This window comes from Pan troglodytes, chromosome 1 (assembly GCF_028858775.2).
Source record: "Pan troglodytes isolate AG18354 chromosome 1, NHGRI_mPanTro3-v2.0_pri, whole genome shotgun sequence".
NCBI classification, from domain to species: domain Eukaryota; kingdom Metazoa; phylum Chordata; class Mammalia; order Primates; family Hominidae; genus Pan; species Pan troglodytes.
The window spans coordinates 2,156,471-2,279,103 of NC_072398.2; the positions used below are offsets into that span (position 1 = coordinate 2,156,471).

Sequence of the window (122,633 nt, forward strand, 5' to 3'; positions counted from 1 at the left end):
AGAGAGAAGGAAAAATAAATGGAGGTTTCTTCATTTTTATGACCTAGCCTTCAAAGTCACATATTTTGTGACTTTTTGCCAAACTTCAATACTCGGGGCAATCATAAGACAAGTCCCGGCTGGGCGCAGTGGCTCACGCCTGTAATCCCAGCACTTTGGGAGGCCGAGGAGGGCGCATCACGAGGTCAGGAGATCAAGACCATCCTGGCTAACATGGTGAAACCCCGTCTCTACTAAAAATACAAAAAATTAGCCAGGCGTGGTGGTGTGCACCTGTAGTCCCAGCCACTCGGGAGGCTGAGGCAGGAGAATGGCGTGAACCCGGGAGGCGGAGCTTGCAGTGAGCCGAGATCGCGCCACTGCACTCCAGCCTGGGCGACAGAGCAAGACTCTGTCTCAAAAAAAAAAAAAAAAAAAAACAAGTCCCTGCCTAGATTCAAAGAGAAGAAACATAGATCCAACGTCTCTGTGGGAGAAGTGTCAGACTCATCATAGGAAAGGCATGTAGGATGCATGTAGCGATAAATATACAGGTGCAACCATCTTTAGAAAATACAAGGCTGGGTGTGGTGGCTCACGTCTGTAGGACCAGGAGTTTGGGACCAGCCTGGGCAACATGGCAAAACCTGTCTCCACTAAAAATACAAAAAATTAGCCAGGCTTGGTGGTGTGCACCTGTAGTCCCAGCTACTGGGGAGGCTAATGTAGGAGTCACCTGAGCCCAGGAGCTCGAGGCTGCAGTGAGGTAAGATCATGCCACTGCACTCCAGCCTGGGCAAGCTGAGTGACACCCTATCTCAAAACAAACAAACAAACAAACAAAAAAACCCAATCTGCCACAATGTGTTTCTAGAAAGGTATTGAAGGTTTATCTCATATTGCTACATAATTTGAATTTTAAAATATTTTATTATAAATATAATATCTGCTCATGTGGAAAATTTAGAAAAAGATGAAAAGAATAGTCCAATATAGTCCTACCACCCAAATTAACCATAATTAGAGAAGATTAAAGTTTTCTTATAGTCAGACATACGATTTTCTGCTGTGGTTTCTTCGTTGCCTGTGTTCCCCAATTCTTTTTTTTTTTTTTTAGACGGAGTTTCACTGTGTTGCCCAGACTGGAGTGCAGGAGCCTGATCTCAGCTCACTGCAACCTCCACCTCCCTAGTTCAAGCGATTCTCCTGCCTCAGCCTCCCACGTAGCTGGGACTACAGGAGTGCACCACCACGCCCAGCTAATTTTTTGTATTTATTAGTAAAGACGGGGTTTCACCATGTTGGCCAGGATGGTCTCCATCTCTTGACCTCATGATCCGCCGGCCTCGGTCTCCCAAAGTGTTGGGATTACAGGCATGAGCCACCGCACTCGGCCTGTTTCCCAATTTTTAATTAAAAACTTGAAAGAGTAGTACAAAGAATACCATTTATTCTCCATATAGATGCAGATAATATTAACATTTTATTAATTCAATATTTGCTTTATCTCTTTTTTTCTTACTGAACCAATAGAAAGTTCATTTCACATATCATGATACCACCTGTAAATATTACAGTCACAACATGCATCTCCTAAGCATAAGGACGTTATACTGAGTAATCACAACAACGTTATCATCTCAAGAAATAGGCCCAGCACAGTGGCTCATGCCTGTAATCCCAGCACTTTAGGAGGCCAAGGTGGGAGGATCACTTGAGGTCAGGAGTTCAAGACTAGCTTGGGCAACACAGCAAGACCACATCTCTACAAAAATAAAAATAAATAATAACAATAATAGTTTCATGATATCTAATAACATAGAATGGGCAATTCAATATTAACATATCCCCAATTATCCCATGACCTTTTTTTTATTTTTGGAGGCAGAGTCTCACTCTGTCCCCCAGGCTGGAGTGCAGCGGCACAATCTCGGCTCACTGCAACCTCTGCCTCCCAGGTTCAAGTGATTCTCCTGCTTCAGCCTCCTGAGTAGCTGGGATTATAGGCGACTGCCACCAGGCCCGGCTAATTTTTGTATTTTTTGTAGAGACGGGGTTTCACCATGTTGGCCAGGCTGGTCTCAAACTCCTGACCTCAAGTGATCTGCCTGCCTCAGCCTCCCAGAGTGCTGGGATTACAGGCATGAGCCACCGCGCCCGGCCCCCATGACCATCTTTTATAGATTTTTTAAAAAATAATGATCCAATCGGCCGGGCGCAGTAGCTCATGCTTGTAATCCCAGCACTTTGGGAGGCCAAGGCTGGTGGATCACGAGGTCAGGAGTTCAAGACCAGCCTGGCCAACTTGGTGAAACCCCATCTCTACTAAAAATGCAAAAAAATTAGCCGGGACTGGTGGCCGAAGCCTGTAATCTCAGCTACTTGGGAGGCTGAGGCAGAGAACTGCTTGAACCCAGGAGGTGGCGGTTGCAGTGAGCCGAGATCATGCCACTGTACTCTAGCCTGGGTTACAGAGCAAGACTCTGTCTAAAAAAAAAAAAAAAAAAAAAAATCCAATCCAAACTAATATCTGGCATGTGGGTATCTTTGGTTAATGTCCTCATCTGGCTCCCGTGCCTCAGTACCTAAATCTGTCAAGTAAGGGGTTAGTGATGAGACCCTTGTCTACCCAGGGAGTTCTTGTGAGCATCATATTCACTTCCTTCAGCTGGGACTCACTGAGCACCTTCTGTGTGCTGGACATTGTCCAGAAGACAATAGTACTCTTAGGAGCCTACATTCTAGAGAGATGGTAGAAAAGAACGGACTTTGAAAAGTTAACATCGCTAGGTAAATATAGGGCGTTATCATTTTAGGCTAAAGGATTGAAACAAATCTTGGGGAGAAAACCTCCTTTGTACAAAAGAAAATGGATTTAGATTAAAATTAATTAGTTCTGTTCTGTGTAGGTGTTTGTTTACAAGCTCAATGAAGAGATCAGCAATACTGAGTAGAATGATAATTTTAGAGTTTAGAGTATATGAGAACACTGCGGGAGAGCTTCTACTCTTAATTAAATAAAATTACTTCTACACATTTTGTCACATAATACAGTTAAGCACCGCATAACAGTTTCAGTCAATGATGGACCTCATAGACGGCAGTGATCCCCTAAGGTTATAATAGAGCTGAAAAATTTCTGTCACAAATACTTATCATTGTGTGATGATTTCCTTACACTATTCAGTACAGTAGCATGCTGTACAGGTTTGTAGCCTAGGAGCAATAGGCCTGTATGGGTCTATTTTCATACTGCTATGAAGAAATACCCAAGACTGGGTAATTTATAAAGAAAAAGAGGTTTAATGGATCCAGTTTCACATGGCTAGGGAGGCCTCACAATCGTGGTGGAAGGTGAAGGAGGAGCAAAGGCACATCTTCATGGTGGCAGGCAAGAAAGCACGTGCAGACTTATTCACTGTCATGGGAACTGTATGGGAAAAACTCCCCCTATGATTCAGTTACCTCCCACCAGGTCCCTCCCATGACACGTGGGGATTATGGGAGCTACAATTCAAGATGCGATTTGGATGAGATTTGGGTGGGGACACAGCCAAACCATATCAAGGCCTTACCTGATAGCCTAGGTGTATAGTAGGCTATACTATATAGATTCGTGTAAGTACACTCAATGATTTTCTCAGAAAGTATCCTGAGATGACTGTATGACTGTATTAAATTTTTATTTGCTCAGTTATTATTTTCCTAAAAACTTAGTGAGCAAGAAAACCCTATAAGAATATAGAGATAGCAAGTCAGAGTTTCGAGCTGGAAGTGGCCTGAGAGATCGTCTAATCCAGATTCCACATTTTTACAGATGATCTGATCAGTGATCATTTTACAGGAATTTGCATGAAACTTAAGGCTCTAGACACACATGGTTTCCATATATAGAAGCCTGATTCCAAATCCTGTACATTAGACAAGACAATCAGAATCTTGTGTTATCCTGATTTTTGTTCTTCATCTTCCAGTTACATGGATTTTCTTGACTGTCTTGTGAGAGCTGAAATAATAGTATCACCTTTGTGGAACGGTGACTGCCAGTTTTGGATCAATCTTAGGCCACTGGAAGGTTGGTGGATCTTCTCCAGCAATTCGGGCTGAACTCAAGCAAAGCTGAGTCTAAGATCAGTTTGGACCCTTTCCCCTGGAACAGCTGGCAGGCATTGCCTGTTCCTGTCCTTGGCTTTCAACTGCTGGGCAACATGTTTGGGGAGTGTGTGCCAATACTTGGGGTTTTATTCTTCTGGTTTAACAGTTGTTAGTGCCGTTGGCTCTCAGGGAAATTCAGGACAATCTCCTTCTGTAGCTTTAAGGTTGGCCTGATTGGCAAGACAGTTGAGGACAAACTGAAGTCATTCGTTCATTCATGTGCCAGTGTCCCTGTGCTCAGAAACAGTTGTTTTAAGGATGGCAAAATGGAAGACTTGAGGATTTATGATAATACTGAATGGCTATCCTCTAGGGCACTGTTGAGTCTTAGCAGAGTCCCAAGCTCTACACTTACCCCGAGTTTTTAGGCTTCTTTGTTTTTCGGGTTTCTTTTTTTTTTTTTTTGCTTGTTTGTTTGTTTGTTTTGAGACAGTCTCACTCTGTCGCCCAGGCTGGAGTGCAGTGGCGTGATCTCAGCTCACTGCAACCTTTATCTCCTGGGTTCAAGCGATTCTCCTGCCTCAGCCTCCTGAGTAGCTGGGATTACAGGTGCCTGCCACTATGCCCAGCTAATTTTTGTATTTTTAGTAGTAATTTTGTATTTTCACCACGTTGGTCAGGCTGGTTTTGAACTCCTGACCTCAGGTGACCCACCTACCTTGTCCTCTCAAAGTGCTGGGATATAGGCGTGAGCCACTACGCAGGGCCCATTTCTTTGTTGTTTTTTTGTTTGTTTTTGAGATGGAGTCTTGCTCTATCCCCCAGAGCTAGAGTGCAGTGGTGCGATCTTGGCTCACTGCAACCTCTGCCTCCCGGGTTCAAACGATTCTCCTGCCTCAGCCTCCCGAGTAGCTGGGACTACAGGCATGTGCCACCACGCCTGGCTAATTTTTTGTATTTTTTTTACTAGAGGCGGGGTATCACCATGTTAGCCAGGATGGTCTAGGTCGCCTAACCTCGTGATCCGCCCGCCTCGGCCTCCTAAAGTGCTGGGATTACAGGCGTGGTCCACTTTGTTTTTATTACTGAGGTTATTCTGTAGGTTTTCTGAAAATAAGCAATCAGCATCTAGGTCCAAATTTACAATTTGTAATGACATTCCAAAATTCATCAATGAATAAAACAATAGCTAGGAATGTCATGTTAATTATTTAAATACATTGGCATCTGCCAATGTTCCCTTAAGCCCCCCTCCAAAGGAGGCCTGAAGTTGAGCGTATGACAAGAAAATATCTAGTAGAGTAGAACAAACTTAGTATTACACCGAAAGCCTAGGGAAGTATTACAGTCCAGCCGTTGGGAACCTCAGAGGATTGTGGGGTGGAAATGCCCTTCTAAACTGTGGCTCAAGTAGGGTCACATCCTTTCCTAGGTTTTCTTCATTGTGGCTGAGACTGGCAATAATTTCTTTTTTAAAACAAAATTTATACAGATAAGGCCTCACTATGTTGCCCAGGCTGGTCTTGAACTCTTGAACTCCTGGGCTTAAGTGATCCTCCTGCCTCAGCCTCCCAAAGTGCTGGGATTACAGATGTGAGCCACTGCACCTGGCCAAAAATCAATCGTTTCTGAAAAGAAGTTCCTGAATACTGTTGAGGAATAAAAGATGAATTAAACATGGAGAATAAAGGAAGCATAACACCAGCATGCTGGAATGCACCTGTAGCCCCAGCTACCCAGGAGGCTGAGGAGGGAGGATCACTTGAGCCCAGGAGTTCAAGCTTGCAGTAAGCTGTGATTGCACCACTGTACTCCAGCCTGGGCAACAGAGTGAGACCCTGCCTCAAAAAAAAAAAAAGAAGAAGCATAACATTATTTATTCTAGTCATTCATCCAACAAATATTCATTGAATACCTAATATGTGCTGGAGATATGAACTGTGAACAAAACTTTATAGAAAGCTTACAGTTTTTAATATCCTTTTTCTGATTAAAGAGGAAAACAACTTGCAAACTTCAAGGAGACACAAAATAAATAAAATGTTTAAATCACCTGTGCAAAATACAAAGGACACTAAAGAAAATTTGAAATGATCATCTGCGGTCTCTGTTTTCATAGAGCTTCCACTCTGGTGGTAGAAGTGGTACTTGGGGGCTGGACACAGTGGCTCACGCCTATAATCCCAGCACTTTGGGAGGCCGAGGCAGGCAGATCACTTGAGGCTAGGAGTTCGAGACCAGCCTGGGCAACAAGGCAAAATCCTGTCTCTACTAAAAATACAAAAATTAGCCAGATGTGGTAACATACGACTGTAGTCCCAGCTACTCAGGAGGCTGAGGTGGGAGAATCGCCTGAGCCTGGGAGGTCAAAGCTGCCATGAGCCAAGATCACACCACTGCCCTCCAGCATGTGCGACAGAGCGAGACCCTGTCTCAAAAATATATAGTGGTACTTGGGAAGCCAGACAGTAAACAAAGATGAACTGGTGCTATGAAGAAAAAGCAAGGTAAGAGGACAGAGCGAGGGGAGAAGGTGCACTCTAGGTAGGGTGGTCAGGGAAACCTCTTTGACAAAGCCTATGGGGCTCATTCTATCCCTTTCTAGTCCCAAAGGGCTGGCCCAGCTGTGCCAGCACCTGGCTTACCAGGTCTCAGCAGTTCCCACAGGAAGGATCTTCCACACAGAAGCTGGCTTTCCTGACAACTTGGATCCTTGTAGCTAAGGACCAGGGCCTCTGTGGTTGACCTGAGACTTGCCTCTTTGTTCTAGTTTCTGGTCTAGGAGCGTGTAATAGTCTCCTAAGGCTGCTATAACAAAACACCACAAATGGTGTGCCTTCAAACATCGGAAATGTATTATCTCAGTTCTGGAGGCTCAAAGTCTGAAATCAAGGTGTCAGCAGGGCCTGACTTCTGCCAAGGCCTCTAGGGAAGAATCCTTCCTTGCCTCGCCCAGCTTCTGGTAGCCCAGACATTCCTTGGCTTGTGGCAACATCACTCCAACCTCCACCACCTTCGACGTGGCCATCTCCCCTCCGTGTCTGTTTTCCCTTCTGATTGTATGAGGACCCACCCTATTCCAGCATGACGACTTAACTAATTGCACTTGCAGTGCCTCTATTTCCGAAAAAGGTCACATTCTGAGATACTGGGGGTAGGACTTCAGCATACCTTTTTGGGGAACACAGTTCAGCACATAACAGAGACCAAGAGTCCAGGCCCAAGGGCTAGGGTGATTTTTATAATGATGACATAACGACACATACTGAGGGTGTCTCGGTGCCTCCATTTCAGACCAACTATATGACAACAGTTAAACTGAGTAAAAAGCACAATATTCCTACAATATGAATTGCACTCATTCTGTAACAAAAGGGACATGAAGTCATACCTTTGTTTTATTACTAACTGTATATTGTTTGATAGTAAACAAGTTGACATGACTTTGGAGGAACAGGGTATACCTGTTTGATATTTTTCAATTTGGAGTGGTCATAAGAATAGCTACTGTTTTACAAGTTTACTCATTTAATTTTCACAGTCATCCTAGGAGGATGAAACTACTGTCATTTTGCATTTTACAAATGAAGAAACCGAGACAGAGTGGTCAAGTACCTCGTCCAAAGCTGCTCAACTAGGAAGAGACAGAGCCAGGAGAGCAATGAAATGTTAATAGCTTTACAAATCCCTGTAATTGTCATTTGTTTCTATATTGGGTGGATTTTTTTTTTTTTTTTTTTTTTTTTTTTTTGAAACGGAGTTTCGCTCTGTTGCCCTGGCTGGAGTGCAGTGACGAAATCTCTACTCACTGCAACCTCCGCCTCCCGGGTTCAAGAAATTCTCCTGCCTCAGCCTTCCGAGTAGCTGGGAATACAGGAGCGTGCCACCACGCCCAGCTAATTTTTTATGTTTTTAGTAGAAATGAAGTTTCACCGTGTTAGCTAGGCTGGTCTCAAACTCCTGACCTCAGGTGATCCGCCCACCTTGGCCTCCCAAAGTGCTGGGATTAGAGGCGGGAGCTGCCACGCCTGGCCTGGGTGGATTATTTTTAAAGTATTATATATAATCAAAAAGAATGGCAAGTCTGAATCTTTTCAGTAATTATTTTAAAACCATTTGAGAGGCCTTCCTAGTTGTATATTCAAGCATAGTCCTTGGTCATAAGCACACACCAATTTTGTCTTTCTCCCAAAAGGTCACGAATTATGAAACTAAGCAAAAGCAGGAGGCAACCAGATAAAAGTGGGGAAACATATTCTCCTTTTAATCCGTAGGCTCTTTGGTGAGTTACATCAGGAGCTCATGACCTCATTTGGCTTTCAGTAACTGAAGCCTAGTATATGACTTTAGTACAATAAGATTTTATTTCGTAAAATGAGGCACATAGCCACTTTAAAAATAAAGACACAAATATCTCTTCTGTGGCATAAGATAATAAAAATATTACTTAAGCCGTAAATCTGAAGCCGAATTAATTCTGTATACATTTTCCTGCTACAGAATGTCACTTTTATACGATTATATTTAAAGACACATACAAAATTGTTAGTATGTAATTGATGGTTATACTATATAAAAGAAAAGTAATTAGTCTTTTCCATTTGTTTGCAAAGTAAAAAAAATTATATCTCAAAAAGTCACACTGACCACAAACTCAATAGCAAGAAGGCGTGGGGAAGTAAGGGACCTTTGATGAGGTGGAAAGATCAGTCACTGTTGGGAACCTGTAAGAATAAGAACATGCAGCTCAGTCAGGAAGGAAACCCCAGGGTTCAAGAGATAGAGCTCTTTTTTTTTTTCTTTTTTTTTTTGAGACAGGGTCTTACTCTGTCGCCTAGGCTGGAGTGCAGTAGCATGATCTCGACTCACTGCAACCTCCACCTCCCGGGTTCAAGCGAGTCTCCTGCCTCAGCCCCCCAGGTAGCTGGGACTAAAGGCATGTGCCAACATGCCCGACTAGTTTTTGTCTTTTTAGTAGAGACAGGGTTTCTCCATGTTGGCCAGGCTGATCTCGAACTCCTGACCTCAGATGATCTGCCTGCCTTGGCCTCCCAAAGTGTGGGGGTTACAACTGTGAGCTACCAGGCCCAGCCCAAGAGATAGAGCTCTTTAGGAGGAGATATTAGTCTCACTAGATCCAACATAAATGGATTGAACCAGAGCTAAAAATTCCACCTGCCTCTCACAGAATTAATTTTAAAAGAAAATACCATCATATGGTATTCCTGTTTTCATTTTTACCAGCAGGGTCCTTCTGTTTCATTACTCCAATCTTTAATTCTTTTCTAGAGTTCTGGAGTTGCTGTTAGCATTAGAAAAGTTTTGCATGTGATAGCTGTTTCCTTAAATATCATGCAAATATTCTTGAAAGCATCCTCAATGCCGTTGAAGTGCAAAAAAGGAAACTAATATTCATCAGACACCTACTAAATATCTGGCAGTATTCTAGGCATTGTACATAGGGTATGTAATTTCGTTCTCAGAACAGCTCTGTGAAGTGGGCGCTATTATTATTCCAGTTTACAGATGAGGGAATAGATGCTTAGGGAGAGGCAAGGCTTAGGGTCTTCAGAGCAATGAGGCGAATGGCAGGGTATAAAGCCCTTAGCCTCTTACCTCTCTTGTCTTCTATGAGCCTGTTGCTGGTTATAAACTTGCTTGAAAAGTTTGCTCTTAGTGCTAAATTGTGTAACTCAGACACACTAAAACAACTATTTATTGTACACACATCGTGACAGACACTTTTCATGCATCACCATTAATTTAATCTCTACAGTGGCAGCCCTGTGAAGTTAGTATTATTTTCCAAATTTATTGCCAAGGAACCTGGGACAGAATGTAAATCAAGGTACTGTTTCCTTCATTGAGAAAGTCTGACTTTGGAAAAAAAGTCAGCCAAGTTAAGTATTGTGTTGAGTGGCGTGGCTCATTTTATTTTCTGGTGCAAGCCCCTTATCTCCTCGCAGCCTCGTACAGACAGTTTGGGATCCACACTTGGAGTGGCATTGGCTTAGAAAAGGTCAACTACAGCCAGGCGTGGTGGCTCACACCTGTAATCCCAGCACTTTGGGAGGCTGAGGAGGGTGGACCATTTGAGGTCAGGAGTTCAAGACCAGCCTGGCCAACATGGTGAAACCTCATCTCTACTAAAAATACAAAAATTAGCCAGGCGTGGTGGTGAGCGCCTGTAATCCCAGCTACTCAGGAGGCCGAGGCAGGAGAGTTGCTTGAGCCTGGGAAGTAGAGGTTGCAGTGAGCCAAGATCACGCCACTGCATTCCAGTCTGAGTGACAGAGTAAGATCCTGTCTCAAAAAAGAAAAGAAAAGAAAAGGTCAACGACATCACTCATCGCCTCACAGGTAATGAGTGTGGAGACAGAATTCCAAGCAAACTGTGCTCTTTCCCAATACCACATTATCCTTCCAGTATTCAAGGAATGAAATCATGGCCTCAGCAAACAACTCTGCAGAATTTTCTCCTGCCACAGGGCTTTCTTTGTCCCGTTCCTTGCAATAATTTTGCAGCATATATATTATATTAGAAAAACAATAGCTACTTAAGTGTTCCATTAGAATTATAGAAGGCTGTGATACTGGTACATGGTAATTCATGGAGGCGAGCACCAGAAATTAAAGTAAGGCATAAGATTGTCCTCTGAAAATAAAACAAGTGATGTCTGTACCCATTATGGATAGAATTATCCATCCGTGGGATTAAATCAAGAGACTGTGTGAATAAACGTGTGTCTGAGATGCATGGAAACGCCTGATATACCACTCACAGTGTCCCAGAAACAATGCCAGGGAGAAAAGCCTGATTGTCGCTTCATCAGCAAAAACCCAATCTGTTGTACTCTGCCCTGTGTGGAATGACCTTGTGCTTAGAATGACAGTAGTGCGGGAAAGGAAGTCGGAGACCCAGAGTTGGCTGTGTTGATCTAGAACAGACTGTTCTCTGTTGAGAGGCAATTGTGAGTCACCAGGCTTCCCAAACCTTCAAAACAATCCCCACAAGCCATGTACAGTGGTGCATGCCAATAGTCCTGGCTTCTCAAGAGGCTGAAGCAGGGGGATTGTTTGAGCCCAGGAGTGTGAGGCTGTGGTGCACACTATATGACAGGCATGACGGTGCCTGTGAACGGCCACTGCACTCCAGCCTGGGCGACAAAGGGAGGGTCTGTCTCTAAAAAAAAACCAACCCCCCCAAAAAATAAAAAACCCTATCACCCCATTTACTCTTTGATTTTTTTTTTTTTTTTTTTTTTTTTGACGGAGTCTTGCTTTGTCGCCCAGGCTGGAGTGCAGTGGCCCGATCTCAGCTCACTGCAAGCTCCCGGGTTCACGCCATTCTCCTGCCTCAGCCTCCGGAGTAGCTGGGACTACAGGCGCCCGCCACCACGCCCGGCTAATTTTTGTATTTTTTGTAGAGACAGGGCTTCACCGCATTAACCAGGATGGTCTCGATCTCCTGACCTCGTGATCCTCCTGCCTTGGCCTTCCAAAGTGCTGGGATTACAGGCGTGTGCCCCCGCGCACAGCCTACTCTTTGATTTCATGTTCACCAAGCCATATTTTGATTACTCGGTTTCCCACACATCTCACTATCTGAAACGAGGGTTCTCTGGATCAGGCATACAGGAATCCCAGTTAAAGCAAAGAAATATCCACTATTATCAATCAGTAAGTTAGAATTTTGGTTTCTAGATACACTTCTTAGGATTGTGGTTCCCACAAGTCAGTCTCCTTGAGACAGATGAGCTCTAGGAGTCCTGGTATGACCAAGTTTTCTCCAAGAGCAAGACTGGAGCCAGGTTTGTGGTGCTGTCACCGGGAGAGGGCCCGCCTGGCTGCCAGCCAGCCAGATGCCATCTCGCTCATCACCCCTCCTTTCAACCTTCACAAATGAGTGCAATTGTTGGCTACATAAAATGCCAGGAAATAAGTAAAAGTCCGAGAGGATATGAAAATTTATCAGAAGGCTAAAAATGAGTAAGAAATCAGACGGCATAAGAATTGAGAACATAATAGGGACCACGTGGTTCAGAAAAGCGGCAAGGCAAGAACAGGCAAAGGCTTTGGAAGAGAATGAAAGTACATTCACGTTGTAGGGAGAAATTTTCATGGTGTAGATAGAAGACGCTCTGTCATATAGTGATAGGTAGACTCAAGAAAAATCAGAAAGCAATCAAGATGGGATGGGACGTGGGATTAGGAAGGTCAAAAGACTAAAATGCAGCAGTGGGAGGATGACAGCCTCAGCCGGTGTGACGCGGGGGGCATTTTCATTGCACACCCTTTTGGGGAAAGACAATGAGCTAAAAAATAAAAGCTCAAACCTCCCGTATTTATGGAACTATCGTATAACTCCAGATTGCTTCATCTTTTTGCCATCTAAATCCTCTCAGAGGCCGGGCGCAGTGGCTCACACCTGCGTGAATTTGAAATGGCAAGGGACAGACAGACTTCTCCAATGGAACCAAGTCTTCAATCAGAACCGGTTTAACACCTCAGCATAAATCATATCCCAGGGAGCTACTCGGAACCTTAAGCTGCTTTTCTTTCTTTCTTTTTTTCAGGGTCCAGTCGTCGACCATCGGGCTGCTTTGAAGACCCTGCAGAGGTTCTGTCGCTGCTTGAACACAGTGCCTGGACTCCCTGCTCCGTGAGGCGAATTTCCACCGGGTCCAGCTGGGTCAGCCCGAGTTCTGAATTAAAACATGCCTCCCACAGAATCTATTTCTAATGAATATGAAAGGAAGATTGTTCTTCCATGTTGGTTTTTATTGAGATATCTCTTTTTTTCCCTTTTCATTTGGTTGTCCTAACTCCATGAATAGAAAAGAAAATGTATGAATTCATTTTTTAATTTTCTATTATTTTGTTAGTGTTTCACTTTTTTTCTGCACTACACAGATGTAGTGTATTCATTCATTTAAAAAAAAAAAAAGACTGGGTGCGGTGCCTCACACCTGTGATCCCAGCACTTTGGGAGGCTGAGGCAGGTGAATCACGAGGTCAGAAGTTCGAGACCAGCCTGGCCAAGATGGTGAAAGCCCGTTTCTACTAAAAATAAAAAAAAAAAAATTAGCTGGGCGTGGTGGCAGGCGCCTGTAATCCCAGCTACTCGGGAGGCTGAGGCAGGAGAATCACTTGAACCCGGGAGGCAGAGGTTGTAGTGAGCCAAGATCGTGCCACTGCACTCCAGCCTGGGCAACACAGTGAGACTCCGTCTCAAAAAAAAAAAAAAAAAAAAGGGCCAGGCACGTTGGCTCACACCTGTAATCCTAGCACTTTGAGAGGGTGAGGCAAGCAGATCACGAGGTCAGGAGATCGAGACCATCCTGGCCAAAATGGTGAAACTCCATCTGTACTAAAAATACAAAAATTAGCCAGGCATGGTGGCAGGTGCCTGTAATCCCAGCTACTTGGGAGGCTGAGGCACGAGAATCACTTGAACCCAGGAGGCAGAGGTTGCAGTGAGCCGAGATTGTGCCACTGCACTGCAGCCCTGCAGCCTAGCAGCAGAGCAAGACTCCGTCTAAAAAACAAAAAACAGGCTGAGCACAATGGCTCATGCCTGTAATCCCAGCACTTTGGTAGGCCGAGGTGGTCAGATCACCTAAGGTCATGAGTTTGAGACCAGCCTGGTCAACATGGCAAAACCCCATCTCTACTAAAAATACAAAAATCAGCCAGGTGTGGTGGTGCGCACCTGTGATCCCAGTTACTTGGGAGGCTGAGGCAGGAGAATCACTTGAACCTGGGAGGCAGAGGTTGCAGTGAGCTGAGATCGTGCCACTGCACTCCAGCCTGGGCAACAGAGCGAGACTCTGACTCAAAACAAACAAGGAAGCAAACAAACAAAAACAGCTGAGTGTGGTGGCTCATGCTTGTAATCCCAGTGACTCTGGAGGCTGAGGCAGGAGAATCACTTGAGGCCAAGAGTTCACAACCCAGCCTGGGCAATATAGGGAGACCCTGTCTCTATAAAAAAATTTTAAAAATTAGCCAAGCATGGTGGTGCATGCCTGTAGTCCCAGCTACTTGGGAGGCTGAGGCAGGAGCATCACTTGATCCAGGTGTTTGAGGTTGCAGTGAGCTATGATAGCACCACTGCACTCCAGCCTGGGCAACAGAGTGAGACCCTGAATCTAAAAAAAAAACTGTGAATGCCGACTATATGCTAGGTGCTTTGCTAAACACCGAGGAAAAAAAGATGACAAAGACTTTTTTTTTTTAGATGGAGTCTTACTCTGTCACCCAGGCTGGAGTGCAGTGGCACGATGTCGGCTCACTGCAACCTCCACCTCCCGGGTTCAAGCGATTCTCCTGCCTCAGCCTCCTGAGTAGCTGGGACTACAAGGCACTCGCCACCACACCCGGATAATTTTTGTATATTTAGTAGAGATGGGGTTTCACCATCTGGGCCAGGCTGGTCTTGAACTCCTGACCTTATGTTCCACCCGCCTCGGCCTCCCAAAGTGCTGGGATTATAGGCGTGAGCCACCACACCCGGCCAACAAAGACTTTTTTTTTTGTCCTAACAAAGCTCACAGTGTAGTCGGGAAAATAATTTATAAAAAGTAATTAGAACATAGCGTGATGGATGCTGTAATGGACGCTTGTTGTATTTCCTATTTCAAGGCACCAGGCTTCTCAAGCATGTGCAGATGGCACCATGATTCATTAACTTCCTTTGTCTGGAGTGCCCCTTCGATTAACTTGGTGCTAACACATCAGATAATAGTGGCAATTATAGTGGAAGATTTTATTTCTAGTTCATTAAGCTGGAAGTGTTTTGTTTCTCTTTCATACGTAAACCATGTTTTGTTTCCTATCTAATTATCCATGTTGATGTTTTAAAGTGGGCATGATAATAGATTTTATTTTGTTTGCAGTTGTGTCATAAGGGTAATTCCTTCTAAAGAAGAAAAAGAGAGACAGGGACTGAGGGACCACTGGTGGTTCTGTCTAGGTTTACCAAAAACTAAAAATGATGTTGAGCAAAAATCTTCCCATTGAAACAAGATGGAGTAGGTAATTTTTAAGGGCCTGACTCTGATAATCTATTATTTATATAAGAAATTATACATTAGGTCGACTAACATTCCAAACCAATGACCAGCAACTCAAAAGAAAAATCATAATACAGTGATTCAATATAGCCTGACATTTACGTAGAATAATTCATCCAAAGCAATGGAGAAATATCTTCCATACTATCACAGTTTGTTGCATATCAGATAACTCATTGAAACTATAGAAATAAGAACAATATTTGCTATTGCACATATTTGGTAGCAGTTCCGCTTACTATGTATTTTCACACATAATCCTCACAATAGATGAGGTAACTGAGGCTTGGCTAGCTTAAGGTCTTTATCTATGGATGCACAAGTTGCATAGGATAGCACCAGAGATCAAAATTCAAATTTACATCTTTTTTGCCCAAATTCAGGACTTTTCATATTTCAATACGCTGTTTCCCGGCTGGTCCAGTGGCTCACACCTGTAATCCTTGTGCTTTGGGAGGCTGAGGTGGGAGGGTCACTGAAGGCCAGGAGTATGAGACCAGCCTGGGCAACATCGTGAGTCCTCGCCTCTACAAAAAAGTTTTTAGGCCAGGCACAGTGGCTCACACCTGTAATCCCAGCACTTTGGCAAGCCGAGGCGGGTGGATCACCTGAGGTCAGGAGTTCGAGACCAGCCTGGTCAACATGGTGAAACCCCATCTCTACTAAAAATACACAAATTAGCCAAGTGTGGTGATGGGCGCCTGTAATCCCAGCTACTTGGGAGGCTGAGGCAGGAGAATCGCTTGAACCCGGGAGGCGAACGTTACAGTGAGCCGAGACTGCGCCACTGCACTCTAGCCTGGGCAACAGAATGAGACTCCATCTCAAAATAAATTTTAAAAATGAATGTGCTAATGGGGTTGAACCTGTTGCATTTGTGTTAGGAGTCTGGTCTAGAATAACACATGGCCCACTCTGGATGTTTTGGCCTGTGGGCGCCTGATGGTCTCGGGGGAGTTGAAGGCTGACACGAAGTTGGAGATGCTGTTTCAGATCTTCTCCATTCCAGGAGGTTGACAGTGTGCAGGTTTGAAGTGTGCCCCCAAAAATACCAAAGGAAAGAAATGATTCTAATTAAATAATGTTTACAAAAGCACTTAACGACTTCACCAACAATGTCATTGCATGTCTTATTGAGACTGATTCTATTTAAATGGTTTCTATGATACATCAGCTGGAATTATACTCAAGTTTGCCAAAATTGTTTTTCCCACATCATTTTATCCTTTAGTGTTTCTGCAGCATGACTCCATCTGAGTCTTACCAAGTGCGGGACCGTATTTCACTCTTTGAAACCTTCATGATCTTCAAATTGAAAAACTCTTGAATTTTTTTTTTTTTTTTTTTTTAGCAGAGTCTCGCTCTGTCACCCAGGCTGGAGTGCAATGGTGCAATCTTGGCTCACTGCAACCTCCACCTCCTGGATTCAAGCGATTCTCCTGCCTCAGCCTACCAAGTAGCTGGGATTACAGGCGCCCACCACCACTCCCAGTTAAGTTTTATATTTTTTTTGTAGAGATGGGATTTCATCATGTTAGCCAAGCTGTTCTTGAACTCCTGACCTCAAGTGATCTGCCTACCTTGGCCTCCCAAAGTGCTGGGATTTACAGGCATGAGCCCTCACGCCCAGCCAAAACTCTCGATCTTCTTTTCCTGTCTTTGAAGACTGTAACTCAAAGAGAATAATTCTTAGACTCTGGTGCTGGTGTGTTTATCTCCACCTTTCTGTTTTGGAGGTTAAATTTTCCCACTCTCTACTCTCTATTCTGCTGAAATGCCATCTCCCCAGCCTTATTTACTAAAGATTTATCAAGTGTCTGTTTTCCAAAAGCTGCTCCACTGAAGAGGCAATTTATATTTGAGATAGAATTAAAAGATTGCATAATAGGCTGGATGTGGTGGCTCACACTTGTAATCCCAGTACTTTGGGAGGCAGAGGCAGGAGGCGAGCTTGAGCTGAGGACTGCGAGAGCAGCCTGGATGACAGAGTGAGACTCTGTTTCCAGAAATAATAAATAAATACAATTAAATTTGCCAAGTGTTTATGTCAGTGTTGTGGGAAATTTTAAAAAATAAAAATATTTATTTTTATAGGTTGCAGTGAGCCAAGATTGCACCACTGCACTCAAGTCTGGGCCACAGAGAGAGACTCTGTCTCCAAAATAAATAAAAATAAAAATATTAAAATGAAATAAAATTTGCCAAGTGCATTAAACTTTCATGATCTATAATGAAGGTAATGAAGGGTAGTTACCTAACTTTAAAATTAGGCCCTTTTAAAATAAGAGAATTCAGGGGCTGGGCATGGTGGCTCACACCTGTAATCCCAGCACTTTGGGAGGCTGAGGCGGGAGGATCACTTGAGCCTAGGAGTACTAGACCAACCTGGGCAACATGGTGAGACCCTGTCTCTAATTTTTTTTTTTTTTTTTAAGAAATCAATTGGATGTGAAATTTTTTTTTTTTTTTTTTTTTAAGATGGAGTCTTGCCCTGTCTGTCGCCGAGGCTGGAGCGCAGTGGCGCGATCTCGGCTCACTGCAAGCTCCGCCTCCCGGGTTCACACCATTCTCCTGCCTCAGCCTCCGGAGTAGCTGGGACTACAGGCGCCGGCCACCGCGCCCGGCTAATTTTTTTTTGTAGTTTTAGTAGAGACGGGGCTTCACTGTGGTCTCGATCTCCTGACCTCGTGATCTGCCCGCCTCGGCCTCCCAAAGTGCCGGGATTACAGGCGTGAGCCACTGCACCTGGCTAGAAAAAAAATTAAACATTATCTCTGGCTGTGAAAAAAAATAAGGAAATTCAGAATCATATGAGTAACAGAAGTCTAAAAGATGATTATAGAGCTGTCATTTGAAAAAGTGCCTTTTATCCAACTGGTGGGGAATGAGTCTGTGACCCAACCACTTCTAGTGAATTAATGGCTTAACCAAAACCAGAATGTGGGATTAAACATTTCTATGACTGACTAGAATGCTGAGTGTTTATTGTAATTATCAGTAAGATACTTATGAGAGAACTGTAGCTCTCCTTGATTTTAAAGTTGCCTTTATAAAAATATTTCAAACAAAAAATTTTTTTAAAAATAAAATTTTAAAAAAGAAAAAATAATAATTTTTCTTTTCTTTCTTTTTTTTTTTTTAAGATGGAGTCTCGCTCTGTTGCCCAGGCTGGAGTGCAGTGGCGCTATCTCTGCTCACTGCAAGCTCCGCCTCCCGGGTTCACGCCATTCTCCTGCCTCAGCCTCCCGAGTAGCTGGGACTACAGGCGCCCACCACCGCGCCCGGCTAATTTTTTGTATTTTTAACAGAGACGGGGTTTCACCGTGTTAGCCAGGACCGTCTCCATCTCCTGACTTTGTGATCTGCCCGCCTTGGCCTCCCAAAGTGCTGGGATTACAGGCGTGAGCCACGGTGCCCGGCCATAATAATGTTTTCATTGAATGATGTTGTTCTGATTGCTTTGCTGAAGGACACAGTCACTGGTCTTCTTAAGTTGTGCCTTGAATGATGCCTACCCCAAATATTCAATAAATATTTGATGGATGAACAACTGAACAAATAAATGAATGATAAGAAACTGAAACAAAGTAAAACTGTGCTAAAAAAAATACTACCATACAATCATGATTTAGGCTGGGCGTGGTGGCTCACGCCTGTAATCCCAGCACTTTGGGAGGCCAAGGCGGGCAGATCACGAGGTCAGGAGATCGAGACCATGCTGGCTAACACGGTGAAACCCCGTCACTACTAAAAATACAAAAAAAATTAGCTGGGCGTGGTGATGGGCGCCTGTAGTCCCAGCTACTCAGGAGGCTGAAGCAGGAGAATGGCGTGAACCCGGGAGGAGGAGCTTGCAGTGAGCCGAGATCGCGCCACTGCACTCCAGCCTGGGTGACAGAGCGAGACTCTGTCTCAAAAAAAAAAAAAGAAAACAAAAATAAAATAAAATAAAATAAAATAAAATCACCAAACAAAATAAGACTGAGAATCTATCTAATAAATGTGGCACAAAGCACTTGTTAAAATGGGTGACCTATTCCCTCAATGGAACATCAGACTTGACTGTCCTTATTTCCATCACTTTCTACTACAGAACCAACTTTTCTTTTCTTTTTCTTTTTCTTTTTTTTTTTTTTTTTTGAGACAGAGTCGCTGTGTCACCAGGCTGGAGTGCAGAGGCACAATCTCAGCTCATTGCAACCTCCGCCCCCCGGGTTCAAGTGATTCTCCTGCCTCAGCCTCCCGAGTAGCTGGAATTACAGGTGCCCACCACCACGCCCAGCTAATTTTTGTATTTTTAGTAAAGATGGGGTTTCACCATGTTGGCCAGATGGTCTCGATCTCTTGATCTTGTGATCCACCCGCCTCAGCCTCCTGAAGTGCTGGGATTACAGGCGTGAGCCACTGTGCCCAGCTGGAACCAACTTTTCTTAGCTGGGTTTCCTTAGACGCAGGGAGCTTCAGGCAGGTGACAGATTTGCAGCTCGTGAGCAATACTTGCAATGCCACTGACTGTAAGAAGCTTATAACTCTCTTGTGCCCTCTGGAATCCAACAGAACAACACCAGAAGGCAAGCATGAGTCTTGAGGTAAAGGTTGAAAATAAATAAAAAACGCAATGGTGTCTGAGTACACAGCTTCTAGTCAGCAATTGCAGGACAGTCACACGCTATGCAACTAGGTATTGGTCAACTACTGACTGCAAATGTAACTATGGTCCTCGAAGATTATAAAGGAGCTGAAAAACTCCTATTGCCTGGTGACATAGCCATCACTGACACCCTACTGTAATTACTTGATTTCTTTATAAATGTAGTGTAGCCTACGTGTGCAGCGTTGATAAAGTCTACAGTAGAGAACAGTGAGTGTTCTAGGCCTGTGTAGCCTACGTGTGCAGTGTTGATAAAGTCTACAGTAGAGTACAGTGAGTGTTCTAGGCCTGTGTAGCCTAAGTGTACAGTGTGGACAGTCTACAGTAGAGAACAGTGAGTGTTCCAGGCCTGTGTAGCCTAAGCGTACAGTGTTGATAAAGTCTACAGTACAGTACAGTAGCGTCCTAGGCCTTCACATTCACTCCTCACTCACTCACTGAGAGCAACTTCCTGTCCTGCAAGCTCCATTCATGGTAAGTGCCCTAGACAGGTGGACCATTTGTATCTTTCATACCACATTTTTACTGTATCTTTTCTATGTTTGGATGCACAATTACTCACCATTGTGTTACAATTGCCTACAGTATTTGGTGCAGTAACATGCTGCACAGGTTTGTAGCCTGGGAGCCATAGGCTATCGCATATAGTCTAGGTGTGTAGTACGCTATACTATTCAGGTTTCTGTAGGTACACTCTGATGTTTGTACAACAATGAAATTGTCATTTCTCAAAATGTTTCCCCATCATTAAGTGACATGTAACTGTATTTCAAGAGCTGTCATTAAGGGTGTTCTTTGGGTTTAAGTAACAGAGAAATCAGAATCTGAATAGTTTTAGCCAAAACACACAGATTTGTTGTTGTTGTTGTTGTTGTTGAGACGGAGTCTCGCTCTGTCGCCCAGGCGGGAGTGCGGTGGCGTGATCTCGGCTCACTGCAAGCTCCGTCTCCCGCCATTCTCCTGCCTCAGCCTCCCGAGTAGCTGGGACCACAGGTGCCCGCCTAATTAGGCCGGCTAATTTTTTGTCTTTTTAGTAGAGACGGGGTTTCACCGTGTTAGCCAGGATGGTCTCGATCTCCTGACCTCGTGATCTGCCCGCCTCAGCCTCCCAAAGTGCTGGGATTACAGGCGTGAGCCACCGTGCCCAGCCCACACATAGATTTTTTAAAGTAACTTTTGAAGAAAATAATGTGAAAAAAACGGAGAAGTAGAAAGAGGAAAAATTTTAAGGAACAGATTAATTGTGGTACCTGTTAATGACAAATATTACCAGTGTTTGGAGAAAGAAATATAATCTGGCTTTTGGGGGGGGTACCATTCACGCAAACAATTTTTCAAATGCATAAAGACTATGATGACAAAAATATTTTACAATTTAAATGTTTGTTATTACTTTTCTTTTATGACTGTAGGTTTGATTTAATGTTGAAGGGTGGGCCAGGCGTGGTAGCTCATGCCTGTCATCCCAGCACTTTGGGAGGCCAAGGCGGGTGGATCACCTGAGGTCAGGAGTTCAAGACCAACCTGACCAACATGGTGAAACCCCATCTCTACTAAAAATACAAAAAAAAAAAAAATTAGCTGGGCATGGTGGTGCATGTCTGTAATCCCAGCTACCCAGGAGGCTGAGTAAGGAGAATCGCTTGAACCCAGGAGGAGGAGGTTGCAGTGAGCCGAGATCACGCTACTGCACACCAGCCTGGGCAACAGGGCCAGAGTCTGTCTCAAAAAAATTTTAAAAATTAAAAAATTTTAAAAATTAAAAATTAAAAATGTTGAAGGGTGGCAGAGGATGCCACCCCAAAATATGCCTTTTGGCATAAGGATTATTTTGAGCTAAAGGCAGTTGAGAAACGGCTGATACAAAAGGGACATGCTGCCTTCCTTGTCCCAGGAGAGAAGAAACATTCTAGTCATCAGAGATGTGGAGTCAAGGCTGAGAAAAATCTGAAAAAAAGTTAATTGTTAAATTAACTTGTATCTTTAGCATCCCAACACATTTCCACAACCGTCACTCTTAGTTCAACCTACTATAGAAGCATTTAGGTTTTGTCATGTCTTTGGGTCTTCATTTTCCTATGGGGGCTCCCATGTACATGTAAAAATCTGTGTACTTTTCTCTTGTTTTTAGAGATAGGATCTCGCTCTGTTGCCCAAGCTGGAGTGCAGTGGTCCGATCATAGCTCACTGCAACCTCAAACTCCCAGGCTCAGGCTCAAGCAATCCTCCTGCCTCAGCCACCCAAAGTATTGGGATGGCAGGTGTGAGCCACCTTGCCCAGCCCTTTCTCCTGTTATTCTCACTTGTGTCAATTTAATTCTCAAACCCAGCCAGAGAGCCTAAGAGGGTAAAGGTAAAGTTTTGTTGCCCCTACAATTTTTTTTTTGTTGTTGTTGTTTTGTTTTGAGACAGGGTCTCTTGCTCTGTCACCCAGGCTGGAGTGCAGTGGCACGACCACCGCTCCTGCAATCTTGACCTTCCAGGCTCAAGTGATCCTTCCACCTCAGCCTCCCAAGTGGCTGGGACTACAGGCATGTACCACCATGCCCGGCTAAGTTTTGTATTTTTTGTACAGATGGGTTTTTGCCATGTTGCCCAGGCTGGTCTGGAACTCCTGGGCTCAGGTGATCTGCCTGCCTCATCCTCCCAAAGTGCTGGGATTACAGCTGTGAGCCACTGCACCTGGCCTATTTTTTAAACAAAACAAAAAATCCATCCCAAAAAATTTGTAGCAAATCATTTGACAATTCATTTCACCACCTATAAAATAAGGTGTTTGGCCTAGAATATCTCTAAGGTTCCTTATAATCTAATATGGCATATTTTGCTTTGTTTTTTTTTTTTTTTGCATATTTTGCTTTGAATGATGAATTATTATTTGCTCAGTCACTAGACAATGATTTTAGTATTTACGCTCTGGCCATTGTGCCATCACTGGACATAGAGTGGGGAACAGGAAAAATATCATTGTTCATTCACCTAGTTTATTGTCAATTGGAGAAATCAAGGGTGGGCACTGCTTGCTATAACCAATCATCTGCACGAAAATGATGAACATGTACCTGTCAGGACAAAGACAATTTTCTCTGTTCGAGACAGATAAGCTCCATTTTTGTTGTTGTTAAAGTAATAAGGCTTTCCCTGTTACTTTGCAGAACAATTGGAGATCTAACTCAGAACGCTTCAATGAAGTCCTGAATTCCCTGAAATCAGATGGCCACTAGTCACTCCCAGGATGCTGGAATGGTATTAAAATATTGCCTCTTGGCCGGGTGCAGTGGCTCATGCTGTAATCCCAGCACTTTGGGAGCCCAAGGCAGGTGGATCACTTGAGGTCGGTAGTTCAAGACCAGCCTGGGCAACATGGTGAAACCCCATCTCTACTAGAAATACAAAAATTAGCCAGGAGTGGTGGCACAGGCCTGTAATCCCAATGGGAGGCTAAAGCAGGAGAATCGCTTGAACCCGGGAGTCGGAGGCTGCAGCGAGCTGAGATCATGCCACTGCACTGCACTCCAGCCTGGGTGATAGCGTGAGACTCCGTCTCAAAAATCAATCAATAAATAAATATTTTAAAAATATTGTCTCTTGAATCAAATATTCCAGATGGAAGCGTGAGGATTTGTACCAGTTATTATCCATTTCTAGGCCTTTTACCAACATAACTTAGGACCATATAGGTGAAAACGGAATGAGGTTCTAAGGAAGGCATGTACTTCCCTTTCATCTTTACAACAGTTCTGCAAAGAAAGTGACATTATCTTTTCTTCTTGGCTGAGAAAATAGGCTCAGAGAGTGAAGTAATTTAATAAAAGTCATGTTGCTAGAAAGTAGTGAAACGCGTTAAAACCCAAGTTTGTCTGGCTCCAAATGATTTCATTATTTTCACCACACCATGCTTCTTCCAGTGAGAGAAAGCTTTGAAGCCGTGTTTACCAGAGTCTATTCTGTGAAGCACTAATAAGGCAAGATGTTACACAAGTGCAAATGGATGCCATGGTCAAGCAACTCTGGGGAATGCCAAGCATATTAAAGCCAGTGAAGTCTTACAGAAAATACATTTTTATTTTTATTTAATCAGCTTTTCCCCCAAACTCATTTGATTACCAAATCTAGATTTTTCTTCATTTAACACTTATTAACATCTCTTGAAACCAATTAAAATAATCTGGTATTTTCTTAGTTAAATGACTGAAAGAAAGAAGAAAAAGGATTGAATGAGAGCTTTAAATTGGAAATTCAGTTTGCAAAGCAACTAAAATAAAAAACTAGCAGTTATGGGGGAAGCATTTTAAAAAGATACAGTCTGTGCTCCCAGTGCAGCTGGGAGATGGAGATGGTGGGTGGATGGAGAGAGTCAGAGGCAAAAAGGGAAACAGACATGAAACAATTCAGACAGCATATTTCGCTCAAGTTTTTAGTGATTCACGTGGGCTGAAGCTGAAGAAAAGATTGGGAAGAGGAAAGAGGCTTGAGCTGGCCCCTGAGGGATGTTAAGATTTACTCAGGGAGAGAAGAGGCTGGGAGACACTGAAAGAGAAAACAGGTTTGGAGAGTTAAAAAACAAAACAAAACAAAACAAAGCTCTCAGGAACTATATAGGGAAATAAAATACGACAGGTAGAGTTGGTCTAGATTATGGACAATTACACAGGCCAGGCCAGTGGCTCACGTCTGTAATTCCAGCACTTTGGAAGGCTGAGTCCAGCAGATCACTTGAGCCCATGAGTTTGAGACCAGCCTGGGTAACATGATGAAACCCTGTCTCTACAAAAAATGCAAAAATTAGCTAGGAGTGGTGGTATGCACCTGTAGTCCCAGCTATTTGGGAGGCTGAGGTAGGACTGCTTGAGCCCAGGAGGTCAAGGCTACAGTGACCCGAGATTGTGCCACTGCACTCCAGCCTGGGTAACAGAGCAAGACCCTGTCTCAAAATAAGTAAATAGTAAAAATATAGACAATGATACAGAAATCATTCTGTTGATAATGATGGAAAGGATTAAAATCTGAAAGACTATGTAGACAGTCAATCTGGATAATATGTGCAATTAAAATAGATTTTTGAATTTCACAACTGGAAGGGCTCTTAGAGCAAAGTTAATAAATATCTGTCTAATGAATCAGTCAATCCCTTGCTCTACACATCTGATAACTGAAGCCCAGAGAGGTCACTTGATTTTCCTAATGTCACACAGCTCACTAGCAGCACACCTGAGTTGATAATTCATGTCTTCTGACTATCGAGAGGTACAGTACTCATGAACTGGGCATAAAACAGTGCCAAAGAAAGTGTAGAATATGGAGCATGTGACATAAATCAGCACATCCAACAGAGGGTGGTTTCTGTTTGAAGAGATCTCTTTAAAATAATTAAGACAACGAACCCCAAACCTCCTACTGCAAAAGCAGTACTCTTTTTAACTGTTTCTATCACAACTTGGTCCAATACCTTGTGCAAACAAACATGATATGTATGGAGGTTGCTGTTACTAAAGAAACAAAAATTACAGAAAAAAGAAAATTACATTTCCAAAAGGCAGCATTATCTCTGAAAGAATATGGGCCAGGCATGATATCCATGCCTGTAGTCCCAGCTGCTCGGGAAGCTGAGGTGGGAGGATAGCTTGAGCCTAGAAGTTGGAGGCAGCAGTGGCACTGATGAGGCCATAGTGCCTGCGAATAGCCATGCACTCCAGTCTGAGCAACACAGCAAGACACAGTCTCTACAAAAATAAAAATACGCTGGGCATGGTGGCTCATGTCTGTAATCCCAGCACGTTGAGAGGCTGAGGCAGGAGGATCTCTTGAGCCCAGGAGTAGAGACCAGCTTGGGTAACACAGTGAGACAGTCTCTACAAAAAATAAAAAATAAGGCCGGGCGCGGTGGCTCACGCCTATAATCCCAGCACTTTGGGAGGCTGAGGCAGGTGGATCACGAGGTCAAGAGTTCAAGACCATCCTGGCCAACATGGTGAAACCCTGTCTCTACTAAAAATACAAAAATCAGCTGGGCATGGTGGCGCACACCTGTAGTCCTAGCTACTCTGGAGGCTGAGACAGGAGAACCTCTTGAACCTGGGAGGCAGAGGTTGCAGTGAGCCGAGATTGTGCCACTGCACTCCAGCCTGGTGACAGAGCGAGACTCCGTCTCAAATAAATAAATAAATAAATAAATAAAATAAAATAAAAAAATTAATGGGACGTAGTGGCGCATGGTGGTCCATGCCCATAGTCCCAGCTACTTGGAGGGCTGAGGTAGGAGGATCATTTGAGCCCACGAGTTCGAGGCTGCTGTGAGCCTTGATTACACCACTGCACTCCAGCCTGGGCGACAGAGCGAGACACTGTCTCAAAAATAAAAAAAATTAAAAAGCACATATGAAAGGTAACAGAAAAGTAGAAACTTTCCTGATAAAAGAGCATCTTCTTAAAATCCCTACTCTACCTCATGTTATAATCCTTTTACTTACTACTTAGTATTAAGGATACGTTCCCTATCTGTTTGAAACATGTTTGGCGCTGGGATTTGCTTTAAAGGAAGATACTAACAAGAAATAAGAAATTCCACAATGAAAACCCGCGGTGACCAAAAAGATAACAGTGATTTGGGGTAAAATTTTGACTAAAAAGATTAGGCTAGGCTGCGCGAGCATTTTTGGCCATGAAAGCACAGGAGGATGCTAGAAAAAACAGCACGGTGGAAAAAGCGTTTCCCCAGAAGTCTGGAAGCCCACCTTTGGCATGAAAAGCGGGAGCACAGGTTGTAGTGAGCCAAGATCGTGCCACTGCACTCCAGCCTGGGCAACAGAGCAAGACTCCGTCTCCAAAAAAAAGAAAAAAAAAGAAAAGTGGGAGCACAGAACAGAAAATACAGAATGCAAGCTGCCAATTATGGGAGAAAGATTATCACTCGGCCCCCAGCTGGCAGGGCCACACGATTACGTGACAAGAGAGTCCGCCTGCAATCGCAGCAGGCGGCTGGCAGAGCCCGGCGCGACCCCCAGCGAAGACTACCACTCCCAACTGCGCACGGGGCGCGCCGCCGGGGCCGCCAGGGCGGCTTCACGCGCAAGGCACTGTGGGACTCGTAGTCTTTCTCCCCACCAGCTCCTCGGAGGCGGAGAGACCCGATTTTTTGTAAATGATCCGCCCTTCCAGGCCCTGCTTCTCTTTCCTCCCTTTCCCTCCCACCTCCTTCTTTCACCGAGAGTTTCAAAATTCCCGCGGAGCCGGCGCTACAGCGCGGAACCATCGCGAGAACTCTGGTCCCTGCAGCCGCGATCTCCCGCCGGTTCTCCCCTCCCTCTCCGCCCTTTCCTCTGCTCCCTCCCTTCCGGGGCGTGTGGAACTCGGTTTTGTCGGTGCAGGGTAATGCGCAGAGCGGGGCCGGCGCTGTCCGAGGCGAGCAGGCAGCGTTGCAAGGGGAAGGACCCAGAAGCGCGGCGGGAGCAGCGACTGCGTTTTAGCCGCTGAGCGGCCTGCAGGCCTACAGCCCGCGAAGGCACTCTCGGGGGCGTGTGGCTCTGAGGGCCAGGGAGGTCGCAGGCGGCGGCCGGAGCGCAGAGGAGCGGCTTCAGCCGGGCGGAGGGGTGTGAGCCCGGCCCGTGGCGGCCACGTCTCCCGGGAGATGCTGTGACGGACCCGCACGGGAGGAGCTCGCGCCTGGCCTGGCGACCCGGTGGACTCGGCCCGCGGCGCTCACCCGCCCTGTTCAGGTAGGGGGAAGGGAGGGAGGGGGTTGGGCCCGCGCGGCGGAGGGCGGGTCGCGCGGCCTGGACCCGCGGCGGCGGCGGCGGCGGCGGCGGCGGGGCTTCTGCCCCGCGAGCGCCGGGCCTAGGCCGGGCGTGCGCGGGGCCAACGGATGGGGCTCCAGGGGGCGAGCGCTGGCGGTGGCGGGTACGGCAGGCTCGCGGGCGCCGGGCTTCGTTACATAATCTCGGACCGGAGGAGCGGTGGCACATGGCGGCGGAGCGGCGCTGGTGGTTCGCGTCCTGCGCCGGCAGTCGGGTCCCTTTACGGACGACCGGGGCCGCGACCCTTTCCCACTGTTCTCCCACGCGATGGACTCGTTGGCGGGCCTTTCCCCGAGGGAAGTGGCCGGCGTGCTGAGCCTGTCCTGTGTTGGCGTGTGTTCCACATGCGCTTGGGCCTGGCCACAGTGAGTAGTCCTGGCGGGGAAGAAGTTGGACTCGGGGCTCAGCCGTGAGGTTCCAGCTCACCCAATTGGTCAGATCAAGGAGATTTAAAATAAAAGCACATCTTGGGGTGCTTTGCCTTCCTTTTTCCCACCTGGGAAACTGAGGACGGTTTCTTTTGCCACTGGTTGACTGTTTTGGTTTGGGTGTTTTGTTTTGAGAGATGGGGAAATTTTGTTCTCAAAGCTTACGAGGTTCATACTATCTGTGTGCAAAGTTTTATGAGATGAGCGTTACTTTTATTTCCAAATCGTCAGTTGTAGAAATTTTTGGAAGAACTGGGTTCTTCATAGAACAAAACGTAAATCCTTTGGGGAAATCCTAAACGATATTTATTCTCAGAATATCCTAAAGAACCTGTAGATTTTAAGAACTGTCTTTGGCTGGGCGCAGTGGCTCCTGTCTGTAATCCCAGCACTTTGAGAGGCTGAGGCGGGAGGATCGCTTGAGCCCAGGAGTTTGAGACCAGCCTGAGCAACATGGCGAGACCCCCCTTTTTTTTTTAAACTGTTTTTTTGTGAGCTTTCACTGATAGAGTCTCTTAGGAGAGAAGAAATTAGAGTGGTTTACTTATTTCGGAGGATTTGACCTGGGATGACAAGCCCAGTTAAGGTTAATACTTGAAGGGATGTCTTAAGTGTGCCAAGCGCTATGGGAAGTCTACGTTGTCTCTGTACTGTGATTTTTGGATCCTGATCCTTCAGTAACATACTACCAAGCTGTCACGAGTTTGCAAACAACAATAATTATCTTAAAAAAAATTGTAAAACATCGTGTCAACCGGGAATTGGTGGCGCCTCTAGTCGCGCGCCCACTTGGGAGGCTGAGGCGGGGGGAACGTTTGAGCTTCAGCCTCAAACTGAGAGTTCGAGGGTTGCAGTGAGCTAGGATCGCGCCGCTGCACTCCAGCCTGTGTGACAGAGCGAGACCCTGTTGCTAAAATAAAATAAAAAAGATCGTTATACATCAGTTTTGAGACTTTTTTTTTCTTTTTATGCTTCTCCTTTTTCATAGGTACAGATACTTTTTTTTTTTTTTTTGAGACGGGGTCTTGCTCTGTTGCCCAGGCTGGAGTGCAATGGCACAATCTTGGCTCACTGCAACCTCCGTCTCCCAGGTTCAAGCGATTCTCCTGCCTCAGCCTCCTGAGTAGCTGGGATTACAGGCGCACGCCACCACACCCGGCTAATTTTTGTATTTTTAGTAGAGACGGGGTTTCACCATATTGGCCAGGCTGGTCTTGAACTTCTGACCTCGTGATCCGCCCGCCTTGGCCTCCCAGAGTGCTGGGATTACAGGCGTGAGCCACCGCGCCCGGCTGGTACAGATATATTTTAAGAGGAAGCAAAACGTTGTGTCTTTCACGCCTACCTTTAATATTTTCAGGGACTTTTCTTTCTTCCCAGAATGAAGTGTAACTTCCCTCGGTTAGCTCAAGGGTCTCTACAATAAGTATATGCTACTATCTATCCTCATATGTTAACAAATTTTATGCTTTTGCTATTCCAGAATCGTCATCATCCTGGACTCATTCTGTGGAAGAGATGTTTACACTCTGATGTGTCTTTGCTCATGTCCTTCATCCTGGAGTGCCATCTTTCCTTTTTTAAATTCTCAAATTTCAGGTCCTCCTTCTAAATCCAATGTTTTCACTGTATTATTTTTATTTTTATTTTTATTTTTTTGAGACGGAGTCTCACTTTGTAGCCCAAGCTAGAGTGCAATGGCGTGATCTTGGCTCACTGCAACCTTCGCCTCCAGGGCTCAAGCGATTCTTGTGCCTCAGCCTCCCGAGTAGCTGGGACTACAGGAACGCGCCGCCACACTCGGCTAATTTTTTGTATTTTAGTAGAGACGGGGTTTCACCATGTTGCCCAGGGTGATCTCGAACTCCTGAGCTCAGACGATCTGCCCACCTCGGCCAACCAAAGTGCTGGGATTACAGGCGTGAACCACTGCACCCAGCCCACTGTACTCTTTTATTTCCCCTTATCCCACTTTTTTACTGGGATCTCACAGCATATGTACCTCTATTGTAGTAGCATTTATTCTTTGTGTCTGATACTCTGATAATTGACTATGTATCTCCTTTTCTAGATTGTAAACTCCTTAAAGTCAGGAAGAAGGTTATCTTCTTGACCTTGCATTCCTTTACTAACACGGTGTTTTAAAAGTAGTTTGTGATTTTAAAATGTTTGAATTAAGTTGGAAAGAAATTTCTGAAAGGCTTGAAGTTTCTGGGTCCACTGGTAGTTTACATTTAAATGACAATTCGTCTTTTTATTAGTCAAAAAGAAAAAAAGTACCATTGCATACAAAGTGGTTTATAGAAATGTTTGCTTGGTACATGTTGCAATATAATTGTTGAACTAGATTAGAGTTCCATTTTCTGTGGTGGAATTCAGTTACTGCAGGAATTTGTGTATTTCACACAGAAAACTGATTTATAGTATTCTGTTTTTAGTATCTGGCCTAGTAATTTTAAGAATTTTGTTTTGCTTAATACTGAACCAGTGTATACTTAAAAATAATTGGGCCCAATCTTGAGTTTTAAAAAATTGATTTTATTGTTTAACATGCCTGTTTCTTGTCTCTGCTAGTATCCTAATAATATCCTGCTATACAGTATCCTGTTATCCTAATTTATTACATTTAGGACCTGTTAGTCCAAAGGCGCTGTGACCTTGTCGGATGCCCAGGAATAAGATTTGGTGATTTTTGCCTTTTAGGAATTCATAGTGTAGTGGAGAAGACAGGCAAGCAGAAGTAATTTTTTTTTTTTTTTTTTTTGAGACGGAGTCTCGCTCTGTCGCCCAGGCTACAGTGCAGTGGCGCGATGTCGGCTCACTGCCAGGTCCGCCTCCCGGGTTCATGCCATTCTCCTGCCTCAGCCTCCCCAGTAGCTGGGACTACAGGTGCCCACCACCATGCCCGGCTAATTTTTTTTGTATTTTTAGTAGAGGGAGTTTCACCGTGTTAGCCAGGATGGTCTCGATCTCCTGACCTCGTGATCCACCTGCCTTGGGATTACAGGTGTGAGCCACCGCACCCGGCCGAACAGTATTTAATTAAATTAATTAATTAATTAATTTTTTGGTGGCGGAGTCTTGCTCTGTCGCCAGGCTGGAGTGCAGTGGCGCGATCTTGGCTTATTGCAACCTCTGCCTCCCAGGTTCAAGCGATTCTCCTGCCTCAGCCTCCCAAGTAGCTGGGACTACAGCGCGCTACCGCGCCCAGCTAATTTTTGTATTTTTAGTAAAGACGGGGTTTCACCATATTGGCCAGGATGGTCTGGGTCTCTTGACCTTGTGATCCGCCAGCCTCGGCCTCCCAGAGTACTGGGATTACAGGCTTGAGCTACCGCGCCCGGCCATGAACAGTATCTTCATTCAAAGCCGGTAGAACGTTCCTGCTCTGCCTATCTAGCCTTTGGAAAGGAATTGAAACTTAGTACATTACTTTTTATAGGTTGCCAGTGCTGGCATGTCATAAAAGGCTGGGATTCTATTTAATTTTGTACAGTACTGAACGTAGATGTTTCATGTGTGTTTGTGTTTTCATATACCTTTATATGAGATATTCTTTCTAATAATATAGTTTTTCTTTTTGAGACAGGCTGTGTTGCTGAGGCTGGAGTGTAGTGGCACCATCTCAGCTCACAGCTACCTCCACCTCCTGGGTTCAAGCGATTCCCATGCCTCAGCTTCCCAAGTAGTCGGGATTACAAGCGTATGCAACCATGGCTGGCTGCTAAATTTCTTATTTTTAGTAGAGACGGGGTTTCACCATGTTGGCCAGACTGGTCTCTAACGAACTCCTGACCTCAGCCATTCTCCCGCCTTGGCCTCCCAAAGTGCTGAGATGACAGGTGTGAGCCACAGTGCCTGGCCTATTTCTTTTCTTTTTTTTTTTTTTTGAGACAGAGTCTCGCTCTGTCACCCAGGCTGGAGTGCAGTGGCACGATCTCGGCTCACTGCAAGCTCCGCCTTCCGGGTTCACGCCATTCTCCCTCCTCAGCCTCCCGAGTACCTGGGACTACAGGTTCCCGTCACCACTTCCTGCTAATTTTGTTTCTGTATTTTTAGTAGAGACGGGATTTCACCTTGTTAGCCAGGATGGTCTTGATCTCCTGACCTCGTGATCCGCCCGCCTCAGCCTCCCAAAGTGCTGGGATTACAGGCGTGTGCCACCGCGGCCCGGCCATACACTTTTGTTTGTTTTGAGACTTGTTTGTTTTGAAACGGGGTTTCGCTCTTGTTGCCCAGGCTGGAGTGCAATGGTGCAGCCTCGGCTGACTGCAATCTCCGCCTCCCGGGTTCAAGTGATTCTCCTGCCTCAGCCTCCCAAAGTAGCTGGGATTTTAGGCATGCGCCACCACACCTGGTTAGTTTTCTGTATTTAGTAGAGACGGGATTTCACCCTGTTAGTGAGGCTGGTCTTGAACTCCTGACCTCAGGTGATCCACCCACCTCAGCTTTCTGAAGTGCTGGGATGACAGGTGTGAGCCACCGCGTCTGGCCCCTATTTCTAATAATAGAGTGTTTCGATGTTCTCTGTAGTGTGCTTAAATTGGAAAAGTCTTAAAACCAATTTTGCCCTATAGATTCAAAGGCTGTTAAATTTGAAAAACTTTATTAAACATTTTTTTGAACTCCTTTGTGCTGGGCACCATGATGAAGTCTGGAGAAATAAGTACTCCTCTTTTCTAGAAGCTTGGATATGAAAGGGAGGAAGACAGAATATAGTAAAGCACAATGTTACATGTATTATTAAGTGCTAGAACCTGGATTCAAAGTTTGAATTAGAAATACGTTAGCCTGTGTTGCTATAAAGGAATATGTGAAACTGGATAATTTATGAAGAAAAGAGGTTTATTTTGCCTCATGGTTCTGCAGGCTGTGCAGGCATGACACCAGCAGCTGCCTACCTTCTGGTGAGGGTCTCAGGAAGCTTCCAATCATGTCAGAAGGCAAAGGGAGAGCAGGATACTCACATGATGAGAGTGGGGAGTGAGGAGGTACCAGGCCTCTTTTTTTTTTTTTTTTTTTTTAAAGACAGGGTCTCACTGTCGCCTAGGCTAGAATTCATTGGTGCAGTTATGGCTCACTGCAACCTTGACCTCCCAGGCTCAAGCAATCCCAGTAGCTGGGACTACAGGCATGCGCCACCACACCTGGCTAATTATTTTTTGTAGAGATGAGATTTCGCCATGTGGCCCAGGCTAGTGTCGAATTCCTGGGCTCAGTCAGTCTGCCTGCCTCAGCCTCCCAAAGTGCTGGGAGCCACCATGCCTGGCTTTAAACAGCCAGATCTCATGTGAATTCATTACTGTGGAGAGGACACCAACCCATTCATGAGGGGTCCTCTCCCATGACCCAGACACCTCCTACCAGGCCCCACCTCCAACACTGGGGATCACATTTCAGTATGAGATTGGGAGGGGACAGTTATACAAACCACATTAGGTTTATTTTTTATATTTTTAGAAACAGGATCTTGCCCAGGCTGGAGTGCAGTGCCCTGATCATAGCTTACCGCAACCTACAACTCCTGGTTTTAAGAGATCCTTCCGCCTGAGCTTCCCAGAGTGCTGGGTGTACAGGCATAAGCCATCATGTCTGGCCACAGTTTAAATACTGTGGCTTTATTCTCTTAGAGCTAGTACTTCTATATCATCTTTGTTTTGCATTCAAACAACATAACAAAACTCACCCAGCCTAAGAAATAGAACATTTACTATATTTCATTTTCCAAAAAATGCTTATTGTGTGTTATCCTTTGGACTTTGGATTTTGTGAAAATCTTTCCAAAATTGTATTGAGATGATTTTGATTGAAGTATAGGGATCATGGAACTTTTTTGCTCATTATCCATTAGCACTCTTCTGAATACACTTTGTAAAAAGCTACTGCATGGAATTCTGAAGGTTTTGGTTCTGGTTGACTTACTTTGGTTTTAAGTTTAGTAGGAAAAATGTGTTAACTTCAGTTCATCATTAAACTAGTTTTATCAAGCTATATAAAAGGCTGTCAGAGGGGAAAACAACATAGTAACAATGTGATTCTGGCCTTTTCCATCTGTTTCTCTAAAAATTTTTTTGGTACTAAGCTACTTAGGAGATGAATAGGGTCAATTTGTGTATATAAGAGCAACTAAGGCTTGAGTATAGGACCCTCATGAGGGTTTTGTATTGGAGGCTAATGGTCATAGCTTCCTATTGATGCACACACCCTTTATATTAGGTTAGACTTTTGGATCTGTTTTGGATAATAAAAAGCAAACTTCTACTTTTGATGACTTGGAAATCTCAAACATAACTTTTTAGGTTTTGTGACTTAATGGTGACATATGTGATTAAGTTTTTGAGGCAGTCTTATCAAGTTTTTGTCTAGGAGATAGCATTTATAGCCTGAACAGAAAATGATAACTCATATATTTTAATTTTTTGAGTGAATCTTTGAAATGTTTTTTTCACATAAATTTTTTGGGGGAGGGAACTAAGATGTGGAGAGAATAAGAATGACAAGAAAGAACGTTAGGTTGATTTTTGCCTTGTTCCCATCCTAAGGCTACATAAATATGTACTGTATTTTTAAAGTTGCATTTTTATTTTATATATATATGTTTTAAAATTCTTTAATTATTGATTTTATAAGAAATCCAAGCCATACTGAAATGAGCAAATCACAAATTTGCATCACACAAAAATAAACGGCACTAATGTTTTGTGAATATTTCAGACATCTCTGTTTAAAGATAAACAGATGGAAGAATTCATAGAGACTATTGTATGAAATGCTAATTTTTAGAAATAGTTAATTTCATAAGAAAACTGAAAGGAAAGGAATTGTTAAATTTATAATAGTTCTTTTAATGTAAATATTTCTTTATAAATTTTTTAAAGTTAAACACATCTGTTAGAAGTGGCTGTTATCCTGTTATTTTACCACAGGTTTCAGTTTGATAGTATTGATTCTCTTCTATGAGAATGGCTTGGGCTGGGTGTTGGAACTGAGTGTAGTCCTTTCTGTACTCAATAGATAGGAGGGGGAGTGCTGAGAAACGGTAGTGACTTGTACCTCGGATCTCTCTTTTGCCAGATTTATATTCTACGCCTTTGGGCCTTCACCTTTCTCCCAAAACAGCAGCACAGTTCCCTGAAACATGGCCCTCTGCTCAGGTCCTGTGGCATAGTATGTAGTTAGGGACTTCCAGACCTGGAGTTTTCCTGGGGTTATCTATTTCCCCCTTCATTTCACTTCACCCCACACACACTGAAGGATGTTAGAATTCTCTGGATTTTGTGAACTCACCTTCTTTCTTCTGTACCTGCTCCTGTGTGCTACGCGCGCGCACACACACACACACACGCACACACGCACACACTTCATTTGCTAGATACTAGGGGAGGAATGTAAAGCAATGTGTCACTTCCACCACTTCACTCTAGCCGTGTGTAATGTCTTTGCTGCAGATGAGTAGCACATTATACCAGAAATGTTGATTGAAGAGTCCACATGTCCGCTCTGAATTGAAATATCCAAATAGCTTTTTACCATCTGCTGAACTTAGTGATTCTGTGTCTAGATTATTTTATCTGTTTTGTTGACCTGTTTGTCCATTACTAGCCTATATCACATTGTTTCAGTTATTATAATTATTTTATGTATTTATTTATTTATTTTTGGGACAGAGTCTTGCTGTCACCTAGGCTGGAGTGCAGTGGCACAATTTTGGCCCACTGCAACCCTTGACTCCTAGGTTCAAGCAGTTCTCATGCCTCAGCCTCCTGAGTAGCTGGGATTACAGACGCATGTCACCATGCCCAGCTAATTTTTGTATTTTTAGTAAAGATGGGGTTTCATCATGTTAGTCAGGCTGGTCTCAAACTCCTGACCTCAGGTGATCTGCCCACCTCGGCCTCCCAAAGTGCTGGGATTACAGGCATGGGCCACCGTGCCCAGCCTATCTTTTTTTTTTTTTTTTTTTTTGGGTACTATTTGATTAAATAACTTCTTCTTCATTCTCCTTTGGTTGTATTTAATATTTGGCTATTAAGAATACTATTGATAGGCTATTAAGAATACTATTGATACTTTTTTTTTTTTTTTTTTGAGACAGAGTCTCGCTCTGTCGCCCAGGCTAGAGTGCAGTGGTGCAATCTCGGCTCACTGCAAACTCCACCTCCTGGGTTCATGCCATTCTCCTGCCTCAGCCTCCTGAGTAGCTGGGACTACAGGCGCCTGCCACCATGCCCGGCTATTTTTTTTGTATTTTTAGTAGAGACAGGATTTCACCGTGTTGTCCAGGATGGTCTCGATCTCCTGACCTTGTGATCCGCCCTCCTTGGCCTCCCAAAGTGCTGCGATTACAGGCATGAGCCACTGCGCCCAGCCTATTGATACTATTGATAGGTGTCTTACACCTGTAATCCCAGCACTTTGGGAGGCCGAGGCAGGAGGATTGCTGGAACCCAGGAGTTCAAGACCATCATGGGCAACATAGTGAGACCTCATTTCTACTAAAAAAAAAAAATTAGCCAGGCATGGTGGCACGAGACGAGAGATTGCTAGAACCCAGGAGATTGAGGCTGCATTGAGCTCTGATAATGCCACTGCACTCCAGCCTGGGTGACAGAGTGAGACCCTGTCAAAAAAAAAAACAAAAAACCGCAACAGAATACTGTTGATATACAGTGTGCCTTCTTGCACATGTCTTTTCCCTTTTATTTGAGACAGAGTCTTGCTCTGTCACCCGCGCTGGAGTGCAGTGGTGCAATCTCTGCTTACTGCAACCTCCGCCTCCTGGGTTCAAGCAATTCTCCTTTCTCAGCCTCCTGAGTAGCTGGGACTACAGGCACATACTGCCATGCCCGACTGATTTTTGTATTTTTAGTAGAGATGGGGTTTCACCATACTGGTTGGGCTGATCTTGAATTCCTGACCTCAGGTGATCCACCTGCCTAGGCCTCCCAAAGTGCTGGGATTACAGGCGTGAGCCACTGTGCCCAGCCCTGTATATGTTTTCAACATGGATATGTAACAAAGTCTAAAATATACCAATGTATCTTTATTCTCTCAGGCAGTAAGAAGACTCTGTATGGTTTATTTAAACTCCACACAGCCATTATTATTGTTGTGTAGTCAGTGTTTAGATTTTTTTCTGTGTATGTACCAGTACTTTGACATCATCATTCTTGCTGCCTCTCAGACCTTCTATCTGATCTCTATTCTACCTGAAGCCTTCTTGAATCCTTTAAGATTCAAGAAAAAGTTTTAAGCAAACTTTTTTGTCTAAAAACATATTTCGTATTTGTTAAGGATCCTTTCAGTAATATATAATTATGTTGGCAGTTACTTTTGGTTAGACTTCTGAAGATATTCCAGAATTCTGGTTTCTACTACTGTTGTTGAGTCATTTCTCTTTTTTGGTAGTGCCTAGGATTCATTGGACTTCCTGACTCAGGGAATCGGTGTGTCTATAAATCTGGGAAATATATTGCTTCTTCCTATTAGTACTATATTTTTGGGGGGATTCTGATTAGGCATATCTTAGATCTTCCTTATATTATCTATAATTTAAAACTACTCATCCCTTTGTGCTGCATTCTGAATAAATTTTGGGGGCTTCTAGTTTACTTTTTTACTTATCCTTTGAGTTTGTTTTTGTTGAGTATTAAGTAGGTACAAAATAATGTATTTGGTGAGTGGGTGCAAAAGAATATAAGCTAGAGAAGATCACGGTGCAGTGAATACCTGTGTACTCAGCACCAAGTTCTAGAGAAAGAACATTACCACTACTTCAGAGTCCCTCGTATATTCTTCCGCTTTCCCTCTCAAATCCACTGTGGATTCTGTGTTTATTTTTTCTTTGTTTTTTTCATAGTTTTGTCATGTTTGCATCCTTAAGCAATATTTTGCTTAGTTCTGCGTGTCTTTTTAACCTTATATAAATGTCATTTTGCGTGTATTTTCTGCTGCTTTTATTTTTATTATTATTATTTATTTATTGTGTCAGAGTTTCACTCTTGTTGCCCAGGCTGGAGTGCAATGCCGTGGTCTTGGTTCACTGCAACCTCCTTCTCCCAGGTTCAAGCGATTCTCCTGCCTCAGCCTCCCGAGTAGCTGAGATTACAGGCATGCGCCACCATGCCCAGCTGATTTTTTTTTGGTATTATTAGTAGAGATGGGGATTCACCATGTTGGCCAGGCTAGTCTTGAACTCCAGACCTCAGGTGATCCACCTGCCTTGGCCTCCCACAGTGCTGGGATTATAGGCGTGAGGCACCGTGCCTGGATGCTTTTATTGTTTAATAATTTTTTTTTTTTTTTTTTTTTGAGACAGAGTTTTGCTCTGTCACCCAGGCTGGAGTGCAGTGGTGTGATCTCGGCTCACTGCAAGCTCCGCCTCCCAGGTTCATGCCATTCTCCTGCCTCAGCCTCCCGAGTAGCTGGAACTACAGGCGCCCGCCACCACGCTGGGCTAATTTTTTGTATTTTTAGTAGAGACAGGGTTTCACCTTGTTAGCCAGGATGGTCTCGATCTCCTGACCTCATGATTCGCCGCCTCAGCCTCCCAAAGTGCTGGGATTACAGGCGTGAGCCACCACACCCGGCTGGTTTAATGACATATTCTGACATTCATTCATATTGTTGCATGTAGCTGTGATTCACTCTCATTGCTCCATTGAATTTTTATACCCATTGAGTTTTAGTTTTTATTTAATTTTTCATTTTTAGAAATTTTTTCAAATCTACTTGATTTTTCCTTTAACATTTACAGTTTCTTATCAAGCTAAATCGCTGATTTACACAAATATATTGGACATTTACTTTCTAATCTCTGGTAATTTCAATATCTGAAGTCCTCAGTCATCTGATTCTGCTGGCTATTGGATATCCTTGTGTGTTTTGTTATTTGGACTGTGAGCTGCTTTTCTTTTTTCTTTTTCTTTTTTGCTGGGGACAGAGTCTCACTGTGTCGTCAGGCTGGAGTGCAGTTGCACAATCTCGGCTCACTGCAACTGCCTCCTGGGTTCAAGCAATTCTCCTGCCTCAGCCTCCTGAGTAGCTGGAATTACAAGCGTATGCCTCCACGCCTGGCTAATTTATTTTTGTATTTTTAGTAGAGACGGGTTTTCACCATGTTGTCCAGGATGGTCTCGATCTCTTGAGCTCATGATCCTCCTGCCTTGGCCTCCCAAAGTGGTGTTACAGGCATGAGCCACCGTGCCTGGCTCTGTGAGTTTATTTTCTTTGTTGCTTTAACTTTGAGAATTCTTTGAGAATTCTTTGAGATTCCAGAGGATATGTGGTTGTTTCCGTGGATTGCTTGGAGCAACCAACCTGAAAATACTTGATAATAAATTCTTCTCTTGAGGATTTTTTTTTTTTGAGATGGAGTCTTGCTCTGTCACCGAGGCTAGAGTGCAGTAAGGCTCACTGCAACCTCCACCTCCTGGGTTCAAGTGATTCTCCTGCTTCAGCCTCCCGAGTAGCTGAGACTACAGGTGTGTGCCACTATGCCTGGCTAATTTTTTGTATTTTTAGTAGAGACGGGGTTTCACCATATTAGCCAGGATGGTGTCGATCTCCTAACCTCGTGATCCGCCTGCCTCAGCCTCCCAAAGTGCTGGGATTACAGGCGTGAGCCACCACGCCCGGCCTCTTGAGGATTTCCATATAACCTAGCTTGAATTCTGGCCACACATTTGTATGAAAGAAAATGTTGTCTTTCTGAGTAAGAGACTCAGAGCCATGGTCAATGTGGACAGCTTTATTGTACCCGTCCTGTACAATGGGTATTGTTCTTGCTCACCTTTAGGCTGAGGTAGCCTAGTGGAGTTTAATGGGGTTGAGGGATGCGCTTATTAGTTCTCTTTGTCCTAGGCTTTATCTTTTGCCTCTGGATCTTAGAGTGCCCAGAATAAGATCAGGGTTCCCAGGACTGGATTTGATAGCTAACCAACTCAGATGGCTAAAATCTTTCTGTATTTTAACTAGTATTTTTGGTTGTTTATAATGGGAGTAGTCATTCTGGGAATCTGATCTTCTAAATGAAAGACAACTTTATGCCTATATTATTTCTATCCTGCAAAAGATATGTACTAAACTTGATTTCTGGGGTTTCTGTGAATTTATACATTTTTCATGGACTTTCTCCCCCTTTCCTGAAGAAGTGATTTTTCTAAAAGACACCAATCACTTTTTCTTTTTTCTGTAGGGAGGATGGTGGTGGTGAGGTGTTCTTTGCAAGGAGGTTCGACAATGAGATGAATTGCACTGAGCTAGTGTTTAAAGAATCTAGGGAGTAATGTATATCCTTAGTACATCTGGCTTAATGAATGTTTACTTTCCTAAAGCTGTTTGGGAAATACTTTCTTAGGAGACAGTAGAATACCTTGGTCCCAGATGCATGTCATTTGTTTTTAAGACTGGATTTTGCTCTGTCGCCCATGCTGGAGTGAAGTGGCACAATCATAGCTCACTGGAGGCGCAGCCTCGAACTTCTGGGATCAGTTCATCCTCCTGCCTCAGCCTCCCAAGTAGCTGGGACTTAAAGGCGTGAGCCTCCGCATCTGGCCAATATGTATTTTGTAACCAGATTTTAGTTTTTCTTTATTTTGTTGGTGGCTTTTACTGTTTTTCCTGGCTGGACATAATCAAGTATATTGTCTACAAATGTGTCATAATAATGTTTTCTTTTAAAAATATTTACAGTGGAAGTATGCGAGACTTAAGAGCTCAAGTGACTAGTGGTCTCCTGCCATTTCCAGAAGTGACTCTTCAAGCCCTTGGAGAAGACGAAATAACATTAGAATCTGTGCTTCGTGGCAAGTTTGCTGCAGGTAAACATAATGTTACTGAACGTTTACTAATACAATTGATTTGTAAGATAAATAATAATAAGTATATATTATAGTTTCTTTATGTGGAAGAAGAAAAAGCAGAACCTGAGTGATCTTAAATATATAATATCTACAGTTACATATATAACATCTATAAGCTCTTAAACACGTTATCAGTGAACCTCTGATTGGGGGGGTTATAGTTAATTTTTCCTTATTAAAAATCTCATGTGTTTTGTGTCTTAGTATTAGCTATGTTTGGGAAGTAGAAGTAACATGCAACTAGTTTTTCTTTATAATTAGGAAGTTTTATTGGTGACGAGTTTGGACTAGAACCTGAGCAGTGTCATGAGTAGAAAAGTCCAGGGCCCTAGATGTTATAAAATTTTCAGAAAATCTCGTTTTCTGATTTCATTTACCTGAATAAGATCTTAATGTGTAACTTAGATTGTGTAATACATCAGAGAACCATACTAAAGAAGGCTTTCTCTTATTGATCTTGTTCTAATGAAAGATATTGCAGAAGACTTTTCTGAATATAAGCTTCGTAGCCATCTTCCCAGCAGGCAGAGAGCAAAACATATGTATCAGTCATTTCTCTCTTGACAGTGCCATTCTCTTGAATGTTAAAAGGAACAACAGTACTTTCTATATGCCAGGCATTGTACGATGACTTCATTGGAGTGGTGTAAAACTTTTTTCTAAGTAGCCACTGTTCTGTGTAACTGAGAATGAAATCATTTATTTGATCCCAGTTATACAGGTAAGTGGCAGAAAGGATCTTGGAACCTTGGCGTTCTCAGACCCCACTGTACCATGCTACTTTCTTAAACTGTGGCCTCCCTTAGCTATAAACTTACATATCCAACTAATGTACTTGGATGCTTGATGGACATCTCAAATTTAGAAGTTACCGTTCATCTGGTTGCTCAAGCAGAAATTCGGAGTCTGTACTTGATTCTTGTTTTACTCACCTCCCTGTGTCTCATTCATCAGCAAGGAAATCCAATTAGTTCTCCCTCTAAGTTGAATCTCCAGTCAACCCACTTTTCTCTATTCGGTCACCTAGCAGGTGTCGTCTTCCACCCAGTGCTGCTACTCTGTGCTTCTCCTTGTCCATTCTTTGCTTAGCAGCTGGAGTAACATTTAAAAACATGCATAAATCAGATAGTTACTGACTTGATTTAAATCAGATAGTCACCTCTATGACTTTACATTGCAGGCAGGGTAAAATCCAAACATGACTAATAGGCGGAGAAGAGGTTCTGAGACTTCCTATCATTAAGCTAGTTATGTCTTAATTTCTTAATTGGACTGTGAACTCTTTAGGGATAGAATAATATGTTCTATTTTATAACTGCCATAACTTCTAGTTTAAATCGTTTAAGCCTTAGTAGTTAAAGCATGAGTTTTGGAGTTAAACAGGCTTGGGATCTACTTCTGCCTGTGCTACTTTTTGGCTTTGGGAAGGTTAAACAGTATTCAGGTTTAGCTGCCTTATCTCTACATTGAGGTGTGATAAGGAATAAATGAGATAACATTCAAGCACATACCATGGTGGTGGCTTTTACTGAATGACTATTATTATTATTATTTGAGATGAAGTCTTGCTCTGTCACGCAGGCTGGAGTGCAGTGGCATGATCTCGGCTTACTCCAAGCTCCACCTCCCAGGTTCACGCCACTGAATGACTATTATTATTGTAATGATAGTTGCTTGATTAAAAGATTTCAATGTGGAGATAATATGTAAAGTTTTATGTAATGAACATATAGTTGTATGTAAATGAGCTAATCGTTATTGCATGTTTTGTGTATATACAATATTAAAATAAGCAATTTTTTTTTCTTCTAGGGAAAAATGGACTTGCTTGCTTGGCTTGTGGTCCACAACTTGAGGTAGTAAACTCTATAACAGGAGAGCGATTGTCTGCTTACAGATTCAGTGGAGTCAATGAACAGCCTCCTGTAGTTTTAGCTGTGAAAGAATTCTCTTGGCAGAAGAGAACTGGATTATTAATAGGATTGGAAGAAACAGAAGGGAGTGTTCTCTGTCTTTATGACCTTGGAATATCAAAAGTAGTTAAAGCAGTTGTTCTTCCTGGAAGGGTAGGTACTGTTTAAGATACCTGGACATTCTCTTTCAAAACTGAACCCCTGCTGGTTATATAGGTGTGTTACTTTGTGAAATTTCACTGACCCGCAACATTTACAATTTGTATACTTTTATGTAAATGTGTTACTCTTAGGTAAAGTGTTTAGAATAAAAATGAGGTTAAAGATGATATGTTATTCAAGGAACTTAACATTTAAAATGTAACTTTCTTATTGGTTAAAACGTTCCAGAGTAAAAATAGCAATGACATGTAATGTTCTGATACTCTTTTTTTGTGAAAAGTATCATCTAAATCTTGTTCTTATCTCCAGTTGTGTTCTATGAGGACACTCGAAGTTTATAAAAATGTATTCATTACTATTCAATTTTTAAAATGTTTTTACCTTTTAAATTTGCGACAATAGTCTTGGATTGGAGCCTTATGGAAAATATATGTTAGATTCCCAGGATGAATAAATTGAACTTGGTCTGTGCTTTTAGAGAGCTTATAGTCTAGTGGGAGAAGACAAATGAATAAGACTAGCATAAATATAGTGAATACTTTAATAAATTTAAGCACTTGGAACATGTAGAATGGGTAATTCCTAGTCAAAAGAGTTGGACATTTTAGATAAAGAGACTAGCATGGAAAAATAGTAGTACAGAGAGCATTTGGGAAACTAGACTTGATTTAGAATGGCTGAGGGAGGGATGAGGGGAAGGAAGAATAGGGGGCCAGAAACGTTAGGTTTTAGATTGTGAATGGCCTTGTTTGTAATTAGGGGCTCCTTTGAAATCAACGGTGAAGTAATTTTTTTTTTTTTTTTTTTTGAGACAGAGTCGCTCTGTCAGCAGGCTGGAGTGCAGTGGCATGATCTCAGCTCACTGCAACCTCCGTGTCCCAGGTTCAACCGATTCTCCTGCCTTAGCCTCCTGAGTAGCTGGGACTACAGGCGTGCACCACCACGCCCAGCTAATTTTTGTATTTTTAGTAGAGATGGGGTTTCACCCTGTTGGCCAGGCTGCTCTCGATCTCTTGACCTCGTGATCCACCTGCCTTAGCCTCCCAAAGTGCTGGGATTACAGGCATGAGCCACCACGCCCGGCCAGTGGTGAAGTAATTTTAAGTAGAACTCTCATGTAAAAGGCTTGCTTGGATTGGGTCAGCGAGGATATTGTGAGAATAGAAACAAGTAGACTATTGCCATTCAGGTAAGTAATGATGAGGAGCTGAACCAAGGAAATGACAGTAGAAATGGAGAAGATGGGGCAGATTCAGAACACATACAGAAGGAAACATGGATACTCATTGATCATTTGGATGAGGAATTGAGAAGAAACAAGGTTCCTGAACTGGTTGCTCAGTTGAATGCATGGTTGGTGTATGGAAGAGAGAATATAGAATAAGGAAAAGATGGGGGAGTAGCGATAGACACTTTCAAAAGTTCAACCTACTAGGTATTTTTTGGGTAGGGTGCAGTATACACTCATTATGTTTATTTTTGTCTTCTAAAATTAAGGTAATAGTATTAATCACTTCATATAGTATTTTTATGAGGAATGTAAACTTAAATTCACTACTCCTCACTGAGGAATTGAATATGCTTTAGTATTTATAGACATTATTACAGTAATTAGAAAAGAAACAGTGATGAAGTTACAGCTTTCAGAATTAGAAACACTGAGTAATGTTTTGTATACTGATATAGAGAAAGAGCCAGGCTTTTGTCTGTAGTAAGTTACAGCCTGAAACAACTTTTAATCTTATTAACACATGAATCATTGATATCAGATATTTTCTTTTCTTGCCAGAACATTCATCAGTACAGGTTGAGAATCCCCTGTCCAAAATGCCTGGGACTAGAAGTGTTTTAGATTTTGGACTTTTGGATTTGGATGTTCAACCTGTATTAGCATAGAAATCACCAAACATTTTATCATATATCATACCTAATTAATTTTTATGAATTAATAGGAAACTGAAGGAAAGACAAGTATAAAATATGGATGACTAGTTATAGACATTTAAAATTTGACTCATGAGATGGAGAAAAATATGACTCCATAAAATAGCTAAAGTATACTTTTCTTTAAATAATAGCAACTCTTGTTAAGTGTCAGTGATCCAGTGACTGCCAGAACTTTATATGAAGTCCAATAGAAAGAAGGTTAGACCTCTTCAGTCTTTAAGGTATAAAGAGGACTTAAAATATCTTTTTTGTTGTTGTTTTTTAAAGAGTAAACAGTAAATTTTTCTGGAATGATTAGTTTTTACTCTTAGGAGAAGAGGCCATAGAATCCTAGAGTAGCTGTTTAAGAGCTTTAAAATGAGAACAATTTAGGTTTGTGTTTTATGCGTAATGATTTTATGGCTTGAATAACTAGACTGACTTTCTAAGCCTCAGGTTATTTCATCTTTAAAGCGAAGTACTCACACATAGTCTACTATCAAAGCATTGTCATGAACATTGAATGAGCCAGGTAACACAATGCCTGGCGTATCAGTAAGCTCTCAGTCAACATCAATTGTTAGTCCAACTGCGTGATTTTTCTATGTATTGAGTAATGGTGTAATTCCTAGTATAGCTGAAGATTTCATTATTCAGATCACAAGTATCAAATGCAGATTTACTCTATAGTCTTAAATCTATTATAACTGATAACCTGCTTTAACTTAAATTTATTGTGTTAATTATATTTTCTTACTTTGCAGAAGAAAAGCAAATCACGTATTATGTTTTGTAGGTAACAGCTATTGAACCTATAATTAATCATGGAGGAGCCAGTGCAAGCACTCAGCATTTACATCCAAGTCTGCGATGGCTTTTTGGAGTGGCAGCTGTGGTCACTGATGTTGGACAGATCCTTCTTGTTGACCTATGTTTGGATGATTTGTCATGCAATCAAAATGAAGTTGAAGCATCAGGTAATCAGTTCTTTACTTGAAACCAAAAATGGAGCACCTGGATATTCTGATGCAATATTTTTTAAAGTAGCCAAATTTTTTTATAGCAGCTGGAGTAAAATAAAAGATATCTTCCTATCTATTAAAAAAAAAAGGTATTTTAAAATCTTTTTTATTGTCTGGACCTGAGCACAGTGGATACTTCTTGCATAAGATACTGTTTTGTTGATCAGGTGTTCATATGTTCTCAAGTAGGCCTTGAGAAAGGTAGTGATAATTGATTTTATTTGTTTTCATTTACATACCTGAATAAGATCTATTCTTAAGTAAATGCTGGAATAAGGGCTAAATATAAGAAATCTTGAGCCTTATCAGCCAATATGAAATTACCCAGCAATGTAGGATCTAACATAGTGTTTTTGGCATATTGTTTATGTTTCTGTGGTAACACCAAGATAGAAATAAAATATTAGGAAATAACAGTAACTAAAAGTCTTTCTCACAAAATAACATCCTAAAATAGAAGTAATTCTATTCAGATTCAAAGAAAATGAAATACTTTTTCCTCCTTTAAATGCTTGTATTTATAAAATTACTTTTTTCCAAGTGCTTTCAGTTTTTGAAAATTATGAGTCTCTGGTTTATGAAGAAAGGAAGAGCTAACCTTAAAATGTGTTTTTTACTCTTAATTTTTAGAAAAGGACTATTTGACCCCAAAAAATTTTGACTTTGGCTTTGTGAGGACGTTCTTGGTTTTGTTTTGTTTTTTTTTTTTTTTTGGAGACGGCGTCTCGCTCTGTTGCCAGGCTGGAGTGCAGTGGCATAATCCCTGCTCACTGCAATCTCCGCCTCCCGTGTTCAAGCGATTCTCCTGCCTCAGCCTCCTGAGTAGCTGAGATTACAGGCACACACCACCATGCCTGGCTAATTTTTGTATTTTTTTTTTTTTTTAGTAGAGATGGGGTTTCACCATATTGGCCAGGATGGTCTCGATCTCTTGACCTTGTGATCCGCCCGCCTTGGCCTCCCAAGTGCTGGGATTACAGGTGTGAGCCACCACACCCGGCACATTCTTGATTTTTAAAGCAAGCCTAGAATATCAGTGTAGCTCTTTTCATTTATGGAGCAGCTCAGAAATAGATACAAACTATCAACATTTTATGTAGTTTATAATGAACATAACTAATAAAAATTGTCAGTGTATAAAAAAACCGATTAAAACTGCCAGTGGTGGAAGCGGGAGGGGAGGCTGCAGTGAACCGAGATCACGCCACTGCACTCCAGCCTGGGCGACAGAGCAAGAATCCATCTCAAAGAAAACAAAAACAAAAAAACTGCAAGTGATAAAAACTATACTTAACAAGAAATGGAAGAGCCAAAATCATCTGAACAAAACTTAAATATGCAAAATCAGACCTGAAAAAATTTGATTTGGCAGAAATAATGGTCATACATGCACTTTAAAATATCTTCATAGAAGAGCCGGGCGCGGTGGCTCATGCCTGGAATCCCAGCACTTTGGGAGGCCAAGGCGGGTGGATCACTTGAGGTCGGGAGTTTGAGACCAGCCTGACCAACATGGAGAAACCCCGTCTCTACTAAAAAATATAAAATTAGCCAGGTGTGGTGGCGCATGCCTCTAATCCCAGCTACTCAGGAGGCTGAGGCAGGAGAATCACTTGAACCTGGGAGGTGGAGGCTGCAGTGAGCCGAGATTGCGCCATTGCATTCCAGCCTGGGCAACAAGAGTGAAACTCCATCTCAAAAAAAAAGAATCTTCATAGATAGATGCTATACCTTAAAATTTGGTATGTATACAAACCTGATTGATTAATAAAATTTTTATGTGAAGTTTAAATGAAAAGAATTGATGAGCAAAAGCAATAACTAAAAATGAATTTATAGATTATCAGAAATAGTTTGACTGCTTTTTATGGAAGATTAATCAAAGAAGTAGGCTTGATAGGCTTTTGTTTCATAGTGTATTTTGTGGTTATAGGTGTAAGGCTAATTAAAATGCTTATATTCATAATTAAAACTCCCTTCAAGTCAATATGGTGGCGTTAAAACATCCTTCATTTCAGAGGTCAGTAATCAGTAGGTGCACAAGGATAATTTTATAACGAAAGTCTCTGGATTGTGATCAGAACCATTTCTCAATTTTGAGAATTGGAAGCAGTTGGACTTTATAGCACAAAAAATTAAGCTTTAGGGTTTAATGCAAAATAAATTTTATTGATTACAAAAGTAATTTATGATTACAACTGTTTAGGCTTCACTGAAATACACCAAGGTAGGAAATGAAGTTCCAAACATACAGCATAAATATTGTTCTGCAGCTTCCCCAGACTTAACCGGTTTCTTATACATCTTTCCACGTCAGAACACATAGGGCTTACCCATTTCTTTTGAGTAAATTTGTAGTATCCCATTGTGTGAACTGTTTGTTGTGGCAAAATCTAATCTCTTCTTCTCTGAAAAAGACATCAGAAGCAGAAGTGATTTGGGGGTGGGGGCCCTGTTCTAGGACAGTGTGATATGATTTTTCCCCCTTTATAACAATGAGAGAATCTGCTCTTGCACAGTGGTTATATTAATATATGAGTCTGAGTTTTTAAATTTTTTTATTGAAGATTTCAGACATCTTCAGATAGTTAGAAGAATACAAGAGTTCCCATAAACCCATCACCCAAATTCAAGTTAATTTTCAACATTTGCCATATGTGTGTCTGTATAGTTCATTCCCCTTTCCTCCTTTCCCTCTTTTCTTCTGTGTTAGTTTAAAGCAAATAGGGATATTTTATTACATAATCATAATGCCAATAACACTTCTTTGGTATAGTGTGTTATCTAGACTATAATCAAATTGATGTGATTATCCAAAGCATCTTTTTACATTTGGATTGTTTGGATTGGAATTCAAATACAGTCTGCACATTAATTGCATTTGACAGTTAAGTCTCAAGTCTCCTTGAACGTACAGCAATCCTCTTTCTGTCCTCTCTGTTTTTATTTTTAGTGCCATTGACTTGCTGAAGTTATCTGATAGAATGTTCCACATTTTGGAATTAACTGTGCTTTCATGTGGTATCATTTTCGATTTTCTGCAAATTAAATTAGCTCTGGTTATAGATGAAGGTTTAGTATTTTGGCAAGGTAGTTTGGAAGTGCTGAGTACTTCATATTGTATCACATCAGGAGACACGTAGTGTCTAGTAGTTTCAATTAGTGATCAGTGGATTCACATGGTGACAGCATGATCCTTCCTTTTTAAAGTCTGTCATCAACTTTAAACTAGTGGTTCTCAGCAGGGGGTGAATTTTGTCCTCCAGGAGATGTTTGGCAATGTTAGAAGACATTTTTGATTGTTACTGCTGGTGCTACTTGCTACTAGTAGTTAGAGACTAATGATGTGGCTTAGCGTCCTACAGTGTACAGGATAGCCCTCTGCAGGGTAGTTCCCCCTTATCTGTGAGGGGTACATTCCAAGAACCCCAGTGGATGCCGAAACCACAGCTAGTACTGAAACCTGCACACATTATGATTTTTCCTTATTAAATCAAGAACTTTGACCTCTTCATTTAAAGGAAGCACTTTACAGCTTCTCTTTGGCATATCTGAATTGCCAGCATGACCACTCTTGTGCTTTGAGGCCGTTAAGTCAAATAAGGGTTACTTGAACACAAGCACTGCAATACTGCAACAGTTGATCTGAGAACGAAGATGTCTACTAAGGGTGGCTTATACAGTGTGGATACACTGGACAAAGGTATGATTTATGTCCCTTTGATGGTAGCAGATTTCATCATACCACTCAGAGCAGCATGCAAATTTTTTTTTTTTTTTTTTTTTTTTTTTTTTGAGAGGCTGGAGTGCAGTGGCGCAATCTCGGCTCACTGCAACCTCTGCCTCCTGGGTTCAGGTGATTCTTCTGCCTCAGCCTCCCAAGTAGCTGGGACTACAGTTGCACACCACCATGTCCGGCCAATTTTTTTTTTTTTTTTTTTTTAGTAGAGCCGAGGTTTCACCATATTGGTCAGGCTGGTCTTGAACTCCTGACTTCATGATCTGCCCGCCTCAGCCTCCCAAAGTGCTGGGATTACAGGCATGAGCCACCTCACCTGGCTGAATTTTATAGATAGATAGATAGATAGATAGATACAGATATATATAGATATAGAATTAACTGTTTAATATTTTTGGACTTTGGTTTACTACAGGTAACTGAAATTGGAGAGTGAAACTGTAAATAATGAGAGGGAATACTGTAATGCCAAAATTATAAAACCCTACTTTGAGCTAATTGTTTCATCCATTAAGATTCTTTTTTTTTTTTTTCTTTTGAGACGGAGTCTTGCTCTGTCACCCAGGCTGGGGTGCAGTGGCTCAATCTTGGCTCACGGCAAGCTCTGCCTCCCGGATTCACACCATTCTCCTCCTGCCTCAGCCTCCCCAGCAGCTGGGACTACAGGCGCACGCCGCCATGCCCGGCTAATTTTTTTTTTTTTTTTTTTTTTTAAGTAGAGACTGGGTTTCACCGTGTTAACCAGGATGGTCTCAATCTCCTGACCTTGTGATCCGCCCACCTCGGCCTTCCAAAGTGCTGAGATTACAGGCGTGAGCCACCGTGCCCGGCCTAAGATTCTTGGATAAGTCCCTTATTTCATTAAGGGCTGCAAAATGATGATTTTTATGTTCTGTCAATGTAAAGAATAATTTTCTCATTAATTAGGGCTTTCTGGTCACTCTGAAACACAATGTCTACAGAACAGGCAGGATAAATGTTTAGTGTTTCTTAAGTACTAATTTTCAGAGTAAGCAGGTGATACCTAGTTACTCCAATTGTTCAATATAAGGTCTTTTGTAGGTGGGGAGGGTAGGCTTCCCCCTTGCCCCACCCCTCTTTTTTTTTTTTTGTATCCCTGTGGATTTTTCAGGTTTGGCATATTTAATGTGTTTCATTAATTTTATTGTTTTTGATGCCCAAAATGTCCTGTCATTGGTAATGAGAGCCCCTTCATGTTGTCTGATACATTCTCTTTCATCTGTGATAGCTTCCTAGATTACTGGCATAAGATGTACCAGGCTCATTTTATGTATTTTCTTCCCCCTGACCTGGAATCAGCCATTGCTCCAAGGAAGGTATTCAGGTAGTAGTTCTAAATTTCAATAAAGAAATAAATCAGTTTTATTTATGGTTGTTAACCCTAAAAAAATTCTATCTTAGATAATATTTGAGATGTACTGAGAGAATTTTTTAATATTATATAATTTAATGTGTTTTTTAAATTGTGGCATTTAAATAGATAAGGATGGCAATTTTCTAGTTTAACATACTTTTTTGTTATCACTAATCTTTTAATTTCAATTAACTTCATTTAACTCAGTTGACTTCATTTGCAGCTTGAATAATGGATGACATATTTGCTTTTAATGCTGTTTCTAGTTTTTTAACTTCATTTGTCTAATTTGTGGTTTTAGATCTTGAAGTTCTAACTGGTATCCCAGCTGAAGTACCACACATTAGAGAAAGTGTAATGAGAGAAGGGCGCCATCTGTGTTTCCAGTTAGTAAGTCCAACAGGAACAGCTGTTTCAACTCTTAGTTACATAAGCAGGACAAATCAGCTTGCTGTAGGTTTTTCTGATGGCTATCTAGCACTTTGGAACATGAAAAGCATGAAAAGAGAGTAAGTATAACTTTTTTCCCTTATTTGATTATAGGTAGTTTTTTTGCATATAGCTTGTACTCAGTTACTAATATTTGAAAGTTAGCATAGTGAGAAAAGGGTGGGTAGATTAATGATTGAACGAATGATTGAGATGACTAATTTTTCATGGCATTAAATCAATGTGAATACCATAAAGGAGTGACTTAGCACATGAATTTAGCTTTATTTTTTTTCAGTGTTTATTTAAAAGGCATTACAGTCATGTGTTTAACATGCTAGTAAAGCATGACTTTGTAACTTTACAACGTTTTGGTCAACAACAGGCCTTATATAAGAAAGGGGTCTCATAAAATTTTACTGTATTTTGATTGTACCTTTTTAATGTTTAAGATACCATTGTGTTATAGTTGCCTGCAGTATTCCATACAGTAACATGCTGTACAGGTTAGTAGACTAAGAGCAACAGGCTATACCATCTAGCCTAGGTATATAGCGGGCTATACCATCTAGCCTAGGTATATAGCGGGCTATACCATCTAGCCTAGGTATATAGCGGGCTATACCATCTAGCCTAGGTATATAGCGGGCTATACCATCTAGCCTAGGTATATAGCGGGCTATACCATCTAGCCTAGGTATATAGCGGGCTATACCATCTAGCCTAGGTATATAGCGGGCTATACCATCTAGCCTAGGTATATAGCGGGCTATACCATCTAGCCTAGGTATATAGCGGGCTATACCATCTAGCCTAGGTATATAGCGGGCTATACCATCTAGCCTAGGTATATAGCGGGCTATACCATCTAGCCTAGGTATATAGCGGGCTATACCATCTAGCCTAGGTATATAGCGGGCTATACCATCTAGCCTAGGTATATAGCGGGCTATACCATCTAGGTTTGTGTTACTAGACTGTATGATGTTTGCACAATGACTGAATCCCTGACGAGCATTTCTCAGAACAGATCCCCTTTTGGTAAGTGACACATGACTGTGTTTGTATAATATGAGTTCTTTCAGAAGTACCTTCCTAATCATCATCTGTGTAAAGTAACAGCTTAATAAAGAATTCTCAGTTGAGAGGGAAAAAAAAGGATTTTTAAAAATCAAAGTTACAAAATACTTGTGTTTTAAATTTTTTCTGCTGTCAAAAAGTCCCCAAAATATAATTATATTGATACTTTGTAGCTAAGTTAATTTGTGTTAAGCGTTAAGTAGATGCCTATTTGGCCCTTAAGTTGTCAATTTATTTGTTTCTCCATTTTTCCTGAGGCATACTGGTATATTTTATTGAGTAATTTATCTTATGGGAAGTGTATCTCAACTCTCTTTGCTGTTATCCTTTTATCAGCTGTTTTTTTTCTATTTTTTGGGGGGGTGGGGTCTCACTCTGTTGCCCAGGCTGGAGTGCAGTGGCACGATCTTGGCTCACTGCAACCTCCACTTCCCAAGTTCAAGTGATTCTCCTGCCTCAGCCTCCCAAGTAGCTGGGACTACACGTGTGCACCACTGAACCCAGCTAGTTTTTGTATTTTTTTTTTTTTAGAGACGGATTTTCACCATGTTGGTCAGGCTGGTCTCGAACTCCTGACCTTGTGATCCACCTGCCTCAGTCTCCCAAAGTGCTGGGATTACAGGTGTGAGCTACCGCACCCGGCTGCCAGTTTGTCAGCTCATCTTTGAATTTGCTCCTAAAGAAATACCTGCAGTACCTGGCTTCTACAGCAGTGCTTTCTCTAACACTATCATCTCTTGGTCAATTTTTGCTTTTTTAGCAGTTTATGGGAACTCTTCAGTTTCTAACTCATCTTCTGTTGTAGTAGTGGGGAAACTGATGCTAAACCCAAACAGCTGAAAAGTCTCGTGGCAGTATCTCGTCTCTTTGTAGGGCACCTTTTATGGTTGAGCAGTATGTAGGAGTGTACATCAAATATGACTCTTAGGACCAGTTTACACAGACATGAATGCATCCGCTTGAGTAATTCTAACACTCCCCAGTTCTACCTCTTGGGCATTGAATATGACTCTTAGGACCAGTTACACACACACATAAATGCATCCGCTGGACTGCATCTGACTCTTCCCAGTTCTGTCTCTGGGGGATGGGTGCCATGACCATAGTCTTGATGTCTTGTGCCGTGTGTATTTTTGCAGATAAGATGACTTGGCCATGGCCCACAGATCACTTATTCTGGGGAAGTGTAGGAACAGTGGTTGCCTAACCCAAGTTCTTACATGATGTACCTTTTTCCTTTGTATAAAATAACTTAAAAATATGAAATATACTCATTTGTTTCAGATATTACATACAATTGGAAAGTGGACAAGTTCCTGTATATGCTGTCACTTTTCAAGAACCTGAGAATGATCCTCGGAATTGCTGTTACTTGTGGGCTGTTCAGTCTACACAAGATAGGTAGGTCTCATACAAACTTTGTTTTGTTTTGTTTTGTTTTGTTTTGTAGTTTTGGAGACGGAGTCTCGCTCTGTTTTCCAGGCTGGAGTGCAGTGGCATGATTTCGGCTCACTGCAACCTCCGCCTCCCGGATGCATGCCATTCTCTCGCTCAGCCTCCCGAGTAGCTGGGACTACAGGTGCCCGCCACCACGCCTGGCTAATTTTTATATTTTCAGTAGAGACGGGGTTTCACCATGTTGGCCAGGCTGGTCTTGAACTCCTGACCTCATGATCTGCCCGCCTCAGCCTCCCAAAGTGCTGGGATTACAGGTGTGAGTCACCACGCCTGGCCTGATACATACAATCTTTAAAAGTTAGTCAAAAATAGAACAGGTAGTCTATGTAGTTATGTAGTCTTTTTTAGTGAAGGCAACACAATTCTTTCAGTGAATTAGTGAGTAGTAGTTGAAATTATTTTAAAAGTTAAATGGTTGTTTCTACATGCTTGAATAATTCTGAGTTATCAGAAGAAATTGTGCGGACTTACTTGAATGTTTTTCACAGATTGAGAGCCTTGGAACCTTCTAAGTACCCTGCTCTCTTGTTCTCAATCTCAGTACCCTGCTCTCTTATTCTTCAAATATACTTGGAGATTGAGAACAAGAGAGCTGGGTGGGTACTCAGCAAAGGACTAAGGAGTGAATAGTGTGGTATGAGGAATATTAGGAAGGTGTGGTGTGCTAGAAGCCAAGTAAAAGAAATAAGAACTAGTAATAGGAATTATTAAAAGGGATCAACTAGTAGTAAAATTCAGATTCAGATGATGTGGCTCTGGAATCTACGCTCTTAACACTTACTGCATGCTTTGTGCTTGAGTTCACTACAGGGTTGATTTAGTATCTTCACTTTGTGTCTTGATAGGCCTCTCATGGTCGAGGGCAACATCCATATTTAAAAAAATTTTTTTCCCCACCCTTCCCCCAACTGCCCTTTCTCCTTCCCATACTCCCCACTGTCCTTTGAACCTCTACATTTTAAGTAAAAATAGCAAGATGGAGGAAGAGACCAGAATGAAGGCATAAAGGATATTTTGTTCATTAAGGAAGGTTCTCTGAGGTTACTATGGGATAATTCTGTTTACATCCTGGCCACAACTTTACCACAGGGTACTGCACTTAGCTGCAAAGGAAGCTGGGAGATGTTATAGAACTTTAGGCAACCATGTGTTTAAGTAGAGTATACCCATTGAGGAAGGAATATTTGAGAAAGAATATTGAGTAATCAGTCTTTGCTACATAAGATATCTCCTACAGTATGCAAACAGCATCGATTTAGTTGATTAGAATCAATAATAAATATCAATTATTATTTCAAAGGACTACATTTTTATAAAAATTACCGAAAACTAAATTTTTCACAGTGATTTTAGTTTTGTCACATGCACTCAACATTGCAAGCAAACTAAACTTACTTGGACAGTAAGAGATGTTTAATGTATTAATATATTTAGCGCGTCTTGGTTAATTTCTGTTTCAGTGAAGGGGATGTTTTGAGTTTGCATCTGCTGCAGCTGGCCTTTGGTAATAGAAAGTGTTTGGCATCAGGACAAATCTTATATGAGGTAAATGGTCATTGGACTATGGGCTTATATTACCATTTTGTTGTTTTCTATTTTAAATATGTTGTCTTTGTTTTAAGATATTGAAAAGTGATTCTTTTTTTTTTTTTTTTGAGACAGAGTCTCGCTCTGTCGCCCAGGCTGGAGTGCAGTGGTGCAATCTTGGCTCACCGCAACCTCCGCCACCCGGATTCAAGCAATTCTCTGCCTCAGCCTCTGGAGTAGCTGGGATTACAGGTGCCCGCCACCACGCCTGGCTAATTTTTTTGTATATTTAGCAGAGACGGGGGTCTCACCATCTTGGCCAGGCTGGTCTTGAACTCCTGACCTCGTGATCCACCCACCTCGAACTCCCAAAGTGCTGGGATTACAGGCGTGAGCCACCGCACCTGGCTGTGAAAAGCGATTCTTATATTGAAGTTAATATTGTATTCATAATGTAGTAGAAGTAATTTAAATTAGAGATCTGTCGTTTTACCTGTTTACCCAGGTAGCATTCTTAACTTCTCAGATACCATTTTCCTCTACAATGAGGGGATTGGACTAGATTCAAGCTTGTGGCTTAACTGGTACCCAGGAAACATAATTCCACTTTGTTGCTCTAACATATCAAGCATTAAGCCACAGGGTGATTTTTGTAAGAGGACATGCGCATCTAGGCTTTTAGATGGCTACCTGTTTATCTGGCTGGATTCCTGAGGAAATAGGAGGGTGCTGCTAATAGCTATACTTTGTACACCCTCACATGCCTGTCTCTAGAACCGACTTTTCTTAACCTAATGTTGGAGGGGTATAGAAACGGGTTTCAGGGAATCAATAAAGGCCCTGAATTATGTGTTGCATTTTTATGGGGGAAGTCTCATAGCCTTTTGTCAGATTGTTAAAGGTATCAATAAGCTAAAAGTCTAAGAACTATTCTAGAGCAAGAATTTCTGTGAGAACACAGGTATAGTATTGCTGGTCTGGGATGTATGCATATATAATTTTGATGGTTATTCCAGTTTACATACCAACCAGTAGTGCACGAGGGCTTCTGTGATAAATAACTTTAGAAGACTTGTTGGTAATTATTTTTGAGAGACTAAATCTCACTTTGTTTTAAAGTATGTAAAATTTTAGAGCCTTTTTCCATGATTGGTTCTCTTCAGTCTAAATTGTTTTCTTTGTATTGTGTGAACAATCTTTAAATTTGGAGAATATTTAATTTTAGAGTGACCTTTTGCCTAGAATCAGATTAATATTTGCGTGTATTTTATGTTACAGGGGTTAGAATACTGTGAAGAAAGATACACCCTGGACCTGACAGGTGGCATGTTCCCTTTGAGGGGACAGACGAGTAATACCAAATTGTTGGGATGCCAGAGTATAGAGAAATTTCGATCTCATGGTGACAGGGAGGAAGGTGTGAATGAAGGTTAGTTAAAGTACTTGAAATATGTCATGTGAAGGCTGGATTTAAAATTTATGACAGGTGTTATTTTCTAGATTTCATACTCCTGGCAGTTCAGAAAATTAGAATAGTAATTAACGGAATTTATTCAGTTCTATATGAGATACTAGATATTTCTTGCTCTCCAGATTGCTATGTATAACTAAACAATAAAATAGATTAGGGTAATGAAGGACCCTTTTATTTTAATCTAGTTCTCAAAACAGGCGATCCCTAGTCTGAACTAGTGTGAGTAGTCTTTGAATGAAGTTTACCTGTGTATTTTTTGAGCCATGTATGGCATACATGCCTTGGTTGTCTTGAATGTTTTCTCTGTCTCCTTTAGTGTCATCGCTTTTTCCTTGCAGTTTTTTTTGCATCGGTTTTTTAAGCCAGGATTATCATAATCCAGCCCTATCACTAGTGATGACCTTTGACAAATTGCTTAACATTTCAGAGCCCTGTTTCTCCATCTGTAAGTGGGATCCTAGTTAGACCTTTTGCAAAGGGTAGTTGTGAGGATTAAATCACACAGCGAACTTACCCATCCCAGAAATGCCCTTTTTGCTAGGGCCTGTATCTGTATTTCTGATCCAGGTTTCAGATCCAGTTAAATATGTGAAAAGCACATGTTGTCATGAGCTCACGTCTTTTTAAAGTTTTTATTTGTTTATTTATTTAGAGACAGGGGTCTCACTCTGATGCCCAGGCCAGTCCAGGCCAGAGTGTGGTGGCACGATCTTGGCTGGTTGCAGCCTTGACCTTCTGGGCTCAAGCAATTCTCCCATCTCGGTCTCCCAAGTAACTGGGACTGCTGGCACACACCACCACGCCTGGCTAATTTTTGTGTTTTTTGTAGTGACAGGGTGTTTTTTTTTGTTTTGTTTTGTTTTTTTGAGATGGAGTCTCGCTCTGTCCAGTGCAGTCGCGCGATCTCAGCTCACTGCAAGCTCCGCCTCTGGGGTTCATGCCATTCTCCTGCTTCAGCCCCCTAAGTAGCTGGGGCTACAAGCACCCACCACCATACCCAGCTAATTTTTTGTATATTTAGTAGAGACAGGGTTTCACCGTGTTAGCCGTCTCCTGACCTCATGATCCACCCGCCTCGGCCTCCCCAAGTGCTGGGATTACAGGCGTGAGCCACCGCACCTGGCCTGTTTTTGTTTTTTTGACAGGGTCTCACTGTCACCCAGGCTGGAGTGCACTTGCACGATCTCGTCTCACTGCAACCTCTGCTTCCCAGGTTCAAGGGATCCTCCCACCTCAGCCTCCTGAGTAGCTGGGACTACAGGTGCATGCCACAATGCCTGGCTAATTTTTGTACATGGCTGTACATGGCTGTACAGCACAGCCATGCTGTGTTGCCTGGGCTGGTCTCGAATTTCTGGGCTCAATTGATCTGCCCACCTGGCCTTCCAAAGTGCTGAGATTACAAGTGTGAGCCACTGCATCTGGCCATGCTCTCTCTTATTCCCCATTCTTTCTATTTCCTTATAGTAGCGTTTCAGATTTTTACTTTCTTCTTCTCCTGTTGATGTCTCTTACTCTATTCCTGTCTTTCCATTCCACAGGCACCATCCAAGCACTTTTCTTTTTCTCTCTTTACCTTATAACTGGATAAGTCCTTCTCAGCTAAGGTTCATCATAATAAAGCCTTAATGCCCAAAGGCATCCGTTTTAGGTAGTGAATTAAATTCTCTAGTACTAGCTCCGTACCGTCCTTGGGAGAGAGACTGTTCATTCAAATCATTTTCTACTTTCTGCCTCTAATACCTCAACGTTGCTCAAGTATTAACTGAAAACAAGCAAGGATATAACTTCTGATGAGTGACTACTTTTTAATAAGGCCTTAAAATTGAGAAACAGTCAAAATGCAAGTGAATGAATCTGGTCTTACATACAAATGATAGAAATGAGTTTTGATGAATCAAGAGAAATATGAATTAAACCACTTAATTTATGAGAAAATCTTGCTATAATTCTGTTGAGGTGATTTTACTTTGAGATTCTTTATTCTGTTTTTAAAAATTATCTTTTTCTTTCAGCTCTATCGCCTGACACTAGTGTTTCAGTCTTTACCTGGCAGGTGAATATATATGGACAGGGAAAGCCTTCTGTATATTTGGGGCTTTTTGATATAAATCGTTGGTATCATGCACAAATGCCAGATTCGTTAAGGTATGATTCTTTTTTTTTCGTCTCTCCTTTCTCTTTGTATTTGTATGTGTAGCTGACCAATGACTTAGTAATGTTTTAAATTTTCTTTTAGGTCAGGAGAATATCTCCATAATTGCTCTTATTTTGCACTGTGGTCCTTGGAGTCTGTTGTAAGTAGGACTTCTCCACATGGCATCTTGGATATATTAGTCCATGAGCGAAGCTTAAATAGAGGAGTCCCTCCTTCATATCCACCTCCCGAGCAGTTTTTTAATCCAAGCACTTATAATTTTGGTATGTATTTCCTTAACATTACCTCTTAAGAAAAGTAATGCACAAAAGTATGTAAATGTATACGTTGTGTAGTTTATTCATTTAGTGTTATCTGTTTGTATCTCACTGTTAGTTAACATATGGATAACTTAGGAAATTAATATATACACACAAGAAATTTAGTATTTATATGTTTTATAAAGGAATTATGACTTGGAGAAATTTAGTATTTATATGTTTTATAAAGGAATTATGACTTATTTTGAACTTGCTAGGAAAGATATTAACTGTTTCACATCTGGTGCATTTTATAGTAGCTTTTATTTTTTTGCTGTGTTTCTCAGCTGTGCTTGGAGTTTTTTGGGTTTTGTTTTTTGCTTTTTTCTTGTTTTGCTGTGTAATAGGTTTGTTATCTATTCTTAGGATGAAAATACCTAGAAAAGTTTATTTAAAGATTTATTACATGTAATAATTTGACACCTTGCCTTGCAGTCTGTTATTGGATAAATTTTGTTCTATTAATGCCATTTTAAATATATGTAAGTGGATTATTTTTTAAATCTTTTTTTTAGATGCCACTTGTTTGTTAAACTCGGGAGTTGTTCATTTAACTTGTACTGGCTTTCAGAAGGAGGTAGGTAACAACTAGTGATTTCTTAATTGAACTGAAGTCAGATCTTAGAATATAGTTGATTTATGGATTTAAGTTTTACTTAGTGATATTGTCAGTTGTTTCAGCTTAAATGGTAGCTTCTGCTAGGTTTATGAGATTATCAACTAGTAGTATCAGTTACTAATGACAGCCTGCCAGAAGACGTATTGTATGTTTTTAGCAATTAATTTATGTAGATGCTAGCTATGTGAACCTCAAGCTTTCTGTCTCCTCAGAAAGCTTATGAGGAAATGAAGTAATGCAAAGAAGGCACCTAGCACAGTGGTATAGTGCCTGGCACAGGAAAAAAAAAAAGAATTTTGAAAAATACTTTTCTCTTTTTGAGACGGAGTTTCGCTCTTGTTGCGCAGGCTGGGGTGCAGTGACGCCATCTCGGCTCATTGCAACCTCTGCCACCCAGGTTCAAGCGATTCTTCTGCTTCCGCCACCTGAGTAGCTAGGATTACAGGTGCTCACCACCATGCCCGGCTAATATTTTGTATTTTTAGTAGAGATGGGGTTTCACCATGTTGGCCAGGCTGGTCTCGAACTCCTGACCTCAGATGATCCGCCTGCCTCGGCCTCCCGAAGTGTTGGGATTATGAGCGTGAGCCACCGTGCCTGGCCTGAAAAATGCTTTTCTAGGGAAGTATGATGTGGCAGACCTTTTCATTGATAATCGTCCAGATGTGGATGAATGCTGTATTTATACTTAATATCAAATCTCTTTCACATTAGATAAAGAGGAGTAGACTGCAGGAGTTTTCCTGTGTGTGTGTGTGTGTGTGTGTGTTTTGTCAAGATGTCACCAAATCTGTCAGCTTTAGAGAAGACAGCAGGGTTATACAGTTCATAAAAATATATAAGCTACCTTTTGCTAATAGTAGTATTCACAGCTAGCAAGCATTGGTTAAGCTTAAGAACCTATAAACTCTGTTTCTTGCAGGAAATATAGTCTTTCATAATTTCGACTTGCTATCTTTAAATTTTACTTAAATTTTAAGTGTAATTTATTAATCTTAAATTTGATTATTCAAATTGAGCATTGATTGATGCCTTACTAATTTATCTGTTACAGACTTTGACTTTTTTAAAGAAATCAGGTCCATCACTCAATGAACTCATTCCTGATGGTTATAATCGATGTCTTGTAGCTGGCCTTCTTTCCCCAAGATTTGTTGATGTTCAGCCTTCCAGTTTAAGCCAAGTGAGATGATTTTTAACTCTATTGTTTCTTTTGGTTGGATCACGTTATTAGCTTTCTATTACAGTAAAAATGTATTAGATAATTTCTGCAAAAATAGGTGAAGTAGTGTAATGCTGACTCTGGGTGATCAGCAGTTGTGGTCTTAGGTTTGGTTTAAAATTCCTATTCCTAATACCCAATAGGCCATAACTTGGCAGCAGGTTGACTTAGCTGTATAGAAGGATACAGGACAGGAAACACCTCATGGCTGCCTCAGGCTGGAATGCAGTGGCATGGTCATGGCTCACTGTAGCCTCAACCTCTTGGGCTTAAGCAATCTTCCCACCCCAGCCCCCCCAAGTAGCTAGGACTACAGACAGGCACCACTATGCTTAGCCCTTTTTTTTTTTTTTTTGGTAGAGACAGGGTCTCGCTATGTTGCCTAGGCTGGTCTTAAACACCAGGCCTCAAGTTACCCTCCCACCTTGGCATCCCAAAGTGCTGAAATTACAGGCATGAGCCACCTTGCCCAGCCTGTAATAATGTAATTTTACTGTACCTTTTCTGTGTTTACACATATACTTCATATTGTGTTACAGTTGCTTACAGTATTCAGCACAGTAACATGCTATACAGGTTTGTAGCTTAGGAGCAATATACATAGCCTTGATATGTAGTTGACTACACCATCTAAGTTTGTGTAAGTACGCTCTTACCATGATTGCACAACAATGAAACACCTAACGAAACATTCATCGGAATGTATCCCCATCATTAAGCAACACATGGCTATATGGAAAAATGCAATTCATTTTTGTATATTTATTTGATATCTACATAACTTTCAAGGTGTGCAACCATCAGCAAATAATATACTTTTTTCGTTTATTTGTTTGTTACTACCTTTATTTTTTTTGAGACAGCATCTCGGTCTGTTGCCCAGACTGGAGTGCAGTGACGTGATCTTGGCTCGCTGCAACCTCCAACCTCCTGGGTTCAGGTGATTCTCCTGCCTCAGCCTCCTGAGTAGCTGGAACTAGAGGCGTGTGCCACCACACCCGGCTAATTTTTTATTTTTAGTAGAGACAGAGTTACACCATGTTGGCCAGGCTGGTCTCAAACTCCTGACCTCAAGTGATCTGCCCTCCTCGGCCTCCCAAAGTGCTGGGATTACAGGTGTGAGCCACTGTGCCTGGCCAGTTACTGAGTTTTCTCATTGCAATGTGGTAGAACTTCTATAAACTATAGGTAATAATGTTAGTAGCAGACGTTTTTGTTTTGTCCCTGGTATTAAATATAAATGGCTTCAGTGAGTCTCCGTTTAGAGTCACGCCTTCTTAGGTTTTGTGGACCATTATGTAATTCCCTCTGTACCTGTTTAACTTACATTCATGTGATTCCTTTTTGAACATCTTTTAATTTGCTCCTGTAATGAATGAAATTAATAGGTTCCTCTGATATTAAACCAGACTCAGTGATTTTCAAAATATCAGCTTTATTGAGATATTTCATACACCGTGCAGTTCAAATATTTCAAGTGTACAGTTCAGTGATTTTAATTCACAGAATTCTGCAACTGTCATCACATTCCATTTTAGGACATTTTTATTACTTCTAAAGAAAGTTCTATGCCCATAAACAGTCACTCCTTTTCCCTTACCTTCCTGCCTGCCCCATCCTACCCAGCCTTACATAATGACTAATCTACTTTCCTGTCTTTATAGATTGACCTATTCTAGACATTTCATATAAATGGGTCAAATAATATGAAGTCTTTTGTGACTGTCTCATTTAGCATGTTTTCAAGGTTCCTCTGTATTATAGCAAGTATCAGTACTTCATCCCCTTTTATGGCTGTATAATATTCTGTTGTATGAGCATACCATAATTTGTTTATCTACAATTAATGGGCATTTGTGTTGTTTCCACTTTATGGCTATTAATAATGGTGCTGTGAACCTTCATGTGAAATTTTTGTTTGGGTGTGTATTTTTGTTTCTTTTTGGTATATACCTAGGTGTGGAATTGGAGGGTCGTGTGGTAAGTCTATGTTTAGCATACTGAGAAACCGCCAAACTGCTTTGCAGAGTGGCTGTTCCATTTTACATTCCCACCAGCAGTGTATGAGAGTTCCAGTTTTAACACATCCTTACCATGCTTGTTATTGTCTTTTGATTATAGCCCTTCTTATGGGTCATACTGATTTTTTTTAGCCTTAAAATTTTTAAATTCTAAACCAGAACTTGCCTATGATCTCACACCCTCTTTCTTTCCATTTCTTTCCTTTCTATAATGCATGGTTTAGGAAGAACAGTTAGAAGCTATATTGTCAGCAGCAATTCAGACTAGTTCCCTGGGACTTTTGACTGGTTATATCCGAAGATGGATAACAGAAGGTAAGATTCTGATAACAAGTAAAATGTTTGGTATTTTTAAAGTTATCAACTTGCTATTTGTTGTATTTTTTTCTTAGTTATTTTAATTTTGATATAATTGAAGATCCACATGCAGTTGTTAAGATGCAATAGAGAGATCCCGCCCCCTTTAGCACGTTTGCCCACAGTACTATGATCTGACAAACCTTTAGTACAGTCAGCACCACCAGGATCCCTCATGCTGCCGTTACAGCCATACCTACCTTCTTTCTGCCCCATCCTTAACCCCTGGCAAGAATTTTGTCATTTTAAACATGTTCATAAATGGAATTATGCAGTATGTAACCTTTTTGGATTACCTTTTTTACTCAGCAAAATTCTCTAGGAAGTCATCCAAATTGTTGTGTGTGTCACTGTTACTCTTCACACACATACACACACACACCCCAAACACATATTATCGTCTGTTCAGAACCATTTGAGAATAGTTTTTTTTCTGAACCATTTGATGATAAGCCATCATGCTTTTGTAGCCCATAAATATTTCAGTATTGCTGCTTCTAAGAATAAGGACATTCACTTACAAAACCACTTTGTGATCATAAAAAATCAAGAAAATTAAGACTTTTATCTAACCTAGAGACCTTATTGAAATCCCAGTAATGTCCTTTATTTCAATTTAGAGGGTAGAGAGAGCTCAGAATCATGCTTTGTGTTTAGTTTTTTGGAAAAGAGATCTAGAATAGTTTGTATGTAATTGTTTTTATAATTTCCCTTAATCTTGTACATTTTGTCACTTTGTCTTTCAAAAAATTGACCTTTTTTTTTAAAGGAATTAGGCCTTATTTTATAGACTGCATTTTAGTTTGTGCTTGCCGTCGCTCCTCATGATTGAATGACAGTTTTTGCATTTTTGGCAGCAGCACTACCTGAAATGACGTGCTCCGTGGTGTGGTGCGCTGAGAAGGTCCGTTTTCCCAAGTTGCCTCCCTGAAGTGTTGATGTTCACTCGGTTAGGGTGCTGTCTGCCATGCTTCTCCACCAACAATTTAGAACTCTGTTTGTAATTAATAATCTTTATTTTTTTCCCTTTTGTATTTACAAATAAGAACAACCAAATTCTGCCACTAATTTGCGCTTTGTTCTGGAATGGACGTGGAATAAAGTGGTTCTCACAAAAGAGGAATTTGACAGACTATGTAAGTATTAGAGGTCTAGATGTAGGACAGAATTTAATATTAAAATACTAACCTTGGTTTATGTCTTAAGTACATAATTTTTAATCATTTTGAAGTTGTAAACTCTTTTCTTTTTTTGAGACGGAGTCTTGCTCTGTCGCCAGGCTGTAGTGCAATGGCGCGATCTCGGCTCACTGCAGGCTCCGCCTCCCGGGTTCAAACGCCATTCTCCTGCCCGGCACTACGCTCGGCTAATTTTTTTGTATTTTTTAGTAGAGACGGGGTTTCACCGTGTTAGCCAGGATGGTCTCGATCTCCTGACCTTGTGATCCGCCCGCCTCTGCCTCCCAGAGTGCTGGGATTACAGGCGTGAGCCACCGCGCCTGGCCTGAAGTTTTAAACTCTTAAAATTTGAAGATGTCCCAAAAGAAAATTATTTCTTTTTACATTAAAGTGATAAAAGTAATTTTTTTTTTTTTGAGACATGGTCTCACTTTTTGCCCAGGCAGGAGTACAGTGGTGAGTTCATGGCTCAGTGCAGCCTTGACTTTTTGAGCCCAAGTCATCCTCCTGCCTCAGCCTCCTGAGTAGCTTGGACCACAGGCACATGCTGCCTCACCCAGCTAATTGTTGTATTTTTTGTAGAGACATGGTCTCACTATATTGCCTAGGCTGGTCCTGAACTCCTGGCCTCAAGCGATCCTCCTGCCTGGGCCTTCCAAAGTGTTGGTATTACAAGGCGTGAGCCACTACATCCAGCCAAAAGTAATTTTTGACCAAGATTTTGCAGCAGGTCATTAAACTGGCAACATGCTGATATGCCTACAATAGCAGGTTTTAGGATTATAACTTGTCTTTTGGTCTTAGGAGTTTAATTTACTAAATATACTGATGATGGAGTAAGCGGAATGTGCTAGGTAACCCTCAGAAGTTTCTGTACTTAACTCACTTTCTATTTAACATATTGATAGAAATGATGAAGTTGAATGGCAGGGTAAAAATGCATCACTGCTGTCCTCCATGGATAGATGTCGTTATTATTGTGGCAAATCATTTTCCTTCTTGACAGTTTTATTAATCTGTTGTTCATTTCGATTGAGTCTTGAGGTATGTCATGAATATTAAAAACTATCATGTCCAGTTAGTGCAAAAATAAGGCTAAAAGTACTAGTAGTTAGAGATACAGTTGCACTGTAAGTGAAAGTAAAATTTATTTAGAGGTAAATGTTTTAGTCATTTCTCTTGTGTCATGATGAGTAAACAAATGGACTTTTGAAATGATTTAACTATAGATAGCTTTTCACAATGTAAGTTATTCTTAGTAGAGGATTTTTAAACCAGTCAAGTTCGTTAGGAAGACATGGCGCTTTCTAGTGTTTTTAGACTATACTTATGAAACTGTCGTCATGAAATAATTTAAGTGTTTCAGTAATCAGTGTGATTGAAGTCTGTAAGAACACTATCAGGTGTTTAGGATCAGAGTAAAAATGTCCTCATTTTTTTAAGAGGAAAATGTTTGTTAGAGCTCATGTTTTGTAAAAAAATTAAACTCAATTCATAAATTGTATGACTGTTGTTATTCTTTGAGAATAATGTAGTGTTGGGGGTTTAACTCGGTAGTTCAGCTGTTGCTGCTTTGACCTTTGTTACTGGTAGGTTGGGTTTTTTAAAAAATAAAAATAAAAACCTCTAAGAATAATTTAACATACAAAGCATAGTAAGTGTTTTAAAAGTATTAGAGATTAGGTGTGGTGGCTCAGGCTTGTAATCCCAGTACTTTAGGAGGCTGAGATGAGAGGATTGCTTGAGGCCAGGAGTTCAAGACCAGCCTGAGCAATATAGCAAGACCCCCGTCTCTGCAAAACCAAAAAAAAAAATCTTTTTTTTAATTAGCTGGGCAGGGTGGCACATGCCTATAGTCCCAGCTCCTTGGGAGGCTGAGCTAGGAGGAACACTTGAGCCCAGGAGTTTGAGAGTGCAGTGAGTTGTGATCGTACCATTGCACTCCAGCCTAGGTGACAGAGTGAGACCCTATCTCAAAAAAAGTATTAGAAGTAAAGCAAATTAGGTCGGGCACAGTGGCTCATGCCTGTAATCCCAGGACTTTGGGAGGCCGAGGCGGGCGGATCACCTGAGGTCAGGAGTTCGAGGCCAGCCTGGCCAACATGGTGAAACCTCATCTTTACTAAAAATACAAAAATTAGCTGGGTGTTGTGGCACATGCCTGTAATCCCAGCTACTCAGGAGCCTGAGGCAGGAGAATCCCTTGAACCTGGGAGGTAGAGGTTGCAGTGAGCGGAGATTGAGATTGCACCACTGCACTCCAGCCTGGGCGACAGAGCAAGATGCTGTCTCCAAAAAAAAAAAAAAAAAAAAGTAAATTAGAATTTGATTTAAAGAAGGATTTTAGAATGAAGACAGTTGTTTTCTAGACCAGTGACACATTAAATATTGATGTAACTAAATGTGTCATTAAAGTAAATCCCTGTCTTTTGATGTGTGCTGGTTATGAGGACAAGCTCTAGATATAGATGATTTGAGTTCATATTCTCACTCTTGGCTTTTGCTAGTTTTATATTGAAAGCACTTTTTAGGTTCCTTGGAGGTTTTGCCATTTCTAGCTTGTCTTTATAAATCTCATAATGAATAGAATAATTCTTTTGAGTGATAGGAGTTTGAGAAATTTTGCATTGCGATTCTAATTTATTTAGATTTACTGTATGGAAACTTATCTTTTCTTTTATTCTTGAAAGGTGTGCCATTATTTGATGGTTCGTGTCATTTCATGGATCCACAAACTATACAGTCTATCCAGCAGTGCTATTTGCTTCTTAGCAATCTTAATATAGTCTTGAGCTGTTTTGCATCAGAAGCCCGAGAGATCACTGAGAGAGGTACGCTCTTTGTTTTATCAAATGAGTGTTTTATTAAATTTTACTTCTTGACTAAGAGAAACGAATAACATTTCCCATGTCTTAGATGGATCACTATGTAAAGAGGACTTTATTTCTCCAGTGCTAGGGTTTTTGTTTGTTTCTTTTTTTTTTTTTTTTTTGAGACGGAGTCTCGCTCAGTCGCCCAGGCTGGAGTGCAGTGGCGCGATCTCGGCTCACTGCAAGCTCCGCCTCCCGGGTTCACGCCATTCTCCTGCCTCAGCCTCCCGAGTAGCTGGGACTACAGGCGCCCGCTACCACGCCCGGCTAATTTTTTGTATTTTTAGTAGAGACGGGGTTTCACCGTGTTAGCCAGGATGGTCTCGATCTCCTGACCTTGTGATCCGCCCGCCTCGGCCTCCCAAAGTGCTGGGATTACAGGCGTGAGCCACCGCGCCCGGCCTGTTTCTTTGTTTTAATGAAAAGCTACAGAATGTTGTTAGACATGCCATAAGCCCATGCTTAAATAAGCTTGGGAAATTCTGAAGTTAATGATTATTAAGATTAATGTATTTGCAGTAAAGTTTCAAATTAAGTTATATGTATTTTTTTATTCAAAGAACTCATTATAATTTTTTTCTGTTTTGCAATTTCAAAACAAAAACAAGCCAATTTCATTTAAATGCCTGTTTTGAACAATCTTTATTAGTGATACTATTCTAGTTTGTATTAATGAGTAAATTTGAGTTCTGGAGTTAGCTAAATGAAAGTGTAGCTGAGGTGAAAGTGTATTTACCTAAAATGTCTATTTTAGGGAGTGACTGACTTATTTTAGCATTTTGGAGATTTGCTTGACATCATTTTGGACCAAAGTAAACTAGATACAAAGATGAATTAGTTCAAGAGAGATACATATATCTTGAACAAATATGTATATGTAAAATATATATTTACAAATTATGTAAATTACCAAGTGATTAATTTTGAAAACTGTGGAGCATCTTGATTTTTTTGTAAGTAAACAACTGATGTTAACTCTTCTTTACAGGACTGATAGACTTAAGCAATAAGTTTGTGGTTTCCCACCTCATCTGTCAGTATGCACAAGTGGTTCTTTGGTTCTCTCATTCTGGGCTTTTACCAGAAGGCATAGGTAAAATATTTACTTAATCTATAAGTATTAATTAAAACATTCTGAATCTTTATAATTTTGTTATTGTATTCTAATGCTTTAGGTTTCTTTTCTTCCACCTCACTTATTTTTCTCCTTAATTTAATTTATGCTTAACCTTCTTTTCTTACATTTTTCCTTACTTTGTATCTTCATCCTATGCCTGACACACAGTGCTCATACATGTTTATTGGATTGAATAACATTTAGAAGGAAAGCAAATTTGAGAAAACATAGCTCCTGAAAATGAGTTCAGCAATATTACTAGCTATTATTTAGATTCATAGAACTATAGTTTCTATAACTCAGTTTTCCTGTTTCCTGGTAATAGTCCTTTTAATATGGTTACTGACTAATATTTCTTCAATTAAATACCCCCTTTTATCTAGTGATTTATGCCAGTACCAACAATTAGAGAATTTTTGGTATTTGACTTGTGCTATATTTGTTTAGAATATAACTTGCAAAGCCTTCAGCTTCTTGCATTTCCAGGAAGCCATTAGATTTTATTTAGAAGTGCCTCTGCCACTGTACATAATTGTTGATCTTATTTTTTCATAATTCTCTTAGATTTTGATTTGTAGTGAACATTTCTTGCTTTCAAATTATTATTTGTGCCTAAGGAGTAAAGTTATTTAGAACAGTTTCCAAGATTTTAAGCCCCCATCCATGTAGTTAGACTTTCATGACAGATCATTTTCTCACTTGTGCCTCTGTAAATAAAAAGATGTGTAGTAATCTTTTATTACCTAAATATACCCACCCTGTGGGTTAACCAGGGGTTGCTGTAAATATTAAATTACAGTAAAATATTAATATGTATTGTTGAGATATTTTGGGATTATTACCAGCTTTTTTTCCAACTCTTAAAAATCTAGATGATTCTGTGCAGTTGTCAAGGTTATGCTACAACTACCCTGTAATTCAGAACTACTACACCAGTCGTCGACAGAAGTTTGAGCGTTTATCAAGGTATAGTAAAACAATTTTAGAAATTACATCTGTAAGAAGTCAAAGTTTCTCAGAATAGTGTTCATCGTTTTACAAAGTGATTAAATGGGTAGAATTCTCAGTTAAGTATCAGAATTTGCTATTACCATTACTATTTTATTTCTCTCTTTTTTAAAAAAGAATACACGAATAACCTACTTAGTTCCTTTGAAATAAAGAAGTAAAGGTAATAGACAAAGAAAGAGTGGTGTTGAGAGTCTTGACCACACTTCTGGAAATAGTCGTCTTCCTCGAGTTTGCAGTGACAAAATTACAAAGCATATAACATTTAGAGCAGTGCCACAAACGTTGATTCCAGGTTTCTTACACCTGAATCACCTGGGAATCAGTACTTTAAAATCTGTGCCGGCTGTAATTCTGATGCATGGCAATTGTGGGAACCAGTGCTTTAGAATGACCAATTTAGGAGAGTGAACATTAGCTTGGGAGATTGACTAGGCATATTTTAAAATTCTAGATCTGTTATTTCCTAAGTGTATATCCTTGGCAGCTTTGTTATGCTTTCTAATCCTGTTTGTTATATAAGTTATAAAGTCAGTATAAAGCTAAATAAAATAGTATGTGCAGGACATCTAGTGCAGTGCCTGGCTCATTGGACAACCACAAAGAGTAGTAAGTGCTGCTGCTATTCACAATTAGAAAAGGAAATCAGGGGAAAAAAGAAGAGAAAAGAAAAGGAAATAGGGACCATACCTGCACGTTGCATCATAGGCGCTCAGCAATAGATATCCGAGTGAAGGAATCACTGAGGATAAAAGACTAACCCAAGTGATGAAACAGAAACTTTAACTCTCTGTCTTTGAACTTCATTATTTTCACTACGCTGGGCTTTATGGTAGTTTGCTTAATATGGTGAAAAATAGAATGGTCACTGGCTGGATGGACCACATGGGGACCTCACCTTGACTGACTGGCTTGTTGATGACTGAACTTGAGGCAAATTAAGGGCTTATCCGACTAACTCTCCTTGATGTCTGTAGTTCTCATCATGCTAACTAGGGTCAAATTCCCAATTCTCTCCTCTCTCTCTGTTTTTAGAGACAGGGTCTCTGTTGCCCAGGCTGCAGTGCAGTGGCATGTGTATAGCTCACTTTAAACTCCTGGGCTCCAACGATCCTCCTTCCTTATCCTCCTGAGTGGCTAGGACTACAGGTGCACACCACCATGCCCAGCTAGTTTTTATATTTTCTTTAGAACTGGGGTCTTGCTGTATTGCCCAGGCTGGTCTCGAACTCCTGACCTTGAGTTGATCCTCCTGCCTTGGCCTCCCAAATCACTGGGATTACAGACATAAGCCACCATGCCCAGCCTCTTCTCTCTTTGATAGTTGGGATTGTTACTTTTAATATTTTGATGCTGGTTGCTTTGATATTAATTAACAGTGATATTAAATAAGTCTTAATTTTTCCCTGATTGCAGAGGGAAGTGGAATCCCGATTGCTTGATGATTGATGGACTGGTTTCTCAGTTAGGAGAGCGAATTGAGAAGTTGTGGAAACGAGATGAAGGAGGCACAGGAAAATATCCTCCTGCTAGTCTGCATGTAGGTTTGCAGTAATGTGCTATCATTTAGAGTCTACAAAGCTGGGGAGGGAGGAGACATGCTTAGCTGTGTGTCTGGCACAAACTTGGGAAAACAAGAAGCATGAATGAATGAATGACTGTATAAGATCCACTGAAGGTTTTATCCCTTTGTTTTGTAGGCAGTACTTGATATGTACCTATTAGACGGCGTTACTGAAGCAGCCAAACACTCTATTGTATCCTTTTAAGTTTTATCCAGTGTTTCATGTATTATTAAAATTATAAAATTTCAAGAGTAGTGGAAACCTGACATATCTAATTGCAAGGTTGAATTTTGGTTTTGTTTTCTTAAGAAGAGGTGTTAACCCAGGATCTGTTGTTTGGGCTCAGATGGCCTGTGATCAACCTAAAACTATATGAAAAATTTTGTTTTATATTTGTTTTTCTAGGTATAGGGTACTTGGCTTTTATCAGGCACTTAAATGTGTCCAAGACACTCAAAAAGTTAACAACAGTTGCTCTAAAATACTACCACCAAGTGGTCACTATCAATGGCATTAACCTCTGTGCTGGAAATGAATACATTATAAGTTAGCGTGATACTACCTTAGGCATTATTTGAGTCCTATAGTCTTTGTGATAATATTTTTGTGCTAATGTTAGTTACTTAGTCTAAAAATGTATAATTCCATTTATAATTTATAAGCTAGATGATGTTTGATTAAGCTGCCATCTTTTGCTAGATCTTTAGAAATTTGCGTATATCTTTGTTTCTTGTATTTACTGAGCTACTGACTTCATAAAAATACGCTTTATCTCCTTTGTGGTGCTGATAATAAAATACTGAGAATGAATGAAGTTGGTGCGGGACTGGTTGTACCCACATTTACTAAAACTATCTTCTCATTGCTGACTCTCCATGATGGCTTTCTAAACACTAAAAACAGGCATTTCAAGTCTCTTTTAATGCTACATTTTGTTGCTACCTATTGTAAATATATACGTAGGAGGTTTTTGTTGTTGTATTTTATTGTCCTTAATCCGCTTTTTAAAAGACCATTTATTTGCTACTTGATATTATGTATTCCTTTCCCAACAAAACAGACACTCCCATTGAATCTTTCCCAACTGTATTTGCCATTTCTTGGGGCCAAGTTAAACTTATTCAGGGGTTTTGGTTGATAGATCATAATGACTATGAGGTAAGTCTATTCACTTACAGCGTAAACTTTCATGAATTACTAGAATTTTAGAAAATACACATAATTTAAATTTGGTATTAAAAGATAGGATACAGTCTACTTCGAAAAATAGTTGAGGAAGGACCCAGTTTAATCAGTACCTTTACCAAGCACTATTTTAGAAGGCAAGAATATAAACATAATTCAGAACCCCAGGTTTCTTACTGTTTAAAGAAGGAAACTAATAAGTAAGTAATTACGATAGTTCAGATACAGTGATCGTTATATTAGAGAGATGTTTGGGGTGTTGGGGGAACCATGAAAGGCAAGATTTGGCCTTGATATATGAAATTGGTGATGGGAAGATCTTATAAACTAGTGTGATAGGGTCTTAGAGGTATCAGGTTTTTTATAAAGCTTTTATTCTTTAAAATACAGTTATCACTCAGTATCTGTGTGGAATTGGTTCCAGGATCCAGAAACATACCAAAATTTACAGAGGCTCATGTCTCTTATATAAAATGGCATAGTATTTGCATATACCCTATGCACATCCTCTTGTATACCATCGGCCCTCTGTGTCCATGGATTCTACATCCGTGGCTTCAATCAACTATAGATCAGAAATATTCAGGGGAAAAAATTGGGTCTGTACTGAACATGTACAGACATTTTTCTTGTCATTATTCCCTAGACATTACACTATAACAATTATTTACATGGTATTTACATTTCATTGGGTATTTTAAGTCATCTCTAGATCTTGATCTTTAAATCATCTGTAGATTACTTATAATATCTAATATAATGTAAATGCTGTGTGAATAGTTTATTCTGTATTGTTTTTATTTGTATTATGTTTTATCATTATACTGTTATTTTTTATTTTTATTTATTTATTTTGAGATGGAGTCTCGCTCTGTCACCCAGGCTGGAGTGCAGTGGCACGATCTTGTCTCACTGCAGCCTGTGCCTCCTGGGTTCAAGCAATTCTCCTGCCTCAACCTCCCAAGTAGCTGGGACTATAGGTACGCACCACCCTACCTGGCTAATTTTTACATTTTTAGTAGAGACGAGGTTTCACCATGTTGACCATGCTGGTCTTGAACTCCTGACCTCAACTGATCTGCCCACCTCAGCCTCCCAAAGTGCTGGGATTATAGGCATGAGCCACTGCACTTTTTTTGTTTAAACTTACTTTTGTTTGTTTTAGAGACTTGAGTTTTGCCATGTTGCCCAGGCTGGTTTTGAACTCCTGAGCTCAAGCAGTCCGCTTGTCTTGGCCTCCCAAAGTGCGGAGATTACAGGCGTGAGCCACCGTGCCCAGCCTTATTTTTTCAAATGTTTTCTATCTGCACTTAGTTCAGTCTGCAGATATGGATCCTGTAGATACTGAGAGCCAACTCTATATAGCACAGATTAAAGTAGATTTTTTCAGCTTATATTTAAACGAGTCTTATCTGGATTTTTGTGGTTTTTAGTGTTAGGTTTACCTACTTTGTCTAAATGTATAGGATTATATTTATATTTAACATTTTTCATGTTATTTCCAGAGTGGTTTGGATCTTTTGTTTCATCCAGCTACTGCAAAACCTTTGTCATGGCAACATTCAAAGATTATTCAGGCATTCATGAGTCAGGGCGAGCACAGACAAGCCCTCAGATATATTCAGACAATGAAGCCAACAGTGTCCAGTGGTAGCGATGTTATCCTTCACCTCACTGTTTTGCTTTTTAATAGGTAAGTACATCTTTTGAAACTATAAAGTCTTTATCGCATCTGTTAATAAAATGGAATTGATGAGATAGACAATGGCAATATACAATTGGCTGTTAAGTCAGTAAAGTCAGTCCTTTGTATTAGTGGGTTCTGCATCAAATTCAGATTGAAAATACAGTGTTCATGGGATGTAAAACCTGCATATATGGAAGGTCAGCTTTTCATATACATGGGCTCTGCAGGACCAACTTTGAAATTTGAGTATGTGTGGATTTTGGTATCCATGGGGATCCTGGAACCAGTCCCCCAAGGATACTGAGGGACAACTGTATAATATTTTACTTCTGTTGCATTAATATTCTTAATGTTTATTGGTCTTCCAGTGTTAAGAAAAACATACAACACCTTTTATCTAGAATAAGATAAGTACCTTGAATAAAAGGGAGGGGCGCCAAATTGAGATTTTTAGTTATATTTGTTGCCAGTTGACAACATTGACAGTTGTCCTGCCTGGACAGCTGAGGGTTTAGTATGCTGAAAAGGAGTCAGGAATAGAGAGGAAGAATGAAGTGATAGAGTTGACAAATTGAGAATTTGTATTCAGTAATGGTACTCTGATATTTTTGTTAATATTGGTTGTTTGAGTATTGGAATTCTTTGTATTTCAATTTTGTCATTGCATTTGCCCTATTGCATCCTCATAGAAAGAAAATCTTAAGGAAGTGTCTGGTTTCATGTCTTATTACTTCAACCAGATTTGAGCAAGTGATACCTTTGTTTCTTCCTTTTGCAGATTTTAATGTTCTCTAATCAGTGTATTTGTCATTTACATAATAATGATTATTACAGTCTCACCTACATAGTAACTGTGAGAAAGCTAAATGGCAAGATTGGAAGTACAGTGGTATGGTTATTGGGTTTTCTTACGAACTAAGCTGGAGAAATTGCTTGGAGCTGAAATTCCTTACTAGACTTACTTTATACCACTTTTACTGGTTTTATTCAACCCTTTTGATCATTTTTATATTTTTAGAAATTAGTTATTTTACCTCAGCTGTGTTATACATGAACCAATTACCACTTCTGTGTCAGCACTCTGAAAGTTACATTTTCTTGGTTCTCTTTGGTTAAATAGCATGTACTTCTAAGGATAAGAGGGTAAGATCTACAAATTTCAGGCAGAAGAAAAGAAGTTTAATAATAGATTGATTAGACACAGAACCTTAACAGTAATGAATTAGCAAGTGCTTGTTGAAATAATCTGGCTTAGCAAAAATGTTTAGATAGCTTAATCTAGAATCAATACTGAGATTTTTTATGAGATCAAAATTGTAGTTTCAATAAGATTTACTGTAAGAACAAAATAAAGAAGCTAAATGTGATAACTGTTGAATAAATGGGTTAAGAGTTCTAGTACTGGGTTGGAAACCAGCATATAAATTTTTTTTTCATTTGCATGTACCTCTCACTGTTTAGTGATGTTAAAGTGTTGCTACTTAATCACTAATGCTTACGTCAGAAAGGCAGGTGTTGGAACTTTGGAAGAAACATGTTTGGAAGGTTTTTTTCCTCCTTTTGATTCCAGGTGTCCTTCTTTAATTCATCCAGAGCATGTTTCTCTGATTTGCCAGGTTCTAATTTCCTTTACCTTTGCCATATAGTAAACAAACACTAATAAATAGTTTAATTTCTAAACCTTATTTCTCTTAAGTTGGAAAAAGTCTCAATTTTCCAGTCCCCAGAAAACTAGCACATTAAGGCTCCTATACATTAAATACAGAAATAAAAACAACCACTCAAAATGCTATTTGTGAGATAGCTTGTATTCAGATTTAAGAAATGTTTAAAAATAATTACTAGTCCTGTAAATAGAGAATGACTTCAGGGTTGCTAGAAAGTCAGAGAACACTGTTGAAAGTGCAGGTGATAGTTTTTATTGAAACATCTTAGGAGAAAGCTGCTTAAATTTTTGAACTGATAATTTTGCAAAAGGCAGCCATGTTTATTGCCCAGGAGATTATGTAACAGCATACTTTACACTTCATTTTTATCAGAAGGAAGCAAATAACAAGAAAACAAGCTGATTTACAGGGACTTATTCAAGAAAACAAAGTTTCTGAGTATCTCCTGCGGTCATACATAATCACCTAATTTGTTCAAATACCTACATCTCTAGTCCCAGCAGTGTTTAATCAGTATATCCTTGAACCATGGATAGAGGTTACATTTGGGAAATTTGAACTAAAAGTCCGAGAAGTTAAGCTGCATAATAGTCCAACACCCAAATGATTTGATTACATAAAGATAGTTGAAATGGCTGAAAAAGTTTTAATATTTAAACCATCAAACACTAACACTCTCCCCGGACTCACCCTTCTGGCTGTACAGCCTCACTCCTGACCTCAGGAGGTTTTGCCCTGTTTTGAACTATTAATTTATGTTAGTGATATTGTTTATTAATTTGCACCCTTACAAATAATGTTATTGAAACAGCACTTATTGTAGCAAAGATGTTAAGAGCAAAATCTTTGGACTCAAATAGATTTGGATTTAAATCTAAACGATGCCACTTTGTGAAATAGGGTCAAAGGCAGTTCAGTTATCCTCTCTGAGCCTGAGTTTCCTCATTAAGAGCATCTTTGCATTTCTCTAAAACTTCATGCTGGTAGCTTCTCAATTTTATGAGCTATATATACGGACATAGCATCACAACTGTGGCGTGGCTGTTTTACGTGCAAATTAACCATAATGCACCATACAGCAACAGACTTACAAATAAAGGCTTTAGATAATTCAGCTACTAACATTGATTATTCAGTCTTAGGATCATAAATGTACAAGAAAGCCAAAAAATCCTTTTGTATAGGCATAATTTTTCCTCTTTCTTTGTTATGTGGGTTTATTTTGCTGTCCTTTTAACTCAGGTTGGATAATTATTTCATTTTCAGCCTTTTTTCTTTGTAATACAGAAATATAAATCGAATGTCCTACATAGCACCTTGGCAGCATCCCACAGTTTTCATTATGATTCTGTTCTAAGTCTTTTTAAATTTTCATTACGGTTATTTATTTTCCCTATCTATGATTTAGAAGTTTTAAAAATTGTGTTGTTGGTTTCTAAATTGTTTTGTAATCACATAATGTGATCCATGTGGTACCTGACCTTTAAAATTTGCTAAGACTTGCTCTGTTTAACAGTAATAATAGGCCAGGCGTGGTGGCTCACGCCTGTAATCCCAGCACTTTGGGAGGCTGAGGTGGGCGGATCACAAGGTCAGGAGATGGAGACCATCCTGGCTAACACGGTGAAACCCCATCTCTACTAAAAATACAAAAAATTAGCTGGGCGAGGTGGTGCACGCCTGTAGTCCCAGCTACTCGGGAGGCTGAGGCAGGAGAATGGTGTGAACCCAGGAGGCAGAGCTTGCAGTGAGCAGAGATCGTGCCATTGCACTCCAGCCCGGGCGACAGAGCGAGACTCCATCTCAAAAAAAAAACAAAAAAAAAGTAATAATAATAAAGGCCAGGCACGGTGGCTCATGCCTGTAATCCCAGCACTTTGGGAGGCCGAGGTAGGAGGATTACTTGAGCCCAGGACCAGGCCGGGCAACATAGGAGACCCTTCTTCTTTTTTTTTTTTGTTTTTTGTTTTTTGTTTTGTTTTGTTTTTTGTTTTTTTTTTTGAGACGGAGCCTTGCTCTGTCACCCAGGCTGGGGTGCAGTGGTGCAATCTTGGCTCACTGCAACCTCTGCCTCCCAGGTTCAAGCGGTTCTCCTGCCTCAGCCTCCTGAGTAGCTGGGATTACAGGTGCCCGCCATCATGCCCACCTAATTTTTGTATTTTTAGTAGAGACAGGGTTTCACCCATGTTGGTCAGGCTGGTCTTGAACTCCTGACCTCAGGTGATCCGCCCGCCTCGGCCTCCCAAAGTGCTGGGATTACAGGTATGAACCTCCTTGCCCAGCTGACCCTGCTTCTATTTAAAAAAATTTTTTTTGGTAAGACTTGATTTACCCACTGATAAGTACTCAATGTATTCTCCATTTAATAGGTGAAATGTCAAATATATTTGTCCCCATGATCAAGTTTGTTCGTTGCATGGTTTTAATCTTTCTGTGTCCTGAATAATTTTTTTTCCTAGTCTGTTTTGTAAGTTACTAAGTATGCAGAGTTGCTGACGCTAATGGTGGATGTCTCAGTTCCTCACAATATTGCCAGCTTTTTGTATTTTGAATATTAGGTACATAAGAGTTTTAATTTGTTCTTTTTTAAAATGACTTTTAAAATTATTATATGGTAACCTTCTTTATTATGAATACTTGTTAATGTAGGCACACAAATAACCTTTTTTATTTATATCCTGTATGTATATTTCCCCAGTCTTTTTACTTTACTCCAGTCACTAGAAATCAGTGGTTGGTTGTTTACCTCTCTTGAATGTCTTTTTGTATTGTGGTCTCCACCGTGCATTTCATAATGCATATTTATATTTGGTCTAGCATGTTTAGAGAGTTTGCCACAGGATAGGTTTTCAGTCTGTCTTTGCTGTATTGCCAAGAACCCCCATGCATTCCTTATTAAAATGACTTCTATGTCTTTTACTGCCAACATGCTAGCCTAGCCTTTCATAAATTAATTTTCTTACTGTTCTTCCTAGCATCATTATTGTCTTGTGTAGGAAGCAAGAGAATAGTGAGAATTTGGAGACTTTGTTTTAAAACATTTGTTAAATGTTGGCAATGGATTTCTTGAAGTTGAAAGTGTTTTCCTGCTATGGGGGAAACTGGGAAAGAACATTATCATTTGTCATTTGTTGTTAAAAATACTGTCTATACTATTATCAAATTAATACTTGGTAAATCATAAATTAAGTTTATCTTACTCTTGCTAGTTTGTCTGATCAACTGGGTGTAGGTATCAGTTTAAAGTGGAATTTTTTTTTTTTTTTTTTTTTTTTTGAGCTGGAGTCTCACTCTGTCTGCCAGGCTGGATGGAGTGCACTGGCGCGATCTCGGCTCCCTGTAACCTCCACCTCCCGGGTTCAAGTGGTTCTCCTGCCTCAGGCTCCTGAATTGCTGGGATTATAGGCACGTGCCACCATGACCAGCTAATTTTTGTAATTTTAGTAGAGACGGGGTTTTTACCATGTTGGTCAGGCTGGCCTCGAATTCCTGACCTCGTGATCTGCCCGCTTCGGGCTCCCAAAGTGCTGGGATTACAGGCGTGAGCCACCACACCCGGCCTAAAGTGGAAAACTTTAAAAATATATAATGCCTATTATATATTTTATATATATATATAACAAATAACATATTGTTTTTGATAATAAGCTATTTACATGCTTCAGTGTTTAAGAGGTAAGAATGATGACACAGTGAATTCCCAACTGCCTGTTTCCTCTTAGTACCCAGTAGTGTGAATAACTTCTAGTGTATTCTTCCTAAGATCTTCTAAACTAATGTCAACAAATGCCTATATGTCCTCTCCCACTAAACCCTTTTAACAAATAAAAACAGCATACCGTATACCCTTCTGACTGTACACCCTTCTGCAATATACTTTTTTCACTTTAGTTTGGTGCTAATTTTATAATTACATAAAGGATTTGCTTTTTAACTATTGCATAGTAGTTCATTATTTGGATGGCTGTACCATTTTATTTTAAATTAGTTCTCCCTTTTTTTTTTGGCGGGGTTGGGGGAACAGAGTCTCACTTTGTCACCCAGGCTGGAGTTAGTGGAGCGGTTTTGGCTCACTGCAACCTCTGCCTCCTGGGTTCAAGCCGATTTTCCTGCCTCAGTCTCGCAAGTAGCTGGGATTACAGGCATGCACCACCACGCCTTGCTAATTTTTGTATTCTTAGTAGCAACAGGGTTTCGCCATGTTGGCCAGGCTGGTCTCAAACTCCTGACCTCAGATGATTGATCCACCTGTCTCGGTCTCCCAAAATGCTGGGATTACAGGCTTGAGCTGCCACACCTTGCCCTAATTATTAATAGTTCTCTGTAATGAACATTTAGGTTGTTTCAACCTTTAGCCATTTTAAACAATGCTATGATGAGTAACCACATAATGCACATGTGCCAATTTATAGACTAAAATCCTAGGGTGAAAGGGTGTTTGCCCTCGTAATTGTGGTAGTTTAATTTTGACAAGTAGGGCAAATTACCCTCCATCAAGGTTATGACAACTTAATCCTCCTCTCAATTACCGTATGCTATGTCTTTTATCAACACAGTGTACCAGATATTTTTTGTCTCTTCATCTCATAGGTAAAAATGGTAGTTTTAATATGTTTGGTCTCACTATAATAATGGAATGTATCTTTTTTTAAAGAGCTATTTCTTTTGTGACCTGCCTATTAAAATCTTTGGCTTTTTTTCCTGTGTTGTTGGGATTTTTCTTACTGATTTATAGCCGCTTTGTATGCCTTAGGGAAATCAACCTTGTTGTGAGATTTAATAATGAAATGTTCATCTTATCCTCTATTTTTCTTTATACAAAAATGTTCTGCTTTTAACGTTTCTAGATTTTGGTTTAGGGAAAAATGACTATATATCTGTGCACATGAACACACGCAGATGAACACTCTTCTACACCCAAGTTACAATGATTCCACCGTCTAGTAAGAGAAGCACGAGGCAATTTCAGATGTAAATTTTTAGGGAATACCTCTACACATTGTACTTCTTGAGTTGTTGGCCTGTATAAGCCCTGTGGAGTATGTGGAAATACTCTAGTTCCAGAACAACAAAATTAACAGATGGCCCTGATCTGCCAACAGTGGGTACCATTTGCTTCCCCAAGTAACTTTGTATTCACAGAAAGTCTAGGGCAGTGCAATCTTGCCATTTTTTACTCTGCCTTGGAAGTTGTCAGCCTCCAAAAATTTTAACTGCCAGATTGATCATTACCATTCTTAGTGTATATCTTCAGAACTTTTTCTTTTCTACTTAAATAAATATATAAACAAGTTTTATTGGTTAATGTTTTAATTGTCATTTTCATACTGTTTTTAACTTGCTTTTTAAAAAACTAATGATTTTCCAAGTTAATACATATTTTCCTTATATAGGACTACATCGTAATTCATTGTTTCACTGTATTTTTTTTTTTTTTTTTTTTGAGACAGAATCTTGCTCTGTCTGCCAGGCTGGAGTGCAGTAGCATGATCGTAGCTCACTGCAGCCTTGACCTCCTAGGATCAAGCAATCCTCCCACCTTAGCCTACTGAATAGGTGGGACTACAGGCACACACCACCATGCCCGGCTAATTTTTGTATTTTTTTGTAGTTAGGGTCTCACCACGTTGCCCAGGTTGGTCTTGAACTCCTAGGCTCAAGTGATCTGCCCACCCTGGCCTCCCAAAGTGTTGGGATTACAGGCATGAGCCATTATGCCTGGCTCTTACTGTATATTCTTATACTTAATCTTTTGCAATTTTTGCTGGTGTTTCTGTAGACTGTATTCTTTGCATTGGGATCATTGGGTCAAGACCTATATTTAATTATAATTTTTATAGATATGCTCAAGTGAACCTTCAAGATAATCCTGTCGGTGGGGTATGAGTTGAACACTGGCATTAAAAAAAATAAAAATAAATAAATAACAGTAAAAAAATTCTCCTACCTGATTCTGGAAGACTTCTGTGTAAGAAACACTCCTTCACTTAAATGATCTTATGGCCCACAAAGGACGTCTTAGCACCTCTGCATGGTGTCTGAGACTGCCAAATTTAACCCAGGTTCTCCAATCTGATCTTGCTGCAAATCAACCAAAAAACGTCTACTACCAAGCTCTACTCTTCCCTTCCTCATGGACACAGTGTGCTTGTTTCCATCTATAGATCTCAGTCTTTCGCACGCTTCCCACTGAGTGTCACTTCTTAAAAACCTGATGTTCCTCTGTCACACCACACCAACCATTCGGCTCTATCCAGGCCACATTAGTTTTTTGTCATCTTTGAATTTTTGTCTACTTTGCTTTTTTATTATTTTATATCTAAAAAGCAGCATAAAATTCTTTAAACGTGTCATTTTACTGACATTCTTAGCAAGATTATTATGCAGTACTTAGTATTCAACAAATTTTTAAAGTACTTTTCAATTATTTATAAAGATACTTTACAAAGTATCTTTGAAATTCTACATGTAGATTTCTTGTTTTGTACATTTAAATAGCTTTTTCTAAAACTAAACTTTGATAAATACTGCTTTCAGGTGCATGGTTGAAGCCTGGAATTTTTTGCGGCAACATTGCAATAGGTTGAATATAGAGGAGTTACTGAAGCACATGTATGAAGTCTGTCAGGAAATGGGCTTGATGGAAGATTTACTGAAGTTACCATTTACAGACACTGAGCAGGTAATTACTTACCGATGTAAACTTGTCAGAAATTCAAGATAAATTGGTAGTTTACAATCTATTTTGTTCTTTTTAGGAATGTTTAGTGAAATTTTTGCAGTCCAGTGCCAGCGTTCAGAATCATGAATTCCTTTTAGTGCACCATTTGCAGCGTGCCAATTATGTGCCTGCCTTGAAGCTGAACCAAACTCTGAAGATTAATGTTATGGTACGATTAAAGTTGTCTTATTATGGGGGATAAGAGAATAAGGAAAACTGGGGGCTTTTTTGGTTTGTTATATAAGAGCTTACAGTTTGGTAACCACTGTGCCTAGCATTACCTTGAACTTGGAGAATCCTCAGTTCATCTCTGTAACAGAATTGGGAACAGGGTATTACCACATAATTCTTTTATGTATGCCATTTATGTTCTGATGTCTGCCTACAATATTGCCATTTCACTCAGGGAAAACAGGAGGAACATGTAGAGGCCAGCAGTAGGAGTTCCATAGTACAAAGATCATTGTGTGGTAGAGGAAGACGTAGAGGCCAGCAGTAAGGGTTATATAGTACAAAGATCATTGGACTTCAAGGGTCAGACTAATTCTCATTTACTCTGTGTGCTTGGGACACACTCTGAGTCTTGCTTTTATCAACTGTAAAATGATAAAATCTCCTAGTGAGGTTGTTTTGAGGATGCACAGAGATGTGTGTGAAGTAGAATGTTGCCTGACACATATGGATGCTTAATAACCATTGTTTTTATTAATTGTGAAGAATCAAGGCTTGGTAGCGAGATTTGGAATTTATTGATGGGTAAGGATTGATAAAACAACTAGATATGTGGATGAAGTTCTTGGTTTGGAAAAATGGATATGTAGGTAGGGGGAAGATATTTTTGGATATTCATAGTTTTATTTTAAATGGTAAATATAGAATTACAGCACCTAACATTTTGAAGGTTAAATTTTTTACCAATTTTGATGTTTAATAGAATGATCGTGATCCTCGTTTGCGGGAGAGATCACTGGCTCGAAATTCTATATTAGACCAGTATGGAAAAATCCTTCCTAGAGTCCATCGAAAATTAGCCATTGAACGAGCTAAGCCTTATCATCTGTCAACATCATCAGTTTTTCGATTAGGTAAGAATTTCATTGAAGAATATCATAATCTATTGGATCAAAAAAGATACTGAATGATTACTTTTCTGAAACCACCTTAAATTTAGCTACTTTCGCTAACACATACAGGCATGCCTTGGAGATATTGCTGGTTTGGTTCCAGATCACTGCAATGAAGTGACTATCACGAGAAAGCTAGTCCTCTGAAGTTTTGGTTTCCCATTGCATAATGTTTACACTATACTTCTAAGTGTGCAGTAGCATTATTCTTAAAACCAGTGTACATACCTTAATTTTGAAATGCAATATTGCTAAAAAATGCTAAGGATCACCTGAGCCTTCTGTGAGTCGTAATCCTTTTGCTAATAAAGGATCTTGTCTCAATGTTGATGGCTGCTGACTGATCAGCATGGTGATTACTGAAGGTTGAGGTGGCTGTGACAGTTTCTTACGATGACACAGTGAAGTTTGCCATGTCAATTTACTCTTCCTTCCACTAGAGTTTCTCTGTAGCATGTGATACCATTTGATAGCATTTTAGCCATAGAACTTCTTTCAAAATGAGTCACTCCTCTCAAACCCTGCCCCTGCCCTGTCATCTTAAGTTTATGTAATTTTCTAAATGCCTAATGAGTAACAAACTACTCTACAAGAAGGCAGGTTTTGGTCAATCGGACTTTTTATTATTTGGCTTCTAAGTAAGGAGGACAACACCGGGGAGGATTCTCCAAAGCAGTGTCCAGCTGAGGGAAGGTGACAGGAGGGTTTTCTGGAGAGGGGAGAGGTTGTGTCATTGTGTGTAAGGGAGTGTCCAGCTGAGGGAAGGTGACAGGAGGGTTTTATGGAGAGGGGAGAGGTTGTGTCATTGTGTGTAAGGGAGTGTCCAGCTGAGGGAAGGTGACAGGAGGGTTTTATGGAGAGGGGAGAGGTTGTGTCATTGTGTGTAAGGGAGTGTCCAGCTGAGGGAAGGTGACAGGAGGGTTTTATGGAGAGGGGAGAGGTTGTGTCATTGTGTGTAAGGGAGTGTCCAGCTGAGGGAAGGTGACAGGAGGGTTTTATGGAGAGGGGAGAGGTTGTGTCATTGTGTGTAAGGGAGTGTCCAGCTGAGGGAAGGTGACAGGAGGGTTTTATGGAGAGGGGAGAGGTTGTGTCATTGTGTGTAAGGGAGTGTCCAGCTGAGGGAAGGTGACAGGAGGGTTTTATGGAGAGGGGAGAGGTTGTGTCATTGTATGTAAAGGAGTGGTCCCAGTTGTGTAGACTTAGTTACTATGTCAGTATATAGGTCGCATGTCATGGTAAGGAAGTCGTAGCACCTCCTGGGGTGGAGACTTCAGTATGGTGGTAAAGAAAGTTCATTCTGGTTTATCTATAATATAAGTTGTTGGCCTGTCAGGAGATGGTTTTAACAAAGTAGGTGACTAATATTTTACATAGGGTTTAGGAAGAAACTGGCTAAATAGCAGGAGGCTGTAAAACAGGCTGATTGTTGATTAAATTTCTATAATCCTGGGAGACTCTGTCTGTTTACAAATTTTCCCCCTAGAAGTATGTCACTCCTCATTCTTGAGGGCTGAGAGCCGGAGGTCAGGTTTTTTTGTAACTTTTTAATGTTGTTCAGGGATGTGTGTCTGGAGATGTTAAAGGAGTGAAAATTTTTAGATGCTAAATTTAAATATATTTCAGGATCTCTCAGGATAGGTTGTAATGGCTGGTATTGTAGTAAGACCAGCTGTAGTTGAATTTTTTTTAATTTGGAAGATACAAGTTTTATTGAGAGGTTCAAGACGTAGGGATAAGTTAATGTTAAACAGGGTGAAGGGAAGGAATCCAAGGCAACCTGGCAGTGGGTTTTATATTTTTTTGGGTGGCCGTTTCATGGCCACCATGTCAAGTTGGTTAGAAAAATGAGCCACCACCCTTTTTAGTGGTCCTAGCATTCGAGTAAGTGCTCCCCCAGCTAGCTGTTCCCTTCCTTTTATGGGACAGATAAGTCAAAAGGTTTAGCAAGTTAAGCAAGGCTACAGTGGGAGCAGCAGTCACTTTTTGTTTGCTTGGCATGTAGAGGAATACATGCCTCAGACGGACACGTATTTGTCTGAAGATAGAGACATTTAATAGTTAATGTTATTTGGCTTTAGGTGTCATCTTTATGCAAGGGAGACAGAGGCCCACCTCAAAGATGGTCTCAATCTCTTTAGTCAGCTGAAATTTTATCGTAAGTTGTTGGCATGTCTACTTGTATATACTAGAAACTGGAGTTTGGCACCCTTTGTCATGAGTTTTATTTAGTGGGTTGTCTCTAATATTAAAAAAGATTATAAAATACTAAATATTTTTAATATTAAAATATTAATGGTGATTGTGTCAGGACAGGAGTGAGTTGTATTGAGGTGGCAGGTGGCAGTGTCAGAAGCAGCAAGCGGGTACCTCCCTGTTGGGTCAGATCTTACGTCAGCGTAGTAAGTCTGTGTTGGACGGATATCCTAGTGCCTGTATGTATGTTTCACCTATCGTTGAATAGTTTAGTAGGACTTATACAGTAAGTAGTATTTACTATACATGTGTTAGTCAAGGTGACACAGGGAATGTTTTTGTGGAGGGGATAACTGCAGGAAAGGGGAGCTTGCTCCAGTTTTGTGGGGTGAAAGTGAAGTTTGGGGTCACCACAAATTGCATGGCTTGGACAGGCTAGGCTTGTGGGTGTCTCTAGTATATTCAGTATAGGACAGATTCTTTCCCTTTGCTGTGATGCAAGAGAAATCGACTTAGTGTATTGTCTCTAGTATATTTAGTATTGGGACGGATTCTTTCCCTTGGCTATGATGCAGGAGAAATTGACTAGTGTATTGTCTCTAGTATATTTAGTATTGGGACGGATTCTTTCCCTTGGCTATGATGCAGGAGAAATTGACTAGTGTATTGTCTCTAGTATATTTAGTATTGGGACGGATTCTTTCCCTTGGCTATGATGCAGGAGAAATTGACTAGTGTATTGTCTCTAGTATATTTAGTATTGGGACGGATTCTTTCCCTTGGCTATGATGCAGGAGAAATTGACTAGTGTATTGTCTCTAGTATATTTAGTATTGGGACGGATTCTTTCCCTTGGCTATGATGCAGGAGAAATTGACTAGTGTATTGTCTCTAGTATATTTAGTATTGGGACGGATTCTTTCCCTTGGCTATGATGCAGGAGAAATTGACTAGTGTATTGTCTCTAGTATATTTAGTATTGGGACGGATTCTTTCCCTTGGCTATGATGCAGGAGAAATTGACTAGTGTATTGTCTCTAGTATATTTAGTATTGGGACGGATTCTTTCCCTTGGCTATGATGCAGGAGAAATTGACTAGTGAATTGTCTCTAGTATATTTAGTATTGGGACGGATTCTTTCCCTTTGCTGTGATGCAGGAGAAATTGACTAGTGAATTGTCTCTAGTATATTTAGTATTGGGACGGATTCTTTTCCTTTGCTGTGATGCAGGAGAAATTGACTAGTGAATTGTCTCTAGTATATTTAGTATTGGGACGGATTCTTTTCCTTTGCTGTGATGCAGGAGAAATTGACTAGTGAATTGTCTCTAGTATATTTAGTATTGGGACGGATTCTTTTCCTTTGCTGTGATGCAGGAGAAATTGACTAGTGTATTGTCTCTAGTATATTTAGTATTGGGACGGATTCTTTTCCTTTGCTGTGATGCAGGAGAAATTGACTAGTGAATTGTCTCTAGTATATTTAGTATTGGGACGGATTCTTTTCCTTTGCTGTGATGCAGGAGAAATTGACTAGTGAATTGTCTCTAGTATATTTAGTATTGGGACGGATTCTTTCCCTTTGCTGTGATGCAGGAGAAATTGACTAGTGAATTGTCTTTCCAGAGACCATCAGCCACAGTAATAAAAGGGACTAAACAGCACAGGGAGAAAGAGTCTATTTTTTTATATGGTGATTTATCACCGGTTAAGATTTTTTTCTTTTACAGAAGAGTAATGAGTATAGAGAGTTCTATAAGGGAGAAAGTTTGAATATATCAAGAGTATGGCAAGGGCACATTTACTTAACATGTAATATCCCTTCCCCAGAAGAGAAGCTTGAGATCAGAGACTGGCTTATAGGAATAAGTCGAACCTAGTAGCGCCTGATCTGAGGGCTCTGGTGCAGGATTCACTCAGGAATGATGGCTTTTAGGGTCTGAGCCCCTGAAACTTAGGAGAAGAGTGAGTGCTTAATAATACATGGTCCAAACAGTTTAGTTGGTCTGGAGGTGATTTGGATTTTTGAGTCTTAAGGTGAACCCGGTCTCTAGGTTAATATGGGTGAAGCTTAACCTCAGTGGGAACTAGAAGTTTGTGGTTTCACATGTTTTAAGAGTTTGTATTTTTAAAAATCTACAGCATGTTTTACTGCCCTCTTGGTCTCGACAGCAGCACACTTCGAAGGTTCAATCATGCCAAGCAAGCTCTTCTATATAGTGATTGGAAAGGGCCAAGTCCCATTCCCTTTCAGCACCCATGATAGTGCGATGGGAAGGAGCTTTAGTCAGTTTTTGAGTTTCCTGGCATAGTTTGGCTAGCGTGATCCTTATGTTTTATTACTATGCTTGACCTTTTTAGATGAATGAGGTTTCTTAAGTTATGTGTAACCTCCTCTATTTAATTTCCAAGGCAGAGGACACCCCCTGAGTAACTTTGTAAATGAAGGCAGTTCTGTTGTCACTCTGGATTGGTCGGAGTAAGCCAGAACCTCAAGATGATGTCTTTGAGTAAAGCTCTGACCACCTCATTTGTCTTTTTGTGTGTGACAAGGGTGTATCCCTTTTATTTAGCCAGTAAAGGTGTCTACACTAGTAGGTACCTGAAGTTTTTGGGTCCTGGGGCATCACTGTAAAGTCTTCTTGTCAGTCTTTTCCTGGCGTGCCACTCCAGCTGGACAGCTTGGGTTAGTGGAGTCACAAGGGAGCCCGATCTGAGTATTATTTTGTACAAATTGGAGACACCTGTTAGATCCTTGATCTGTTTTATCTTTTAGATCAGGTATCTTTAGTAACTAATTGCGTAAGGTTTGTTTTGTTTTGTTATTTACCATAATGTGATGATCTATGACCATATTTAGTTAGAGACCACCCTAGGTTTTTGGGAATCTAGGTTCTTTTTTTTTTTTTTTTTTTTTTTTTTTGTCATTAATAGTTCATCTTTCTGAATCTAAGTGTGGAAAATACCCTTCCCGTTTGGCTTTAACTCCTGAGGTGAACACTGAGGCTGGGACTTGTGGAGTAGGATGTCTGGGATCAGGGTCATTTGTAAAGTTCACATGTTTGTGTTGTCTTTTTAGTAGCTGTGTCTTTAGGTTATTATTATTTTTAATAACCTCAAATTTTTATTTTCTATTTTTTTGTGACCCTGGCAGTAGGCCACTGCTACCCTTTTAGGTAGCTATACTGCTGCCTCTAATAGCTGTAATGTTTTTAATATTATTAACCTCCTTATAGTCTGCAGTCAGGAGGCCTCAAAAAAAAATGCACTGTAGGCATGGATTACAGAGAAAGCATACTTAGAATCTGTGGAGACATGATGGCCTTAGCCTGTCCTGAAGATGAGGCTCATCTAGTCAGGGTTCACAGAGGTAGGCTGTTAGCCTCTTTAACTCCAAGTGAGGACAGCACTGTATACCTTGTTTTTCTGGGCCCCTTTCTGTGATGTTACTCTGATTTACGAAGAAAGGCTTTGTTAACTTGAGAGTTCTGAAAGAGTTTTTTAGGTCCTTTTGACTAGAATACATTTTATCAGTAGTGGTTGAGTATTTGTGTGGGAGCAGTTCCTGGGAGGTGGAAAGAAACATGGCAGGGTTAAGTAAGGATCTGGCACACCTTGATGTGGCTGCCTCTTAATTTAACTTTTTATTGTAACATCCTCCCATCAGTAAGCGAGTGGTGTCTCTGTTTTTAGCGCTCTGGATAACTGAGGACCTAGACCATTAATGTCTGAGTCATGGTTTGTTTTTAAGCTTTTCTCACTAACAGGCAAGTAGTAACCACTGTCCTAAGACATGGGGGCCGTTTGGTGGCCACCATGTCAAGTTGGTTAGAAAAAAATGAGCCACCACCTTTTTTAGTGGTCCTAGCATTTGGGTAAGTGCTCCCCCGGCTAGCTGTTCCCTGCCTTTTATGAGACAGATAAGTCAAAAGGTTTGGCAACTTAAGCAAGGCTACAGTGGGAGCGCAGTCACTTTTTGTTTGCTTGGTTGTTTTTAGTTTTTCGAAGGCTCAGTTGTATTGTTTGTCTTCTTTAAAAGGGTCTGACTCCAGCTCTTGTAGCTTTTTATAAAAAGGCTTTGTTAAAATACCCGAATTGGGAATTTATATGTGACAGAATCCGGCCATTTTCAAGAATTTTTGGTTCTGAGGAGGACGTATTTGATACACAGCCATTTTCCTGTCCTGGGAAGGACACCCCTGTCCCTGAGAAATTAAATAGCCTAGGGCTTTTTTTTTTTTTTTTTTTTTGAGGTTTTATACCCTCTTTTAGCTAGAAAGTTTAGGGTACAGTATTTATACTAGATTCCTCTTTAGAGGAGCTAGTAATTAAAATATTGCTTACATATTATACTTTTCTCTTTTAAATGTAAAATTCCTATAATCCCTGGAGACCCTCTATCTGTTTACACTTTATCATTTCAACACTGTAGATTCTGTCTCAAGAAACCACTTCCTCATTTATTCATGTTTTATCATGAGATTACAGCAATTCATCACATCTTTAGTCTGTTTTTGTTTTTTTAAGAGACAAGGTCTTTGTCTGTCACAGATGCTCTAGTACAGTGGTATAATCAGAGCTCATTGTAGCCTTGACCTTCTGAGCTCAAGTGATCCTCCTGCCTCAGCTTTCCGAGTGGCTGAGACTGCAACCGCGCCTGGGTATTTTTTGTAGAGAGGGCCTCACTATGTCGCCCAGGCTATTCTCAAACTCATGGCCTCAAGTGATCCTCCCACCTTGGCCTCCAAAAGTACTGGGATTACAGGCATGAGCCATCATGCCTGGCCTAGGCTCTGCTTCTCATTCTAGTTCTCTTGCTCTTTCCCCCATATCTGCAGTTGTTTTCTCCACTGAAGTCTTGAAGCCCTCAAAGTTATTCATGAAAGATGGAATCACCTTCTTACAAACTCCTTTTAATGTGCATAGTTTGACTCCTCCCAGGAATTATGAATGTGCTGAATGGCATCTAGAATGGTGAATCCTTTCCAGAAGGTTTTCAAAGGACTTTGTTCGGATCTCTCAGAGGAATCACTATCTGTGACAGCTATAGCTTTATGAAATGTATTTCTAAATTATATCTTGAAAATTGCGATTACTGTGATCCAGGGTTACAGAATGGATGTTGTGTTTTCATGCCTGCTAACAGCATTCGTCTCCCTGTACATCATCAGAGCTCCTGGGTGACCAGGGGCATTATCAGTGAGCAGTAATATTTGAAAAGACTTTTTTTTTTTTCTGAACAGTTCTCAACAGTAGGCTTAAAATATTTGGTAAACCATGCTGTCAACAGATGTGTTTTCATCTAGGCTTTTTCCACTGATAGAAGACAGGCATAGTAGATTTCCCATCATTCATAAGGGCCTTAGGATTTTTGGAATGGTGATTGCCTTTAATTTAAAGTCATCAGCTACATTAACCACTAACAGCAGAGTCACCCTGGCCTTTGAAGCCAGGCATTGACTTCTCCATTCATGTGTTCACTGACGTAGCACTTTTAATTTCCTTCAGGTTCTTTTTTGCATTTACAACTTGGCTAACTGGCATAAGAGGTCTAGCTTTTGATTTAAAGTCCTAGACATGTGACTCCTCCTTTCACATGAACACTTGAGGTGTTTGTAGGGTTATTAGTTGGCTTTGGATATTGTCAGTCTCAAGGAATAAGGGAGGTCCTCAGGGAAAGGGAGAGACACGGGGGAACAGTTAGTCAGTGGAGTAAGTACACGCTGTTGAAAAAATGGTGCCAGTAGACTTGCTGGACACAGGGTTGCCACAGACCTTCAATTTGTTTAAAAAAACAAAACACACGGCCAGGCGCGTTGGCTCACGCCTGTAATCCCAGCACTTTGGGAGGCCAAGGCGTGCGGATCACGAGGTCAGGAGATCGAGACCACCCTGGCTAACATGGTGAAACCCCGTCTCTACTAAAAATAGAAAAAGTTAGCCAGGCGTGGTGGCGGGCGCCTGTAGTCCCAGCTACTCAGCAGGCTGAGGCAGGAGAATGGCATGAACCCGGGAGGCAGAACTTGCAGTGAGCCGAGATCACACCACTGCACTCCAACCTGGGTGACAGAGCGAGACTCCATCTCAAAAAAAAAAAAAACAAAAAACACACACACAGTGAAGCAAAGCACAATAAAATGAGGTAGACCTGTACTCATTCATCACGTGGTACTTTTTTATTGGCTGCTCTGTAACCCAAGAAATGTAAGGCTTTCTTAGAAGATTTGACTGTTTATTTACTAGTGTATGCATAATGAAAGAACTCCTATTTCAGTTGAAGGCACATGTCCAACTTCTAGAAAACACAAAGAATAACTTTTTTTTTTTTTACCACTTACCAAAAGCCCAACTTCCTAAATCCAGCATAGCTATAATGAAACAAAATGTAGGCCAGGCCGGTGGCTCACACCTGTATCCCAGCACTTTGAGAGGCCGAGGCGGGAGGATCACTTGAGGCCCGGAGTTTGAGACCAGTCTGGCCAACATGGTGAAACCCTGTCTCTACTAAAAATACAAAAATTGCCAGGCGCAGTGGCTCACGCCTGTAATCCCAGCACTTTGGGAGGCCAAGGCGGGTGGATCACATGAGGTCAGGAGTTCAAGACCAGCCTGGCCAACATGGTGAAACCCTTTACTTAAAAATACAAAAATTAGCGTGGTGGCACATTCCTGTAGTCCCAGCTACTCGGGAGGCTAAGGCAGGAAAATCACTTGAGTCTGGCAGGCAGAGGTTGCAGTGAGCCAAGATTGTGCCACTGCACTCCAGCCTGGGCTACAGAGCAAGACTCTGTCTCAAAAAAAAAAAAAAAAAAAAAAAAAAATTAGCCGGGCTTGGTGGCCATGCCTGTAATCCCATCTACTTGGGAGGCTGAGGCAGGAGAATCGCTTGAACCCAGGAGGCAGAGGGTGCAGTGAGCCGAGATCATGCCACTGCTCTCCAGCTTGAGTGACACAGCAAGACTGGTCTAAAAGAAAAAAAATTAATTATATATATATAATTAAAATTTTTAGCTACTATTACCACGTAATGTGTGTATGTGTGTGTGTGTGGGGGGGGGTGTAATCATTCTTTCATATGCTTTTATTAAATTCCTGTTTGTTAGAGATGCACTTAATTCCAGCGTTCTTCATTTTACAGTTTCTAGACCCAAACCATTATCAGCAGTTCCAAAGCAAGTTGTAACAGGAACTGTGTTGACAAGATCTGTTTTCATCAACAATGTGTTATCTAAAATTGGAGAAGTTTGGGCAAGCAAAGAACCTATAAATAGCACCACATCTTTCAATAGGTATGTTTTCTTACACGTTTCATAGTCATGCTGCTTGTTAATCTTTACTGGACATCAACAGCGTTCATCAACAATCCACTCTCATTGCCTAAGTTTATTAGTGTATGTAAAAAAGAAAAACTCTTTATGTTGGCTGTGTTTCTGAGAAGAATTTTTAAAAACCTTTAAAAGTGAAATGTTCATTGTTACTTGTAAGCAATGCAGAACTGTACAAAGTAAAAAGAATGAAAACCCTCTGTTCTCCCATCTCATCCACTTGTTATCAGTGCTCCTTGTGATACATCAGAAGTTAAATTTTTATTTTCGTAGTTCTAAAATAGAAGAACCATCTCCTATAGTGTATTCGCTCCCAGCTCCAGAGCTGCCTGAGGCATTTTTTGGAACACCAATTTCAAAAGCATCACAAAAAATTTCTAGGTAAGAGTTTATTAAATCATTCTTAGAGACACAATGTTAGATGATAGTTACAATTGTAATTTTAAATTATCTTTAACATTTTATAGACTTTTAAATTATTAAATGAATATTTTAATGTTTGCTTTTTATTATACTTTGGGCAGCAGTAATTTTAGGAAATTTTACATCAGGTAGTAGTATACTTAAAATTTTTGTTTAATAATTTCAGACTGCTTAGTGGACAGGAGTGAAGTTTGTCTCATGAGCAAACTATTAACTTACTTTCCTTGTTATCTGCTTGTTAGTAGACCTAAATGAAGGTTGTTTTTATACTTAATTACAGATTAATCTTGGGTAGCTCATTGAAGCTTTCTTCTGTTGAACAGTGCCTACTAAAATGTCTTGTGTTGCTTCAGATGCAGCACGTTTACATCTTACCTGTGGTGTTAAGTTGAAGTTTTGTATCCAAGATGAAATTGTGATTGCAAGTATTTACTTACGAGCATTGGTTAGTTGAAAAGTGTTCATAATTATGTACCACAGAGAACAGAGTATGTCTCTTCATGTATTGATTCTTTGTCCTTAATATGCCCAGGATCTTTGGAAATTTTTGATTGTTTTATCAAAGACAAAATTACATTGTTTAAAGTATTTATAATGATTATAAATAATCATTACAAGACTCTGAATTTTTGATGCTAAGAAAAAGATACTTGAGATAAGGTCATACAAACAACTGAGGCCAGAAGTACAGAGTGTAGTAATGGACATATGTTAAACCTTGAAAGGATTTTTCCTTTTTTGGACTAAATTTAGTTAGGTTGTTTCCCTTTATTTACTCTGGTAAGATGGTATTTTAAATGGAAAGAAGATACTTTAAATGAAAGTCGTTATTACCGACATTCTTTTCTTCTACCAATAGTTCGAATTTTTTTTTCTGCAAGTCCCCTTTTCTTGGTCTTTTTGTAATTTAATGGCTCTGAGGTTGCGGGGAGCAATAATAGAAGTTGAAAGGCCTTTGATTAATGGCCTCAGGCCCTTAAAGAAGTATTATGAACATTTTTTAAAGCCAGTGTTAACTCAGATGTAAGAGAGCCAGTTGAGTTTTGAATATTTACCTTCTGTGTTTTTCATGCTGAGTTTGCATTACTGGGTAGACAGTATAGCCTGCAATGAAATAGAGCAGAATAGGTAACATCCGTGGGTACATCATATAGTAAGGCTGAAGTGCTAATTTATGTAATTGATGTTTTATTTTTATGTGATATAGGATGCATTCTTTATATGGATTATGGTAAAAAAAAATTAGCTCTAACAAGTAAAAAGTTACATAAATCAATTTTTAAAATACCACTATAGATTTTTGAAAATAACCTTGCAGATAGTAATGAAATCAGAAAAGGTTAGTTCTGAAAGAATATTTGGTCTCAGGGTTGAAGACCTGAGACCTAATGCAATATTTAACATTTCATTTAGAAAATACCTTAAAAAGATTTCTCTTAGAACCTTTAAACAAAGTCTTGATGATATAGAAGTTTTGCTTTGACTTGGTAGGTAGCTTTTGTTGCACAGTCCTTGCTTTTGAGAAGCATTCATTCATAAATAGGTACCTTAAACATAAATATTAACACAATGCAAAACATTTAACAGTGTTCCTTTGGGATAGCTCAGTATAAAAGTGAGCAAACTGTTTTCCAAGTTTGGATCGAATCCAAGTACAGAATTTAAATGCAAACAAGATAGAGAAAGAAGAGAATCTAGAAGAAAAGAAATGTCTAGCAGCCTGATTGGATATTCTTGGTTTGGTGGAAATCTAAAAGCTGTGTTTGATACAGAGTAACAAGTGGGAAGACATTTAAATATTTCCCCATTATCACCTGTGTTGGTCTACCGCTCAATAGCAAAACTCTCATTTGATAGATAGAATGACAAGGAAGGTACTGCAACTACAAGTTTTTATTTCTGGGCTCCAAAGCATACTCTACTTTTCTGGTTATTCTCAGGTGAGCCACTTTGGCATTTGGGGGAAATAAAAAGGGATTGTTTTTACCACTAGGAAATACAACCATAAGAGAGACTGTTTATTAGGAAATCGAGAAGAGAGTGACCTGTGCAAATGGTCCACCAAAAATTACCACCTGAAAACCCGACTTTTGAGTTTAAATTTATCTGTAAATTAAGCTTTAAAACTTATTTGGATTACACATGCTCAGTACAAGTAATCAGTGGGATCAGTTTTATCATTGGGACTAGGACATTACGGAAAACCTTGTAGTAGAATCTTAAAGTTGTACTTTGTCACCAAACTCATTGACTTGAAAAAATTAACTTTTGGTTGTGGTGGTGGGTGTGGGTTGTCAGTCTAGTCTTTATTGTAATCCGAACCATAAAGGCAAAATGAACCAATATTCATTATATATATTACATGTAGGTGAATGGATATTTTGCATGTTGATGAATTTTAGTAAATGGATTGCCAGGGAAGCCTTGTCCTGTTTTCTTTAGTATTTTAAATCATTGGCAGTTCATCTTCATTTGAAAATAAATGCCAGGCACATAGTAAGAGCTCAGTAAATATAGGTAAAGGGAAAGAGGACGACGCAAAGTCTTTCTGAAAATCAGTTGCTATGTGCAGTTCTCAATTCTGTTTTGCGATGAATAATTTTCTGACTTTCTGAATGCATGGTAGCACTTTGGATTACATTAATATACTTGAGTGTATTTGCATGTGGCTATCATAGTTACCAGTGAATATAGAGGTCTGATTAAATGGGATACTAAATTCTTTTGTTTTTTCAGTATAACTCAATAAATGCGCATTCTGATTACAGACTGCTAGATTTGGTTGTTCAGCCTGTCCCCCGGCCTTCTCAGTGTTCGGAGTTTATTCAGCAAAGCTCCATGAAATCTCCTTTGTACCTAGTATCCGGTTCACTGCCCTCAAGTTCGCAATTAAAAGGATCGCCTCAGGCCATCTCCAGGGCTTCAGAATTACATTTGCTTGAAACTCCTCTTGTAGTTAAGGTTAGTATTTACGCATCTAGCGTTCACAATCAAACTAGATGGCTCTTACTTTTCAAGTAGCAAGGAGAAAAATAAGCAATTTATAACTGATACGCTTGGGGAGTGCTGGGAAATGCTTTAAGCATCCTTTTATGTTTTCACATCTTCTAAAAACCGAGCTAATTAAATTTAGTTAACAATTACATTATTTTCTTAAAGGTAATGTAGGGTTCTGTGTGGTTGTGAATTTGCCTTTGTCCTTTGTAATACTTTCAGGTTCTTGAGTTTGTTTTTATTTCATTTTTATGTGAGCTCCATTTCTGATATCATTATGCTGTTATTTCTTCTATCAAATGCTATTTAGTTCTTTGGTTTATTTGTATTTATTTAAATTCTTTGACAAAACTCTTACTCCTTGCTACTTTGGTTTATCCCTCTTTAAACTGCCTTTTCCCATCTCATAAGTTATTAGCTGAGAAATCACAGCACTCGTGATATCTGCTAGTGGTGGTCTTTTTAAACCTTTCCATTTTTAAAGTTTGTTTTTTTTTTTTAAAAACATACTATCTCCCTAGCCCCTTGACTAATGTTCTGGATTGAAACCCAGAAGCTTTATTTCTCCCTCACCCCTCCCCATTGTCCCTGGGTTCTCTGTTTGGATATCCAGCATTTATAGTGAAGCTAGGGAATCCTTATTTTTCAAGTTGAATAAAAGATACCTCAATAAGTGCTCTTCCTAAAATACTTATTAAAATAAGTTGAAAAGATTAGGTTTCAATAATTTAATATTCAGTGTAGTATTTTTTTCATTTGTCAAAAATAAATCACACTTTGTATTCTCTACAGCTAGGTTCAAATGAAATGAAATTGGAGGAATTTTATACCTGCTGCCAGAATAGTCTAGAAAAAAGAATTGTTATGATCTTGTAACATGTCTAACAGAATTTATTATGATCTAATGGGATTCAGTAATTTGTTTACTAGGCCTTTAGAGGCCAAGTGAAGGAATTATCTCTACTAAATAAATTTACATGCTAATTTCAGATTATTTGTGTTCATTATACGAAATCTTCAGAGGATTCTGATACATAATTTGGTTATTATTGGATTCGTGTGACGAAATTTTTTTTCTGAAACATACTACAGTCAGTCTTACTGTAGTTTTCTGTAATTAGATTTGTATAATTCTATAATTCAAGTAATTTATCTTACTAATTGGCACTTTTTTAGTTGAATTTAAGTTGGAAATAATGCTTTTAGAAAGATGGATGCAGTTTTATGTTTCGTAGACTTACGTATAAAAAGCTCTGGAAGAATTTTGTATTTTCTTTGCAGAAATCTGGAATAAATATTTCTATTGATATGTTTATTGGAGATGAGATGAGAATATAACCACTATTGTGACTCAGTTGACCCCATCTGTTTTTATATAAGCACTTTTTTTTTTTTTTTGAGACGGAGTCTCACTCTGTCGCCCAGGCTGGAGTGCAGTGGCGCAATCTCGGCTCACTGCAAGCTCCACCTCCCGGGTTCATGCCATTCTCCTGCCTCAGCCTCCCAAGTAGCTGGGACTACAGGCGCCCGCCACCCCGCCTGCCTAATTTTTTGTATTTTTAGTAGAGATGGGGTTTCACCGTGTTAGCCAGGATGGTCTCGATCTCCTGACCTGGTGATCCGCCTGCCTCTGCCTCCCAAAGTGCAGGGATTACAGGCATGAGCCACCGCGCCCGGCCTATAAGCGCTTTTAATGGTGTAATTCCATTTGCTCTTTACTATAGAAAGCTAAAAGTTTGGCCATGTCAGTTACTACTTCTGGATTTTCTGAGTTCACTCCTCAGTCCATCCTGAGGTCTACTCTTCGATCAACACCTTTAGCATCTCCCTCTCCATCACCTGGAAGGTCTCCTCAACGACTTAAAGAAACTAGAATTTCATTTGTGGAAGAAGATGTCCACCCAAAATGGATTCCTGGGGTAAGTTTGATAATAATTGGGAGAAAAGACATTTTTAAATAAGAATATATTAGCTCTGACAAGTAAAAAGTTAGATAAATCAAATTTTTAAATACCACTATAGATTTTTGTATATAATCTTGTAGCTAGTAATGAAATAAGAAAAGGTTAGTTCTGAAAGAAACACTAGGGCCATTGGCTAAGCCAAACCCATCATCTTACAGTTAAATAGGACTCGGAAGCACCAAGTAAGTTGGCTGTAGTCAGCTAGATGTATGGTGGTAGAATTGGGAGTAGGATTCAAACCCCCTAATTTTTAGTCCTTCTTTTATGTTTGTTTTTACTTTATATTGTGTTGTTTCTAACTAGTTGTATGTTTTTGAGGGTGTGTCTTGAGGTCCACTGTAGGTTAATAGGAACCTTTCAGTGATGATTATTGGTCATCTGGCCTGTTCTGTGTTGTAGTCTTCTGAAAATACTGGTATATTACCAATTAGGGAAACATTAGCCACCATTAACTTTTACGTACTAGAAGAGAATGGATTTAGAATAAATGAATTTTTATTAAGGAGAGAATTTGGATAAAAACAACAAAGAAAGTATGGGTATGATTGGGATGGGTAGCTTACAACTAGACTTAACTGTGATATTTACTAATTTTTTTCTTTTCAAAATCTTACTTTACAGGCTGCAGATGATAGCAAATTAGAAGTATTTACTACACCTAAAAAATGTGCAGTTCCAGTGGAAACTGAATTGCTGAAGAGCAAAGATAGGACCACATCTTTTTTCCTGAACAGCCCTGAAAAGGAGCATCAAGAAATGGATGTGGGGTCACAAAGTTTAGAGAAACTGGATGTGAGCAAAGGAAACAGCAGTGTTTCAATCACATCCGATGAGACTACCTTAGAGTATCAGGATGCACCGTCACCGGAAGACCTTGAAGAGACTGTTTTCACGGCCTCTAAGCCCAAAAGCTCTTCCACTGCACTAACTGCTAATGTAACTGAACAAACTGAAAAGGATGGAGATAAAGATGTATTTGCATCAGAAGTAACTCCTTCAGACCTACAGAAACAAATGGGTAAGAACTCATTTCTGAATACTCAAAATTGTTATTAATGTCCCTCAATAAAGTTTATAATAGAATTTTTTCCACCATAAGAAAAGCATCATAGCCAGGCACTGTGGCTCATGCTAGTTAATTTCAGCACTTTGGGAGGCTGAGGCTGGAGGATTGCTTGAGCCCAGGAGTTCAAGACCAGCCTGGTCAACATAGCGAGGCCCTGTCTTTACAAAATAGAAATTTAAAAATTAGCCAGGCATGGTGGGAGTGTTCAGAAGTTTGAAACCTCAGTGAGTCATGATTGCACCACTGTACTTTAGCCTGCGTGACAGAGCAAGACCCTATCTCAGAAAGAAAGCATGAGAGTTAAATATTATATGCTCACAGTATACTAGTTCCTAGACATAATGCACAGACCTTACTCCTTCAGCTTAGAAAGTGTGGCTTACATTGTTTCATGAGTAGGTACGAGATTTCAGAGGAGAACTTATGTGTTATATTTTTTATTTGGCCGTGAAATTTAGAAAAGAATAGTAACATTTAAGGAAAGAAATGTAAGATGCCATAGTCTGACTTGAAAGTCCTTCCAGTAGCTATGAGAAATAACTTTACAGAACAAATTATTGCAATTTTTATTTATTTAATTTTTGAGACAGAGTCTCACTCTGTTGCCCAGGCTGGAGTGCAGTGGCGTGATCTCGGCTCACTGCAACCTCCGCCCCCACCACCAGGTTCAAGCAGTTCTTCTGCCTCAGCCTCCAGAGTAGCTGGGACTATAGTCGCCCCCCACCATGACTGGCTAATTTTTGTATTTTTAGTAGAGACGGGGTTTCACCATATTGGCCAGGCTGGTCTCGAACTCCTGACCTCGTGTTCTGCCTGCCTCGGCCTCCCAGAGTGCTGGGATTACAGGCGTGAGCCACCGCGCCCTGCCAAATTATTGCAATTTTTAACTTATCCACCAGTTTTAAGTTTCTATAATTCTCAGAAATTAGGAATTTCATTCTACTCTCTGTCCTCACCTCCAAAATAATCACTGGACAATGAAAATAAATGTTCAGGCTGGGTAAAGTGGCTCACGCCTGTAATACCAGCACTTCAGGAGCCCAGGAGTTCGAGACCAGCCTAGACAACATAGGGAGACCCCATCTCTAAAAAAAATATAAAAAAATTAGCTGGGCATGATAGCATGCACTTGTATTCCTAGCTACTCAGGACACTGAGAGGGGAGGATCGCTTGGACCCAGGAGGTCAAGGTTGGGGATGCAGTGAGCCGTGATTGCGCCATTGAACTCCAGCCCAGGCAAGAGAATGAGACCCTGTCTCAAAAAGAAAAAAAATATTATTTTAGTGATCAAAAAATGTTTTGAGTTCCTAAAGTATGTATTCCTGTTAGCTCCTACTGTGTTTATTCTAGGTGTTGAAGATCAGTGTGAGTCAAGTAGAAATGGCACCTGCTCCCATGTCACACAGAGCATGGTGGACTATACTGACAAACACTTAGAATCCAGTTTGGTTAACAAGAGGGCCAGGGGAACACTACTAAATGGGAGAGACTTCACCTAGAATTGGTGGGTCAGAAAACTGAACCTATTTGTATGTTTCTTACCCTACACACGTTTTTAACAAGGTTATTTAAAGGTAACTCCTAACTCTAAAGCTGTAAAACTACATACTTACATAAAAATCTGCATCTTAAGTAGTTTAAGATGAGAGTCCACTGAAGTTTGGACTATGATATCTTTACTTAGTAAGCACGGGCATTATTAATTACTCTAAGAACTTTAGGACCATGCCCATAAATAGCATATGTCTAGAAATTTACACTGCCTTACTTATTTGAGACAGAGTCTTGCTCTGTCGCCCAGGATGGAGTACAGTGGGGCTATTTCAGCTCCTGCAACCTCTTCTCTTGCCTCAGCCTCCCAAGTAGCTGGATTACAGGCATGCGCCACCGGTCCTGGCCTACATTGCTCTTTTGATGTGCCTTGTTCTACTAACATGTTTAAATGGTAGCTATTAAAAGAATGTTCATAGCATTATCTTCACTGATTATTCTTACAATATTAGGCAGTCTCAAATAGAAATTTGTATTTATTTATTTTTTTTTGAGACAGAGTTTCGCTCTTGTTGCCCAGGCTGGAGTGCAGTGGTGTGATCTCGGCTCACTGCAACCTCTGCCTCCCAGCTTCCAGTGATTCTCCTGCCTCAGCCTCCTGAGTAGCTGGGATTACAGGCACGTGCCACCATGCCCAGCCAATTTTTGTATTATTAGAGGCGGGGTTTCACCATGTTGGCCAGGCTGGTCTCGAACTCCTGACCTCGTGATCTGCCTGCCTCAGCCTCCCAGAGTGCTGGGATTACAGGCATGAGCCTCCGCGCCTGGCCAGAAATCTGTATTGTGTTTGTGGTGGGTGGGGTTTCATACAACACAAACTCTATAGTGAAGCTAGATTTGAATCCTAGCTCAGCTACTTACTGAGTACGCGTCATGAGCTGGGATACGCAGTATAACCTTAGGCTTCAGTTTTCTTATCTACTTTTTTTGAATGTTGAGGATTAAGTAAGTTAATGTCTATAAAACAGTTGCATTAGTGCCTGTTCAGCAAAAAGTGAAAAGCGAGAGGTTAAGGGGGGCTCTTGAGCTAGGTTCAGAGAATTAGAAGAAGAAGGTGTTGGCCGGGTGCAGTGGCTTATGCCTGTAATCCCAGCACTTTGGAAGGCCCAGGTGGGTGGATCACGAGGTCAGGAGATCGAGACCATCCTGGCTAAAACAGTGAAACCCCGTCTCTACTAAAAATACAAAAAATCAGCAGGGCATGGTGGCGGGCATCTGTAGTCCCAGCTACTCGGGGGGCTGAGGCAGGAGAATGGCATGAACCTGGGAGGCAGAGCTTGCAGTGAGCCAAGATAGCGCCACTGCACTCCAGCCTGGGCGACACAGCAAGACTCCGTCTCAAAAAAAAAAAAAAAGAAGAAGAAAGTGTTAGCAGTCTGATAACACAGCAGCAAACCTAAAAGAACAAAAAAGCAGACCCAACAACTTTTTAAAAAGTAATAATGCAAGACTATCAGTAATCACTAAATATTTAGCATAAATAATATTCTTATTTGTATGACTTATAGGCAATTTAGAAGATGCAGAAACAAAGGATCTCTTAGTTGCAGCAGAGGCATTTTCAGAATTGAATCACTTAAGCCCGGTTCAAGGAACTGAAGCTTCTCTTTGTGCACCATCAGTCTATGAAGGGTAAGTTAATGGAGAGAAATTCAAATACTTTTAGAAAGAAGTTTAATGAAATTGTGAACCAGAAGTAAAATATTCTGTGCATGTTAGATTTCACTTAGATCTTTAACATCTCCATTTTGGTAATGTTGGCTGTTTTAAAAGAAGTTTAGTTGTACAGTTATATGTCATTTAGTAGTTACTATAAAGTTTCGGAAATATACAGAGACACGGTAAATTGAGGCAGAACTCTGGTGATTCTGTTTTTGTTGAAGACCAAGATTTCGCTCACAGCTGTGCATACCTCCATGCCCTCTGCTTTCCAGTGGTTTCAGGATGATCAAGCACAAGACTCTCGTAGGTAGACACAGTAGAGCACAGGGGAGATGACAGACAGTTTTATTTCCTTCCATTTGTTCAATACATGACTCTAAGTTTGTGTTTTTTAACGACCATTTGAAACATACTCCCAAATAATTTTCATTGACACTTTACCAGATGACGTATTCAAAGTATGGTCAAGCAGATTGGTGAGAGTGTCAGTTTATGTTCTACCACAAGATAAACAGCCTGCCTTGGAATATAGATAAGTGCACTGCCTCCTTTACGGAAAGTCAGCTGTACTAATCAGTATGATTAGTGAAGCAATTGATTCACCTTCTGGCAAGAGGTCCTTGTCTCATTGCAAGACTGACACAGATTGCATGTCCGCACTTTTGAATAACACCGTTGTAGAGGATACAAAAAAGGGACAGCTTCAGTTATCAAGTAGTAGTAAGGGTGATTCAGTAAAATTAACCGACACAAAATATAACTTACAACATTATAAATGGTTCGTTACTTTATACATAATGAAAGGGACTTACCAGACCACCTATACAATTCAGTATCATGATAGTCACCCCTTGTACCTTGAACTAAATCACATGCTTTACGCCTGAGAAATCTAGATTAGCTGGAATTTTTGCCAGGCCTGCATGGAAAAAGTAGAAGCCAGTATGAAAGGATTATCCAAATTATTTTTTCATTGTAATGTTTTTTGAATTTTAATGAAAACTAATGTTATTTATTGCAATGGCTTTCATGGATAATTGCAAAGCAAAGAGCAGTCGCATGAGAAGGAATCACATGAGAGTTACCAGTGAGAACCCGGGTGCATATTCACTATCTTGGCTAACTAGTTCCTTTTAAAATATAAGCTTATTTGATATTTTGTGGTGATGTATCACTGTTACTTTTATGGTAAAATCTATAAATGTTTCAAATACCTTTTTATTGAATTTACTTTCAAATACTATTTGTTGTAATTTTCAAAATTAGCATGCTTTAATTGGGTTTTGAGAAAGGTCAGATTAGAATATTAAAGGAACACTGTCATCATATTCCAGGATTTATTTTCATGTGGATTAATACAGGTTTCATTGGTCTCTTATTCTGAGCCATTTATCATACTTTTTCTAGGTAGCATTAAAATATTGAACCTTGCCTCTACTGAGTTCATAGAAAATATTCCAGAATACTTGACAGACTTATTTGAAGACTGGCCACAGATTATTAAAAATTGGCTTAAATATAATGTATACTGACAGGCATTTTAAAATCATTTCATTTCTACTTTAAGGCCATGCCATTGTTGCCAAAAGAGTAAAACATTAGAAAATGGGTAAAACAAGTACAGCATTGTTTCTGAATTCACTTTTAAATTTTATGTTATTGTTCAGAATGAGCTTGAGTTGTATTGAATTCTCTGAACCTCAGTTTACATCACCAAAATGACAGGTTAGGTGGTAGGACTAAAGCAGGTTAAAGCAGATGGGATCTTCTTACACACTAAGGTATGTATTTCTTTTTCTAAAGGAAAATCTTCACCCAGAAGTCACCAGTGTTGGACGAAGGATTAACATCTGTTGAAACCTACACCTCTGCAATTAGAGCAAATGACAATAAATGTATGTATAATTTTGACTTCAGGATTATTCCATTTTTGTGTTTTGATTGAAGAGTTTTCTGTTCTTAGAACAAAATAATCTATTGTGTTATTCAGATTTTTCCTCCTCAGTTATTCCTCTCTCTGGTCAGCTTTCCTGGTGTAGAAGTATTCTAAGGAGATACATAAGCTGTCAGACAGTGGGTTGCTTGTAAGGCATTCTGTGGCTCTAATATTCAAAGTCTTAGATTACTAGTCCACAGCCAAATGCATCCCTGCTGTTTGTTTGATCTTCTTGGACTCAGAAGAGTTATTTCGTGTTTGTGATAACTTAAGGCCAAGGTTGACTTTTCATTATTAGAAAATAATCACAAATGACTGAATATTCTCCAGGGAAATTAACAAATATATGGAATTTTTTTTTAATCCAATGAGCATTTTTGTGAAGGCCTATTCTCAGTTAGGCCCTGGCTATACAGAGATGAGGAAGATAGGATTTTCTTAAGGAGCTTACAGTTGGATTCAGGGGAAGCAGACACCTTGAATGTCTATGCCCAGAATTGGTCTGATCATCTTGTGTCTATTAACTCATTTAATCCTCACAGCACTATACTATGACATAGTTGTTATCTGACTCTAGAGCCCATGCTCTCAACTGTTATGCCTTTGTTCCTGGTACATTATGAATGGGGTATAGGGCAAGCTTCAGCAGACTAGTTTTTGTCCCATGATTAAGGTAATACATGATTATGGAGTAATCCAGAGAGAATTGTCTAACATGTAAAGTAAAAAGCCGATCACCCATTTTAGGGGTCCATAATTAACCATTTAAAGTGTCTTTCCCGAATTTTTGTTTTCTGTGCCCATTTCCCCCGATATGTTGGAAGAGGAGACAAGACGGTGCCTGAAGGGTGCAGGGGGCTGAACCCGAATGTGTGGGTTCCTAACCCAGTTCTGCACTTAAGGGCTGTGTCTCTATTTTTTTTGTTGGTAAAATATTAATAGTTTTAAATGGGAATATTAATAAGACCCATTTCCTAGAGTTGTCAGGATTAAGCCCCTTGCATGTAAAGTGTTTTGTGTAGCGCTTGGTACCTGAAGTTTAGTAAATGTTAGCTGTTAGAAATGATCATTATCAAAAAAGCAACTTTCTTTTCTCATGTAATATATTTAAGACATTTTTTCTGTCAGGAATATAGATTAATCCTGTTCTTTTTAACAGCTCTAATAGTGTTTTGTAGTGTAGATGTTACATGCTTAACTAATTGCTTATTGCTGAACATTTGGGCCAATCACCATTTTGGGGTTTGTTTTGCTGTTTCTGCAGTGAATATTCTTGTGCACATTACATTCTATGTCAGTATTTCTTTTGGGTAGATTCCTAACCATGGACTTGTTGGGTCCAGAAGTATGTACAGATTTTTTTTTTTTTTGAAACAGAGTCTCGCTCTGTCACCCAGGCTAGAGTGCAGTGGCGCAATCTCGGCTCACTGCAAGCTCCGCCTCCCAGGTTCACGCTATTCTCCTGCCTCAGTCTCCCGAGTAGCTGGGACTACAGGTGCCCGCCACCACGCCTGGCTAATTTTTTGTATTTTTAGTGGAGACAGGGTTTCACCGTGTTAGCCAGGGTGGTCTCGATCTCCTGACCTCATGATCCACCTGCCTTGGCCTCCCAAAGTGCTAGGATTACAGGTGTGAGCCACTGTGCCCAGCCAGATTTTTAATATTTTATTGTTGTATCCAATAAAGTTTGTATACTACTTTTATGTATTTGATGAGAAGCCTGTAAAGTGTTTTTTCATCGTCCTCTTTTTGCCAAACAGGAAAACATTTTTCATTTTGTTTTATTAGTATCCACATGTTAGGGATAATAGCCCCATTTTCCATTGAAAGTGTAGAAATATTTTTTCCTAGTTCATCTTTTATTTTTGTGCTTTTTTATTGATGTTTTGTTGTTGTTAAACACTAAAGGATTTTAAAGTAGTAGAGTACATTTGTACCTATTTGAATGCTTTCTGCCAAAAGAGATTCATTCTTTATCCTAGTTGTATCAAAGCCCAGATTGCATGTTCCTCATGTAATTCTGTAATTACTCTACAAGGATAGCTGGTTGTCTGGTAGTCACCTGGTGAATACAGTTTCAGATTAATAAGGAACAAGCACCTGAACTTCCTTGAAGCAGTTGGTCGTCATATTAAAAGTTTCCTGATATCGTTGATCAGTTATCATTTTTAAATGTGAAATTTATCTTTTTCTGTTTTATCTCTGTGGAAAGGTGTGTATTGTTTAAGAAGTTGCAGACTTTCTGGCATTGTGATAGTTTATTAATATACTATTCAAGTGCAGTGTAGCCTTTTCCTTTCTGTTTGCTTCCTTGTGTGTGGATTTATTTTTCAGTTTAAATGTAAAAAAATTCACTCATTTTTCTTTCAGCTATGGCTGATGTCCTTGGTGATGGTGGAAACTCCTCGCTCACTATCTCTGAAGGTCCTATTGTCTCTGAGCGCAGGCTTAACCAGGAAGTAGCGCTGAACTTAAAAGAAGATCATGAAGTAGAAGTTGGTGTACTAAAAGAAAGTGTTGACTTACCAGAAGAAAAGCTTCCAATTTCTGACAGCCCTCCTGATACTCAAGAAATTCATGTAAAAAAAATTAATTTTTTACTTCTTTGTCAGTCTTTCAGTTTTGGTTTAGTTGTTTCAAGACACAGTAGTTCAAATCTAACACGTTCATTTATTGGACTGCTATATAAAAACTTACTTATTTATAAAAATATGGGTTCAAAAAATAAGTGTATAAATATTTTGTGGAATATAAAAACACATCCTTTAATAAATCAACCTTGGAGGTGGGTGCTGTGGCAGGTGCCCATAGTCCCAGCTACTTGGGAGTTTGAGGAGGGAGGATCCTTGAGCCCAAGAGTTTGAGACCAGCCTGGGCAACATAACAAAATCCTGTCTCAGGAAAAAATAAATAAATAAATAAACTGGTTTTCATGAAAGCCAAAAGGAAGTGTTAAAGAAGCCATAGTTTTATCAAGTTAATTTTTGCTGATCTGGTTCAAATGAAAGGTTTTTTTAGTCATAAGATCATATATTTGAAAATATATGGATACAGTTAAACAGGATTAGCACCCCCGCCCCATGCATCCTTGTGGGAGAATGATAGTCAACTGGCTGGTGTTGAACATCTGTACACTCTGAAAATAACTTTTTGCTACTTAATAAGACTTACAGTTTTTTTAAAAAAAAAATTCTATTATACCAAATCTTTTATTACCAGCAGGCAACTTTTATGTAATAAATTTTAAGATAAAAAACCAACTCTTCTAATTATTTATAGAAATTTGTTTAGGATTTGGGAAGTTTCTTAACTCATAAAAATGTCATCGTTATCCATACTCATCTTAATGAGTATTCCCACTGCCAAATAGATGAGTAAAGTTCCAGTTCTTTTAGTTGGGAAGCTAATAAGAGTTGTGGGTATGGTGTAAGTGGGAATCCTAATTTCTAGGTTATTTCCAGTCTGTCATCTCACTGAATGTTTGGGGAGTGGGAAAATGTCATTGTCTAGGTGGGTGGTAATGTTCTACCTTCTTGGTCAGGAGATCTCTCTGTTACTTTCTACCTCCTCCTTTTTCTCCCCTTCCCTTACCAAAAGGTAATTGCAAGGACCATTCCTTCTTCCACCAAACCCTTGCAGGAGAGGTACTGAACTTGAAAGCCTTAGGAATTTCATGGTTTATGCAGCCCCAGCAAAGGGAAGAGGATTGAGTCTAGCCCAAGGGAGCTTATGTAGGTGAATTGTTCTTCAACCTTATGGGGATCGTGCTATTTAGAAAAGTGTGGATAGTTAGGTAATTTGGGGAATACCATTAAAACACAGTTTGGGGGTTGTTTCTGTTTTTTCCGGTTAATTTTTTTTCTTGGGTGAGAATAGAATAAGTCCTTAAATGTTTTCAGAACTGTTAGCATCATAATTTTCAAGCTTTTGTTGACTGTCTTTTTAGCTAGGGAAATGTAGAATTTCTAGTTAAATTTCAGTCATAATCTCAAAATGTAGTTATTTTGACTGAATGAGAAAGTCTGATTGCTTAAAGGGATAATTTTGTAAAGTAAACCCATAAGTATATGCCATATTAAATATAATTTATGTTTTAAAAGGCACACAGCCAAGGGTCATCAAAAACCTGTGTGCTTCAAGTTAAAACATGTATTAAAATTCTTTAACCAGTCTCTTATCTTTAATTCATTTAGGTGATTGAACAAGAAAAGCTTGAAGCTCAAGATTCAGGAGAAGAGGCTAGGAATCTTTCATTTAATGAGTTATATCCCTCTGGAACACTTAAGCTTCAGTACAATTTTGATACTATTGACCAACAGTTTTGTGACTTAGCTGATAACAAAGACACTGCTGAATGTGACATTGCTGAAGTAGATGGGGAACTTTTTGTGGCTCAAAGCAACTTTACCTTGATATTGGAAGGTGAAGAAGGAGAAGTTGAGCCAGGTGATTTTGCATCATCTGATGTGTTACCTAAAGCAGCTAACACAGCAACTGAAGAAAAACTTGTATGCAGTGGGGAAAATGATAATCATGGACAAGTTGCAAATTTGCCATCTGCCGTAACTAGTGACCAAAAGTCCCAAAAAGTAGACACTTTACCATATGTGCCTGAACCTATTAAAGTAGCAATTGCAGAAAATTTACTAGATGTAATTAAAGACACAAGAAGTAAAGAAATTACTTCAGATACAATGGAACAGTCCATTCATGAAACAATACCTTTAGTGAGCCAAAACATAATGTGTCCCACTAAATTAGTCAAATCTGCATTTAAGACTGCTCAGGAAACAAGCACAATGACTATGAATGTCAGCCAGGTTGATGACGTGGTTTCCTCCAAAACTCGTACGAGAGGTCAACGTATCCAAAACGTGAATGTCAAATCAGCACAACAGGAAGCATCAGCAGATGTTGCTACTCCTAAGATGCCAGGGCAGTCAGTCAGGAAGAAAACTAGGAAGGCAAAAGAAATTTCTGAAGCTTCTGAAAACATCTATTCTGATGTCAGAGGACTATCTCAGAACCAGCAAATACCTCAAACTTCTGGTACGCCTAGGAGAGGAAGGAGAAAGAGAGAAGTTAATCAGGACGTACTAGAAAACAGCAGTTCTGTGGAACAAGAATTACAGATCACTACAGGTAGGGGATCAAAAAGGTTAAAGTCATCTCAGCTGTTGGAACCAGCAGTTGAAGAAACTACTAAAAAAGAAGTTAAGGTTTCATCTGTTACAAAAAGGACTCCTAGAAGAATTAAAAGAGCTGTAGAAAATCAGGAAAGTGTTGAAATTATAAATGATCTAAAAGTTAGTACGGTCACAAGTCCTAGCAGAACGATCAGAAAATTGAGAAGTACTAATTTAGATGCTTCTGAAAATACAGGAAATAAGCAAGATGATAAATCCAGTGACAAGCAGCTGCCTATTAAACATATTAGAAGGGTCAGAGGGAGAGAAGTTAGTCCATCAGATGTGAGAGAAGACTCCAACCTTGAGTCATCTCAGTTGACTGTTCAAGCAGAATTTGATATGTCTGCCATACCTAGAAAACGTGGTAGACCAAGAAAAATCAATCCATCTGAAGATGTAGGATCTAAGGCTGTTAAGGAAGAGAGTAGCCCCAAGAAGAAAGAAGCTCCCAGCATTAAAAGGAGATCTACAAGAAATACCCCAGCTAAAAGTGAAAATGTTGATGTTGGAAAACCAGCTTTAGGAAAATCCATTTTAGTGCCAAACGAGGAACTTTCGATGGTGATGAGCTCTAAGAAAAAACTTACAAAAAAGACTGAAAGTCAAAGCCAAAAACGTTCATTGCACTCAGTATCAGAAGAACGCACAGATGAAATGACACATAAAGAAACAAATGAGCAGGAAGAAAGATTGCTCGCCACAGCTTCCTTCACTAAATCATCCCGCAGCAGCAGGACTCGGTCTAGCAAGGCCATCTTGTTGCCGGACCTTTCTGAACCGAACAATGAGCCTTTATTTTCTCCAGCATCAGAAGTTCCAAGGAAAGCAAAAGGTACTTTTCTTTCTCTGCAAAACAGTTTTTCATCTCAGTCACTCTTCAACTTAAAATTTGGTTATTTGTCCTAAAAATGGTTTTATAGGGAATTTTTCCCCTTCCCCCCTCAAACCAAAATTGATCTTTTAGTAGTAAAGTTTAAAGATTTCATGTTTCAAAGTTTGAGTTCAGTTATTCAGTATGGTTAACATGACTTAAACCCTGTAACTCACGTAACAGATTTATTTTTTAGAATAGTGTAATTTCTCTTCTGTGAGTTTTATAAATTATAAGTGACTTTTAATTAAGTTTCTTCCAAAATAGAGTCAATATTTTTAATCTCCCATGTACTGCTGCATTTGGCTCACACCCCAGTGATATCCACAACCCGAAATTGTTTTGAAGGGAAACACCAGTAGCTTTTTACTAAGATACAGAAATTATTTCAATTCATATTCACTATTGCCCACAAACTGGCGCATCTACATGCCCTCATCTTCAGTGAGGCCATCCTTCATTGTCACGAGCTAAGGACTGTATTTGGTTGGTGTAGGTCAGAGCTTCTCAACAGGGGTGATCTCTCCCCAAAGGGAGCACATATATGCATTAAGAATACAAACAGATATACAATGTATCTGCAGTAATAAAATTTTAATAAGGGGTGCTTTAAACATGTCTAAAAAGTTAAGACACTGGTGTGGCTGAATAGATCCATCAGAGTAACTCTCTGTAAAAGTGTTAATGGTTAGGTAAACAAAATGTAGGGGTTTTTTTGTGTTTTTTGTTTGTTTGTTTTGAGGTAGAGTCTCACTCTGTCGCCCAGGCTGGAGCACAATGGCATGATCTCGGCTCACTGCAACATGTGCCCCCTGGGTTCAAGCGATTCCCCTACCTCAGCCTCCCTAGTAGCTGGGATTACAGGCCTGGCTAATTTTTTGTATTTGTAGAGACAGCATTTCGCCATGTTGGCCAGGCTGATCTTGAACTCCTGACCTCAAGTGATCCACCCGCCCCAGCCTCCCAAAGTGTTGGGATTACAGGCGTGAGCCACCACACCCAGCCATGTAGTTGACTATTTAAGTTACAGTTTAATATTTGAATTTCAGCAAAGCAGTTCAGGACCTTATAAATAAAGTAGATGACTTGGCCGGGCACGGTGGCTCACGCCTGTAATCCCAGCACTTTGGGGGGCCGAGGCGGGTGGATCACGAGATCAGGAGATCGAGACCATCCTGGCTAACACTACTAAAAAAAAATACAAAGAAATTAGCCGGGCGTGGTGGCGGGCGCCTGTAGTCCCAGCTACTCGGGAGACTGAGGCAGGAGAATGGTGTGAACCTGGGAGGCAGAGCTTGCAGTGATCCAAGATTGTGCCACTGTATTCCAGCCCGGGGGGCCAAATAATTAATAATAATAATAAATAAAGTAGATGACTTGTTGTACTGATACAGTTTGAGCCCAGGAAAATGACTCTCCCCATAACAATTGATCATTTGTCCTAAAAATGATTTGTAGCTATAGGGGATCCTCCTCTCCTCTCGTCACTCAGAAAATTTTTAATTGGATCTTCGATTTTGGTAGTATAACTTAATTTCTTCACAGTGTTAGAAAAGTGTGGTTAGACCTATGTTTTGCATGGAGGAGAATGAAATGACAGAATGTGTGATATTTTAGCCAACTTTTTTTAAGTTCATTTTATTAAGGTTTTATTAAAAAGTTAAAATGAAAAACATTTTATTGGCAGGGAGTGGCAGGAAGTCATTCACATAACTTATACACTCCTCAGGACCTGGAGGAATATAGTAACCACCAAAAGTGAGAGTTATTTTGTTAGAGCTTAGCAAACATCTCAGTAATTCTGATTTTTGTCATCTTTACCTCTCTTTCATTTCTGTACCTACTAATTTTAACTTTTTTCTGTTAAACTAAAAATACCTGCAACAACATGGCCAAAAAAACCCCATCTCTACAAAAAGTACAAAAATTAGCCAGACCTGATGGCATGGGCTTGTGGTCCCAGCTACTTGGGAGGCTGAGGCAGGAGGATCACTTGAGCCTGAGAGTTTGAGGCTGCAGTGAGCCATGATCGTGTGCCCCTGCACTCCAGCCTGGGCAACAGAGCAAGACCACGTCTCAAAACAAAAACAATACATGCCTACTTACTGAAAACTCTAAAATAGAAGTATATAATCCAGCCATCAAAAGAATCACCATTCACATTTTCCTGTATATCGTTCCAGATACATATGTATGGTTGGTTTTTAAAAACCTGCAGTTTATGTACGTGCATATATTCTGCTTTTGTCCCCCTACTTATGTCATGAGCATTTTCAGTTCCTTTTTTTTTTTTTTTTTTTTTTTTGAGATGGAGTTTGGCTGTTGTTACCCTGGCTGGAGTGCAATGGTGCCATCTTGGCTCACTGCAACCTCCGCCTCCTGAGTTCAAACAATTCTCCTGCCTCAGCCTCCCCAGTAGCTGGGATTACAGGTGCCTGCCACCACGCCTGGGTCATTTTTTTGTATTTTTAGTAGAGACAGGGTTTCGCCATGTTGGCCAAGCTAGTCTCAAACTCCTGACCTCAGATAATCCACCCGCCTTGGCCTCCCAAAGTGCTGGGATTATAGGCATGAGCCACTGTGCCCAGCCTTCAGTTAATCTTAAATATTCTTCAAAATCCAACCAGCCTGGGCAACTTAGTGGGACCCCATCTCTACAAAAGAAAAATTTTTAATGATTTGGGCATATGGTGGCTGCACCTGTAGTCCCAGCTACTTGGGAGGCTGAGGTGTGAGGATGGCTTGAGCCCGGGAGGTTGAGGTTGCAGTGAGCCATCACACCACTGTGCTCCAGACCAGGTGACAGATTGAGATCCTGTCACCTCCCCACCCCCATCCCCCCAAAAAATATATATATGTATATGTATATATATTTCAAAATCTTAAACGTAATATTTCTTTTTTTTTCATATTGGCATTTCATCTCACAAATGTGCCACAGATTGTTTAAACCCTCTTCTGTTGGGTATTTGAATTGCTTTCAGATTTTTTAATATTAAAAATAGGCACCTTCTAGAATGAGATGATGGGATTGGAAGGGATAAGAAACTTGGGATTGAGATCTCTCATTTCTGCCACTTACTAGCTGGGCAGAAAATCATTTAACCTTTATGAGCCTTGTTTCCTCCTCCTAGAATGAATGTGGTAGTGCATACCTTACAGGGGTTCCTATGAGTATTCACTCCTTTAACAAAGCAATGACCACTCTAGGACATAGCTTCCTGTCTTCCTCTGCCCTTTATACTGTTACCATACTTTCTGTCCCTTGTGCCTATTTATATTCTAAACTTCGTTTTTACATAGGGATGCAGGTGCCGAGAAGACTGGGTATAGGTATACTATATGATTGGAAGGCTAGAGGTGGTCCTTTATTTTATTGAAACATAGCGAAGAAATTATCTTAGAATTTTGTGTTTTACTAAATGAATATGAAACTTCACATTTCATACAGCAAATATTAAGAAGGGCCTGCTATATACCTAAGGCCATACTAGATACATGACATTCATATATCGTTTGATTCCCACTTCAACCCAGTAAAGTGTAGGTACTTTTACTTCCTTCTATCCTCATTGAGGAAACTGAAGTTCATTGAGACTGTGCACTCACATCACCCAGGGAATAAGATGTGTTGTTCTAGAGCTACTACTGCTACTACTGGCTGGTAAGAGCCAATTGTTAAATATCCAAGAACTTGTAACCCAGCCATGGTTTGCATTGGCCACAGGAGGCACATTTATACCTTAGAAATCAGCAAATGCTGCAAATCAGAGCTGTCTTTGAATTTCCAGAGTCATTTGCTAGGACACAGTTGGGTTTGAACCTAGGTCTTTTGAACTCCTTAATCCTCAAAACAAGAGATGGGTAAAGAATTGACATACACTCAAGAAAGTCTCATCTGTGCTATAATAGAAGCACATGGAAAAAATGGTGGAGGCTATTTTTGCATGTGATAGTATATTTTTGTATTTCCTTATATATTTGAAATGGAGTAGGAAAGCTTAGGTGAAGATTATGAAAAGTGAAATAAATTGTTTTTTCAGGTAGCCTAGAAGAGAGTTATAGAATGTATAATTTTCGTAGAAATATTTTTGTTCATCTGTTTCTTGAAGCCAAGAGAGAGACCACCAGTAGACCTAGCCATTGCCATTTCTGCCATTTACAAGCTGGGAGCAGAGATATATTTCTGATATCTGATATCAACTCTATTTTTCTTTTTTTTAAGAATCATATGCTTATATATACACCTACTGTGTACCCACAAAAACATTTTTATATATACACCTACTGTGTACCCACAGAAAACATTTTTATATGTACACCTACTGTGTACCCACAAAAAACATTTTTTTAAAGAATCATGCTTGAAAAGCAGAATTTGATAGAACTCTTGACTATCCCAGTAGCTGAAATAACATGAACTGTGATTTTATTTCAAGGGTTTGTAAATGATATTCTTGAAATAACAAATGCAAACATCTGTAGAGCACTTACCACCTACCCTGCCACACATTGTTCTGCTTCTTTCATCCTCAGAACAACTTTGAGATAGATGCTATTATTAACCCTATTTTATAGAAACTGATGCACAGACAGCTTTAAGTTACTTGATTCTGGTCTCACAGTAAGTCCAGAAGCTGGGATTTACTCCGGCAGACTGGTTAAACTGAACTGTGCTCGTCTGTAATTATATTGATAATTGCTTTTAATATGGGGGCCCTATAGTTTAAAAAAAAAAGTCTGTGTGGTAAATGCTTTTAATTCCTTATTTTAAACCAATTGTTGTTTAAACCATTTTTATTTTTCTATGGAATATCTTCCTGTTAGCTTTTCACTCTGTTACCCAGGCTGGAGTGCAGTGGCACAATCATGGCTCACTGTAGCCTCAGCTTCCCAGGCTCAGGTGATCCTCCTGCCTCAGCCTCCCACGTAGCTGACACCACAGGCGTGCACCACCACATTGGCTAATCTTTTAAAAATTTTTTGTAGAGACAGGGCTCTCACTTTGTTGATCAGGCTAGTCTTGAACTCCTGGCCTTAAGCCGTCCTCCTACCTCAGCCTCCCAAAGTGCTGGAATTACAATTGTGAGCCACTGCACCTGGCACTTTCTCCTTTTGTGGAGATGAACTTTTCTGTTCCTTTGGCTGGAACAAGTAGTTCAAAATGAGGTGGCTAGAAAGAGTTTCTCTTTTTTGAAAATAAAAAACCTACTTTGTAAATAATGTCTCTGCAATAGCAGTAGTTATGGCACAGACTAGCTCAGGTTACATATAGGATTAATGCTTTCCCTCCCCAGAATGCTTGAGGAGCAGTACGGATTAAAAGAAATAGACTAAACAGTTCTGTACCTGCTTTCATGGCCTGTCTTTATACTGTAGCACTTTTTAGTTTGAAGCATTCAATAGTCCTACACATTTGGCTTACCCAAATGATGCTGGGATTTTTCTGTCGTTTCTCTGCCAACATGGATACTTAGGTTGCAATACTAATGGTTTCCAGGTTTGGGGACGTTTGCATCTTTCTAAAATACATAATTTGTTCCAGGTTTTTTATTGTGTTTATATATATGCACACATATATAAAGATACAGATACAGTTTTTTCAACTTTTTTTAGCTAAAAAAATAGAGGTTCCTGCACAGCTGAAAGAATTAGTTTCGGATTTATCTTCTCAGTTTGTCATCTCACCTCCTGCTTTAAGGAGCAGACAAAAAAACACATCCAATAAGAACAAGCTTGAAGATGAACTGGTAAGAAATGCATGATTTTATTTGTATGTTTGTTAAAACATACTTTTTTTTTAACAAATGTTTTAATAAAATTATTTAAATTTTAATGATTTTAAATTTTGTTTATTATTTAAATAAATGTCTTAAAGATAACAGTCATGCATACCAAAAGCCAAAAATGGTCGTATCCGCCCCTTTGGAGGCCTCCTACCTTTAAGACACATCTGTGCTATGCTACTGATCATATTTTACCAGCAGTTACAGTTTAAATTACCTGTTTTTCTAGTGTCCATCAGAATTACCTGGGTGTTTTTTAAAGAAATAGTTGAGGGATTGAGTGCGAGTCCCTTAAGTTTATAAATGTTAATTCACAAGCATTTATTGAATTATCTGCCATGAGTCTGCTACTCTGCAAGGGCAAATTACACAAGAATAATTCAGGCAAATTCCTTGTCTGTCAGGCACCTACAGTTCAACTGAGATACACAGTTTCATTGAAGAGATGAAAACAATTACTTCAAATACTTTATAGACCGAGGTTAGAGGAGACAGGCATTCCTCCCCACAGAGTAAATGGCAGACGCAAAGGCTCAGAGCATGGCAATGGCAGGCAGATGAGGAGTGTTCATTGTCAATAGCCATGTGTGTATTACAGGTAGTCTCTATGAAAGATGAAATGTGGGTAGGAAACAATAGTCTCTGGTTGTCTACTTCTTAGAAAGTGAGAGCCTGGATATGGACAAAGGGAGTGGGTACAGAAGGGCAGTAGACAGTGGAAACATTCAAAAATAAAACTGATCATAACTTGGAGATTAGTTGAATTGTAGGAATGAGGAATAAAGAACAGGCCTACATAACTAAGGTTTCTACTAAAAGGTATGAGAAAAGGAGTCAATTTTGCATTTGGCGAGTTTGAATTCATCAGCAGTGTTTGGCTATAGTATTCCTTGTCTCAGGATAGAAGTTTTAAAATTGGATTCATGTTTAATACTTAACCTTTTAAAATGTTTAACCCATAGAAAGATGATGCACAATCAGTAGAAACCGTGGGAAAGCCAAAAGCGAAACGAATCAGGACGTCAAAAACAAAACAAGCAAGCAAGTATGACTTTCTGTTCTGTTCTTGATTGATTGATTGATTGAGACAGTCTCGCTCTGTCCCCACCCTACTATCCTCCTTTTATTATTTTATTTTATTTTTATTTATTTTTTTTGAGACAGAGTCTCGGTCTGTCGCCAAGGCTGGAGTGCAGTGGTGTGATTTCGGCTCACTGCAACCTCTGCCTCCCAGGTTCAGGTGATTCTCACGCCTCAGCCTCCCAAGTAGCTGGGACTACAGGTGCCCACCACCACACCTGGCTAATTTTTGTATTTTTAGTAGAGACAGCATTTTATCATGTTGGCCAGGCTGGTCTCAAACTCCTGGTCTCAAGTGATCCGCCTGCCTTGGCCTCCCATAGTGCTTGGATGACAGGTGTGAGCCACTGCGCCCAGCCTTGTTCTGTAATTTTTATCCATTTGTTTCTCAAAATTAGATTTGAGAAGACCCTTAATTTTACGAAAAGGAAATGAAGCTCATCAGAAAAGATTCTTGGGCATTTACAAGCACTGGCTCCCTGGCATTGTTAGATTTCACTGCTGAAGGTGGATTTCTTTATATATTAATAGCATGAAAGCCCAGTCCTTTTAAAAGGAACATGGGAGGTCGGGCGTGGTGGCTCACGCCTGTAATCCCAGCACTTTGGGAGGCCGAGGTGAGTGGATCACGAGTCAGGAGTTCAAGACCAGCCTGGCCAAGATGGTGAAACCCTGTCTCTACTGAAAAAAAAAAAAAAAATTAGCTGGGCGTGGTGGTGGGTGCCTGTAGTCCCAGCTACTCCGGAGGCTGAGGCAGAATCACTTGAACCCAGGAGGCAGAGGTTGCAGTGAGCCAAGATCACGCCACTGCACTCCAGCCTGGGTGACAGACCGAGACTCTGTCTCAAAAAAATAGATAAATAAAAATAAAATAAAATAATAAAAGGAGGATGGTAGGGTGGGGGCAGTTTAGTTCCCAATGGATATTTCTGGTTTTTGCAGAAAAAGTAGGAAAGGGAAGTGGGATGGTTTACCTCTTTGTCAGGAAAGTTAGGTAACTATTAGTAAAAAACAATTATACACTTTAAAATCCTGCAGTTATTTTACAGAAAGCACTAAAACTGCATGCATGGGAAGATCACTCCATTTCAGATGTATTTGTTACACAGTATCTTGTTTATGCTGTGCTTAGTAGGCATGGTTGAATTCAATAAAAGCACACGTCAATGCATTTTATTTAAGACACTATGGCTAATACCACTGTTTACATATAAACTGGCGTATCTATGTGAGAAACTGAAGTTTGTGAAATTCTGTGCATCTTTGCTAATTGCTGTGTTTGATCATTGACATTTCTGACATGCCACATGGGCCTGCGGGGCTGTCATCCCCTGGGCTGACAACTGTTCCCCTTAATGAAACCTGAACTCTGCTTCTGATTAGCTTCACTTCAGTTCTCTTGAAACCATTACATCTTTTATAAAATGAAAGCACTAAGCAGTCCCTAAGGTTTTTCTCAACATGTTGGGAAGCCAGTTTTATTTTATAGCATAATGTGTTTATTCTTACTTGATCACATCTTTTTTTTCAGAAACACAGAAAAAGAAAGTGCTTGGTCACCTCCTCCCATAGAAATTCGGCTGATTTCCCCCTTGGCTAGCCCAGCTGACGGAGTCAAGAGCAAACCAAGAAAAACTACAGAAGTGACAGGAACAGGTCTTGGAAGGAACAGAAAGAAACTGTCTTCCTATCCAAAGCAAATTTTACGCAGAAAAATGCTGTAATTTCTTGGGAAGTTTTTAATGTACACCTATTTGTAAAGTCATCAGAATAGTGTGGATTATTAAATATCTAGTTTGGAAGAAAATAATTTATATAAATTATTGTAAATTTTTATGTAAACAGAAGGTCTTCAATAAGTAAAGTAACTCCATATGGAGTGATTGTTTCAGTCCAGGCAATTTTTCTATTTTATATTAAGACTTCATACATTTATATATGTAAATATGGCTTATTAATGGAATGTCAAATAAAATGTATACTTCACAGTCGTTTGTGTCTTGGATTTTTGAAAGGGAGGGGATATCTGTTTAAATAGTTTTATATGCTCATTGGTCTCATTTTCTCTATAATTAAAATACTAGACCAGTCTTAAAATGGGGATGATTGAAGTATTGATATTTCTTTTTACAGTTACTATTTTATAATTTATGCACTTTGATTCTGTGATTCAGATTTCTAATCATAAAATGTATTTTTTTGTTTTTGGCTGTTACTATGTTAAAATTGAATTATGGGCATGTAATTTTGCCATCTTTGTAGTTTCACAAATTTTGTGTAATCTACCTCAAATGAATAATCCAAGTATTGGTTAACTATAATGTTGGCATCTCTTATTCGGCAAGCTTAAAGGCTCTTTAAAGTCTTAATTCGTCAAAGACTAATCCAGGTTAGATTGACCGGTTCACTGCTCACTTGCAACCTTATCAAAGGGTTTGACAAAGGGAAATGTAAAATAAATCTGTTTATGGCTATTGAGTGCATCTTGTATGTGCCTAATATTGATAGGATGAGATGTCTGAACAAATTTTTATAATATTGCTGTGAAGGAGCTTGCTACTGAACCACAGAAATCCCTTAATATTCAGGTTTTAAAACTGGCAAATTCTCACAGGACCTCAGGCACAGATTATTGAGGTTGGGAGAGAGTGAGTAGATGTAGAAAAGGAGAAAAACAACACACGCCCTGTTCTCTACAGTACAACTGTGTGCAATTAAGCAATGATGGTACTTGATGTAGGCTCTAACACTCATCAATAAATAAGTGTTGTAAAATAATTTATAACAGGTAATCGATAGTGTGTAATGAATGGACTATTAATTGATTATCTAGAAACGAACTGCTTTCGTGGGCTAAGCTTTTAATATTTTAATGTGAAGCATATGCAGTGTGCTTTCTGCATTTATTTTTCTACCAAATAATACAGATAATGAGAAATTGGTGAAAATGCCTACGCCAAGTGTTGACAGTGTGAAAGTAGCAGTGCGAGTGCGGCCTTTTAGTCAGGTTAGTGATGGATGTTACGCTGCCTTGTTGAAAATTTCACTGACTTTGATTTTATTACTTTTTTAATGATAGTTATCAAACTTGTATTTAAGCTGCTTGTCATTTATGGAATATTGAACTTATTTAAATGAACTTGTTAAATGAATAAAGAGCTAAACATAATTCAGTAAACAATTCTATTCCTTTGCACAAGTAGCACTATAAACATGGATGCAACGTATGTCAAGTTAATACTTTTTTAAACCAATGCAATTTGGTGAATATAGATGTGTGGTACCTGTTTTTAATAAATGTACTTTTCCCCCCCTCTGTGAATGTAGATCATAAGCAAACAAATTGCCTGTTCTAAATGAACTTTACATATATTTTAAATGAATGTATGTACTTACGTATAAATGTCTTTATATAGCTTGAATAAAAACACTGCTCATTAAAATGTGTTGCTACAACATTTTAGGATAGCGCATGAATGATATTCTCGGACCTTGTAGCAACCATGTATCCGATGATCAAAGCATTGGTTAAACTAAGGTGCTTAGTATCACAGTAGTAAGGTAAACAATGTACTCAGAGAGATACTTAGTATCATAGTAAGGTAAATGATATACTCAGAAAGATACTTAGTATCATAGTAGTAAGGTAAACAATGTACTCAAAGAGAGATACTTAGTATCATAGTAAGGTAAATGATATACTCAGAAAGATACTTAGTATCATAGTAAGGTAAACAATGTACTCAAAGAGAGATACTTAGTATCATAGTAAGGTAAATGATATACTCAGAAAGATACTTAGTATAGTAGTAAGGTAAACAATGTACTCAGATACTTAGTATCATAGTAAGGTAAATGATACACTCAGAAAGATACTTAGTATCATAGTAGTAAGGTAAACAATGTACTCAGATACTATCATAGTAAGGTAAACAAGATACTCAGATACTTAGTATCATAGTAGTAAGGGAAACAATACTCAGATACTTAGTATCATAGTAGTAAGGGAAACAATATACTCAGATCAAGTATAGTTAATTCTGCCTGGATAGATCTTGAAGGCTTCCTAGATGTAGACAGAAGCATTTGAGAGGACTATAAAGGCTTTGTCAAAGGTCGATTAAGACTTGCTTGACAGAACAACATGCAAAGACCTGGTCCTGAATGGGCTACAATGGATTGACCTTATATGAGGTCTTCCCCCCGCCCCGCCCCGCCCACTTCTACACCTTGCTGCTTTTACCATTATCAATATTACTTTGTACATCTTCAGTTGGTATCAGTTCTGTCTGTCCTGTGCCTCTGTATTCATCTATATTGTGGAAAGTATTTCAACAGCTGGGCACAGCTATGTAATTATGTAACTCCAGTTACATGTATAAGTAGGTAACTTTAAGTGTAGCTGCTATTTAAGGCTTCTAAAGTAGCATGGCTTCTAAGGCAACTGATCAAAAAATGCCAAAGAATGAATTTGTGACCAGTACATTAACTACTTTGGCCCAACCAGACCTTCAACAACAATGCAAATGGTTATTCCTGTGATCATTTTCACCGGCCTCTGATATTGCCAGGATGAGTAACTGCAAATAAGGATTTGTAGGGTTAGGCACTAAAACAGTCATGTATTTACAGAACCTTTAGGTTCCCTTTACAAAAAGATTGCATTTTATTCAAGTTCACCAGCAAAGTTGCCAGACTAGAATAGTCTAAGCAAGGAGTAAGAAGGATGGATTCGGGAGATAGCTTGAAGGTACAGTGAGTGCTTGCTCTGTACCCACAGGGGCTATGTTCTAAGGCCCCCAGT

The 122,633-nt window shown here is 40.0% G+C and overlaps 1 protein-coding gene across 11 annotated transcripts; it reads left to right on the forward strand.

Annotated features, from left to right (window-relative positions):
* Positions 1–27,072: 27,072 nt before the first annotated feature.
* Positions 27,073–120,998, forward strand: AHCTF1 (AT-hook containing transcription factor 1). 11 transcript variants are annotated; one of them, XR_010156407.1, is made up of 37 exons: positions 27,644–27,958; positions 40,715–40,842; positions 42,697–42,950; positions 45,682–45,862; positions 51,323–51,530; positions 53,815–53,931; positions 55,449–55,533; positions 56,794–56,944; positions 59,005–59,137; positions 59,229–59,410; positions 59,962–60,023; positions 61,120–61,248; positions 63,533–63,623; positions 64,712–64,801; positions 67,534–67,674; positions 68,702–68,806; positions 69,703–69,796; positions 71,255–71,378; positions 71,539–71,595; positions 72,415–72,561; positions 74,094–74,281; positions 82,480–82,624; positions 82,701–82,832; positions 83,598–83,748; positions 93,120–93,270; positions 93,580–93,687; positions 96,498–96,690; positions 98,448–98,642; positions 99,309–99,705; positions 102,814–102,937; positions 104,771–104,862; positions 107,274–107,482; positions 108,501–108,634; positions 109,097–110,924; positions 116,580–116,713; positions 117,712–117,794; positions 119,361–120,998. XR_010156407.1 is itself a non-coding variant. In XM_024353009.3 (36 exons), the coding sequence occupies exons 2-36, from the start codon at positions 40,722–40,724 to the stop codon at positions 119,551–119,553; spliced, it is 6,795 nt and encodes a 2,264-aa protein (XP_024208777.2). In that variant the 5' UTR covers positions 27,073–27,515; positions 40,715–40,721; the 3' UTR covers positions 119,554–120,998. The 11 variants fall into 11 exon arrangements, 10 of the variants coding, with proteins under 10 accessions (XP_024208777.2, XP_063665394.1, XP_024208787.1 ...); XM_024353009.3 differs by lacking the exons at positions 27,644–27,958; positions 108,501–108,634 and adding an exon at positions 27,073–27,515; XM_024353008.2 differs by lacking the exon at positions 108,501–108,634 and having other exon boundaries at positions 27,655–27,958.
* The last annotated feature ends 1,635 nt before the right edge of the window (positions 120,999–122,633 follow it).

Excerpts from the sequence above, each read along its gene's own strand:
- AHCTF1 (XM_024353008.2), top strand. The coding sequence starts at position 27,861 with ATGGACTCGTTGGCGGGCCTTTCCCCGAGGGAAGTGGCCGGCGTGCTG. Across the intron at positions 83,749-93,119 it reads ATCATCAGTTTTTCGATTAG|TTTCTAGACCCAAACCATTA; the intron begins GTAAGAATTTCA and ends TTCATTTTACAG. Across the intron at positions 99,706-102,813 it reads AGACCTACAGAAACAAATGG|GCAATTTAGAAGATGCAGAA; the intron begins GTAAGAACTCAT and ends TATGACTTATAG.